This window comes from Marmota monax, unplaced genomic scaffold (assembly GCF_021218885.2).
Source record: "Marmota monax isolate L192 unplaced genomic scaffold, Marmota_monax_Labrador192_F-V1.1 WCK01_AAM20220418_F8-fsc00072, whole genome shotgun sequence".
NCBI classification, from domain to species: domain Eukaryota; kingdom Metazoa; phylum Chordata; class Mammalia; order Rodentia; family Sciuridae; genus Marmota; species Marmota monax.
The window spans coordinates 2,906,912-3,051,090 of NW_026692356.1; the positions used below are offsets into that span (position 1 = coordinate 2,906,912).

Below are 144,179 nucleotides of genomic sequence, written 5' to 3' on the forward strand. Positions count from 1 at the left end.
CATCCCTGCCACCATCCCACAGCTCCTGCAGTTACCTCTACATCATACTTGGGCTCTGACAGTCACTCTTCTGGTAGTTCCTGCCCTGACATTAACATTCTCCATACTCTGCTTGGCTGTCAGCTCCCTGGCCTGGGCTCCCTTTCTGTGTGGAAGCCATCTCACCCCAGCCATGCTCTGCCACCTGGACTGGAGTGTCCCTTCCACGTGGAAGCTCTTCCCACTTGTTCATGCACTGACATCCCATCTTCTTCACTGCGCTGCCTTCTGACACTCATGTTAGACTGTACCCTGTGAGGCTCCTCTTTACCCTGCTTAGACACTGGTGGAATCAGTGCAAAGCCTGCCGTCCCACTTGGTCATCCTTCTCGCCTTCTGGACTTGAAACCCTCATGACAAGCTACTCTTCTACAGCCATTCCTCCTAACCCTATTTGGGCTCTGACATCTTGCACCATCTCAGTCCTCTACACTGACACAACCCTCTTTACCCCTTTGTGGCTCATCCCTACAGTGGGAAATCCTGGGCAGAAGCCAGCTCCCCTTTTCTTGTTTAGACCCTCCATTCCTCTCCTGCCTCAACTTGGAGACCTCAATTGCCTGGCCCCAACTAAAGACTTTTAGGACTAAGTTTTTAAGGAAAGGAAATGAATAGAGAAGAAAAAGGAAGAAATGACTCGTTTATTTTCCACAACTAATTTAGGCTAATTTAAAAATCAAACTCAAGAAAATTTCATGGCATTTTGACATGGATTTTTAAAAATTACATCAGGAGGAAATGACAAATTGACAGTACCAGATATATCTTTTTTTTTTTTTTTTCCCCAAAACAGGGTCTCTATGTTTCCCAGCTTGGCCTTGAACTCATCTCTTCTAGTCTAAGCCTCCTGTGTAGCTGGGATTACAAGGCTGCACCACTTTATCCTGATCTTTAGGTCTATCTTATATGGTTCAGTTCCATCCTTGTAGAAATTTCTGTCATAAGTCCAGTGTGGCCATAATTAAGGTCAACGAGTATAATTATTAAGGTCAGAGCTCAGTCCAGAGTCTGGAGACCCAGATATTCCCTTTATGAAGGCAATGAAAAATATATCTGTGAGAGGGAGACTCTGTATTCTTGCAAATCTCTGTGATTAGTCCTCTTTCTAGGCCAGGTATGGCTGTAGAAGATGTCACCACTGAAGTAGGTTCCCTAATTCCAAAGGAAGCAGTGGAATTCTCAAGTACCAGGGGCCAAGTGGCAGTCCTTAAGTGCTGAGGGAGGGAAGTCTACCATAAAGAGTGGGAGAGTCATGCTGGTATTCAGAATGTTTTGACTGGCAGACAACTTTGCCTGTGGATAGTTGGGTCATGATGTCCTCTAAATTAAATGTATGGACATTCCTAGAGGAATGCCTGATCTGTGTATTATAGGAAAAACTAAGTCTGGTAGCTGAAAACCTGATCCAAGTTGCCACAGGGGAGAGTTTGAGCCTCTTATTGTGTTTCCAGACATAAGTAAATCACAGACACAGAGCCATTTAGATTAAAGGGTAGGTCAGGTGTCCTTGGGGAAGGACTTGCACCATCACCAAAGTACACATCATAAATCTTTCAAGACTTCTTCAGAGGGTCCTGGGTTGATTTACTAAAAGTCCTGTGTGTTGGAAAAAGGAAGTACCCAGGTCCTTTGAGGATTACTATCTACTGGCTGTGAATGGACACTAATCCCAGAAAGACCCAAGTACCACTGTGGCCCCAAAGTATAACTAAGATCTTAATCATATTCAGATAAAACATGTATTTTAGAACGAATCAGACCCATGTTGGACTAAATTGATCCAGAAATTCACCTAGTGGTTATTTCCCCAGCTTATGAAGAGGTAATTTGCAATAGACACAACTAACAACGAACAAATCCTGACATTTGCTCTCTGACCCATGAGTGGTGGCCATTATTGTAGAAAGGGCTAAGCGGAAGCCTCTACAGCTTTATTCCTACCAACAGAGTAAATCATAAGCAATTTTTATTTCTGGGGGGATGGCAAAAATTAATGCTGACATCAAAGATCTGAAAGAAATGCAGATGGTGATATCATGTGCCCTCATCGAGCTCCTTAGATTTCTGAGTTTGGCCCATGCAAAAGTCATATGTATCTTAAAAAATGTATGAGGTCTACTGTAACCTTGATGAGATGGTGACTAAAATTTCACATACTGTCCCAGATGAAGTGTCTTTCCTAGAGAAAGATCAGCATGTCCTTTTGCATGTGCTTTGCAGTTACCTACCTAACTTTCCCTCATACTGATGTATAAAGACTACCAGAAACAGTTTGCTCTTACTTGTCAGGGTTAACAATATACTTTCATATCCTTGCACCAGGCTCCTGCTCTCTGCCACCAGAGATCTTGATGACCTGGATATTTCACAAAACACACATGGGGCCCCACATTGATGACATTATGGTGAATTGTCACGAAGTTCATAAAGTATCAGGTTCTTTAGAGACCTAAAGATAGGAGGGAGATAAGCCCCATAAAAATTCAAGGCTCTGCGGCGTCAATGAAGCATCTCAGTGTTCAATTATCACTTATCCAAGGTGAAAGTAAAGTGCTTGCTCCTTGGACCACCTACAATGGAAAAATTCTTGGTTAGCCTTTGTCTTGTGGGGCAACATATATCACACTTGAATGTGCCACTTGGACCATCTGTAAAGTTTCCTGTAAAGCTGCTGATTTTAAGTAGAAATGAACAACAGAAGGATCTGCAGCAAAGTGTCTATGCACAGAGCGTCTATGTATGTGTCTATGTATGGAGTCTCTTGCAAGCAATGACCAGATAACTGCCAACCTCTAGGATTAAATCCAGGTCCTCAACATGCTAGCAAAGTGCTCTTCTACTGAGCCACACCCCAGCTCCCCACCTTTTCCCAAAGGCATAGACAGGTTAGTCCTTTTAAAATTTTATTTTGAGACAGAGTTCATTAAGTTGCCCAGACTGGTCTTAGCCTGCAATCCTGCCTCAGTCTAGCAAGTGGCTGAGATTACAAGCATATACCACCATGCCTGGCTGAACCAGGCAAATCTATGCCTTGGAGTCTATTTCCTTTGGAAAAATAGCTTCTCTCTTGACATCAGCCTTGGTAGAGATTGAATGCCTACCCATGGTAGGTAGGGGAACATGTGAACTGAACTTTTCATCATGAACTAGGTTTTACCTGACATACCCAGCCAGAAAGCTCTGTGAGTAATACAATGGTCCATAATTAAATGGAAATGGTATATTAGGGCCTGGGCTTGGGAAGGCGCAGAAGGTACAAGTTAGTTTCCTGTGATTCTGAAGGCACATTGCCCTTTCTCCCTCCTTTGGTCAATGGTCTTTTGGAGATATTCCTTATGACAATGGATCAAATCCTTTTCTGTTGATACAACAAAATACTAGAGGCTAAGAATTTTATAAAGAAAAGAGGAGGATGAATTAGTTTATAGTTTTGGAAACTAAAAGTTAGAGTGGGCAGCCCTATCCATTCAGCCTTTGGTGAGAGTCTAATAACAGGTGGCATCATGGAAAGAGCCTGGGCGAAAGGTGAAAAAATCACATGGTGAGATGAGGCCAGAGACCAAGGGTGGGGAACAGTCTGGCTCTTTTAGTACAACTCATTCTCACAAGAACTAACTCAGTCCACAAGACCAGCATACATTCCTTCCAACAGTGATGTCTTCAATGGCTTGGTTATTTCCCGTTAGGCCCCCACTCTTAAAGGTTCCACAACCTCTTAATACTAGGGGACCATTGGGGACCAGTACATGTATCCTTGGGGTACAAACTGAATCCAAATCATAGAAGACCTATTGGCTAAGAAATAAATAGCTCAAGGCTATTTTACTGCTCATTCTGTATTATATAGTCTTCTACTAGGTCCCACTCAGGGATGATCCTAAAGAATATTGGAGAAGGAAAATTCTTCCTGGGTAGAACTCCAAGGTATACATTTAGTTATCCATCTCACAGCCAGAATAAGAGTCTTGGAATCAAGGAGTGTATGGGCCAGGAGAAAATTGGTGACAAGGACATGTGGGCAAGAGAGATATCAATGGACCTCTCAGAATGGTCACAGATTGTGAAGACATTTGTATCTCATGTGAATGATGATCAAAGAGCATTCAGTGGAGAGGAGGTTCTTAGTAACTGGGTGGGAGAACCACACACTCTGGGGTGCCAGTCCCTAGTGTTTGTTCAGTGAACCCATGAGCACAATGGCCATGGTGGGAGGGAGGCAGGCTGTTCATTGGCAGCCACATGGGCTTCCCTTTACCTAGGTTGGCCTGGCTAACAGTACTGCTGAGGGCCTACCAAGTGTCAACAAGAAATCAGTATAGATATGGTCCCATTCACCTAGGAAAACTGCAAGCCACCTAGTGGCAGGTTGATTATATCAAACCACTATTATCTTGCTGACTGGAATAGACTGTTTTCTGCGTATGGGTTTGCTTCTCTGCCCATAATGCTTCCTGTAGTAGTGTCATCTGTGGATTCACCAACCACATTATCCACCATCATGGAATTCCCCATGGTATTACTTCTGATTAGTGATTCCCAAAGGATCTTCTTTCAAAGCCATGAAGTACAGAGGGCTCACGGCCAGAAGTGATTGGTCCTATACCACATGCTACATCACATGGAAGCAATTGATAAATTTTTAAAAGGTGTAAGTAAGGCTTAGGAAAGACTCTGTTATAGTGTCACTTGGCAGGCAACATCCTGAAATCATGAGGTGCTGTCTTAAAGGATACTGTCTATTCTTTGAAACAGAAAACAACATATGATATTATGCATCTCATAACCAGAATAGATGAGTCTTGGAATCAAGGGTCGCAAGTGGCTTGATTCATGATTAAATCCAATAATTCATTCATGGAATTTTCATTTTCCATTCTGGTGACCTTGAGCTCTGCTTATTGGAAGGTCTTAGTCTTGGAAGAGGAATTGCTCACTAGGGGACACACCAATGGCTCCCTTCCAGTCAGCGAGGTCTTCTGCTTGCTCTTACAGAGAAGGAAGACATGACTGTTGTCTCCTCAGAATCCACAAGAAGGACAATCTCTGGAAAGGGCTTCTGGAAAATACATTCTGGACAGTACTGGAAGAATTTTGGTTCTGTTAAGTTTATCCAAGAAGAGGGAACATGTATGATGATGTGAGGGAAAAAAAAAAAAAGAAGTGTGTCACATTAGATTGGGTGGAGGGAAGTGAGGGGAGGGGAGGGGAAGGGGGGATAGGAAGGGCAGCAGAATAAAATAGACACTACTTTTGCTGTATATATATATATACGTGACTATATGACCAATGTGATTCAGCAACCTGTACACTCAGAAAAAGGAGTAATTATACCCCATTTGATTCAAATGTATGATATGTCAAGATCATTGTATTGTCATGTGTAACTAATTAAAACCAAAAAAAAAAAGAAGCGAGAACACAGCACATGCACTGCTTTTTATTTATTTGCTTGACTAAATGGAAAGAGAAGTCAAGGTTTTAAGGTCTGTAGAAGTAGACAAATCTTTTCCAGACCTCTGAGGCACTTGAAGATGAAATTAAAAAGAGGTTTTTTTGTTTTGTTTTTTTCTTAAAAACTGTCCTGTCTCTCTCTATGATAATGTAGGGCTGAAATACAGCAGGGCTCCTGAATAGTATAACATTAATATTAGGTCAGTCACTCACTTTTACAGCTTCCACTAGGGAATATGCCAAGCTTCTTACTAATCATATATTCTATAAGCATCCTAAACAAAGGGCCAACTTGTTCCTCTAAGGCATTTCCTATCTTTGTCCCTATTCTCATGTTGGAGTTAAGTTCTTAGACTCCAGAGTCTGATGGCTGGGGTTTGAATCCTGGCTCACTTTCTAGCTTTGGGTAAGTCATTTAACCTCTCTGTGCCTAAGTTTCCTTATCTGCAAAATGAACATATAGTAGTATTTCCTTTGGAATTGTTTGGAGGGTTAATTAAGATAACATATGTAAAGTCCTTGCAACGGTACTTGGCCTAAAGCAAGCGATGAATAAACATAAGCAATTGGTAATATCAGGAGTTGGCAATGCTTACTAAGTCTGCTCTCCAGCAAAACAAATCATTTTACATCCCGTTTCTTTCTGTAGCAAACCTGCAGAACACCTGTTAGACAACTGTTATGGGCTGAATTGTGCCCTCCCCCCACTTCCTCATTCATATGTTAAAGTTCTAAACCTCACTCCAACTGAATATATTTGGAAATAAGACTTTATGGAGACAACTGAAGTTAAATGAATTCATAAAGGTGGGACCCTAATGCACTGGACTGGTGACCTTATCAGAAGAAGAAGAGGCACCAGAGATCTGTCTCTGCATAGTACACAGAAGAAAGGCTACTTCTTGCTGTGAGGATGGGCAAAAAGATGGCCATTTACACACCAGAAAGAGAGGCCTCATGGACACCTAGCTGGCTTCTTGATCTTGAACTTTATCCTCCAGAACAGGAAGAAATAAACATCTGTTGTTTTATCTACCAGTGTGCAGTATTTAGTTATGGTAGCCCTAGGTGACTGATATAATAACATTATGAAATTTTATAATTTAAATATTCAGTAAGAGACAGATTAGCACTCCAGAAAAACAGTCTCTGGTGTTTTAACCTTGAATACCATTTGCCTGCTGTGAAATTCTACCATGGAAGGTGACCGAAGGAGAGTCACACACCCTTGGTAATGCTGTCCCTTGGGTTCCCTTTGACTAAGTTTTTCCTACAAAACTTTCAGGGATTCCCTGTCTTTGAAGAGCTTACTCTTACTTCCTCCTGCTTTTGGGTCCATCACAGCATGGGTGAGACTAAAAATTTAGTTGATTGGTCACTGACCAGTGAGTAGTGTGCCCCTTGAGTCCCCGAAGAGCTTGATAGGAGTGCCTAGAGTCTTGATTCTTCATTGTCTGAGGGCACCCTAAGTTTTCCCTCTGGTTTCTTCTGTTCCCCTTTCTTCCTGAGACCCTCCAGCCCCTCCTACTCCAGAGCTTTTTTACCCCAAGACTTGCTTTTCAAAACCTGTGTCCACAGCAACCATTCACCATTCAACCATTCAATGGAATCATCCTGACTGCAGGTATAGGACTCCAGGGAAGAAGACTGGGGCCCTGGGGAGGTGAGGCCAGCCTTTGAATTTTCACTCCAATTTCTGAATATGCTCTCTCTTTCTTCCAGATTTTCCCAGGAACTCTCTTTCCTCCAAGTCACAGAAGAAATGGTACTGGGGTTTAAAGCTGAAATACTCAGCGATCCAAATTAATAAGTTGCTTGCAGAACAGAGTCCTCCACTTGAAAACAAATTTGCTTATGAAGCTCATGTAAAAATACAATAGGTATGATGGATGTATAATGTGTATGTGTGTGATATGCATGATACAGAATATAAAATATAATATTCATTTTTTATAAGTAAGAACTATTGTTTCTTCTTACTACATTAGGTATAACAAAGTCAGCTTAGGGAGTATATTGTTGAGTTTGGGTCTGCACCAAATCACCCATTGACTCACAATCAGCTGTTTCGAATTTACTCCAGAATTTATTTCTCAGGTGTAGGGTATTCAGAATCTCTTATCAGGACTTTCTGAAGATCACCGTTAAAAAATAACCAGATTCAAGCCAGGTGCGGTAGTAGTCCACACCTGTAATCCTAGCAACCATGAGGTTGAGGCAGGAGGATCAGGAGTTCAAAGCCAGCCTCAACCAAAGCAAGGCACTAAGCAACTCAGTGAGACCCTGTCTCTAAATAAAATACAAAATACGGTTGGGCATATGGCTCAGCCATTAAGTGCTCCTGAGTTCAATCCCCAGTAACTGCCCCCCGCTCCCCCAAAAAAGATTCAGAAGCAGAATGAAAATGAATCTTTTAAAAAGTTTGTTAGCTCACACTAAAAACTCTGGGATGATAAAATCAAATTCGATTTCTATGAATTTTGACTCTAAATGAACTCTATAACAAAGTTTTAATGCAGAGTAATCCTGCAAGTAAATAGCAATTGTTCTAAGGTGCGACGTTTGGAACTCGTTACACCTGGCAAGCCCTGACCCAGCCCAAGCGGGGCGCTAGGGAAGGGCTGCGGGGGTTCGGACTCCGTCCCAGGGTCACCGGAGTTCCCGGGTCTCGCCCGCCCCGCGCGCCCCTCCCGCGCGGCCGCCGCCCCCTCCCCCGCCTCCGCCGCAGGGGGCAGGGCAGGAGGCGGGCGCCCGTCCCGCCCGGCCCCGCGACCCTTTTAAAGCCTGGCGGGTGCTGGCGGGACACCGCGAGCCCGGCTGCAGGGAGAGCGGCGCCCGAGCTTCCCCCGAGCAGCCAAGAGCCAGGCCGCCCCGCTGCCCCCTGCGCCCGCCCGGAGGGTCGGGCCATGAGCCCCGGCTAGCGCGCCCTCCCGCCCGCCGGCATGCTGCGCCCGCTGCTGCTCGCCGCGCTCTGCCTGGCCGGCCGCCCCGCGCCCGCCCGCGCCTGCCAGCTGCCCTCCGACTGGAGGCCCCTGAGCGAGGGCTGCCGCGCGGAGCTGGCCGAGACCATCGTGTACGCCAAGGTGCTGGCGCTGCACCCCGAGGAGCCCGGCCTCTACAACTACCTGCCCTGGCAGTACCACGCCGGCCAGGGGGGGCTCTTCTACTCGGCCGAGGTCGAGATGCTGTGCGACCAGGCGTGGGGCAGCATGCTGGAGGTGCCCGCCGGCTCCAGGCTCAACCTCACCGGCCTGGGCTACTTCTCCTGCCACTCCCACACCGTGGTCCAGGACTACTCCTATTTCTTCTTCCTCAGGTGAGCCCGGCACCGCCGTCGCCACCGCCTCCTCTGCCTGTAGTTAGGGTTTCCTGCAGCCAGGTGGGGGAACCCCAGGGGTCCTGTCCGTGCCAAACTAGAATATGCCTTAGGGCCCTCGGCTTAGGCCTCTTTATTCTCTCCTGCTCCGTCAGACTTCTCTGCAAAGATCCTGGCATCCCCCTGCCGAAGGCCCTTTTAAAAACGCAGATGATTTCGGTGTTAAGGTACACAGAGCGGTGTTTCACGCACAGGGTCAAAAGTGCTCTCCAACAACCCATTTGACTCATCTTCTTTTAAACTGGCTTCAAGTAGAGTAGGAGTAGATTGGGATGGGCAGAAAAACAGTCTTTCCACTCCGTCATTGGGATCCGGACTCTGCCCTTCTGCCTGACTGATATTTGAGCCAGTTATTTCCCAAGAACTTCCACAACTTCACTTGCATAAAGTGAGAAGCAAGGCTGGTTGATACTAAAACACAGTAATGCCTGCAAAGCACCAGTGACAGATAAGTTGCTTAGCCAATATTCATTCTCTTTCCTCCAACCCCTTCCACGGACTTCAGTGCAGGAATGCAGCTCGGGGTCTTCATGTTCCACTGTTTCCCATCTCCACCTGGTTATCTAAAACAGCAAAGGTTTGATGGGAGGGCCTGCTGGGGTTCAGACCCTGGGTCACAGTGTTTTGAAAAGAGGCTGCAGATAGTTTCCAGTGATTCTCCATCCCCTGTGGTCTGTGACAGTCCATGAAATTGGCCTGTGGTCAGGATGGAATGCTCTACCCAAGAGTTCAGTCAAGTCTTATTGACTATAAATTCTACCGAGATTTGAAATGCAGAACAGCAGATGGAACCCTAAATCCATTGGTTAACTGCCTTTGAATTAAGAGTGATATAGAACATCTGAGGGAAACATCCAAATGAAATCTACCCTGTACTTCAAGATAGTGAAGTGAATTAAGGCAAAGTTGTCTCTGATCAATGACAGTTCCAGCCTCCCCGTCTAAGGTGGCATGACTCTGCCTGGGTTTGCAGATCCATTTTTTTTAGCTCGAATCCTTTCTCGGAAGGAAAACAGTTCCACAGAGGGATGTTCATAAGCTGATGGCAACACGTGTTTTCCATATTGAAGCCAGAATATCTAAGTTTAGAACACATGTCCTGCTTTGTAAAGTTGGCTTGAGTGGTTTAGCTAGATTAGTTTTTTTTTTTTTTAAATAATTGCCAGGAAAGTCTAGTTTCTAAATAAAGTCTGTCAGGGCTGAGAGAATGCCCTTTCTGATACAGATAAACTTAGGTTTTTCATGTTTTTATTTAGGAAAAATACTGAGAACCAGCTCTAAAAACTACTCAACTCTTTATTTTCCAAGAGTGGGGATGAGCCCAAGTACTTGAGCAGATCTTATTGTTTCCCGTTTTTTAAATCATGAAATGCAGTTTTGTCCACTGGCTCCGGTGGTCAGCCAACTCTTTCATCTTTTGCTCTTACATATTTACAAAAAGTTAGGGCAGACATACAAAACAGTAGTCTGACAGATTCTCATTTTACAGGGCTGTCTTGCCCTGAAGTGTGTCGACAACTGCATACAAATCTTTCCTCTTTTGTTATTCTAGGATCCACTAGATGGGAACAGACTCTAGTAGGGGGAGTGGCAGAGGAGACTCACTGGGGAGGCCATCCTGCCTGCTTTTGCTCAGACTGTAATTCATCTCCTTTTTCTTTTTCACGACTTAATCTTTCCAGCAAGTGCTTTCTACTAGGCTCTGTAAAATGACTCACTGATAAATATACTTACATGTATAATAAATATATTTATTTATATTACCTTCATTCTGCTCCAAGTGCTTTATTGTATTGTCTAATGCAATCCTTGCCACACCACCAGGAAAGTAGGCGCTATTATAATCCTCTTTGAACAGATGGGAATACTGAAGCTTAGAGAAATTGAAACGTGTCGGGTCTTGAGCCCATGTCATTATGACTGGCCTATCTCTCACCAGGAAAGGAGATCCAGGAGGAGGAAGGCCCCTGGCATACACAAAGAGACAGACAGACATATGCACACACTTTCCTGCTTCCTTTGGCCAAACTCATTCTTTTGAAAACCTTAAGAATAAACCCAAGTAGTGAGAGGCAGAGAAAACAATTAGAAGTTGTAACTGCTTCAGGAGAACCATGCCAGACATCACAATAAAATTGGCAAGACCCTTGTTTTGGTTAGCTATTTTGCTGCTGTGACTAAAAGATCTGACCAGAACAGTTGCAGAGGAGGAAAAGTTTGAGGGCTCATGGTTTCAGAGCTTTTAGTCTATAGAAGGCCAGCTTCATTCTTCAGGGCTTGAGGAGAGAACATCTGAGTTGTTGAATAGTTTTTAGAGCTTGGTTCTCAGTGGGAGAGAGTGGTGGAGGAAAGCATCTCACATCATGGTGATTAGAAAGCAGAGAGACTTCATTCTCTAGAAAAACAAAATATATTACCCCAAAGCTACGCCCCAATTCCCACCTCCCCCAGCCACACCCACCACTTCAGTTACCACTCAGTTAATCCCTGTAAGGGGATTAATTCATTGATTGGGTTAAGACTCTTACAACCCAATCATTTCTCCTCTGAACTTCTCACATTGTCTCACACATGAGCTTTTGGGGAACACCTCACATCCAAACCATAACAACCCTTACACTCTTGATGACTCTTGATTAAAGTTGATATGTCCCCAGTGGTCATGTGTATATCTCTGACCTTTTTCCTCTTCTCTATTAGGATGGATGAAAATTATAACCTCTTGCCTCATGGAGTCAATTTCCAAGATGCCATCTTTCCAGATACACAGGAAAACAGGAGGATGTTTTCCAGCCTTTTCCAGTTCTCTAACTGTTCCCAAGGGCAGCAGCTGGTGGCTTTCTCCAGTGACTGGGAGATCCAGGAAGACAACAGGGTAAGAATTGGCTGAATCCTGTGCCATGTAGTGAAATAGCAGGATAGCCCTATCTCGTATGAATTTTGTAATCAAAGAGTTAAGGGTCCTGTTCCAAAATCCGGACCAAAGCCCCCATCCTCTTCTGTTTCCTTCCCATGCCAGGAAACACAGCGTGTGAACTTTGGATTCCTAAGGCTTTGCTGTTTGATAAGGAGCTCTTCACAAAGTGTGGAAACGAGATGGGAGGAGGATTGGCACACTGTGCCTCAGTTTCCCCTTCTGCAAAAAGGAGAGAATGGCAGCATTTATATGATAGGACTGGCCCTGTATGATTTAAATATATAAAAATGTAAATGTGTAAATATCTTGATGTTGTGCTTAAAAGTGCTCAATACACATAAGTCATTATGACTGTTGTTATTGACAGTCTAGGGTTCTAAGGAGTTGTCTTTTTTTTTTTTTAATATTTTAGTAGTTGTTGATGGACCTTTATTTATTTATATGTGATGCTGAGAATCAAACCCAGTGCCTCATACATGCTAGTCGAGCGCTGTACCACTGAGCCACAACCCCAGCCCCAAGGAGTTGTCTTTGTGGGGAAGAAAAACTCCTTAAGAAAATGAAAACTAAACAACAATCACATCTAACACTTCTGTGATTTTTTTTTTATTTAAAAAATTTATTTATTCTAATTTTTTATACATGACAGCAGAATGCATTTTAATTCATAGCATACACATGGAGCACAATTTTTCATTTCTTTGGTTGTACACACAAAATAGAGTCATTCCATTCGTGTCTTCATACATGTACCTAGGGTAATGATGTCCATCTCATTCCACCATCTTTCCTACCCCCATTCCCCCTCCCTCCCGTTCCCTCTGCCCTTTCCAAAGTTCCCCATTCCTCTTATGTTACCCCCACCCCCAATTATGGATCAGCGTCCACTTATCAGAGAAAACATTTGACCTTTGGTTTTGGGGATTGGCTTACTTCACTTAGCAAGATATTCTCCAACTCCATCCATTTACTTGAAAATGCCATACTTTTATTCACTTTTAAGGCTGAGTAATATTCCATTGTGTATATATACCACATTTCTTTATCCATTCATCTATTGAAGGGCATCTAGGTTGGTTCCACAGTTTAGCTATTGTGGATTGAGATGCGATAAACATTGATGTAGCTGCATTTCTCTAGTATGCTGCTTTTAAGTTCTTTGGGTATAGACCAAGGATTGGGATAGCTGGGCCAAATGGTGATTCTATTCCACGTTTTCTAAGGAATCTCCATACTGCTTTCCAGATTGGCTGCATCAATTTGCAGTCCCACCAGTAATGTATGAGTGTACCTTTTCCGTCTACAACCTTGCCAACACTTATTGCTTATTATACAAGAATATTGCTTATATTCTTGATAACTGTCATTCTGACTAGAGTGAGATAAAATCTTAAGAATAGTTTTGATTTGCATTTCTCTAATTACTAGAGATGTTGAACATTTTTTCATATGTGTTGATCAACTGTTATCTCTTCTGAGAAGTGTCTGTTTAGCTCCTTAGCCCATTTATTGATTAGGTTGTTTGTTATTTTGGTGTTAAGTTTTTTTGAGTTCTTTATATATCCTGGAGATTAGTGCTCTGTCTGTGCGTGTGGCAAAAATTTTCTCCCAAAATGTAGGCTCTCTGTTCATCTCATTGATTGTTTGCTTTGCTGAGCAAGAAACTTTTTAGTTTGAATCCATCCCATTTATTGATTCGTGATTTTATTTCTTATGCTTTAGAAGTCTTGTTAAGGAAGTTGGGGCCTAATCTGACATGATGAAGATTTGGGCCTACTTTTTCTTCTGTTAGGCACAGAGTCTCTGGACTAATTCCTAGATCCTTGATCCACTTTGAGTTGAGTTTTGTGCATGGTGAGAGAGAGGGGTTTAGTTTCATTTTGCTGAATGTGGAATTTCAGTTCTCCCAGCACTATTTGTTGAAGAGGCTATCTTTTCTCCAATGTATGTTTTTGGTGCCTTTGTCTAGTATGAGATAATGCATTTATGTGGGTTTGTCTCTGTGTCCTCTTTTCTGTACCATTGGTCTACATATCTATTTTGATGCCAATACCATGCCGTCTTTGTTACTATTGTTCTGTAGCATAGTTTAAGGTCTGGTATTGTGATGCCACCTGCTTTACTCTTCTTGCTAAGGATTGTTTTGGCTATTCTGGGTCTCTTATTTTTCCAGATGTATTTCATGATTGCTTTTTCTGTTCCTATGAGGGATATCATTGGGGTTTTGATTGGAATTGTGTTAAATCTGTGTAGTGCTTTTGGTAGTATGGTCATTTTGACAATATTAATTCTGCCTATCCAAGAACAAGGGAGATCTTTCCATCTTCTAAGGTCTTCTTTAATTTCTTTCTTTAGTGTCTGTAGTTTTCATTGTAGAGGTATTTCACCTCTTTCATTAAGTTGATGCCCAAGTATTTTATTTTTTTGAGGCTATTGTAAATGGGATAGTTTTCCTAATTTGTCTTTCAGAGGATTTGTCACTGATGTACAGAAATGCATTTGATTTATGGGTGTTGATTTTATATCCTTCTACTTTGCTGAATTCATTTATTAGTTCTAGAAGTTTATTGGTGGAATTTTTTGGATCCTCTAAGTATAGAATTATGTCATTGGCAAATAGTGATAGTTTTTCTTTTTTTTTTTCCTATCCTTATCCCTTTTAATTACTTTCATCTGTCTAATTGCTCTGGCTAGAGTTTTAAGGACTATGTTAAATAAAAGTGGTGAAAGAGGGCATCCCTGTCTTGTTCCTGTTTTTAGAGGGAATGCTTTTAAAAATTTTCTCCATTCATAATGATGTTGGCTTTGGGCTTAGCATAGATAGCTTTCACAATGTTGAGAGAAGTTCCTATTATCCCTAGTTTTTTTAATGTTTTGAACATGAAGCGGTGCTGTATTTTGGCAAATGCTTTTTCTGCGTCTATTGAGATGGTCATATGATTCTTTAAGTCTATTGATGTGATAAATAACATTTATTGATTTTCACAAGTTGAACCAACTTTCATCCCTGGCATGAACCCCACATCTGTGATTTTTTTAAAATGATGCTTGCTAAGATTTAGAGGGTGACTATTGTGGTTATGTAAGGATCATGATTTTGGGGGTATAAAAATATAAAAGGATCTTCCAGTTTGGCCAAATACCAGTTTGGGGGACATTTGAGGATTCTTATTTTTCCAAAATAAGGCATTCCCACAGCAGAGTTGGGTGGAGAGTGGGCCAGGTCAGTTTAACTATGGAGTGGTGGCCCATCACTCCCAGTCCCTATCAAAGGTGATGTCGGGGCATTGTGTCAGACTGCTGGAGAAAGAACTGATGTGGGCCTCACATGGAATAAAGAACTTTTTTTCATAGGTTAGAAATCAACTTGCATCTATTAGGTGGCAACCTTCTTGGCACCCAAGTAGGAAGTGACTTCTCTTGTCTGATGGCCCAGCCTATGTAGCTGCCTGTTCTGCCAAACCTTCTTATCGCCTACCCAGGCACCCTGCCCCCAGAGATCCTCTTTATACTCTAGTACAGAAGCTGCTAGTGTGATGCGCAGTGAACATCCAGCCAACGGAAGATATTTATTCTTTCCCAGTATCAAGTGTTTCCTTCCTCAACTCCTCTATCATATTGACAGCAATCTAGATTCTTCTAACACCCCCTTCAGGCTTTGCCTGATTTTTCTGAAAGCTTGTCCTATATTTTGCCCCCACCATGGTTCCACCTGTTTTCTTTTTCCCTTCTTAAACTTGACTGTTGGTCACTCCATAGTGAATTGCATGCTCCAAGGCTAAGCTTGACTATCCCAAACCCTGAGTCACACCTAGTATGTTCCAAACACAATCTTTTCAGGCCTGGCCCTTTGGCTCTGCATTGCGTGAGAGCTTTGCTTATATAGCTAGACCCTTGATAACAATAGATTTGTCAAGAGATCAGATGTTATTCTGAAAATACTTGAAAGTGGTCACATAATGAAGCCATTAACATTTCTTTGGAATTAGATTTTTCCATCATTTGGGGAGGGGGGGAAGGACAATAGGACCATGGAGAATTGTGTTAAACCAGAGCTATTTCTGCTGATGGGATGTTGATGTTGGGGAGAATTCCTTTCCCTTTCCCATTAGTGGCCCTGGTCTCTTCGATAACAAAGTGTGGGAGAGCTACATACATGGAGGAAGAGTCAATATCTCATGGGAGGAATATAATTGTTCCAGAGTGCTGGGCTGCTGGGCAGTTAAATTGGAGGCACCCTGAACTTTCCAGACCTTTGGCTGCTTCCATTTTTATGTTTTGCCCATATCAAAAGGGATCACATAAGAGTTAATGTAATTAGCTCATTTTAAAATTTAACTGGAAGCTAAAATTAAACACTTTAAAGATTATTTTGTGATGTTCCTGGGGATATTTTTGCATAGTCTGGAGTGATTAACTGTTGATAATGGCTGCTTGAAGAGTTAGATGTAGAATTACTGATAATTACTTGCTCTCTTCTTTAAAAAAAAATGAAAAAAAGCTAAAATGTCTTCTTCCTTGGGAAGGTTAGCACCGCGTTATCTATCCTACCCAGGCTAAATGTATCATGTAATCTTAGAAACAATCTATATTTTTCCCTGAAGCTTAGGAGGGATCAAAACTGCTGTTCAGTTCCTTTTTATTCCAAGGGGAATAGGTGTTAGGAGACTTGTTCATCAGAGCACACTAAGCCTTCACATGTTCTGAGAGCAGTTGCAAATGGTCCTGAACTCTGCACCAATGCCTTTCTTGCAGCGTATCTGGGGCTGCAAACCCTGTAGGCATGTTAGCAAGCTTGAGCTTCCCACTGTCCATGCTGTTGTTGTCTAAACTTCTGTTCAGCCTCCATCTTTTTAGGCCTGGCCCTTTGGCTCTGCATTGCGTGAGAGCTTTGCTTATAAGCTAGACCCTTGATAACAATCCATTTGTCAAGAGATCAGATATCATTCTGAAAATACTTGATTAGCCCCCAAACTCTCGCATTATAACTTGTTATAATGCTCCAGACTCCAGTTGCAAAGGACACATTTCATTCTCTTTGCTGATAGTTCTCCCTGTCTTGATCTTGGGGGAGCATGGGAAGCTGGGACTGGAGAGTAGATCTGGAGGTGAAGTGATGGAACAGCAGGAAAATCTTACATAGGGAAAATTTTTGTGTTGCACACCCAGGGCGCCGTACAACTTGGTCCTCAGGAGCAGAACCCTCCCACACTCTGGTTCCTTTCCAGCGCCTCTCCATCTTCACATATCCCACCCACCCCTCAGTTAATAGAAACACAATCTTGCTTTCAAAAGTTGCCAAGAAGTCGGTAGTGTTACCAAATGCTCAGTGCCTCTCTGGTTCGGTGTCATGGTGTTAATGGGGTTTGGGGGATGTCCTTGGCACATGGGAGTGTTTCCTGGCAGGATTCTCTCCACACTAGCCAAGGACATTTTTCCTTCCTCTTTTCTCCTGCTGGTTGAGTCTAACAGTCAAAACAGAAGTTGGATATTTTTCTTTCTCTGCCAATACCGTCCCCTAGGACCAGGACCTAGCCTGACCCTTACTTACATAGTCTGTCATAAAATGCCATGAGATTGAAATAAAATCGGTGAAGGTCATGCTGCCATCGCGTTCTCTTTTCCTTTTTTGGAAGCACAATGGAGGAGCTTGCTTCTCTAAGCTGCCTTAGAAGGAATGTAAACTCTTAATCAGAAGATCTAGATTGACTTTGCTGTCTCCAGTGAAATGAACTTAGGCAGGTCCCCTAATTTCTCAACTTCAGTTTTCTTATCTATAAAATGGAAAAACTAGTTATATAAACTTTCTAAGGTTGTTGTGTCTAATTAGAATACACATTTGAAAGTACTTTTGTAAACTGTGAAGAGTGTCAGTTTATTACTGTAAACCGATCATCTTAAAGTGTTACTTTAAAAATGACATTTAAAAATTGTAAAAAGCTTTCTGCTTTTAGGGGTCCTAAAACTTGTGATTCGTTGCAGAACGGAGATGGGGATACGCATGGGAGATAGGCATGGATAAGGAGGGCTTTGTGCATAGTGTCTTTTATTCAACAGCATTTAATGGCTTCTGGAAAGGAGGTATTTTAAATTTTTTTTTAATTCTAATTTGAGACAGCAGAATGCATTAGAATTCATATTACAAATATAGAGCACAATTTTTTATATCTCTAGTTGTATACAAAGTATATTCATACCATTCGTGTCTTCATACATGTACTTGGGGTAATGATGTCCATCTAATTCCACCATCTTTTTTACCCCCTTGCCCCTTCCCTTCCCCATCCTCCCCTCTGCCCTATATAGAGTTCATCTAATCTTCCCATGCTCCCCGTCCCAACCCCACTATGCATCAGCCTCCTTATATCAGAGAAAACATTTGGCATTTGGTTTTTTTAGGATTGGCTAACTTCACTTAGCATTATCTTCTCCAACTGTATTCATTTACCTGCAAATTTCATGATTTTATTCTTTTATTGCTGAGTAATACTCCATCGTGTATACATAGCACATTTTCTTTATCCATTCATCTACTGAAAGGCATCTGGGTTGGTTCCACAGTTTAGTTATTGTGAATTGTGCTGCTATAAACATTGATATGGCTGTGTCCCTGTAGTATGCTGTTTTTAAGTCCTTTGGGTATAGACCAAGGAGAGGAATTGCTGGGTCAACCAAGGTGGTTGGTTCCATTGAAAGGAGCACTTTTTAAAGAAACATGTTAATTGAACAATAAACAGTCACAACGGTTCAAATTTGAAAGTATAGAATGGTGTCCAGTAGAGTTTCTCTGCCACCTTTCAGATGGGTAGCTACTATTATTAGTTTCCTGTGTAAACACTCAATGTTATTATCCAAGAAATAAGCCAAATACATTATTCTCTGTTGTCTTTGACACAAATGGCAGCATGCCATGCACATTTGCTTTACTTTACATGTACCTTGCTTTACTCAAATAGATTTTAGAGATCTTAGCATATTGATAGATATGAAGTTGCCTTAAATGACTGCATAGTATTCCATTATATGCATATGGAAATGTATATAATCAAGTCCCCTCCTGATGGGTTGTCAGATTGGTTCCAATACATCACTATTACAAATAGTGCTGATGTGTGGCATTATACCTGTTTGTAGAATTGCTGAGCCTCCTCACTAGCACACATTTGAGTACCTACTTTGAGGCAGCTACTGTGTTAGACACTAGAGTTTCAGTGTTTAGCAAAATTCAAAGGCCCTGGGGTCATAGAGCTTATAATCTAATGTTGGTGATTGATAATGACTGTATAATTTTAAGTGGAAATCAGTGCTCTGAGAAAAGAAAGAAAATAAGCAGGGAGTCTGGACTTGAAGGTGAAGAAATCCTTTTCTAATGAACTGATACTTAAGATCTGGTGGGTGAAGAGGAAGCCTAGTTAAAGTAAGTGTGTGTGTGTGTGTGTTGGGGGTAGCAATCCAGAGAAGGAGAGGAATCTGTGCAAAGGGCCTGGGTGGCAGGGTGCCTGGGACCGTGGAAGAGAGCATGTGCTTGGAGCAAAGGGAGGAAGTGAGTTAGTGGGAAGGATGGGCAAAAGTTCTGGCAGGAGCCTGGCCGTGCAGCGCTTGATAGACCCTGGTCCTAACAGCAGTAGGACATCAAGTTTGCATGTTGAAAAGATGAAACTGACAAGCAGGAAAACTGGGTTGCAGGAAATCCCTGCACTGCAATGAGAAGAGCTAATGGAGGTTACAGAGCACCTGGTAGATGTTGGACCAGGTTAGAAACGGGGGATGGAGAGAAGTGGGAAAATTTGAGCAATATTTAGGAATATTTTTTCTAATTTAATCTTTAAAAATTTTAAAATTCGTTCTTTTTAGTTATAATGACAAAGCACATTTTGATACAGATACATGGGGTATAACTTTTTGTCCTTTAGTTTTGAGAGCTCTCTCTGGACAGTGGCTGTTAACTCTGGCCCTGCCCCCATGGGGCCCCAGGGCTGTGATGGTGGATGTTCATAATGTGCTTTCATTGGATACTTCCTGTCTTGGGGGAGGGTCTACTGCCCAAGTGTCCACCCCGTGACTGGGTATTCCTTTCAGGGGAAACTTGTTTATCCTGGCAGATTTCCTTGTGCCTCTTGTCTGGTCAGTGTCCAGTTTATTCCTACCAAAGAGAGCTAGCCTCTGCCAAGAGCCTGGGCCAGGAAAGAAGTTAGATGCAGGTTTATCTGTCTAGGGAGATACAGAGGAAGCAACTCAACAGAGTTTATTGCCTAGGTAGATCCCCAGAGAAGAGGACAAATCACTCCAACAGGAAGGGGGAGTTGGCTGGGACATTTGTGCTCAACCAGCAGGTGGGGAGCCAGAGAGAAGACGGAGGAGCTGTGGACAGGACCTTCTCTGTGTCCAGGGCATTACCAAACAGGTTCCCCCTGGGAGCTTTAATTGGCAGGTTTAGAGCAAGCAGACACAAGTTCTAGGGAGGTACACTGTGACTGAGAGAGGAACATTCCTCACTGAAGTCCATGAGGACCGTGGGGGTCAGTGGAGGAGTCGAATAGGTAGTATCTGGCTGTCCCCTAGGGAAGTGGTCACCAGGAGGCAGTTGAATAAGGCAGGAATCTGGATTGGCTACATCAAGGAACTAGGAGGTGGCGGAGAACTGGAAACCATATCAAGGGTGACTAAGCCCTGCTTCTGGCATGAGAAAGTGCATCGTATATTGCTCAGCACCCATTTTGAATATAAAATTACAGGAAACAGTCAATGGGTGTTAATAGTGGTTTGGTCTTTGGTTATAAAGGAGAGTGGTCAGAGGTGATGCCTCTATTTCTGACAATGTAGACAACTTGTCAGCACCAACACTAAAAATTTGCATAGGACAGGTTTGATATGGGACTTTGAGTCTAGTTTTGGACATATTGAGTCAGGTTCTTTAAGCTATTCATCTGTGATCTTAAATCCATTGTTGGATTTTTAGGTCTGGAGACCTGAGCTGGTCTCCGAGTAGAAGATACACCTCGGGAGCTCACCATCCATGAGATGCCAATTAAAACCGGGTAGGACCAAGATTTCTAAGAGAAAGGGTTTAGAGAGAAAAGGAGAGCCTTGTGGGTGGGTAGTGTTGGTCAAGAAGGAGCAGTGAGATGGGTCAGGGTTGTGGCTCAGTTATAGAGTGCTTGTCTAGCATGCATGAAGCACTGTGTTCGATCCCTGGTACCACATTTAAAAAAATAAAAAATAAAGGCACTGTGTCCATCTACAACTAAAAAAATATTAAAGAAAAGGAGCCGTGAGAGAGATGGAAGGAAAACCCAGAGAGTCAGGGGTTTGTGTTTGAAGAAGGATGAGAATGAGAGATCCACGAACCCAAAGCTGTCGAGCAGTCTGTAAGAGGAGGGCTGAGAAGTAACTATTCAACTTTGGTGACCTAGAGGGAGGACAGTTTGTACAGAGGGAGAAGAATTGAGATTGTGTGGAGATTGAGTGGGTAGGTCGCGGAGACTTGCGAGTGGATGTCGTGGATGGTCGTCGAATAGAGATCAGGCTGTTGGGGAAGCGGGCAGAAAGGTTGTGGGAGGGAATTTGAACTCCTGAGACACTACCTACCCAAGCAGACAAAACTAACCAAGGGTAGGGATATCTGTTCATTTACTGTTGTACACTTGATGCGGTGGTGTCTTACACGAATGGTATGTATTATTGTTTGCATGTGAGGTGTCCTCTAAAGGCTCCTGTGTTAATGCAGGAATATTCAGAGGTGAAATGAGGGTTGTGACCTAATCAGGTCATCCTAGTTTGAATGGACTGACTGAGAGCAAAGTCTATTGACTAATGGTGTGGAGCATCTTTTTATTTTCCATCTTTGGTAGGTGGGGTGTGACTACAGGAGGTCAGTCAGATGCAACAAAGATACACAAAACTCCCATCACCTGAAGAAAGCTTGGTACTGCCTTTGTAAATCAACCCAACCAACCCTTCTTAGCCCAAGCTCCTGGTAACTGCTGGCCTCTTCTCCTCCATCACTACAGTTTTGTCCTTCCAGTGTGTGACATGAATGAAGTCCTACAGAAGGCTGCATTTATTAGTTGGGCTTCTCTACTGAGCATAATGCACTTGAGTTTCATCCATGTTGTATGTGTGGATAGTTCACTCCTTTTATTGCTGAGTAAGTATTTGTGTGCAGGTACCATGGTTTCATTTATCCATTCACCAGGTGGAAGACCTTTAGGTCGTTTCCAGTATCGGGTGACTGCGGCTACTATAAACATCCACATGCAGGCTTTTCTGTGAACATCTCTTGTTTCTCTTGGGTAAATGCCTAGGAGGGGATTGCTGGATGGTAAGTGTGTGGTTAACATTATAAGAAGCTGCCAACCTGGTTTCCAGAGTGACTGGCCTCTGGCATTTACATCAGCAGTGTGTGGGAGTTCCAGTGGCTCTGCATCCTCATCAGTAATTGGTATTGTCAGTTATTTAAAAAGTTCTAATAGGTGTATAGTGGTCTTTCATTGTAGTTTGAATATGCATTTCTCTATTGATTAGCATTTTTATTTTCCATCTTTGGTGAGGTGGCTACTCAAATCTTTTACCCATTGTTAAGTCGGGCTCTTGTTTTTTTTTTTTTTTGTTTTGTTTTTTTTTTAAATATTTTCTTAGTTGTAGGGGGACACAATACCTTTATTTATTTGTTTATTTTTGTGTGGAGCCGGGGATTGAACCTAGTGCCTCATGTGTGCTAGGCCAGTACTCTACCACTGAGCCACAACCCCAACCCAAGGATTTTTGTTTCTCTTTATCCTAAATGTAAGTCGTATGTCAGGCATGTGCTCTTCATATATCTTCTACCAGTCTGTGTGGCCTATCTTTTAATTCTCCTGTTCATGGTAAAAACTTTGGAATTTTTAAAAAGTCTAATGTATTCATTATTTTTCTTTTCTGGATAGACTCTTACTCAAACCCTACAAAGATTTTCTTATTTTTTTCTTAGAAACTTGTATTTTTATATTATGTATATGATAAAGTGAGTTAAATTTTGTACAAGTTGTGAGGTATACGTTGACTTTTTATGTCATTGCATATATCTATATATAATTTTTTGTGTGTCATGCTGGGTGTCTTAGCTTTTTTGCAACTGTGACTAAAAGACCTAAGAAGAACAATTTTAGGGAGGAAAAGTTTATTTAAGGGCTCATGGTTTCAGAGGTCTCAGTTCAAGGACAGCTGGCTCTATTTCTTGGGGCAGAACATCATGGAGGAGGAGGAGCTCACAAGATGATCAGGAAGCAGAGAGAGACTCTACTCACCAGATACAACATTTATACCCCAGGGACCCACCCCAACCACACCCTACCCACCTTCAGCTACCACTCAATTAATCCCCATCAAGGGATTAATTCACTGATTGGATTAAGGCTGTTATAATCCAATAATTTTTCCTGTAAACCTCTTGCATTGTTTCGCACATGAGCTTTTGAGGGACATCTCACACCCAAACCATAACTCTGGGGATCAAACCTATGGCCTCACACATGCTAGGTAAGTGTTCTATCACTGAGATACAGCTCATCTTTGTTAAAGATTCTCTTTTCCCTTTAGAACTGCCTTTGCATTTTTGTCAAAAACCAACCAACTATATTTGTGAGTTTTTTTTGAACCCTCTATTTTTCTCTGTATGTCTATCCTTTTATCAATTCCACAACTATCTTGATTGTTGGAGATTTATAGCAAATCTTAAATAGTGTACATCTTCCAACTTTGCCCTTCAAAACTGTTTAGTCTAATTTCTTTGCCTTTCCACAGAAATTTTAGAAATGGCTTGTTGATGACTGAAAAAAAAATCCTAGTATTTTGAATGTTACTACATTGAATCTATAGGTCAATGCTATACCATATACTTGCAGCATAAGCCCTAGTTTTTATTTGGGAGGAACTGACATATCAACAATATCACATTGTTCAATCCATAGAACTTCATATATTTTCATTTGTTTAGACCTCCTTTGATTTTTTTAAATCGATGTCTTATAATTTTTAGCATATATCTCCTATGCATAGTTTTAGATTTATATTTCTATATTCCAATTTTGCTGCTATTATCAATGGTACTGGTATATATTTTCATTTAAATTTTTATTGTTGGCCTCTAGAAATACAACTGATATTTGTATATTAATCCCAGAACCCATAACTTTCTAAACCCACTTATTCCAAAAGCTTTTGTATACTGAATGTATTTTCTTTTTAAAAAAACTGGTAATTGAACCCAGGTGTGCTTTACCACTGAGCCATCTCCCCAGTCCTTTTAAAAATCTTTTATTTTGAGAGAGGGTCTTATTAAATTGCTGAGACTGGCCCTGAACTTGCAATCTTTCTGCCTCAGCATCCCAAGTGGCTGGGATTACAGTTGTGTGCTACTGCACCAACCATGACATTTTCCATGTGAATGATTATGTCAATGGACATGGTTTTACTTTTACCTTTCCAGAGAATGTGCCTTCTATTTCTTTCTTGATGCTTGGGCCAGGATGCTCAGTATGATGTTGCATGGAGTGCTGAGAGTCCACAACCTATTCTAAACATGTTAACTGTCATTTTTTGTAGATACCTTTCTTGAGATTAAGGAAGTTGCCATCTGTGATATTATATTACTGCTGGATTCCATTTGCTAATATTTTGTTGAAGACTTTCTTAACCCCATGCTTATAAGGAATATGGGTCTATAGTTAATTTTCTTATAATTATAAGAAAAGCAAGATTGGCCTCACAAAATGAGTTGGGAGGTATTCCTTCTATTTTCTGGATGAGATTTTGCAGAATTTTCTTTTCACTGTTTATGTATTCATCTGGTAAGGCTGCCATAGCAAAGTGCCACAGACAGGGAGGTGAAGGGAAACTTATTTCCCATAGTTCTGAGACTACAAGTCCAAGATCAAGATGCCAGCAGGGTTGGGTTCCTTTAAGGACTCTCTCCTTGGCTTGCTAATGACTACTTTCCTTCGCAGGATCATCCCTTTGTACATGTGCCCCTGATGTGTCTTTGGATGTGCCCTCTAAGGGCACCAGTCAGGTTGGGTTAGGGACTTATAAGGATTGCATTAAGGCCACCCCAAAGGTCATTTTAAGATAAACATGTCTTCAAAGGACCTGTCTCCAAGAATAGTCACATTCTGAGGTATCAGGTGTTAGAGTGTCAAGATATGAATTTTTTAAAAAATATTTTTTAGTTGTCAATGGACCTTTATTTTATTTATTTATATGTGGTGCTGAGAATCAAACCCAGTGCCTCACACATACCAGGCAAGTGCTCTACCACTGAGCCACTACTCCAGCCCATAACATATGAATTTTATGGGACCAAATTCAATCCATAATAGTTTGGTAGAATTCACCAGTGAATAATATGGGCTTAAAGTTTTATTTTGTTGGAAGATTTTAAATTACTAGTTTATTTATTTTTCTTTATTTTTTTTCACACAATACCAGGAACCAAACCCAGGGTCTTACACCTGCTAGGCAGGTACTCTGTCATTGACTACATACCCAGCCCCTAATCCCATTTCTTTAATAGATTTAGGATGATTCAGGTTATCTGTTCTTGCCTGTGTTCTTGGCAGTTCAGATTGACACTGTGTTGGCCTTAGGGCTAGGCTGAGTGAGAAAAGAAATGAAATAGACAAAACCCAAGGACTTCCTCCATTCTCTCTGGTACACAGGGACCCTTTACTCTTGTCTCCTAAATAGAAATAAGAGTTTTCTCCTGAAGGTGTTATGAATAGTCCATGATTCACCCTCCTTTGGTCAGGTCCCATTGCCTCTAATTGATTTGTTCCCAGAGTTTAGTTCTTATATTAGTTTCATTCCTGGAGTTTGGCTTTTTGTTTTATATGCAGATTTTTTTTTTTTTTTATTTATAATTGGAGTCATGGGCTATAGTCAGCTTACTTCAACTTTGCTGGCACCAGAAGTACATGTTTCTCTCTGAGTGGGCCTATGAAGAACATCTGGTCAAACTTGGGTAGAATCTCACCAGGGCAGGAAGGAAGAGTATTTTCTTATAACATTCCTCGTGACTAAAACACTCAGGGTCACTCCAGGTGAACTGGGCTGCGGGAAATAACCACACAAGAGACAGAGATACCTTTTTCTTTGGGGGTCCTGTGACGGCTCCTCTGACCTTAAGGGTCCTCAGAAAGAGAGAGAGTGAGCACATGCTGAACCCTTTTATTGAGGAGAAGCCACTCAAATGAGGCAAGGGGTCAGGTTTCAGGGGGGTTGAATCTAGCTTTGTGATGTCTGCAGTCAGCAGGTTGACTGACATCTAGGAAGGCCACACTCAAAAAGGCAGAGCAAGAGAAGGGGACACACAAACGGTGTTTCCATGGAACATTCTATCCCAAACAGGGCAAAGGGAAATATCACAAAGGAACAGGTGAGTGTAGCTCCATCCATGGGCGACATGCCTACGTCTGAAGACACATTCTGCTACTTTGAGGATCGGAGCCATATCCAGGTCACTACGAGCTTCTCTTTCTCTCACAGGAAGGAGTATGTGAATTCATTCAGACTGGCTGCCCACATTTTCTGATGATTTAAAGTAAATAGGAATAGGAAAGAGGATCTGTAGCATCAAAAGTGAGGTTTGAAACTGGAGTAGACCAACAAAGTCAAAGCTCATTTCATGAAGATCTTCCCCAAAGAATCCTGGAGCAATTTGATTTAAAGGTATGCCTGCAAGTGTGCCCAGGTATCATTTGATCAGGAGCAAACATATTCATCCTTCGGGGAGTACTTGAGCACCTGTTAAGTGTCTCCTTTTCTGTATTTCTTCTCTGATACTGCCCTCCCCCAACTCAAAAGGGTAATTTCTTAAAAGTGAATTGCAATGTAGAATCTGAGACCTTTTCAGTGAAACTTTTAGTATTCCTATAAGAAAATCATCCATCTATCTTGTGCTTTTAGTGGATGTTTTTAACATATGATTTGATAACATGATGCATGGACCATTCAGAAAACATTAGTTTGAAGTATTCAGGTATTCAGACACCGAATTGTCTCATTTTTGCTTGACAGCTCAAATTTTATCATTGGGAGAAAATGATTGTTTTCTTTGAAGTGCCATGGTTACTGTATTTTATTTTTCAAGGAATTATCTATCAAATACTCAACCTTGAATAAATATAATTTGCTATTCATCCTTTCAAGTGAAAATAGTGTTGGCTGGCGCTTTAGTCAGCTTTTTCACTACTGTGACTGAAAGATCTGACCAGAACAATTTTAGGGGGAGGAAAGTTTATTTAGGGGCTCACAATTTCAGAGGTCTCAATCCAGAGACAGCAGGCTCCATTCCCTGGGGCTCAAGTTGAGGCAGAACTTCATAGTGGAGGAGTGTAGTGGAGGGAAACAGGTCACATGATGATCAGGAAGCAGAGAGAGATTCCACTTACCAGGTACAAGTATATACCCCAAAGCGATGCTCCCCTAGTGCCCCACCTCCCCCAGTTACCACTCAGTTAATCCCATTAGGGAATTAATCAGTGGATTGGGTTAAGGCTCTCACAACTCAATCATTTCTTTTCTGAACTTTCTTGCATTGTCTCACACGTGACCTTTTGGAGGACACCTCGCATCCAAACTGGAGAAAGCCTCTAGTTTGGCTGAGAACTCAACCATGGGTCCTGTCCTTGACACAACTGCTGCAATGGGAATGCACAGAAGGGCTTTATGTGCACATTTCACTTCTTCAGAGTATTAAAAATGTGTGTTCAAGAGTCAAGTCTTAGTAAAATTAAAATTTTTTGCTGCTTAAATTTTCTGCCAGCCCACAGTGCTAAAGAAGACCATGACCACGAGTATTCTTTGGTACCACTGCCTTGGCACCAAGAAGCCATCTGTTTAACACCTTTGCTTGTGCACCAGCAGTGTACATGTCAACATGGTGAAAGAGACATGTGGTACCTTGGTATTAGTCAGAAAATAGTTTTGGCCACCTGGAAGGATCACTGGTTCCCTGGAACTCTGTAGACCTTCAAGAACTGCTGCTCTGGAGTAACTTGGAATGGAGGATGGTAAGAGAGGGAGCATTGGCTTGAGCTGAGCATTTAAGATCAGAGGGTATGTATTGGAGTAAGCAATGGAGGTGTGTGACCTCTGCCTGAGGCCCAGAATTTCAGAAGATCTGTAATGAATCTTAAGCTTGGAATGCTTTCGGAAGCTGGGCCTGTAGCACTGAGAAAAGTGGGAAGTTGCATAGGCAGGGTTGGGTCCTGATGTGGAAGGCAGTGAATACCTTTGAGGAAGATTCAGGACTGACAATCGGAAGAACTAGATTTCAATCTAGACCATGCTCACTAAACCATGGTGATCTTGGGAAAAGTAGCTCACTGTTCTGGAACTTAGGACTCTTCATATAATTAGTATATGCTCAATACATAACTTATTCATTGAAATTAGATAGTTTTCACCTCTGGACGTCAAAGGGGTTATGCTTTATTTTCCTGAGGGTTCTGTACACATCAGATGTTGATTCTGTTCTTCACATTATGGTTGAGTTAACTGGGGTCTGGCCAGGTTAAGTGAAATGTGGGTCAGTGGTGACCAAGCAGGAAGTGAAATGGGCTCTCCCAACTTCAGGTCCATGGATCTGTACCTGGTCTCTTGCCTCCCAAACCGAGAGGCATTCATGGCACCACACAACTGTTCCTTCCCTGACCCTCTCCTACCTGCTTCCCTTTCTTTGCCTTTGCTGGCCTGATTTTGTTTTCCAGTGACCCACCAGGACACGTTCATTCATCTTTGTGGCTCTTATCCCAGCTGTAATTAAGCAATGGTTTGTGAACAGATTTGTTTAATGTCTTTGTCTCCCCATACTTTATAGGATATAAACTCCTTATTCACCATTGTGTTCCCAGCATCTTGCATGGTCCCACATGCTTAATAGGCATTCATGTCGTTGAGTGACAGTATTGATATGAAGAAAGGGACTCTCATGAATCGTGTAGACAAGAGAAGCTTGAGAAATTTGGAAAATCCATCAAGGGGATGATGTTTTAAGTATTCCAAGAAGCCCTCAGAAGGGCGAGCCTTGCTGCAGACCTTATAGGATGATTATAGTGTTTTCCAGTATAATCATGGATGAAGGCTGTTTGCATATTCCCAGATCATCATCATTCATTTGGCCAGATGTAGCCAAATCTGTGAGGCAAGTAGGTCAGTGGTCTTTCTCATCCATTCATGCTTTCATTCTACAAATATACAATAAGTACTTATCATGTGTCTGGCACTGAGGCTACAAAAGAAAAAAAAACCCACAAGAAAAAAGAGTTCCCTGTCTTCCTGGAGCATACAGTGGAGTGGGGTGGAGTGGGGGAGAGAGTAACTATGTCAGTCTCAGTCACTAGATTAGTCACTACCTCAGGCTACAAGAAGAACTATGAAAATTGCTACAGCAGTCACTACAGAAAACCTGCTATATCCGTTGCCACCAGTAATATCAGATACTGGTAGCTTTTTGGCTAAGAATTAAGAGGATAATATGGTAGAGAGGAACTGGCAGCTACCTTAGGCTGAGGAAATGCTTTTAACCTAAAATCTGATGACCCAGACCCAACTATGCAAAGATCAGGTAGGAAAGCGTTTTGGGTAGAAGAAAAAGCTGGAGCAGTTTCCCTGATGGAAGCAGCTCTAGGAGCTCTAGGAGCTTGAGGGCTGGAGGCTATGGATGGAGCAAAATTGGTCAAGGGAAGAAGGGGACAAGCTGAGTTTAGAGAAGTGAGCAAAGGCCAGACCGTTTGGAGGTTTCCACGCAAGGACAAGAAGTTTAGGTCTTAGTGCCTCAAGGAGCCATTGAATGGAGTGGTGTGATTGATGTTTCAGAAAACTGACACTATGGCTGCCAAGTGAGCCACCGGTTACCTGGGTCGGGGGATGGGCAGCAGGAAGACCAATTGGAAACTACTGGAATAATCCAGCTCAGAATGATGGAGGCTTAGACCAGCGTCTAGCAGTGGCACTGGAGAGAAAGGGAGGATTCAGGATGTGTTGTGAAAGTGGAGCTTCTCCTGTGTTTTCCTATTTTGACTTTCATCACAATCCACTCCTCTGTCTCCACTTTCTTAGAAAGTTTGTGTCCTCTTACAGGGCCTCAGCCACCTCTGGGCTGTTGGCCAGTGCCCTATTTTGTGCTGTAAGATGTTCCACTTCCTTCAGGAATATTTGTATCTTAATTGCCTGGTTGAAGGTAAAGTTTTAAGACAGCAATCTGTGTCTTGATAGAACCCAGAACTCTATTCTCTGGCCCTACCTCTCAGTCATCACTAACTTTGTGACTTTGGATATCATTTGACCACTTGGAGCTCATTTTTTTTTAACCTGTAAAATAGGTCTAATTGTATCTATCAAATAGAAAAAACAGGAAACATTTAAAAAGTATGAAGTATGGATGCCTCCAATTAATCCATCATAAGTTGAAAATATCCTAAGTCAAAAATGCATCTAACACACCCGATGTGTTGAACAACACACCTTAATCAAACAACATGGTATAGAGCATGGGATGTTCCCCTCGTGACCACATGGCTGACTGTGAACTGCAGCAACACAAGAGGCTCAGACTGCATGTCACTATCCTGGGGAGGATCAAAATTCCAGTATGTTTTTTTCTATTGAATCTGTGTCACATATGCACCGTTATAAAGCTAAAAAGTCATCAGTTGAACTGTCATAAGTTGAGGACTATGTGCATTGGTTACAGGTGAGATGATATGTTGTAGCTCATGTGACCCTGTCAATATTCATGAGAGCTCAAGGCAGACAGGCCTTCACCCATTAGGATTTTTGAGTACTTCCCTTCGTTCTTAGCACTGTGTAATGGACTGGGGAGAATATAGTGGAAGAATCCGACCTGGTCTCTGAACTCAAGTGACAGGGTACAATTAACCCATGTAGAAAGATGGACATTCCTGCTGGGCCTTGTGAGATGGGAAGGATTTGTTGGAGAGGAGATGAATTCAGACAGGAAGGTGCATGTGTGAAGGCTCAGAGATGGCGCAGAGGTGAGGTCAGGGAAGGTCCATGCTGGGTAAACCAGGTGCCTAGGAAAGCCAGTCTATACCAGAAGTGGTTGAGTTGTTTTTGAGGGTAGGCAGTTCACATGAAGAGTAGGGTGCTCTCCAACACCTGGAGGTGAGGATTGGTGACTTTAGGACTTGTGACTGTGCTGTGTAGGCTGTCTCCTGCCTCCATCAGAAAGAGTTCCATTGACATGCTGCTGTTGCTTCTGAACGCTGACAAATGCTCTCGCTATTGCTGAAAAGAATCGTTCTGGAATGCTGATGGATTCACAGGAAGTTCCAAAGTCAGGTCCCATGTACCCCTTAGTCATGCTACCTCACTGTTGATGAATGTCTTGTGCGACTGTCATATGTTATTAAAAACAGGTCGTATGTTGGTCCAATCCTGAGCTTTTTCAGATATGTGTGTGTGTAAGGCTATGCCATTTTGTCATCTTGACCACAGTCAAGATACAGAACTGTCCCTTTACCACACGGTTCCTACCCACCCCTTCCCCCTTGCCCATCACTCCACCCTGGTGACCCCTGACCTGCTCCCCACACCGGTGTCCTTATTGTATGGTCATGTACAGGTGAACACACAGCAGGGGCCTTTCGAGGTTGTTTTTTTCACTCAGTGCAGTGACCTTGAGGTTCTATTCACGCAGACAGTTGAATATGTCACGTTGTCCTTTCTCGTCACAGCAATGGCTGGAGACATTTCTCCTTATGGTAAGTTGAATTTTGATAGATCTTGATCCGTCCTAGGTCAACTCTTTTTTGACTCATTGGTAATCATGTGACCTCACCAGCACAGCAACTCCAAGAAACGTTAGAAGCCAATTTTTGGACTGGAAAAAAATAGTGCAGTGGTTATGTGGTGGTAACGATTATGGAGTGAAATATGGGATGTTGTGTAGCAGATTTCTAGAAGGTGTTTATTTGCTATTACAGACACTCTACGCCCATAAACAGCCACTTCCTTTTCCTTCTCCCTACTCCTTGGCACCAGCATTCTGCTTTAAGCTTCTGTGAGTTTAACTACTCTTGATGTTCTTATAAACAGAACCAGGCTATATGTGTCTTTCAGTGTAGCTGTCTTACTTAGCATAACGTCCTCCAGTTTCCTCCGTGTTGTGGCCTATGACCATGGCTATAGATTTTGATCCATGCTAGATCAGCTCTCGTTATTAAATGGTTGATAATCATGTGATCTCAGCATGACTCAGTTACTCCATCAACAAAATGGATAATAGTAAGCCATAAACTTGGGAGGAACTAGAATCAGAGCTTTTTAAATAGTTGGTACTCTAGTCCCGGACACTGCCTCCAAAATGTCCTCAGTTCTAGCACTTGTGCCAAAAAAAGTCTGAGGTCAGCAGGAAAAGCTCCCACCCTGGCTGCCTGAAGAGGCTTCTCTGGGTGGCCTTGCCTTTTCCTTAATTTGTGTTCTGTTCTTGTGTAATGAAATCCATTCTTCAATCCCTCAAGCCTTTCCAGAGAGCCTAAGGAGGAAGGAGAGTGGTCCTCCCCAGAGGGTCTTCCCTGCATCTAAAGAGGAGACTCCTCAAGCCAGTCTACACCTGGCCCCATGGGCGCCCTATTCTGGGTTTGTTACTAAGGAGATGTGATAAGGTGCTAGAAGCAAAACTTGAGAGACAGAAATAAGCATCCTGGGAGTCACATGGGTAGTAAATAGAAGTTCTGACTACTGCTCCCAAAGCCTCCTGCAGTTGCTGACTTCATTAAATTCTCTCTCAATGTCTCATCATCCCCACAGGGACACAGGTGCTGCATGTGTTCACGGTCTTCCCAGGGGCTGTGCAAGGAGGGATAGGAGCCTCCTGTGATCTCTTGCCATAAAGTTGTGGTTTTAAATCAGAAATGTTGTCTCAGATGCAGAGTTTGTCACCACTGAGCTCTCCCTGTGGACATCTTGGCTCATGCCATTCTCTCTGGGGAAGGGGACGAGTCTCTGCTTTGTCCTTGCCTCTTACCCATGCCCTCTTCTCCTGGAGGCCCTGTGCTTCCTCATCCTCTCGCCCAGGGCAGTGGCTTCATCTCTCCCATTTCTCAGCGTGCACTGGAGTTTTCTAGATCTATCGGGACATTCTGGGTTGACTGCACTGGCTAGAACAAATGCTGCCTGTGAGCATTGAGCCAGGGGAGATGGCCTCCTGTCTCCTCAAACTTCTTTTGTTCTTTCTGGAAGAACCTCTGGGATGCTGTTGGGCTCCATTCCCCCTGGTTGGTTCTCACCTTCCTTTGGTAAATGGGCTGTGACATTTGGAAGGTCCACGCATCCTCCAGGACTCTAAACAAATTCTAGATGCTTCCAGCATGTTCCAGGAGCTCAGGGCCCCAGACATTACCCAGTAATCTTGAGGCCAGTCTGTTAATTTTGCAAGGACACAGGATGAAGAATGTTTGGGCTAGAAGGGGCCTGAGAGGTTGTCTAATCCAAACCCTTCATGTCATATCATGAAAACAAAGGCCCGGCCATGGTGCTACACCTACTGTCAGGTTGCCTAGTGATGCTGATTTGATGTTAAATGCAATGATTACAATTTCAATGATAAAATCTAAGAATAATTGTAGACTCACAAAGGTTTCAAAAATGCACAGGCCTTTGTCACAGCTTTGCAATAAAGCAAAACAGTCATTGAAAGTCAAGCAAAGTTGCTCAGTGCAGTGGCACACACCTGTAATTCCAGTGACCTGGGAGGCTGAGGCAGGAGATCACAGCCTCAGGAATTTAGCAAAGCCCTAAGCAACATAGCAAGACCCTGTCTCAAAATAAAAAGGGTTGGGGATGTAGTTTAGTGGTTGAATGCCCCTGGATTTAATCCCTAGTATCAAAAAACAAACAAGAAAGAAAAAGTCAAGTAAAATGAACAAATTATATATAATATATATAAAATAAATAAAAATATACACATACACACACACACACACACAGGAAGAACAGTTTTGCAAAGTAAAATGATTTTGCACAGCTTCTACACTTTGTAGAGGCCTTCTGAGTTATTTCTGTTTATCTGCTCCAAGGGCCTTCTTTCCATTTCCTTATTGTGAGCTGGAGAGAAGGTGGATTTTCCAGTTTTCAGGAGTTGTAGCTGGGCCTGAACACCAGGCCCTCTGTGTGCTCTCTGACTTCCTTCCTCTTAGTCTCCTCTCCAGTTCTCCCTGCAGACCCCCAGATTGGCCACCTGCCTGCAGCTCAGGCTCCCTGCCTTTCTAGCCTCCTCTCTCTGTCTCCCAATCCCCAGTTTGTACAGTTTTCTTCTGCTCCTCCAAAACTTTCCTTACTGTGTCATGTAACCCCCCAGTCTCTGCTATACAGCTGGTTCCATAGAATATCTCAAAATGTTAAAGGGCAGTAGGAAAATTTATTAGTGCCCCACAAACATTTGCATTTGAAAACTTTGATCCTTTAACCATAAAATGTAAATGGAGCAAATATTTACAAAGCAAGAAAGCAAAACAATCATTCTTTCCTAGATGACATATTGTGACCCTTAAACTGCAGAGTTGACATCATCCATACTCCCTCTACACATGAATCCAGGCCTGGATTATTCCTCTGCCCTGTTATTCCAGAGGAAGATTAAGTCCATGATTATTCCCAGTGTGACTTCTATGAGTGTTTAGCTGAAACTATTAGCAGAAATCTTCTTTTAGCCCCAATTCTTTTTATGAACAGTAGGAACTCAATACGTGTCTATGTATGATGAGATATTATTGATGGAGTCAAAAATAAATCTTCCAGGGTTTGAACTTGTGAAGATTTAGGAAAGGCTCTGCGAGGGCTTGGATTTTATCTTCTATGAAACGCCAATTAATGGAAACCCTCTGTGAAGGTCATTTCTTTAGCCTGTGGCCAATCCATGCTGCAAGGATGTTTCTCTCATGCTGGGGATTTGTGCTTCCTGGAGAGACCTGAGAAAATTGGTTTTAGATGTTGTGGTTGTCAGCATTGCAGCCAGCAGCCATGGGGTGGGTTTTGCTCTCTCCCTTTTAGAAGCTGAAAGGACTCCGGGATGGACGCCGTTTAGGGACATCAAAGAAAAATGTAGAAGTCACAGCTTTTTCTCTTATGGATGCTTACAAGTGGTGGATTCATTCTTGAGTTTTGAACTGGGGCAGATCTGGGGTGGAATCCTAGCACTGCTCCTTTACTAACTGTGCAACGTGGCCATGCTATTAGGCAAGTCTGAGCCTCAGCTTTTTTAGCTGTTAAAAAAAAAAAAAGGATAATGAGCCCTTTTCCAGGGTTATTTTGAGATGTAAATGAGATTTTCACTCATTTCTTAGCACAGACAAGAGAAAGCCAGCAAGCGAATGAGAGCTCTCAGGTTTGGTAAATACCAATATGACTGACCTTTGGGCCCATTTAATTTCATCTCAGAAGGATGTTCAGGGTAGAGTTTGCAGATGGAGGGATTTGAGCTTCTAAGTGAATGTCTCTTTAAATCTTTGACCCCAGTAGGTAGGCACAGAGGCTCAAAAGCCTAGCATGTGCAGTGGCCCCCATTTTGGCATGTGGCATTCTCTGCCTAGGTCAGAGTGTGGGTTCCATAGGGACGGTGGAGAGGACTCAGTTTTGATAGAGCGTTCAGGGTGAGTGGGCTGGCTGGGAACCGCAAACTCTTGTCAATTCCTTGATTCAATGTTATTATTGGGTTTTTGAGAAATGATTGTATTTTTAAAATAGTTTTAAGTTCATAGAAAAATGGAGCGGAAGATAGAGTTCCCCTATACCTCCTGTCCCCTCACATCCCCAGCCTTCCTCACTATCCAAACCATCTGGAAACATCTCTGTTTCATCATTATGACTTGGAGTCCATAGTTTACATTCAGGTTCACTTTTGGTATTGTGTATTTTATGAATATGGGCAAATGTACAATGACGTGTATTCTTCCTGATGGGATCTTAGAGAATAGTCCCACTGTCTTTAAGAATCTCCTATGTTCCCCCTAATTCCTTCCTTTAACCCAGGCTTACTGGATTTTCAGCAAGAATTGAATTATTTTGCATGTTAGAAAGGGCATATTTAGAGGGCCACATATCTATTTTCATCTATTTTTTGTTGTCAAAAAGTAGGCCAGTAGGCTCATGGATCAGATATAGAAAAACAAGTCCCATAAGATCCCTTTCTTCATGGCTATGGATTCTTAGGAGTATGGACGTATGTATGTGACACGTATCCTTGACAGTTCAACCGTGTGTGGTAGAATTCTCCGTCTTAGAATTCTTGGCCACTGCTTTCCCTGTCCCTGTCACTTCTACCCCCAAGCCCCATACTCTTCTCTCTTATTCTGGGTATTCTTTGAAGGTGGGGGTGTTTCTTCTCCAGCTGTGTATCTGCACCCTAGTCCACAGCGAGTAGCAAGTGCCCCATGAATGAATGCTGGGTGAATGTTGAGTCACCAGCTCCTGAACCCCCACCTCTTTCTTTCCGTTCTAAGATCATCTCTTGACTGCAGGCCACTTCTCCCTCCTGCTGCTTCTCCCCCACCAGAGGGGAAAGAGTAGAGTCCGGGTCTCTAGAGATGTGCAGAGGTTTCTTTCTGGCCAAGAGAGCTAGGGCGTGAGCAGGTTGAGATGACGTTTCTCTAGTGTCTGGTTCCCACCTGGGGAGACACAGGGCTCAGAGGCATGCCCGCCCAGGGATTTCCACCTCCTGTATAATGTAGTGTAGAAGGGTGTATCATGGGGCCCAGGTTCATGATGGGCTGTGTCCCAATTTCTAGCCTGGCTCATTTCAACTCAAGGGAAACTAAATCTCCAACCTGCAAATTGGCCCATTGTCACCCTTGCTAACACGGCTAAAGAATAGTCAGAATAAAGTGCTTCGATGCCTTTCTATAAAAATTGCTGGGTTATTGTACAACACCTACGTTTTTTCTATCAACTGCCAGGGGTACCACTTTGTGTAGGAGAAGGTTCTGGCAACAATGACTGTTAGTAAGATTCACCCACCTGATTCCTGGCAGGTAGGCACCAGCTTGTTCAGAGCTACTGCTGCAGTCCTGGCCATCTGCAGAGGGAAGCTTGTGTATTCTGAGACCCCGGGAGGGGTGGTTCCAATTCATTTGCCCATCCTTCCTCTGGTTGAAAAACAGCCAGTGCTGAATTGAGCTGGTGGATTTGTTTTCTCTTTAAAGGGCTTTTCTTCTAACAGGCTGCTGAGACTTATGATCTTTTCCATTACAAGACTGAATAAATGCTCAGCAGGTAAAGGCTGAGCAGAACTCCAGAAAGCTCAATCCTACCCAGAGGTTGGTCTTGAGGCAAGGACCCCAGTGAACCTTGATTTGTTTCCATTAGAGGATGGTGAGGAGGCCTGGAATATGCATGTGACAGGTGTGGGGGGTTTAATGGGTGGGTGGGGTGGGAAGGGCAGTGATTCCTTCCTTACGAAGTCCTCTGAGATGGGCAGAGGCCAAAGACCCTGCATGGAGGACATTTATGAGAGAGATGGCCCCTGATATCAGCAGGATCAGGGTCTTGGGAAGAGGGTGTGAATGGTGGCATCCAAAAACCACAATATTCATTTAAACCTAGGAAAGGGGCTGATCAGAAAATCCCGCATAGTGACTAGAGCAGAGGAAGTTGGCTTCAACAGGTGTTTGACCTTTGGAAATTCCTCAGCTTCAGGAGCCTTGGAGCCTGTCATTATGTGACTGACAAGGTAGGCACATAATACTCACCTCTAAGGGGCTTCAATTTTATGAAACAATGTCTATAAAACACCCAAAACTACAAGTCTCTGATGTGTAGGGTGTTCCAAAAATATTGACTATCAGTTATAAAACTGAGGGAACATGTTATTAGGGAGACTGAGCTGTAGTGAAGTCCTAAGGAGATCCAAACCTGGTCATTAGATTTTCATCTATGAATGGGATTCAAGAATTTAGTTGTGTTTGTGCTAAAATAAGACCTATCAGGGGCTAGGGTTGTGGTTCAAGTGGTACAGTGCTCACCTAACACATATGAAGCACTGGGTTCGATCCTCAGAATCACATAAAAATAAAATGAAGATTTTTTTTTTAAAAAAGAAGACCTATCAAAGAATCCAGGAAGTTGAAACACCAAAGACTCCCAGAAAACCCTCTGGCTCAGGCAATGATCTGGTCTAAGGCACCTGCCACATAGCAGGCAGCAAGGACCCAGGTGGGTCACTGCTGAGGGTCAACACTGAGTGGTACTTCTTTTTCCTACACTTTCACAAAAGCTCCCATCAATAGGTTGTCAAACTCCTGTTTATTTTTACTTTTAATTATGGCAAAAACTCATACCATTAAATTTACCACCCGAGTGATTTTCAGGTATATGGTTTTGTAGTGTTAGTTATATTCACGTTTTTATGTATCATATCTCACCTTTGCATCTTGCAAGACTGAAATTGTCTACGCATTAAATAATACTCCTCATCTCTTCCCACAGCCACTATTAGTGTTTTCTGCTTCTATGAATTTAACTACTCTAGGTACAATATATAGTAGAATCAGACAGTATTTGTCTTTTGTGTTTGGCTTATTTCACTAAGCATAATATCCTCAAGGTCCATCTGTATTGTAGCATGTGACAGGATTTCCTTTTCCTTAAGTCTGAATAATATTCCGTTGTATGTATGGACCACATTTTTCTTTATTTATCTCTCAATGAACATTTGGGCCACTTCTACCTCCTGGCTATTGTGAATAATGCCGCTATGAAGATGCCGATATCAATGTATTTTTGAGACTCTGCTTTTAATCCTTTCGGGCATATTCCTAGAAATGGAATTGGTGGATCATCGGATAATTCCAGTTTTTATTTTTTTTTGAGGATCTACCATATTGTTTACCACAGCAGCTGCAACATTTTCTATTCCCTGCTCCAGTACATGAGGGCCTCGGTTTTTCCATATTCTTGCAACACTTTTTATTTTCTGCCTTTTTTTAAATAGTAGCTATCCTGGTGGAGAATGAAGTGGAATCTCATTGTGGTTTCAATTTGCATTTCTCTAATGATGAGTAACATTAAGCATAGTTTCATATACTTTTTTGTCATTTACTGGGCACTTGTTTTATAGCACAGAATAGCATTTCACAGAAACGCTGCATTTGTCAACCTCTGTCCTGCAGACTGACATTACCTCTCTGAGGCTTGGAGGCATTCCCCAAGTATGAGGCATGAATAGGAAGCATCGTGCCTTCCCTGGGTCAGTTTCTTCATCTAAAAATAGTAGAACCTACCTCATAGGGTTGTTGGGAGGGTTCAATTGCTGAACTAACGTTAATACACTTATAGTAAGGACTTAATACATGGTGGCTTTAATTACTATTAACATGATTATTCTGTCTTCTGTCTTCTTGTTGTCCTATTCCATCCTCTTCTTCCATCCCTTACCTTGGACTTGGGCTCCAGGAAGTTTCCTTAACACTGGGAAGAGGAGGGGGTTATCGGGCTCTAACTGTGTCTCTGGAGGCATTCAGCCTACCCTAGTCTTCTCCCACCCATCTCCATTCTAATGCATCAAACTAGTCCAGCTTTCTTCCTTTGTGCCTGGTAGAAATCGGGTCTTGCTGTCCACAGGGTGGTTATCATTTCAGGAGGTGGCCCAAGGTACCCTCAGTGGGCCTTGAGGGGATGGGCCTCTGGTACCAGGAGGAAGAGAGCCAAGCACTGACCCTGGGCATACAGGGGCCTCTCTGGTTTGCCAGGGAGAACTGTTACAAATCACTCTCCCCATTCCCTTTTTTTTTGGATTCAGAGGAGAGATCCTCTCACTAGGAAGAACCTGAGCCTGTTCTTGACCCTCTCATCCTTCCTCCTTTCTCTCTAGAAATATGGGGGTGTCATTTTGGCCTGGGAGATTTAGCCATGGGGGAAAGCCATGAGTTTTCCTAGATGTAAACTCAGCTCCTGGTTCCACTGTGACTCATAACTTGAACTCCGTCTTCTGTCCCACACCCTCTGCTTCTCAGCACGTCATGTTCCTGCCGAGCAATGATTCCATGGCACTCCACTCCACCCATCCCCTGCCTTCTGAAGGACACTATGAGGAAGGGTTTACGGGGATAAAATGGCCACATGCATGATTTCCAAATTCTGCATAATTGGTTTTTCTCTAATATATATCCATATACCCTCAGTCAGCTCCATCCCCTCTGCTCTTGGAGATAACAAGGGCTGTGAAAACACACTTTGATAGAAAAACCAGAGCAGAGGAATGTGGGCAGCCCTGCCAGCTGGACTGTGGAAACCTCTGGCCTGTGCCGAACTGCCCTGTGCTTGTGCTCTGTTGATGGCGCCTCGCATGGAACATGCTGACCAGCCTGGCCAGGTTCAGCAAGCAGCCCGTCACAAATGGAAACTCCAGACAGGAAGTTTGCAGCTTCGCTTCTGTTTTCTATATGAGATGAGTTTTTCCTAACTATGGCCAGCAAGACTTTCCTATCTAGCATATTTCATTATGGCGGCCTCCATTATTTCAGGTTTGAGGGTGCTATGTTCATCACCCCTTATCTTCCACCAATAAAGGGGCTACTAATCAGGTCCTTTGACTACCTTGGGCCTTTATAGAAGGCTTCCCAATTCTTGAGATTCTTTGCTTCTGTACTCATTGTATCTTGACAACCAGAGAAGGCATGATTCCTCTTTGATGGATGAATATGGAGGTCAGAGAGCCTCTCAGGACCATGGAGGTTATCAATGGTTATGAAAAAAAAAAATCCCAGGTTTCCTAATGCTTGCTCTGGAAACTTTTTATTTATGACATTATTGGGAGCAAAGGCTGGGGTCACATAAGAGTCCTTGGGCATATGAGACCTGGCTCAGACTTACCTGGAAGCCCAAATCAGTGGAAACTAAGTAACATGTACGGTGAATGAAAAGGTAACTCATACCTTATCATTGGCGTAAGAACAGAAACACCAAATAATCACTGCCTATGATATTTTAAAAGGAGACTGAGGTATTGGAAGAACTTAGTTGCCCCCATCCCCGCTACATTTACCTGAACACACAGGGCTCATCCAGATGGGCCAGAACCAGTGGCACCTCCCATGGGAGTCCCTTCAGGACTCAGGGATTAGGTCAGTAAATCTGTTGTTGCCTGATCCCTATCCATTTCCATTGCTCACACCTTTCCTTATTGGGGAGTCTCTGTTGAACTTTCTCCTCTTCTCAGGCTTATAACTTATTGTGTGGGTTGGGCTACTGTCCTTGGTAGAACTAGGACATGTGGCTGGGGGCCAGGCCTTGAACTATGTTATCATAAAATTTTGTCTTCCTGCTCTAAGAACAGGGCTTATCTGGTCTTTTCTTCACTGTGACCCATCAGATTATCTATTGGCAAGAGATCTCTTCCATCTTTAAGAAATGAAACAAGCCACAGGTTTTTGCTTCTTTAGACCCTAGCAGAGCACCTGGTACATAGGACTGAGTCAATGAAGTGGCTGTCATTGTTCTTATTGTCACTTTTATTACAATTCCAAAAGCATGGTGACAGTTGTTCCTGTTTTAGCAGGATCCAGGATCCAGGCTTAGAAGAGAAGCCCACCCCATCATGTGGTCAGTGAACTACAGCAATGGAATCCAAACCCAACTTGTCCAGGTTCAAAGTCAGGGTTATTCTATCACCTTATTTCCTCTTAATGAGAAACCAAACCAAGCTGGTTTCTGAGATTCTTCATTTTTAAAAGACATCTGGAATGTGATCCAGAGTCTCTAAGTGACTGTGGCATAGGTTTCTCACTCATCTGGGGTAAGGAAGGGGTCTTAGCAAGAACTAGGCCAGGGTCAGGGCTCCAGCTAAGAATGGGAGGTGGCTTGGGGTAGGGACCAAGACCCACCAGGAAACCCAGATATCAGGCTGGAAAACAAGATGGAAGCCCTACAGCATGGGCTGGGCCCATGGCAGAGATGATGTGGCTGTGGAAACTGGACATGAGGTGGAGAGGAATCCTGGCCTGCTTTGTTGTATTATGACAAACACAAATGCAAAACCCAGAAGAACAAAGGAAGCTGAGGAGTGGGTATGAGTTTGGGACCTTGGAGGAGGGATAACTAGCTGGTTGGACTGTGTGTGGCATGAGCTGGTTTCACTGTGAAGACTGGGTGTTTTCTGCCCTGATGGCAGTGAGGTGAGAGGTGGAGGGAAGTCCAGGATCCCAGCCTGGGAGGCGACTGTGAAGCAGTGAGGTGACATGGGTTCGCTGTGAGGGAGACAGCGGAGAACAAGGGAGGGGGGAGCACAAGCCTTAGGGGCTTGGCTGCAGTTGCCGGTAGGAGGAGGGTCAAGAATCATCCCAGGAGACATAGAAGAAGCTGTCACAAACATGGGTGGGAGATTGGGGGCATGTGATACAGTGGGACCCAGGCCTAGAGCTGCCATGGACAACAGGACAGCAGAGCCAGGAGGTGAGATTCAAGGCTCAGGAAGGACACTGGACCTGGCAACAAGGTCACATATATCCAGGTGCAGTTTCCTACTTTCCCATAAGAGAAGTCATGGTCTGAGTCACCTAAGGTCCTCGAAGACCAAGTTATGGTCACTGTGTAGGACCTGTTGAGGCAAGAAAACATCCTCATTCAGCTTCAAAAGGACAGAAGCCACGTTCATTTTGTGCCTGGGCTTGGTTCAGATGCTCAGAGTAGCCCTTTCCTGCTCACCCAAGCTGGAGTTTTACTCCCTGATATAAATATAGCATATGAGGTCCTGGGGACAGTGGGGACAGCGGGAATCTGTGCACAGTGGTGGGCGTGAGGTCTGACTAGTTAATAACAATACAGTGCTTTTCTTCCCCTCAAAGTACTATAACTCTGTAGATTTATATATTAATTAGCTTCGACATTACATATCTAACTAGATGACTTCCCAGTTTGAATGATGGACATTGAGAAGTAGAAGAATTTAATGATACTCTTAACTTTGCCAGGTGCTTTAGGAAAATGTAGATGGACTATTTTTTTTGACAAGTAAAAATTGAATATATTTATTATGCAAAATGTGTCTTAATATATACACATATGCAGAAGGGCTAAATTATGCTAATTAACATACACATTACCTCACATCTTGGTTTTGTGGGGAGAAAACTTAAAATCCACCCTTTTGGCAATTTTCAAATATATAACATATTAACTGTAGCCACCAAGATGTGTAAGAGATCACTTGAAATTATTCCTCCTATCTGAATATTTGTATCTACTGTCAAATATATTCTCAGTTTCTGAAACCCTCAGGTCCTAGTAACTACCGTTTTACTCTGTTTCTATGAGGGCAACTTTTTTGCACTCCACATATAAATAAGATCATGTAGCATTTGTCTTTTTGTGACTGACTTATTTCACTGAATGTCTTCCAGGTTCATCCATGTTGTCACAAGTGACAGGATTTACTTTTTAATGGTTAAATAGCCTTCTATTTGTGTGTGTGTGTGTGTGTGTGTGTGTGAGAGAGAGAGAGAGAGAGAGAGAGAGAGAGAGAGCTGTCTGTCCATTCATCCACTGATGGACAATTGAGTTGATTCTGTATCTTGGTTATTGTAAATAATACTGTAATGAACATGTGTGAAGATATATTTTCCAGATACTGATTTCATTTGGATATATACACAGTAATGGAATGGCTGGATCATACAGTGATTTGATTTATAATTTTTTAAGGAACCTCCTTACTGGTTTCCACAATGTCTATACCAGTTCACATTCCCACCAACCATGTATGGAGGCTTCCTTTCTCCACATCCTTACATTACTTACTCTTCTATATTTTATGATAGTCATTCTAACAGGTATGAGGAGCTAGTTCATTGTAGTTTTAGTTTGTATTTCCCTGATGATTAGTGATGTTGAACACTTTTTCTTAAACCTGTTGGCCATTTGTATGTCTTTTTTTGAGAAACGTGTATTCAGGTCCTTTGCTTCCCCCTCCCCCAATTGGGTTGTTTTCTTACTATTTAGATGTTTGAGAACCTTACATATTTTGAATATGAATCCCTTATCAGAATAATGGTTTGCAAATTTATCCTTCATTTTATAGGTTGTCTCTTAACTTTGCACTGTGGAAGGTTTGACTAGTCTCATTTGTCTATTTCCTCTTTTGTTGCCTAAGCTATTGGGTTCATATTAAAACAAAACAAAACAAAACACCTTTTTATCCAGGCCACTCCTGGAACTTTCCCCACTATATTTTCTAGGAATTTACAGTTTTAGGTCTTATGTCTTAAGTCTTTAATCTGTTTTGAGTTTTTTATTTTTAATGGTATAAGACTAGAGTTTAATTTAATTTTTCTGCATGTGCATGTCTAGTTTTCCCAGCACCATTTACTAAAGAGACTTCCCTTTCCCTATTGTATGTTCTTGGCATCTTTGTACAAAATCAGCTGACCCTAAATGTGTGGATTTATTTCCAGGCTCTTTGTTTTGTTCTGTTGGTCAAAACATCCATTTTTATGCCAGTACCATGATGTTTTGATCACTATGGCTTTGTAGTGGATTTTAAAATCAGGTTTACATGAATGGATGTTTCCAGATTTGTTATTTTGCTCAGGATTGCTTTGGGTATTCAGGGTCTTTTGTAGTTCCATATTTTCTATATCTGTTAAAATGTGTGTGTGTGTGTGTGTGTATAATCTAACTGGAATTTTGGTAGGGATTGTGTTTTGTCTGTGGCTTTGGTAATATGGACACAAGTTCATTTTGTACTACTATAACAGAATACCTGAGATTGGGTAATTCATAGACAGGAGAGATTTATTTCTTAGACTTTCCCACCTCCAGAACTCTAAGGTTAAGGGACCTATGTTTGGGGAGTGACTTCTTACTGTGTTAAGGCAGATAGGTTTGAGGGACAGAGCTCCAAACTCACTTTCATAGCAATCCACTTACAATCATCTATTTATGAAGGCTGAGCCTTCCTAAATGAGTGTGTGTGTGTGACTGAGGATTGAACCCAGGGGACTTTACCACTGAACTACATCACACCAGCCCTCTTTCAGCATTATTATTATTATTATTATTATTATTATTATTATTGGTTTTGAGACAGGGTCTTGCTCAATTGCCAAGTCTGGTCTCGAACTTGTGATCTTCCTGCCTCAGACTCCCAAGTTGCTGGGATTCAAGGCATATACCACTGCACCCTGCTTCATATAAGACTTTATAATTGATTCATTCTTATTCCTAATTATAATTCTGTTCAGATTTTGCTTCTTCATGATTTATCGCTGGTAGGTTGTATGAGTTTAGCAGTATATCAGTATCTCCTAGGTTATCCACTTTGTTGGCATGTACTTGTTCATGATTGTTATCTTTTGTATTTCTGTCACATCAGAAGTGACGTCTCCTTTTTATGTCTGGTTCTGATTGCATCTTCTCGTTATTTTTTATATTTTTTTAATCTGTCTAAAGGTTTATTGATCAAAAAACTTAGTTTTATTTCTTTTTAAACTTTTTAGTCTCCCTTTCATTAATTTCTGTTCTGATCTTTATTATTTCCTTTCTCCCACAAACTTTGGGATTAGATTGTTCTTTTTATAATTCCTTGAGGTAAATGGTAAGATTTATTTGGAATCTTCTTTTTGATGTAGGCATTTATTGCTATAAAATTCTGTGTTAGAACTGCTTTTGTTGTGTTTCCATATTTTTTTGTCTCAAGCTATCTTTTAATTTCCTTTTTCATCTTTTAGCCACTGATTATTTAGGAGCATGTTGTTTAAATTCCACATATTTGTGATTTTTTTAAGAGTCCTCTTATTGTGGACTTCTAGTTTCATACCAATGTGGTTAGAAAAATATACTCGATGTAATTTCAGTCTACTTAAATTTAAAACTTGTTTTGTGGATTCACATGTCATGTATCTTGAAATATATATCCTTTGGATATATATTTATTAGTGGGGTTGGTCAATCATGCAGTTGTGTGACTTTTCAAACAAGTTTTTAAGGAACCTCTATACTGTTTTCCCTGATAGCAATACTAATTTACATTTTCACGACAGTATACAGAGGTTTCTGTTCACATCCTCACCAACTTTTGTTATCTTTTGTCTTTTTTATGATAGTCAATTCTAGCAGAGTAGTGGTCCTCAGCATTTTTCCTATATATTGGACATTTGTATGGCTATATTTTTTGAGAAATGGCTACATATGTCTAATCCCAATTTTTAAATCGGGTTGTTTTCTTGTTTGAGTTCCTCATATATTTTGGTATTAACCCATAATTGGATATATAATTTGCTACTCTGGGTTTTTTTAATTGAAATTTAATCTGTTTATGTTCAAGGTATTGATAGGGAGGGATGTACTACTACCAACTTTAATTATTTTTTTTGTCACTTGTTTTTTTTTAGATCCTTTGTTCCTTCCTTCCATTCTTGTTCTCTTCATGATTATGTGATATTCTCCAGGGGTATGCTTTCTTCCCTTTTATATTTTATGTAACTACAAAAGATTTTTGTTTTATAATTACCATAAGTATTATATAATGTATCTTATAGCTCAAACAGAGTAAGATGCTAGCAAGTTAACTTCAATTGCAAAAAAGTCTACACTTTTATTCCACACTCAACATTTTAATTTTGATGTCATAATTTACATCCTTTTATCATATATCCTTTACCAGATTATTGTAGCTATTATTTTAATACTTTGATTTTTAACATTCATACTAAAGATATGCATGATCTACACAACATTTCCTAAAACTTACTTCTGCATGTAAGTGTGTACTTACTTTTACCAGTGAATTTTATAATTTTGTGGGGTTTTTTTGTTACTAATAATGGTACTTTCAGCTTAAATAAATCTTTTTTGCATTTCTTGATAGACAAGTCTGGTGGTGAACTCCTTCAGCTCTTCTCTGAGAATGTCTTTTTTTTATTTCTGATAGGCAACTTTGCCTGGTAAAGTAGCTAGGTTGGCAGTGTTTTCCTTCAGTACTTTGAATATATCATCTGGTCTGTAGGTGTTCTGAAAAATTTGCTGCTAACCTTATTGAAACTCCCTTATATGTGATATGACTCTTTAATCTTCTTTCAGGATCTTGTCTTTCATTTTTGACAGTTTGATTAGGATATATATATATTTTTTTTTTGGTATAGTCTTGCTTGTATTGAATCTGATTGGAAACTTTTCCCCAGATTGGAAAGTTTTCTGTTATTATTTCTTGAATAAACTTCCTCATCCTTTCGCTTTCCCTATTTAACTCTTAAAATTTGAACAGTTGCTTTTTTATGATTCCCATAAGATTTCTTCAGTTTTAAATCTTTTTTCTCCTGACTACATATTTTCTAGTAATCTGTCTTTGTATTCAGATTCTTTTGCTTTTTATAAACTGTGTTGTTGATAACTGTTTCATTTTTCATTTCATTCATTACATTTTTCAGCTCCAGAATATGTTACTGAAGTTATATAACTTTTCTGAATCTGTTAAACTTATCATTTTGCTCATTCATTGAATTATTTCTTTGTATTTTCTTAGGGTTCACTGAGCTTCTTTAAAACACATCTTTAGGGTCTGATGTTCTATAATTTTCTACTTTGAGAAGACTAGACTGGTTGCTTCCCATAGTCTGCTGTCTTCCAAGAAGAAAAGGGGAGAGGGTAGGACTAAAGTCAGCATGCTTAGTTCCTATTTCCAGATGCATCAATCACAATTCACTTCCATTCCTAAGGAACATGAATTCGAGATGTGGGAGGGGTCAGGGGTGTTTTTCTAATGGCAGACCTTTTACATGGAAACTCGAGGGCTAGGAAAGAGATCTCCCCAACAGGTATTGCTATTTAGAAATAACTCAATGCCCAAGGATGAGAAACTAGAGCAGAAACAGTTTACTCTGTTTCCATTACTCCCAGGTGTTTCTTGTTTAAGATGGTAGCAGATATAGCAAGGCCTGCCCTTGGGAGCATCCCAAGAATGGCCTGTAAAGGGGATCTAAGTAAGAAATTTGGGTTGGAGGATTTGCTGAGACACTTAATTATTTGTGATCATTAAAATGAGCTCTTTTCACTTTCCTAGAACTCTGAGTTATTGAATTATAAGTGAATTACATTCTGAATCCCTTGCTGCACACTTGGGTGCAACCTGTCTTTTCCATATGTCATTTCATAGTTTTTATGTGTAATGAAGCCTTCTCATTAGGGTGAATCATCAACAGAACAGGGTTCTGTTTTACATGATGTCTCTTTATAGCTAAAATCTCTAAACTGCTGGCATCTAAAGTTAATGACTCGTGATTACATGGGAAAAGAAGCATTAACATTTAGGAACAAATCACTGTATTGTTTATACTTTGAATGTCATGCCTAATCACTTAGTTTGCCTAAGATGTGCTATTACAGTCAAAACCATTGGTGCTTATAAAAATAATATATGTGCCTTGTGACAATGTCAGTGATTTGCACCTGTAATCACCAACACATGCATGCATGCACAAATACACTCAAAAATCTAACAATTTTGGTAGTAGAAATTAGCAATTTATTGCAAACTATTGATGAACATTGCTAGCCATAATTTCAAGATTAGTTGTATGCGTAGGTGTGATTATGGCAATATAGGTACATATGATGTATAGATTGGTGATTGGATGTCCTTAACTCTATTTTGTAGATGAAGAAAGAGACTAAGAGGGCAAGTGACTTACCTAAAGCCACACTGCTATGCTAGTAAATGTACTGAGAACATGCAGGCATTTGAGATTAAATTGTTGGTGGGGTGAGCAGGAGATTTTCCCTGTACCCTCTGAGGTTCAAAACCGGGCCTATGAAATAAACCAACAGAAGACTGGTTAATGGGGGAAAAGCCATACATTTTACATAGCTTTTATATAGCTTAACATAAAATATATTACCATTTTATATTACAAGCATTGGGGCATCACAGAAAGAAATGAATATCCTCAAAGCAGATTTAGGAACTTGCATGTCCCCTTTGCAGGGCAGAAGGGAAAAGAACTGTAGACAACTTAAAGTAAGAGGTTTGGGGGCAGTGAAGAAGTGCGCTGGTAGGAGAATAGATAGGAGATATGACAGAATTTCAGAGTGCATCAGTCAAGGCATAGCTAGGGATTTATTTAGGAAACCAGACACATTCAAGGAAGGATGTTGGCTATCTCAAGGAGAAAGGTGCTTTTTGGGTTCCAGGCTCTGCTCTTAAAGGAAACTTGGTGAGGGTGGGTGTGGAAGGGTATGTAGGGAGGAGATCAGTCTGGTGATCACAATATGGTTTATGGTGGTCTGATCAGTCTCAGGATCCTTGGGCTCACCCGGTCTTCATTATCTGACCAATAGATAATGCTGGAAAGTCCCCTAAATTATAGATTTCTTAAAATATTGCATTTCTCTTTGCTTCATGTATTTATTGTTGGACTAACAGTGCACAAGGTAATTAACATAAGTGAGTGAACTTATGGTTTTAAGATTTACAGATTTCCTAGAAACTAGGGAGTTACAGGCCTGAGACCAGCTTGTGAAATGACAGACCTGGAAAAGCATGTGGAACATCTAAATTCAAATTTTCTTTCATTTATGTCTCTTTTCTGTCGATTTCTTTTTATCTCTTCTATTTCAATGTAACCCATGATTTAATGACTTAATATGTAAAACTCTTCCAATAGTGCCCAAGACACAGAAAGTACTGTATATGCATACATGCTTGCTAAGATTTCTGTTATGATTAACATGTGGGCTGGATAAGTCTCAGTGAACCATCCCAGTGCAGTCTAATTATGAATGGTAGTGTTTGATTAGCGATAGAGCAATGGAGATGGATACCGCAGATAAACGAGGGAGGAGATCTAGTTAATACTCAGAGGCTAAGAGGAAGTGGATGAGCAACTGGCCTGTGCTTGGTCACAGTCTGTACATCAGGAGGAGATCGAGGGAGCCTTCTAAATAACCGGGAAATGCCAAGAATGAAATCCAGTCTCAGTAGCCTCCTCTTTCTCACAGCTATTTTCTTTCACTAGTTGAAAGCAGCGGTTAACTGCAGAAATATTTTTAAAGCAGCCAAGGCCTCTTAACCAAATAAAAAGTTTAGATTTCATTACTTTGGGTGAAGGAAGAATGGAGGTAGAAAACAGCATGTTGTATATATAGGTATGTAAATTTAAATGTCCCTTTATGAAAAGCACACACACAACACTTGCAAGAAACCATATAAAAGCACTAGCAATTCTAGCCAAAAAAGGAAAAGACAAAAACTGACTTCTTAAGCTTTTAGCTCTAACTAAAAATAATCATCTTAGTCTATGTGTGACACATTACTCAGGAAAAACTTTGTGTATCATGAATGATTTTTAAGTTTTTTTTTTTTTTTTTTTTTCCTCCTCACTGTCTGACTTAAAGTGGGTCCCTGTTATATCTTGATGGCATTTTATACCATTTGAGACTTAGTGTTCCGTTCTGGCCACTTGATGTGGTGTTTTAGATCTAACAGTGATGACTATAAAACTACTATTTGTGTCCTTAAAAGAAAGCAGTTCTAAATGTAAGAGCCCATTTCACATGACTGTAACAAGTTGTCGTCTTGCAGTCTGAAAGACATTTCAGGGATGGCTGCTTGTTATATATTTTTTCTAAGCAGATTACTTGAAAGGGAAGGTGCCTACCTGATGGTAGAATTTCTCGACTCCTTTCACTTCAGGGAAACCAAGGAAGGCAGGGAGATGTTTTGGAGCTCTGACTCTGGTATGGAAAATAGCACTTTCTGTTTTCATTCTTCTTGGCTTTTTTTTTTTTTTCCAAATTTTGCTTTCAATCTTCTCAGAGAGCGGCATTCCATTATTTATAATCAACTTTATAAAACTCCATGTTTGCCAATGTCTCTGACACTTAGCATATCCATGTACAAATAATCATTTCTTCTTCTATCCAAGGTTTACATTTCCTCCCATACCTACCCCCTGAAAATGATTCATCGGGACTTTCTCTACTTTTCCAGTGGATTTTCTTTGAAGTTCAGGCAGCAGGGAGCTCCTTGGAAGTTTCCTGAGGGGCTGATGGGCACACACCTGGATTCCAAGGAGAGGACTGCAGTGAAAATGGTGCTGATTTCATTTGATGACTTGAGGTGGGAAGGCCTTTCTGTTTCCACCTTGAGATGTCCTTGAACTCCATCAGCTTCTTCCTACTTGCAAAGGCTTCCTTTGGAAATCAGACTGATGTACCTCAAGTTCCCAGGTTGTTCAGGCTTAAGAGCACACAGGGACAGGGAGCTAGGATACTTTCATACAGTGGCCCCAGAGCCCCAGGGAAGAAGCCATAGAAAAAACACTGATTGTTTATGCAAAAATCCTTTCAAGGGCTCACAATGGCCATTTCTATAAATAGATTTGCTATATTAGTCTGTAGCTGGGATAATTTAAGACTCATGGAACCTTTTACTGTTTTCTTTTTTTTCCTCCACTCCTTGGGCTGTTTGGATCTCAGTATTTTATAGGCTTTTGGGAAATACTAGAATTGAGGGATGAGATGATCCACCTACCTTTTTCTTTCCTGAAACATTCTTGGGAAGAGTGCATTTTGTGGTAGGTAGCAGTCACTTGTGATGCTAGATTTTCACCATCACCTTGTGATCCATATCCCATTAGTACTTTACCTCTCAGATAAGGAAACTGAGACTTACCAAGTGGCTAAGCCACTGGGCTTGGGCCATTCAGATCTGTTTCTGGGTGGAGGTGCTCCCTGATAACACTAGGGAGAATGCCCACATTGCTAAAGGGAAGTTCTATTTCTAGGCATCTTACCTGTTGTTAGGCACATCTATTCTACCTCATGTCACCTGTATCTGCCACTGACATATTGTATTCTAAGAATACCAACCCAGACTATAAAGGGAGGCAGAATCTAAAGGTTACCTCAAAGTCCCTGTGTTAGTGCAGAGCCCTTATCATCTGCAAGATGCTCTTCCATTTATCTACCTGCTTGGTTTGGTCAGGATGGCTGGTTCTGGGTGTTAGGACAGACTCCTCAGCTAGTGATCTGATGGGTGAAGCTTGGGCAGTAGAATTATTCCGAATCCGTGTTGACTTGTCTAAATCTTTGGCCCTAGGGGAGGCGTCCTGGCCAGTTTCCACACTTCTCTCCTCAACCCACCTTAGACTGCACCCTGCTCCACCCCGTGTTTTGTTTCCGCCTAATCTGTCATTGTGGCAGGAAAGCTCCTTGAGCCTAGTACAAAACCCCTGGAGGCACTTCAAGGGTTGGGTCTGTGTATTCAACATAGAGAGGACTGGAATGTCACATAAATCTCCCTGCCTGGCAGCTGCCTTCTGTGGCCCTACAAGCAGATAAGCCTTGAACTCGGGGATGGGGGATTTCCATCCTCTGAGGCACTAGGATCTTGCCTATCTTAGAATCCCAGCCCCCTCTCTCCCACCTCCATCTTTATTCTCAATCTTCCTCCCACCCCCCTCCCAAACACACACAAAGGAAAACCTAAAATACAATCAAATAATTCCAAAGGTCTTTAGAACCAAAGGGTAAAAACATAAAAGGTGTTCAAAGGTCCTGTGTCTCCACTTTTCATTACTTTGCCATTAAAGACAATAGTACACTTAACGCTGAGGAAACCATTCAGAAAGGAGAGGAAGTGCTGATTTCCTTGGGTCACACATGTGTTTTGGATGCCATTATGACAGGAGGTGTCTCTCCAAAAGCTCGTGTTAAACAATGCAGGAGTGTTCAGAGTGAAATGATAAGGTTATGGGAGCTGTAACCAAATCAGTTGATTAATTCATTTGATGAATTAATAATTTGATTGGATTATTGGGTGGCATGACTAGAGGAAGTAGGTCACTGGAGGTGTGCCCTCGGGGATTATACTTTTACTCTGGCTCCTCTCAATCTGCTTCCTGGCCGCCAAGCACTAAACAGCTCACCTCTCTCATCTCTATCTGCCATGATTGACATTCTGCCTCACTTTACACCTAGAGTAATAGAGCTGGCCAACCATGGTCTAAACCTCTGAAACCATAATAAACTTTTCCTGTCCCATGTTCTTGTCAGGTACTTTGTCCATAACAATTAAATCTACTAACAGACATTATAACCACTGGGCTGGGAAGAGGTCCTGGCACTGGCCCAAATAGCTGTGATGATCTAGACTATGCCACTTACCCTCTTTGGACTTCCCATTGTTTGACTCTAAACCACGGAGGAGTTTAGATTGGATGATTCGTAAGGTTCCTTTCAGTCCTGTTATGGTATTGTTTGGGCAGAAGAGGTACTGTGTCCAAAATGATGCTTTCCCACAATTGATTTTGATTCCTGTAGAGGTAACTGCGTATTTTAACGGAAACATGAGAGAGACATGTGGGAGGTTGGTCCACATGATTAATCCTTCTGGGTTTGCTAACTGGGGGTTATGGAAGTTCTTTCCCTCTTAGAGATGCGAGTCAGAGCACATCCTTCCTGATGATTATTTTAAAAGGATGGCTTTCAGGTCCTTGAGAATGAAAGTTTTGAGTTGCAGGATACATATACATATCAAAGGAACAGAGAAAGGATTTGTAATTTTGTTTTTTAAAAAAATGCTGTAATAAAAGTGACATCAGTTGTTGGCTGGACTAAATTCTGGCTGCCATGAGTTTTCTCAGATGGGAGCTCAAGGGTAGCTGGGTCATCTGAGGGATATAACCTCAGGCTGCCAGAAGCCATGTTAGAGTTGGTTCAAGTCTTTGGATTGGAGGTAGGAGGTGGTAGATGAAATTTTTGTGTTAAATTTGCAGTTCTCACCCGCCAAGGTTGAGACCTAGTTGGGGAGGGCTTATAAGAGCTTGACTAAAGTTGGTCAAAGAGAGAGTCTTTGTCATTTCTTTGACCAGAATTATATTACCTGTCCATGAGAATCCAAACCACTAGAAGCTCCAGGTGGAAGAAATGTCCTTTCTATTATTAGTGAACAGTAACGTTAGACTGAGCAAGATTCATCTCTTGGAGTGGAGAAGGGCCTCTGAGCACAAGACCAGGAAGAAGGTAAGCAAAGTCAAGGTTCCAAGGCAGGAAGAAAGGCAGGGAGTGGCCACTGGGGCCCGGTCTCCCCCTCCCCAACTGGGATGGGAAGAAGACCCTGAACTTCTATCTCAACCATGTTCCTACTCCATAGATACCCTAGGTAGAGTGTAATTGCCTTAATTGTCTCAGGGATGGTACACCATACTTTGAAAGGTATAGCATGATGGGATGAGAAAGTTTTCCTTTTTGTTTTGTTCAGTTTTTTTGACTAGGGGGATGGTGGCTTGGCAGAAGAGCAATGCAGTGGTCACAAGTCACTGAAACAAGGATAAAGTGAATCTGGGTTTTGGTTATAAACCTGATGATCCACGGGGCTCACTTTGAACTCAACTTCCTTTCCTCACTTCCAACACCCTGCCCTGTAATAATGGTGGGAAGATCTGGAAATTTGGCTTCGCTTCTGAAAGGTTGTACTTTTCAGACATGAATCCAAATTGAAAGCCTTAGAGTAGAATGAGGAGTAAAATCATAATTGGGGAACGAGGAGTACGATTTTCTAAAGGGAAATACTGCAGGTTGCCTAGCTTAGCTATGTCCTTGAAAAGTTCAGTTATTTCATCTGCATTAGGAGAGCCTGGTACTCAAAGGAATCTTAGAGTGAGTCTTTATAAAAATGGAAGTAAACAATTTTGTGACTCAGAACTCCATTTGGTATCCCAATGTGTCTAAGTACTAGACACATCTGAACGCTGGAATTGCTCTGAGCACTTCAAAAATAAACAACTACTTGTATTCTAAAAAATAAAATAAAAAACCATCCTGAAGGACACTTGGATCTTGTGGGTAGTTTGTGGAGACTAAGTACAGTACAGGGCTGTGAATGACAACTGGTGATGTCTCGGTGGGCCAGTCCATAGGCTATAAACAAGAGGCAGTTGGTAGTGGGTGTTTGCTATCACGTCTGTCTTATGGGTGACCCATGCATCATGATTGTCTGAGTTTCCATGTTTTCATTGATAAGTCATTTTGAATCACTGGATTATAATTGGGCAAATATGTTTATATTCCATTCAGTAATTTCCCTGCCATGGAAAGGAAATCCAGGGTAATAATCTCAAAATCGAAACTGTTTGAGTTGAAGAAAATCTTTATGCGTGTCATGTTTGTTTGGATTTAAAATTCCAGAAATGTCAATAATTTGGAATGGTTCAGATAATGGGCATTCTGGGTAAACTACTTGAGTATTTATTTTTAGAGTGAAGATTTTCAGACAGTACACAGCATGATTTCCCCACATCAGATCAGAGGCCAGCACACAACACCCCAGGAGCCAAATTTGGTTCAGTGGTCAAATCCAGCCGTTTGACTGTTTTTTTTTTTTTTTTTTTTTTTTTTTTTTGGGTGGCCCTGGGTTAAATGTGGTTTTTAAATTTTTTAAATGGTTAAAAAGTTGTGTGAGATGAGAAAAATTCAGATTTCACTGTTCACAAATTGTTTCTTGGATTTTAGCCACATACTGTCATTGGCTAATTGTGACTACTTTTGTGCTACCATGCCATTGTACCACGATACTGAAATAGTCTCTGGCTCTTTCCTGAAAAAACTGCTGACCAGTGTACTAACCCCTTCCAAAGATTTCTGGTATTGTGTTCTCTCTACCTGTCATCCCCCACCAAAAAAATTCCCCTCTCTTGGGATTAAAGTTTCTGAGTATTGGGAGGGTTACTCTCATGGAACTTGCTGTGACTCTTCATATGTCACAGTTCCATGTCAGTAAAGCTGAGTGGGCTGTCCTTTCAGCCTGTTGCCCCTCAGCAGTGAGATTCTGGGTAGAGTTTTCTCTGCCCACATTTCTACAGTTTGTATTTGAGAAGTTATTGATGTTAGTAACTTCTGCATGGATTACCTGCTAAAACATAGTTAGCCGCTTACCTCCAGTTTCCTTTTTGCTTCAAACATATTTGAATTTTATAGTGTGTATATTTTAATATTAATTTCCTCAACACTGCCTAAAGATAGGTTATGGGGATATAAGATGTGTTAAAAGCAGAGAAGGTCCACTTCCTGGATTATTCATTCATTTATACCACCAACAAAGATTTTTTTCTTTTGGGTACCAGCAATTGAACTCAGGGATACTCAACCACTGAACCACATCCTCAGTCCCATTTTGTATTTTATTTAGAGACAGGGTCTCACTGGTTGCTTAGTGACCCACTGAGGCTGGCTTTGAACTTGTGATCCTCCTTCGTCAGCCTCCCGAGCCACTGGGATTACAACCAGTAAAGATTTATTAAGATTAACCATATCCTTCAAGGAGATTAAAATTCATTGGGTGAGTAAAACATCTAACAAATAAATTACAGCAGGATGTTAAAGTACAACCATGGGTGTGCACACCTCACATGAACAGGAACATGATTTACTCTGAGAGGCTGAAGTTAGGGGTATGTGGTCAGGGAAGGCTTTGAGGTGGTCACGTCTGACCTGGGGCTTTAAAGGCAGATGGTAATAAATCACTGTGCTCCTAAAGATGGAAGGAAGTCCAGGCAGAGAACATCAAACTGCACAGTCAGCAAGTCTTGAAACGGCCACCTGCAATTGGAGAATCTGAATTAGTTCATAATTGCTAATGATAAGGTTTAAAATGGGATAAGAAAGAAGATGCCATTAGGAAGGAAGGAGGGAACTCTGATAGGAAGAAGTGTCATGGCCAGGTCTAGTGTTTGTTTTAGATAAGATGCATCAAGAACATTTTAAGCTAGAGGTAAATATATTCCTGGTTATGTTTGTAACTAGTCCTGTAAATGAAGGTGACTATATTTATTGTACCTCACTGAAGCATTTATTTGTTGGGTTAAACACATTGTTCATGTCTGTAAATATGGTCATGTACTATACGGTGATATTTAGGTCAACAACAGACACATGTGTGATGATATATATCAACTGTCCTGGGTGCATAGAAAGTTTGTGCAAGTCCATTTCATTGGCCCAACAATGAAATTACCTAATAGCACATTTTTCAGCACTAATTTTTTTTTAAGTTTGGGGCTAGTCTTAATTCATTCCTTCACAAAATTATTCATTCATTTAGTATGTATTGAGGGCTGAGTTTGTGCCAGGGATACCTAGGACCTAAAGACGGAACAGTTGAACAAAACCCAGCCTCCTCCCTTGTGAGCTCACATTTGGGGTGATGACCCCTATATATCTGTGGCTGTTCATTGTTTGGCAAGGCAGAAGTTTTGAGGAGAGCTGTGCCAGCCTGTCTTATGGCCTTATCTGATTTTGGCTTGATCATTTCGGCTCTGGTTTCTGTGTGGCAGCAATAAGTCACTTCTGCTCCACACCTTTATTTCCTTACCTATCAAAAGGATATAGTCATGGCCATCATTGGTATAAACACCAGAAGAATAAATCAGACATTGTGCAGAGGTGGGCTGAGTTTTATGGAATATGAATGCATGTGAGACATAAAAGGATGGGTTCACTCGAGAATACCATCTAGCCATTGTCAGTGACTTCCAGACATTTTTGATTGTGGCCCACATGAAGAACATTTCATAACAAGTGTCGCAGAATTATGAAAGTTGATACCTGACCCTTTGTTCAGCCCTGCTTTTGTGGGAGAGACACACTAAATAAATCCACATCCTACTGCTACTGGATTAGGGCTTCAGATTAAAACACTATTTAAATTGCACGTACTTTGTTGGATGGGACAGGGTTTTAAACTTCCTTTTATTTTTCAGTGCTCACTAAATTCTTGTCCATGGATGGTTTCCACCCAGTTGGCCTTTTATAACCCAAGCAACTGTGCACAAGCTGAGCCACAGAGAGCTCGAGGAAACCCAGTTCCACATGCCCCACTGTGTAATCCCCCACCCTTGAGTGGTCCAGGATGATCTGTTGTCATCACTCTGGTTGGGCATTGTCCCCTCCCCATCACTGGTTGGGTACTACATGAATCCAGGTGTGCTGGGCAGAAGCCACTTCCTCCACCTTCCTTACAGAGAGCTCTGCTGTCAGGGCTGAATCGTCAATCAGCACACACCTTTCTCTGGAGAGGACCACAGGTCTGAGCTTGTGAAGTGCTCGGGCTCTTCTAAGGGCAACGAGGTGGGGCATTGAGAAATGCTTGTTTTCTCTCTTCTTTTGTGTACGGGAGATTTAGTCAGAAAATCCAAGATGGAGAAAAAAAATGACAAGTACAAGTTTTTCTGTACAAGTTTTGCCCCATCCTATGAAAGCATGTTACACTGTTTGAATAGAGAATATCTTGCCTCATCCTGCTTTTTGCACCTCTACTGATATCAGCCAGGATGGCTAGAAGCAGACCATCTAGGGTGAAGGATGATTTCCTGTCTTTAGATTCTAGATTACCATTCCAGCAGGGATGTGCCCCATTCATTTTTTAATTGAAACAATCCCTTGGGCAGAGCACCCTGGTGATCCCTCAGGTTGACTCTCCTTCTCTGAAATATCCATTGCTTTCTGGCTTCTGAGGGTGATTTGGAGAAAGTGTTCTGTTATCTTTAATGCTCAGACCCATGGCCCTATTGATCATTTTTAGTTTATTCATTAGGTACTTACTAAGCTTCATTCACATTAGATGGTGCATCAGTGAGAGCTTCTGCACCCAACCAGATGAGAAAAGGACCAGTGTGGTCTGGACTGAGAGAGAAAGGCTTCCAGGAGGAGCTGAGGCTGGCCCTGTGTTTTCAAGAGAATAGCAGATGTGAGGAAGAAAGGGAGCCAGGCAAAGGCACAGAAGTGAGCAAAGGAGGTTATGACGTGCTTGGATGTGACAAGTGGTGTCAGCTAGGAGAGAACACAGGTGTGTGAACAGTAGAGTAATAACTTCTTATGTTCAGGTGTGCACCCAAAGAGAGCTCTCAGAGCTGGGTATAAAAATGGCTCCTGGTCAACATGGTCTCTGAACATACATGATCTCAGCCTAATTTCACCACCTAATTTCTTGATGTTCTCTGCACCTGTAGTGATCTGCCTACATAGAGTTCATTATAATACTTTCTTTTGGCCAGAAAACCCAGATATGGTTTTTTCAGGGGTAGTCTTTTGTCCCAGGATCCAAGGTGACCTCCTCAATCATCAGGCCAGGTGGTTACTCTATTGATTCAGAACAGTGAGCCTGTGATTGTCAGTGTTCTCTCAGTAAGCAAGTACACCATTTGTGTCCTGTTGGGGAAATTGGTATGTATTCTTTAGAATTAGATTTAGCTTCAGGATCACAAATCCCAAGTACAGTGTTTTAGGTGGAAATTTATTTTTCATCCAATGTGAAAATAAGGGGGGTATTCCAGGCTAGACTGGAACTCCATGTTATTAGCACCGATCATCTGGTTTGTCTATCATCCATGGACTCCATGGTCCAGTTCACCACATGGTCCAAGATGTCTATTCCAGCTCCAGCCATCATGTCCATATTCCAGCGAGAAAAAAAGGGTAAGAGATAGACACACTTTTCTCTTTATGAAACTATTCCTACAAGTTTTTCACATTCCATCTGCTTATATCCCATGGCCATAAAGTGGCTCCAGGCAAGCTGGAATAGCTGCTCTTTATTCTTGGCAGCCATGTACCTACCCTGTTATGCCATCCTCTGAGGAGCTCTGTTACCAAGAAAAAGGGAGAACTCGTATTCTGAATCACCAGCAGTGCTGTTTGGCTCCTTTGCTACTTAGCTAATCAGTAGTACTTCCTACTTAGGAGTGTAACCTTTGCTGTGATTTGCCATCCAGTCACCATTCAGCTGTTCCCCAGATATCCCCATAATGTCACAAGATAGACAAGAATCAGCTCAAGAGCAAGTACTTGAGTTTTGACTTCTTTTGGTCTTCAATTGGTGGACAGATGTTTAGTTAGTGCTCCTAGTAACTTGGGACATTGGAGCCAGGATCAAAGAAGGACAAATCCCTTCAGATAGTGAGTCTCACTTTGTGGGTAAAAAGGGAGATCACCTACTCTAGGGAAAAAAAAGTCCTGAAAGTAGAAGAGAAATAAGAGTTTCAGAGGAGAAGGGAGCCCTTCCCCCTGAGGCATATCCAGTGCCATCCTTCCTTCAGCCACATCACATTCTTACCCATGGAATCCAGCATGCCTGGAGGCCCTGGTTTCCCCCAGATCCTGAGAGCCAGGACAGCACAGTGGCCAAGAGCTGGGCTTTAAAGTCAGGCCACATGTATTGAAAACCTGGATCTGCCACTTAGTGCCTTGGACAGCTTGGTTCTGTCTTCCGAGACTCAGCTTTCTTATTTATAAACCAGGGAATGATGCTATCCATCACATATTTTTTTGTGTGTGTAGATATGCCATATTTTCTTTATCCATTCATTCACTGATGTGCACCTAGGCTAGTTCCATAATTTGGTTATTGGGCTGCTCTAAACATGGGTATGTGTGTATTGCTATAGTATAATGATTTTGATTCTTTAGGATAAATAGCAAGGAATAATATAGTTGGGTCATAGGGTGGTTCCATTCTGGGTCTTTTGAGGAACCTCCATACTGATTTCCACAGTGTTGCACTAATTTACAATCCCATGAACAGTGTATAAATGTTCTTTTCCCTGTATCCTCACCAGCATTTATTATTTGTAGTTTTGATGACTACCATTCTGTCATGAGATAAAATCAGTGTAGTATTGCAGTTCCCTGATTGCTGAAAATGTTGAATATTTTTATAAATATGGGTTGGCCATTTGTATTTCTTCTTTTAAGAAGCATCTGTTTCACTCATTTGCCCATTTATTGATTAGGTAATTTGGGTATTAGTGTTTTTTATTAAGCTCTTTATACATTTTTCATATTAATACTGTCAGAAGAGTAGCAGGCAATGATTTTCTCCCATTCCATATGCTCTTGTTTCCTTTGCTGTGTAGAAGCTTTTCAATTTGATGCCATCCCATTTACTAATTCTTGATATTATTTCTTAAGTGTTAAGAGGCCTATTGAGGTCATTTTCTATTCCTGTATATTAGAGTGTTGACCCTAAATTTTCTTAAGCAGTTGCAAGGTTTCTGTTCTAATTCCTAGGTCTTTGGTCCATTTTTAGTTGCCTCATTGTGTCAAATGAGAGACGGGGATCTTATTCTTCTACATATATCTTATTCTTCCACATATGTCTATCCAGTACTCCCAGCACCCTTTGTTAAAAAGGTTGTCTTTTCTCCAACCAGTTTTTGGTGCCTTTTTCAAGAACCAGATCACTATAGCTGTGTGGGTTTGTCTGTGTCCTTTGTTCTGTAACATTGGTCTGCTTTTATGCCAGTACCACACTGTGTTTGTTACTATAGCTCTGTAGTGTGGTTTGAAGTTGGGTATTGTGATGCCTCTGGAATTGCTTTCTTTGCTAAGAAATGCTTTGTCTTCTACATGAATTTTAAGACTTGTTTCTTCTAGTTCTGTGAAGAACGTTGCTGGTACTTTGAATATTACATTGAATCTGTAGATCACTTTTGTTAATATGGCTATTTTAATATTAATTCTGAGGCATCTATTTATTGTATTGATAAACCAACTCTTAGTAGTCTATGCAGTTGTGTCCCAAGTACCTCCTATTTGCTAAACTCCTGTTGTATAGCAAAAGCAGACTGAGGGTTTGGGTTGTCTATAAGGAGCTAAGTCTATTTGAGAATATAAAATACCATAGGTGATAAAGTGGCTTGTAACTCAGGTGATGGTGCTATAGTGTGTAGTAGGAGAGTGAGGCATGATTCCATCAGCACTTTATGTATTTCTAGCACCAACACTCAGGCACATGGTAGATGCTCATGAAATGTTTGTTGTAGAAGGTAAACAAGTGATGGTGGGATCTTTGCCCACCTGGGAATAAATTTAAGAGCATCATATCCTCTGGTTTTTGGAGTCTTGATTGAAATTATTTACCAAGCACTTGATAGATAACACCTTTCACAAACTACGCACCTCTCACCCCCGCCCCCCCATCTAAATCACCTTCTTTCCTGAGGTGGTCTTGGAATGGGAATGTGGCATTTATTTAATGCTATATCAGGGACATCAGAAACTGGACATGAGGCAGAGCTGTTCTTTTGGAAACTCATGGGCCAGAATTTGATTGACAGAATAGAAAGAGGAGCAAAAAGCACCAGGAAGAGAGCCCACCTCTGTCTTTTTTTAAATTTGGTTTCTGCCCTCCCTTACCTTGCTGGACAAAGAGGCAGAACATAGTGGTGGTGGGTTCAACATGGGGACTGTAGGAAAGGGTGGAGATTTGTGGTAGCCCAGGATGAGATGAAACAAATTGTGAATATGCTGAGGGAAAAACCTGCATGTTGATGAGAGGAGAGGAAAGACTGAAGGCAGAATGGGAAAGGAAGGTCTCATCCTGCCAATTAGCAAATGGAGTGTGGGTCTTGGGGCCCTAGTGAAAAGTCAAAACCTTCAGACAAATTAAATCTGACGATTTATTTGAGCAAAGAACAATGCATGGATCCGTCAGGATTCAACGAGAAGTGGTTCAGAGAGCCCCACTCAGAAGTGTGAGCAGCAAGCTTTTACAGCTGGCACAGGGAACAAGGTAGGAAAGTCACCTGACCATAGTTGGGCACGGTGTGATCTGATCAGATGGCTACTTGTGATCAGCTGAAACTATTTTTTATAAAAATACACTTCAAAGTTAGGTTTTGGTTTGCTTACTACTAAGGAGCTAAAGTGCAGTCTTGGGCTAATGGGCTCTGGCTTATTTAACAGTTCCCGATTTGGGGTCAGACTCTCAACCTTGAGAGATTAACTGAAACTTTGGACATGGACACCCCTCCGTGACACCATTACAATGGACTTGTTTGAACCTGGTATGGAATTTATAAGTCGTGAATCAGTGAGACTGGTTGGTGGGTTTGTTCTTTTCATGTTTTTGTTGCTCTAACTGGAATGAGACCACTTGGCTGCATAAGGTACTTGAGGGAAGACAGTGTTCTGGGGAGATTACTGTGATATCAGGAGGGTAATACCAAAAGGCTAAAATGTGCCCTACAACAAGGTCTCCACAAACCAGGCCAATTAAAATCAAATAAAGAGTGATTCAGAAGAAGACTCTATTTGTTTAAGTAGCCTGTTTGTTGATTTCTTGTGCCAGAATTTCTACAATACCAGACATGTTTTCCCAAGTGTAACAGGAGGTATTAGCTGGTGGGCATACTACCCCCTGGTCAGCCAAGAGTCCAAGGCAATCCTGTTATCTAAAACAACTTGAACCAAGAGTTCAGAGAAGTTTCTTAGGCAACAACGGCCTCTTCAGTAGAGTCAGCTCCAATAATTCATGTTTGAGAGATTTTCAATCATAACCTCATATAAAAGAACCAGTTATATAAATGGGCACATACTGAAAAAATATTTGATGGTGCAAGTTAAAAGGTGCACAACAATGTTCAGTTATGGAGGACATGGAGTTGCCAGCACATATGGGGTTGATGGTTAAAATATCCTGGAGGAGCACAACAGATAAATCCTGATAGGTCTTACCTACTGCAACAAGGAATTATCCAAAGCTCCACTATTAAATTATTGAATGGCTGAAGGCTACTGAGAACTGGAGAATTAGGGTTATGAATTTGTCTACAAGTGGTTGGATTATCTTTTTGTAGGTTTCATTCTTTGGTTTATGGCATAATGTAATTATAAGACCTTCAAGGAATCTGAGTATGTGAATCTGAAAGCCTAACCCTATCATAGAGAGGGCTAGATGAACAATTTGAATAGGCAGTCACCCTTGGAATCTCAGGGAAATTTGTCACAGGGTGACACTAGAGGATCTTAGATCATGTATGGATTTAGGTTTAACGCAGTATATCCAATATTCGGCTAAGTTTCTTGCAGAAGCTGCTAATTTTGAAATCTTAACCATAGCATTATCTTGCCATGCATAAATAAATATAGCACAGGGAAAAGAACCAAGCTTTCATGTCAGGATTCTTTTTATATATTTTTTTTTTAGTTGTAGATGAACACAATACCTTTATTTCATTTAAAAAATTTTTTTTATATGGTATTGAGGATCAAACCCAGAGCCTCACACATGCTAGACAAGTGCTCTACCACTGAGTCACAACCCTAGCCTGTCATGTCAGAGAATTTTTGATCTTTCATCTTGGGAATCTTGGATGTTGTCCGTCTGTCTCCTACTGGGTTTTATCTTGCAGTTTCCCATGGGTATTTAGTCCCACAGTCTGGAGGCTCCTTGTTTAGAGATGTGACCCAAGACTTGAAGCCTTGAAGTTTTTACACAGTGTATTGGTGAGAAGAACTCAGTATGGTTCTTTCCAACAGGGTTTCCAAGGGTAGTCCTTCTCTGATTTCCTAGAGATCATTTCCCAGGTTCTACTTTACAAAAAGTCTGGCTATCATCAGTTGGTAGATGATGTTGGGCTTCTCTTACCAGGAAAAAAATACTTTGAAATAATTCATTAACACTTTCAAATATCCATATTATAGTTTTCATAAGAGTACAAGATACACGATACAGGGGTGTTCTAATAATTCTTCTCATGAAGAGTCAACCTATGTTTCCCAGTGGGATCTGATTGGCATCAACCAACGGACTAGGCAGTCCAGGTGATTCTTTTAGCTCTGCTGAATTCCACTGTATTGCTAACACCTTATTTAACTCTCTTATAATTTGTTCAGTGAAATTAGTTGCTCTGTTGCTGGAGATTTCCCCAGTAATGTCTAATAAGAGAAACACATTTTCTAATAACCTTTTAGTTCCTATTACAGCATTGGTATTCCATGTGGGAAAGCTTCTGTATAACCAGAGAATGTAAAGAATATTACAAGAACATTTTTTTTATCTCATTGAGGGTGGCAACTGAAAGCCATCTAAAAGTATTCAAATATTCTAGCAGGTGGTAGAAATGTGTCACTTGATGGTGCAAGTTAAAAGGTGCTTGCCATGTTTGTCTTATCATTTTAGAGATTTTTAGAACAGTCATCATACCAATACTTTTTTATAATTTATATCATTTTACCTACTCATCTATTTTTAAGCCGTGGTAGCCAAAAAGGCAGGGAGGGGCACTGGGGATTGAATCCAGGGATGCTCTACCACTGAACTACATCTCCCACCTCTTTTGAGACAGAGTCTTGCTAAGTTGTCTGGGCTTGTCTTGAACTTGCAATCTTCTTGCTCAGCCTTCAAGTTGCTGGGATTACAGTCAGACACCTGGCTGAAGGCATTTTAGTAATGGAAGCTTTAAGGACTAGCTGGTCATCCAGGCCCCCCGTGAACCCATGCTTAACATTGAACTTGCATCCTTTCTAAGTACCAGTCTTGCTTCTCTAATTCAGGTGCATAGCATTGTTTGTCATAGGTAACATGACTTGATCAGTCTTTGAGTTCATTTAGATTGCATGTCTTGACAGTTTTAGTACTGACTTAGGATGAAAATGTGCCAGGGCAGTTCCTTGGTATTCAAGTCATCTTCTGCTTGATTACTACTGGGGTTAGCAGCTTTATGAACCAATTAGTTTCATGAAAGTTCTGGCAATTCTTACCCAGACCAATGGTCTGAGCTTAAAGTTTTCTAAAACTTTTTCTTGTCTGAATTCTTTCCACAAATTTCCTCAAAGATGAAATGCTTTAGGTTTATAGTTGCTTGTGATATCTGTCAAGAAAGTGCCAGAGTAAAACTGTAGATGCTAAGACTTAAAGTGGTCATGGTTTAAGATCAGATGAGAATGTATTATAATGTATTATAATGCAATTGACAGTAAAATTTCATTTCTATAATATAATAGTTAATACCTTGAACTATGTTAGCATTATACCAGGACTATCAGATTTCTAGGAATCCCATGCAATTTCAGAAAGACAATAACATACACAATGATTCAAGGTCAGCATCACATATGATTTGATAATGTTTCTTATGAATTCTAACATATCAAATAAGTAATTCAACACCCCTGTTCTTATAAGAAAGAAAGAACAGTCTTTTGAGAGATTCCAGTGATCTATCCAGAAACTCCCCAAATTAGTTTGAGGTTAAAAAGTCTTAATTTAAAATTTGATTTTGGAAGTTGTCAAAATGCCAAAAGGTTTAAAAACATTTGATTAAAATATCATAGGCTACTGTGGAAAAAATACTTATTCATTTAACCCGAGTAATAATTAAATGTCTTCCAAGGTAAATACGGCTAGCCATGCAGTTGAAGAAAAGCCATAGACCTTTTAATGGAGCCCAGTATCCTTAACTAATCAAAGACTTAATAAATTTCCTAGGCCAATTATTTAAAAGATAAAGAACCTTCTATAATTTATTAAGAGCAGATGGATGCTCTAAGAAAACCTTGTTTTACCAGAGGACCAAAGTCTAGTTTCATATCAGAGTGCTTTTGATATTAAGGTTCAACTTTTAAAAACTTATAAATCCCTTCATACCTTAGCTAGCTTGATCACATATAAAGTTTCTTCCCCAAAAGTCCTCTTCCACAATCCTTCTACAGCCTTCTTATATTTATTCAGTTTTTGTCATGTATTTTTCATATTTCTCATGGTGGAACAATACTTATTCTCTCTTGTAACAGGTGTTACTCTTTTTCTCTTAACAGAACATATGTTCATACCTTACAGCTTTCCTTACCAAAAATACATTTTACCTCCTTTGTATACTTGCATATGGAACTGCTGCCCTTATTATTCCTGGCAATTTTTAGTTACATATATTAATAAGGATTCTAACCATTGGTAACCCTAATTTCTTTGATTTTGTAGTGCTGGGGATCAAAAGTAACCTTAATTTCTAGTGAAAACTAGGAAGCAAGCAATTGTGAACTGTCTGGCAAATCTATGAATGAATTTCTAGATGCATGTGTTTTTCTGAAATTTTCAGTGTTATCCAGAACAGGTTTACTATGAGAGCCAACTATCTTTAGTCTCTGTAATAATAAATTTTCTTCCCCTATAGCTTTTTATCTATATCCTGTGGCTTTTTTTTTTTTTTTTGGTAGGCCTGAAAGTTAAATTGTAGATGTCCCTTGGCCGTAACTTTTTCTCCTTCATGATAAGAATGTTAAAAACATTCTGGTATATGGAGGACATTTCTCACAAGGGAATTTTGTCTCACATCTATTTAAAAGTTATGCTTGGATTACTCATGAAAATGAGACATTGAATAACACCAAAAATCTTTTCTTGCTGGCATTTTGTAATAGTTAACATGACAACTTGAAGACACCTGTCTTAATCAAACTGACAGATTTTGACCAGCTTTTATTTACCAAAGGTTAGCCGAGATACCATTAGCTTGAAAACATTTTGGGTCAGTTTCTATTGCTCTAAGAGCTTATAGAATAGGTGCCTTTTTTTTTTTATTCCTACTATGGTGATGAATCACTGAACTACATCTCCAGACCTTTTTATTTTGAGACAAGTTCTTACCAAGTTGCTCAGCCTGGACTGGAACTTGAGATTGTCCTGCATCAGCCTCTTGAATAGCTAGGATTTTAGGCATGTGCCACCATGCCTGGTTCGGTGCTTCATTTTTAAAGCCCATTAAACAGAGTTCTTTTCACCATATTTTTTATTGGTGAATTATAATTATACATAATGATGGAATTAGTTGTAATTTATATTGTATACATGTATTAATATATCTTTAACACTCAAGTCACACTTCACACAACTATATGTGTGTGTGTATATATAGGTTTTAGAAAGGGTTAAGGCTGCCACAGGGGTTCAGGATTCTGAACTGAGAGCAAAGGCTGAGGGTAGGTGGTCAGATAAGATTACATACCAGTCAAAGAACTTTCAGGGCACAGAGCTATCAAAGTACAGGAACTTATTCTAGGCCAAGGTACAGATGGATGGAAATTTCACAGTGTCAGTTTGAAGGGGGACTTACCGGGTCATCTTGGGCAGGAAGAACTGCACTCCGCTAAAGATGGAAGACAGATTCAGAGGTTGATCTCTCATGATTTTCTTGGGTAAGGCTGGTGACAGGGTCAGAGTTCTCCCCCTCAAGTGGGGATGTTGTATCCTCCAGTGGTCTGGTGTGTTAACCTTGTGGGCCTGTTTTTTCCAATATGGATTTGATACACCCATACCATCATTCTGATTAAGTTGATATTCACAGGTGGTCTTTTGTGTGTGGTACTGGGGATTGAACCTAGGAACTTGTGCATGGGAGACAAGCACTCTACCAATTGAGCTATATCCCTAGCCCCTGGTCATTCTTATTAGTATGATTAATTCATCAGCTTGCCTTGTGGTTGTGCCAGGCAGATGGGGTTGTTTACTTGTACAAACAAGGTATAGAGTCATTCCACTTCAGCACTTACATAAACTTACAGAAAACTACTGCTTTACAAAATGGAATGACCCAGGTTTAGACACAACCTGAAAAACTGCAGTTCTATACAACAAAGAGTAACACTCCATACCAACATTATGATGATACTATCTAGAGACAGAAAAATATCACACATATGCACACTGAAAGAAAGGTATACCTTACAGTTTTCATTCTGAAATTTTGAACATGAGCCAGATAATTCATTCATGTCTATGAATCTTATTTTTTGTCTTAAGACATTTCTGGCAGAACAAGTTAAGATTCCTTGGCTCAGGGTACTAAAGCTTTTTACTAATATTTGTGGAAACTAGTTTCCAAATCTTTTTCTTCTTATAGCGATGAACGATGAATTGTCTACCCTAAATTTACACTTTGAGAGATAGCTGTCAAGTCCTCAAGAAGACTAGGTAGAAAATTGACATCTCAAATGACAGAGCTTAGACTTAGGGTTAAATACCACCATTTGTCTTGGCAAAGAAATAAGGATGTAGATAAAGTCTCAGTTAAAACAGGATGGCCAGGGAGAGCATCTGAAAGGAGGCAAGGGCTGTGTTGTGGGTTTCATTAAGCCAACTCCATTCTTCTCTACCAATAGATACCCTTAACAACAGAGGTTTCCTTTTGATGTATATTTCTCTTGCAAAAGGGTCTAAAGACAAGCAGCTAAAAGGAAATATGACTATCAGGGGTTGCCTAGCTTCTGTTTTTAAGGTCAATTACCGAGTTCATGGTGGAGCTCACTGAGAAGTAACCATGAGAAGTACCCTCAACATGGGTACTTCTACTCCTGCCTGCTGATACCGGTCTTAGAAAATCAGGATCGGGTTCTTGTTCCCCTGGGGTTGAAGATTAAACAGAGAAATGCTGAAGCAAGTGTAGAAAGCAAATTTTATTTAAGAGACAGAACAAGAGAAAAAAAGAGAGACAGTAGACTCCTCTGGAGAGGAGCCTGGGACCCAGAGCCAATGCCTGTGGGAGGGGGAGTATCTTGTCCTTTTACAGGTTTCCTTTCTTCTCATGCCCCCTCCTCTTCCTATCTTTTCTAAGAGACCAAAAGGGCAGGAAAAGAGCGGCCCAGGGGGTACCTCTCCCAATCCTTCACACCTGACCAAAAAGGCAGGAAAGGAGCCGTTCCCTGGAGATGGAGGTAACCTTGGTAACCAGCTGAGAGGAGGGGGATGTGCTCTGAGGTGTTAGCATTTTATATCCTTTTCTTTGAATTGGCCCCCATCTTCACCACCTGATCATCTAACTGACTACCTACCCTTTTTGACTGTCTCATTATGAACAAAGACTGGGTCCTCCTCCTCCAGTCTCCAAAATCAGCAGATTGGTCTTATTTCTCCCCAAGGAGGGTGTGGGGCAATGACAACAAGAAAGGGGTGGACACAGTCAGCTGTGTTTTGGGAAGAATGGCTCCCACGGGACAAGCAGGACTGAATAGAGAGAGACCAATTCTTGAAAAATACTTTTTTGAAAGTAGTCCAAGTTGATAAGTTCAAAGGTCCCTGTATCTGAACCTTTTTTTTTTTCCCCCTCTAAGGGATTGGCTGACTATACCCGGAATCAAGCCCTTGGAGGAAACAGTCTGGCCAACACAGCAGGTCCTTCAGATGGCTGGTGGAGGAGATAATTTATTTTCTGGTAGCCTGGCTGTTTGCAATAAAAGCAGACCTCTCAAGGCAGAGGAATGTAGCACATCCTTGGCCATTTTAAAATTTGAACTTGTGGTGAGAATTGTCATGGTGATGTCCTCAATGGCTGGCGGGAGTTGTTAGGGTAATGGGATTTATTCTAAACAGGGACAGGACAACTTGCCTTGTCATCTTCCAGCAGCTTTTTTTTTTCCCTTTGGGGAGGGTACCAGGGATTGAACTCAGGGGCACTCAACCACTGAGCCACATCCCCAGCCCTATTTGTATTTTATTTAGAGACAGGGTCTCCCTGAGTTGCTTAGCATCTCGCTTTTGCTGAGGCTGGCTTTGAACTCATGATCCTCCTGCCTCAGCCTCCTGAGCTGCTGGGATTACAGGCACGCGACACCACACTTGGCTCAGCAGCTTCTTTTTAAATCCCTGTGTCTACCATCTTGGTGTCCCTGAACTTCTACCTACAAACCTCGCAATAATTCTAAGTTATCTTTAGTAAGATCATCCATTTCTCTAGAAAAGCACAGGTTCTGGGTCCATGTATGAAATTGGCAGAGTTCCTGATAGAGAAGTTCTAGACTCCTGGGATCCAGATGAACTCATGATTCTCCATTTTCTAGTAAAGTGGAAAAGAAAATGACCACTTTTACACCAACCATCTGATGGACCCACTCCATTTGGACCCCTACCGGGATCAGTACAAAGAACTGCTCAAATGAAGTCAGCTCAAAATGCACACTTGCAGAACTCATAGCTAAGAAGAAACTCATTCATAACCTCCAGTTGTGACAAGAGTGTAGTGGCCCCGCGGGTGCCTTGGGTGTCACTGTCAATATCCTTCATATCCCACTTCTGATGCCAAGAGTTGTTTAAAACAAATTGACAGTTTATCTGAGCAAAGAATGATCCATGAACTAGACAACTCCGACTTGGAGGAGACTCAGAGAATTCCATCAAGCTATAAGTTTGTATAGGCTGAACACAAACGTCACCTTGTTAAAGAGTAAGGGCCTACAGCAGAGTTAAGGCTGCCATGGCAGTCCTCAGTTACTAGTTCTTGTGATCACACCAGAAATATTTCAGACATGTTGCCCTGGGTTTATTAGAGGGTTAGAAAAAGGGAATCCTCTCAAGGGAAGAAGAAGAGAGGGAGAGTGTATCACTCTCTCTAGTTTTATTGAGGGGCGGGGGTCCCAGGGAACTTTGCAGAGTGTATCAGACTTTCAAGTTGCCACTGTGCATCGTCCTACCCCATGAAGGGCAGATTTTACTAGAACATGCTAAAGATCCAAGGTCACCCTGACTGGTTCTAATTAGAATTTCTTACAGATTTTATGGTTGGGGGAATTATCCTACCTCTCTTGAGTTCTAGAACCTGGTTTGTCTAAGGGTCACAAGTACCCTCTCCCTAGGTGAACTTGTGTTCTTCCTATCGGCAAGAAGTAGACTTTTGAGCCTGCATCTCTTCTGCAGATAATAGGATATACTACATTCCTCAATAAACAACATCTTAAGTCAGGCAGGGCTGCAGGTAGATTTAAAAGGAAGCATGTGGGGGTCAGCACAGTAGGCCCAGTTTACAGAATTATCCCCATGTTACCCATCAACCTGACTGGCTACAGTTAAGCTTCTTCCTTATTTGGAAATAATTTCAGCAGTTGACTGCCTGCAATTGACTGAAACTTGGCTGTTTGTTAAAAGCAAAAACTCCTTGGTTAGGTTTTAGTTTGTTTACGTGCAAAATCATTTTTTTTTTTAACATAGGAATTCAAATTGTAGAGACAATCTCAGGTAAATGGGGTTCTGCTTATTTAACCTAACTTAGCTGCCTTTCGGTGTCTGATGAAGTGGTCTTAACACTTTCTAGGTCACGGTTTCTTTTTAATGAACCCTTTTCCAGAAAAATGTACTGATAGACATGCTGTACTTTAATTCACTGGCAGGGTGCTCATATGGCCCTTTGAAGCCCACAGAACTTGGTTAGGGGAAAAATATTTTAATTGTTCTTTTTCCAGATGTCTTCTTTTTCTTTTGGGGTTGCTTCTGTAACTAAAATAGCTCAAAATATATCAGACTATTTTCTATATAAAACATCCATCATCAGGTTTCATGCTTTGTCAGAAAAATCAGCATGTTTCAGACATTTAGGTTAATTTTACCTCTTTGTTAACAATTATGAGATGGTGAAGGCTGTGGAATGGGCGTTTAATCCGTCTTGCTCAGCTCTATCCTATTTTAAAATGCCCCCAACCCCTTTGATAAATAATTCCAGTAACAATCATTATGTCCAAGAAATTCTTGGAATTAGCCAAGTAGTTAATGCTATTATTAAATAATTGGCTGTCAAGGGTTTAAATTTGTTTTTTGCTTGGTTACTTAATGGAATAGACTAGGTTTTGCTTTCTTCACCCTTCTATATAATTATTGCATGAGAGATTCTGATCAAATCATAATAAGTTTTTGGTATGATCCCCATGTGAGGGAGGCTGACCTTCCCAGAGTATCTAATTTATTCTTAGATGTCAGCTAATATCTGGACAGAATTGATCTACCATCAATTTGTAATCACATCTGCTATAAACTGTAAGTGTTCTTTCTCATGTAACTTCATGTCAGACTGTAAGAAGTTAGGGAAGCAATTTACGTAACTCAAACGTGGGACTCTTCCCTTGAAATAGAAAGATAAGAGGATGCAGAAATGTTTAAGGAATAGGAACTTCCACTTTCTTTCCTATCTAGGAGCCCCTTTTCTCTCCTAAAGAGTAGGAAGCAAGGCCATTGGGGAAAGGTGATAGGAGGAGAAGGGATTTGTGGAGAGTGTTAAAGGACAGTCACAAGGAATGGCTAAGTAGAGTTGATGTCAGAAATGCTGAATTTATAATGGAAGCAGTTAACAACTCCAGAGAAAAGACAGATCTTTGGTTCTATCTGGGTTGGTATATTATCAGTTATGTTTATTAAAGTTTTGCATCGATTCTTTTGTTAAATGTTCAGCAGGTACTGTGAGTGACAGTGTGGCTAGACAGGGACTGAGTGAAGACACAGACCCTGGTGGGGATGAAGAGTTCCAGAGACTACAAGCCTCAGGATGTCGAGGAACAAAGAAAGTAAGAGGATAAGGGATCTGGAAGGATGGTGATAGACGTCAACCCTTCTATAACTGACTGTATACAGAGTACTGTGCTGGATTTTTGGCACATTTTAAGACATTTAACTCATACTAACCCTATAAAATGTGATGATTATGATTTCCAAGTTACAAGCATGGGAAGATTAATTGGTCCAAGTTTCCCAAATAGTCCATGGCAAATGTACACAGTCTGGCCCCAAAGCTCAAGCTTCTCATGCTGTACTACATTCACTGCCTCTAAAAGGGTGTGGTCAGATTGGGATGCAGAGTTTTGAAGGTGGACTAGTTCCAAGTGATTGCATGGATTAAATATTGGAGCTATCCCCAGGAGAAAGGGGCTCAAGCTAGGAATGGATGAAGGCCACTATAGGTAGCATTGCTGGATGCACTGTCCACATGATTACTGATGGGACAATGACAGGACTTGGGGAGAGAAAGCTGGGGACCAGGTAACAAAAATACTCAAGTGTGGGCTGGTAATCCAACAGCCAGTAAGTGACAACATGAAGGGGGCAGATAGCAGTATAGTCAGGTGGTCTGGGTCCCAAAGCTCAACAGTTCCTTTATGTGGTTGGAGGAGGAATAATTTGGAAGTGCCATTGTTGGGGAAGAAAAATGGGAACCTTTTCTCCCAGCCTGAGGGAATGAGAAGCTGTGTTTTGGGGAAAGAGCCAGACTTCACCAAAGCAGGCAGAAGCAAGGAGAATACTCCTTGGGGACTTCCTCTCCCTACTACAGAGTTTCAGGACTTTGGGAAGGAGAGGATCCAGCATTGTGCTGGGTCAAAGGCATAACAGATAAAATTGGAGTAAGAGTAGGGCAAAGGGTAGAAGACTGAAGGAGTGAACATCTTGGTCTCCCTAAATTCCTCTCCTTCTACAATCATGAGGATAAACAATGGATACTCTACTGTCTATTGCATTGCCAACATTTTTGGAAATTGTTATGGGATTTGAACTTACAAAGCACATTAAATACTGTGGGTTATCCCAATAAACCATCAAGGCATGCATACAGATGCCTGGTTTCTGATCTAATGTGTTAGGAGAGCTTCGAAGTCACAACTCCATCCTGACAAATGGAAAAGCTAAAAACAACAACTCTTCTATCTTTTAAGATTTGACAGAGAAATGAGGTCACAGGACAAATTGTTGCCTCCAAAACTGGAGAGATAAGTTGGATACAGGGGATTACAACACACTGAAGCAGAAACTCCCAAGGGAGCCAGGACCAGAGAAGACAAGCCTGAACTGTAAAATTGACGAATTGCTGGAGGCTCAGAGTAGACAGATCTGAGAGTTCAAAACTCCAGGTGGCCCAGTCACAAGAGCCCCGTGCTTTTGCGAGTTTTACCTTTAGCTCTACCAGGTCCTCATAGTAAACACTGAAGGAAAATCCCCTGTGCTTCTGGCAGGAGGGGAGAAAGAGGAGCCCTTGTGAAAGATGCCAGAGCGGTGTTTTTAACAAGTCTGCCCTCAGGAGAAGGTGTTTAACTAGAGCCTCACCTGCTGGGGAAGGGAAATACTCAGTTCTATCTGCTTCCAGTCTTCCCTGTCAGTTCCAGCCATCCTGTCCCAAGAGGAGAAGACCTATGAAGTTTGTGTGAAGGTCACAGGTTCACTTAATCCTAAGACTAAACGATGCTCTCCTTCACACAAACCTGACCACTACACTCCTAAGGTCCAACTACTGGGGCTGGGTTTTATGTTTCTTTCAATAATGGGGATTGAACCCAGGGTGCTCCTCCACTGAGTTACACCCAGCCTATTTTTTATTTTGTGACGGGGTCTCACTAAGTTGCCCACACTGGCCTTGAACTTGGGATTACTGGTGTGGAGCACCACACCTGATACTATCACAGCTTCTTTTTACACAGCATATCATGCCCACCCTTCACCGGAAATGCATACAGCATATTGGAAGGCAAAAAACAGTTTAAAGATGGGGAGCAGGCATGTTGGATTTAGAAGACTAGGAAATTTTTTAAATAAACATAATATGCTTTAATGGAATATTGGATGATATACAAGAGCAGATGAATAATGTAGACAGAGACATTATCTTAAAGACTCAAAAAGAAATGGTAGAAATCAAAATCACTAATGGAAATGAAGAAGGCTTTTAGTGGGATCATTGGTGGCATAGTCATGGCTGAGGAAAGAATGACAATAGAAGTTTCCAAAACTGAAAAGCAAAGGAAAAAAAAAAGAAAGATGGGGAGGAAAGGAATAATATCCAAGAATTATGCAACTACAAAGATGTAACATATATGTAATAGGAATACCAGAAGAAGAAACAGAGAAAGGAGTACAAGCAATATTTTAAGCAATAATGACTAAGAACTTCCCCAAGTTAATGTCAGATGCCAAATCACAGACACACGGAAGTTTGGAGAAACATCAGGCAGGATAAATGTCAAACTATTCCTGGGCATATCATATTTGAACTTCAGATAATCAAAGAAAATCTCTTGAAGTCGGAACAAAACAACACCTTACCTATAGAACAGCAAAGATAATAAAGCAAACTTCTCATAAACCATGGCAACCAAGAGGATGGAGTGAAATAAAGTGATGAAAGAAAAAAGCCATGAACCTGGAATTCTGTGTCCTGTGGGATTATCCAGCCAAAAGTGGAGTAGAAATAGGCTTTCACAAATGAACCAAAATTTTTTTTGTATCTTGTAAGAAATGTCAAAAGAATTTTGGAGGGATGGAAAACTATAGCTCAGAAACTTGGATCAAAATGAAGGATGCACATCAGAGAATAAGTGAAGGTCCAATAAAAATGGTCTTATTCTTAATTAATCTGACAGATAAGTTTGTTCAAAGTCATAGCAACAACATATTGAATTACACATGCCTTAAGCTTATAAGTGAAATGAACAACAGCAGTGATACAAGATATGGGATTAGGAATCTTTTGTTGTAAGGTACTCATACTTGCCAGTCGGTATAATGAACTTGGATTGCTTGACAATGCATGTTAACAACTCTAGGGCAACCAATAAGTTTAAAAAGTATAATTGGTATGCTAAGGAAGAAAGCAAAATCATAAATCACTCAATGACACAAAAGGTAGAAAATGCATGGAAGACAAAAATAGGAAGAACTATACGTCACAGAAAACATTAGTAAATTATTATAACTAAAAGACAGATTGTTAAAGTGGATCAAAACAGCAGATTATGCGTTCTTCTCAAGCCCATGTGTAACATTTATCAAGATTGGTCTAGAATGTGCTCTGAAACACACATTAACAAGTGTTAAAGGTGTGTGTTCTCATACCAAAATGGAATTAAACTAGCAATAACAAATAATAGGTGAAAATTTCTCAAATACCTGGAGATTAAGCAACATTGTCTTGTGTGTTATTCTGAACTAAGAAATTTAATACTTTGTTATATTGTATTTTAATTTGTTGGATGCAGGGAAAATAATACTTAGGGGGAAATGAATAGCTTTAATGCATATATTAGAAAATAAATGCCTACAATAATAACCTAAATTCCATCTTTAGAAACTAGGAAAACAAAGGGCATATTCAATCCGAATCAGCAGAAGAAAAGAAATAATGAAAACTGAAGTAGAAATCAGTGAAATTGGAAACAAAACCTGGTTCTTTCAAAAACAAAATAAAACAAAAGAACAACCACAAAAAACTAGCAAGCCCCTAGCCTGGTAAGTAAGGAAAGAGTGAGGACATAAATCAATATCAGGAGTGAAAGAGGAGACATCACCAATTCTCTTTTTTTTTAATATATATTTTTTAGTTGTTGATAGACCTTTATTTTATGTATTTATATGTGGTGCTGATAATGGAACCCAGTGTCTCACACATGCCAGGCAAGTGTGCTACCTCAGAGCCCTAGACCAATTCTTGAAAGATAAAATCTGCCAAAACTCAGAGGAAGAGATACTCTGAATTGTCATATATATTAAGGAAATTGAATAAATTAAAAACCTCCCAAAATACAAAGCACCAGGTCCAGATGTGTTCACTGGTATATTCTAAGTATTTAAGGACAAAATCATACCAGTTCTATAAACCTCTTCTAGAAGACAGAAGCTGAGAAAACACTTCCTAAGTCGTTCTACAACACCAAGATTACATCAATACTAAAATCAGACAGGGACATACCAAGAAAACTACAGACTGTTATTGCTCATGATCATAGATGCAAAAATCAACATAATTCTCTTACAACTCAAATCTGACAATTTAGAAAAAGTTATACACCACAACCAAGTGAGATTTATACCAGGCATGCAGAGCTGGTTTAATATTTTTTTTAAAAAGTAATCTGTCATATCAACAGACTGAAGAAAAAAAAAGTCATATGAATGTAGCAATAGATGCAGAAAAAGCATTTGAAAAAAATTCACACCCATTAATGATAAAAATTCATAGTAAGCTTGGAACAGAGGGAAAAGTCTATTTCAATGAAGAACATCAACAGAAAATATTTAGCTGATATCAAACTTAATGGTGACAAACTCAAAGCTTTTCTTCTACAAATGGGAACAAGAGGAGGATGTCTCCTGTTATTGCTACTTTTCAATATCATGTTGGAAGTCCCAGCTAATCAATAAGACATGCAAAGGAAACCAAAGGCAAACAGATTGGGAAGGAAAATGGAACTTTGCAGATGATAGGACTTATGTAGAAAATCTGAAGGAATAGACAAAAAAAAAAAAAAAAAAAAACCTCCTAAAATTAGTGATTATAGCAAAACTGCCTAATATATTTAATATATAAAAAATCAACCACTTTTCTATATACTAGCAGGGAACAAGTAGGATATGAAATTAAAACATTCTCATTTAAATTAACATTCACCCAAAATACAATATTCAGACCTTGTATATATTTTGTTAGATTATACCTGAGGAATACTACAAAAGTCTGACATCAAGAAATAAATGGAGAAATATTCCATGTTCATAGATAGACTCAGTATTGCTAGGATGCTGTGTTTTTTTTTCTAATTTGATATATAGGTTCAACGGAATTGCAATAAGGCAAGTTATTTTGTGGGTATTGACCAACTGATTCTACAGGTTATATAAACAGGCAAAAGACCCAGAATAGCCCATACAATATTGAATAAGAACAAAGGTAGAAGGCTGACACTACCTGAACTTCAAGTCTTTTTAAAAAATATTTATTTCACTTATTTATTTTTATGTGGTGTTGAGGATCGAACCCAAGCTCTCGCATGTGCGAGGCAAGTGCTCCACCGCTGAGCCCTGAACTTCAAGTCTTAATGTAAGACAACAGTAATCAAGAGCATGTGGTATTGGCCAAAAAACAAACAAACAAAAAAAATCAATAAAATAAAGAGCCTAGAATTTGGATTCCAAAGAATCCAAAGGTCAAATTTGTTTTTTGACAAAGGAACAAAAGCACTTCACTGGAGCAAAAATAATCATTAACAAATGGCATTGCAACAACTGGATATCTACATGCAAAAAAAAAAAAAAAAATTCTAGACAAACCTTCCACCCTTTACAAAAATTCACTCAATAGACCCAAATGTAACACACAGAACTCTGAAAATTCTAGAAGATGACAAAATAGGAGAAAATCTATGACTTTGGAGATAGCAATGATTTTTGAGATGCTAAACAAAAGGCATCCATGAAATAAATAAGCTGGAATTCATTAAAATTAAAAACTCCACTCTGCAAAAGATAATGTCGAGAGAATGAGAATGCAAGTCACATTGCAAAAGACATCTGAAAAAGAATTGCTTTCCTTAAAGTTCTACAATAGGAAAATGAACAACCTGCTTTTAAAATGGGCAAATGACCTGAATAGAAAACTCAAGAAGATATATTATTGGTAAATTACCTTATGAAAAAGATGTTCAACCTCACATGCCATCAGGGAAGCCAAGTGTAGCAATGAGATGCTACCACAACACCAATTAGGATGGCCAAAATTCAGAACACTGACAACACCAAGTGCAGATGAGGTTCTACAACAGCAGGAACTCCAGTTCATTGCTGGTGGGAATGCAAAATGGTATAGCCACTTTGGAGACCCTCTGGCAGTTTTTAACATACTCTTACCATATAATCCAGCAATCAGGCTCTTTGGTATTTGCCTAAATTGAAAATTTTCATGTTCATATAAAAATGTGCACACTGATATTTATAGCAGTTTTTTTTCATAACTGATAAAAGCTGGAAACAACTGAGATACCCTTCAATGGATGAATGGCATCTCTGTGACATTCTAGAAAAAGCAAAGCTGTAGGTACAATAAAAAGATTAGTAGTTTCCAGGGGTAGTGGGAAGGGAGGAATGAATGGGCAGAGTAGAAAATTTTTAGGTCAGTGAAAATATGGATACTAAGGTTTTTGACTATACATTTGTCAAAACCCACAGAAGATACAGCACCATGAGTGAGCTCTAGTAGAACTATGGGCTCTAGGTGATAATGATGAGGAGTCAATGTCAATTCATCAACCATAACTAATGGGCTAGCCATAGTGGGTAAGTTTGTGCACACACAGGGTATATGGGAGTTCTCTATACTTTCTGTTCACTTTTACTGTGAACCTAAAACTGCTCTTGAATTTAGGATATACTCTTTTTTGATGTAATGTTTTCCTACCCAATGACGCAGATCCTCTGGATGGGGAGGATCCCAATTAAGAACTCCTGCAGACGAACACATAGGCCACCATTCCTAACGGTTTGTGACTGCCCCTCACTTGTCAGAGTTTTACATCCATTTGTGCTCATCCCCATGAAGAGTAATACTTGGCCCAGAGCCTGGAATGAGCACATTGCGCAGAATCCCTGTTCTTACAAGTCCTTCTTGCTTCAAATACCCTCAACAGCATAGATTTCTCAACCTCAGCATTATTGACATCTGGGGATGGGCGATTCTTTGTTATGGAGGCTGTCTGGGGCATTGAAATGTTTAGTAGCAACCCTGGTCTTTACTCTCTGATACTAAGAGCATAATCCCCTAAGTCATGACAACTAAAAAGATCTCTGAACACTGTCAGATGTCCCCAGGGGTTGAGAACCATCACTCTAGAACATGGTGTTGGCTGTTAACCCAGAGATAGCAACCACAGTCTACTGAGGCAGTTGTTCATTGCACAAGGAAGACTATAAATAATATCCCCTCCATGTCTTTACCATCTGGCTAAACCACAGAAATGTTAACGAATCAAGGGCAATTTTCATTCCAATCATGGAAAGAGAACGTTTTCCATAGTCCACATTAGTTAACAGAAATTAGTTAATAATTCCTTGAAAATGTTATTTATTGCCCTATTTAACATCTGCAAATTACTTTTGTGACAGATACATCAGATTTGAGGGCTGCCCATGGCGAGTCAGTGACTTATTATCACCAAATAGAAAAGAACTGAAAAATGTTACTCAATTTCCTGCAGAAACTATTTTATAATCTCTTGTCCTGGACAGCTTTTAAAAAAGATTAGAGACCTATTTGATGAAAATGGATTGGCGGAAATTGAGTGTAGAGCGTGGGCTAGCTGACACCGGGACTTCTAGTCTGACTCTGCAATGATGGAAAACCAAGGAACTCCCAACTCATCATCTCCCATTATCAGATATAAGTTCTTGTACTATTATTTTTTCTCTGCAGACCTCCCTCTAATGTCTTTTACCTTCATGTAATTACAAAAGAACATTTTTAGTGGCCAGATATGAAACAGAAAATTCTTTGTCATTCTGGCTTTTCTCTTCTTGTGCGCTCCAAATGTTACCTTGCCCCACGGCCACCTCATTCTTAACTTGTGATTCTTACATTTTCATGTAATGCTTTACATTTTTACATTTGACATCACCCTGCCCCACCGAGTTCCATCACACTAGCACCATTACTCCCATCTTAAAAAGAATCATCTCAAGAAGTAAAGTTCACCAGCTCGGAATCTTAGATGAACTTGACCTTGAGGCATGATGGACCCTGATGGAGCTTGGAGCAGGGATGGAATCTGGTCCTGGGGAGTCGCTGAAGGTGAGGGGATAATGCAGTCAGCAACAGTGTAGCCCACCAGGCTCCTCTGCAAAATCCCTTCCTGCAGTGTGGCTGAGAGTGAGCATATGGCCGAGACAGGCAGAGTGGACTCTGTTCCCCAGGGTCTGTATCTAGTGTCTGAGTAGGAAGGTGCCATCCCTCAACCCAAGCACTTGGGCTTCACAAGCACTGTGACAGCCTCTCGAGCAGAGGTAGCCATCTCATGAAGTTCTTCATCCAGACCTCACAGCCCCTGAGAGAAGGCAGTCCTGCTCCTTTTTGGTAACCTTAAAGGACAGATGATATAACATGACAGGCACAAAAAGTAAAATGGACAGGGAAGCAGTGATTTATTTTCATGTTGAACTTCAGCTTCGTCTAGTGAATCGGATAGTCCCAGTTGGCCTGGTCCCTCACCTGCAATTAAGGTGATCTGGATGCCCCCAAATTTGCTCCTTCCTCTCCCACGGGGTCAGGGGTAAGTAACTTTCATAATAATGATCCTGTGATAGAGACCTGTCTGTCCCCTCACTTTGGATGTTGGTGTGTAAACCCCTTCAATGGAACACGAGCCCCTTGTGACCTCAGCTGGCTCTGCAGGAGGACCGACAGTCCACAATTGCTGCTCCAGGGATGGAATGATGAGAACCGAGGACACACGGGCTTCACACTGTACCCCACCAGGCTCCTCTGCAAAATCCCTTCCTGTAGGGAGGCTGCACTGGCCAGGCTGGTAGATGAGTCAACTTGGATGAAATTATATCTCAGCAGTCAGTGTTAAATAGTCACCTCTTAGAGGGATTCTAGAAGGAAGATCACTGAGAGTATTGAACCTCTTATTTAAGAGACAAATTTGGTGGCTAAATGCAGTCCCGCGAGAGGCAAGAAGATGGTTCACTTCATCTCACTGATCTCCCTACCAAGGATGCTAAGGATCATAATTCTGAAGAGGGCTGGAGGGAAATTTAACAGAAAACTGAGGAAAAAAAACATCATTTCAAACTTTCTTTTCCTTTTGCTGTTTTCTTTATGCTGTTCTTTTCTCCCATGCCTGTGATTTTTTTTTTTTTTTTTTTTTTAAATAGATTTTGGCTTCCTGGGCTCTCAGAGAGCAAGGACTGGATTTGGTATAGACAAATGTTGGAATGTCTCGCTGTGGCACTGGCTGTCTTTCCTCACATGCCATGGGCCACGGTTGTCACAGCACCTCCTCTAAGCCCGGAGTATGTCTATATTAAGTTTTATTTGGACAGCGTTGCTTTGCCATTTCCTTGGCTGTGTCTTAACATGCTGCAGCCCTGGGTGTGCACACCTGCATTCCTTGACATCTCCCATATGCCCCAGCATCGCCTTGAGGTTGGAAGAAAATTAGACAGTTACTTAAGACTTGGCAACCTTCATTTCTTACAGACCTTTCTCCACTGCGGTTCCTGTTCTGAATATTGTGTGTGTTTGAGATTGATAGGACCTGAACATCTTGTATGGGCTTTTGAAATGCAGATTGAATTTCACTTGAATTGGAAAAAATTTCTGTTCCAGATGATTCTAATGGGGTCCATGGGATTCTAATATGGTTTGAATTGGCTTAAATAGAATCAGTGTATTCATTAGGAAATGAGCCACAATCCCTCTGGAGTGTTTTAAAACAGTATATATTAGAGAATTCCTTCCTAAGCTTCGATATTATTGTTCTTTATTTATGTGGTGGTTATGATCATTTGTAGAGATCTCTGTTAAGTCAAAAGGAGACCTTTTCTTTTTTGCCATTTTGTACCATAAATAACCTAGTTTCTATTAAGAAATCAACTTTTTTTTTAAAGAAAAAAGGAAAGAGGGCTGTTATAAGAGACTTAGGAGCTGAAACAATCATTCAATTACGTAGGCTTTATCTGAATCTCGATTTTAGCAAACCAAATACAGTCAGACTTCTGTGTCCTCAAGTTCCATACATTTGCAAATTCAACAAATCACAGATTACACTCAGAAAAAAAATTGTATCTGAACTGAACATATGCAGATTTTAAAGAATCATTATTCCCTAGACAATAGGACAACTATCTACATAACATTTGTTTTAGGTAGTATAAGTCATCTAGAGATGATTTAAAATATAAAGGAGAATGTGCATTGGTTATATACAAGTCCTCTGTCAGGCTTGAGCATTTGCAGATATTGGTATCTGCAGGGGATTGGCTCCCAAACCCCTCTCCCCCATTAAATCCCAACAGATCCATGGTATACTTGCATAGGTATTAGCTATATGGACCAGTTATTTAAACTGTGAAATTAGTTGTTTGCTTTTTAAAATATCTTTATCAGCTACAGGTGCGATCTGGGATTTCCTTAAAAATACTCAGCAAAAAATAGTTAAGGGCAAATGGAGAGATGAAACAAGGCAAAAATGTTAGGAATTATTGAAAGCAGACGATAATGGAAGTTCACTGTACTAATCGTTTTATGTTTGGAAATTTCCATAAAAATATTTTTTAAGAGACCTTTGGTGGAAATGAAAAACAGGAGTGAACACATTTCACACTGACTGATGTGAAGAGGAATAGAAACTTGGGAGCCCTTTCTTTGCTGCTAAAAATCTTAAAATACATTAAGTTGTTTTGGGGGGTACTGTTTTACTCATCATGCTAGTGCCCACAGTTTTCCCTAAGTTTTCTTCATGTATTTTTATCTTTAGAAGTATAATAAGTACACTTATTAATGTCCTCATAAAATGTCCTGTGATCCCTAGTAATACTCCATGTCCCAAAGTCTGTGCCGCCTGTTCTGAGCTTTCTTCTGCTCAGTGTTTACATGATCTTTTTTTTCCATTCCTTTGCTTTCAAACTGTTCATGTCTATGAAAATAAACAGCCTTTGTGTCTAGTTTGATAAGCTGTTTATTAGTGTTTAGCCCACTCATATGTAATGAGTGGGTTTAGTCTACCATTTTGCTCTTTGCCGTTTTCCATTTGTCTCAACTGTTATTTGACCTTTATTCTTGACTTGTTGGAAAAACAGGATACACAACAAGGAGAGGAAGCCCTCTCAGTATGGATAGATGTAGAATTCTGGGAAGCATAATTACACCACATTCTTTGAATATAGTGCTTTCCCCAGGACACAAATCCAATACATCCTGAATAAGGCTCCCAAGAGCAGCTATCAATGTCACTTCCCACCCCATACATGGAGCAGAGACCAACGCTAAATCACAGCTGCCTTTAAACTCTGCCTATATGTCAGACTATACCATGGACAAGTGCTATTTTTCCTTTGGAGTCTCCTAAAGGTGTAGCTGTTTCACCTTGCCCAGTACCCTACCCCTCATCCAGTATTGGAGCCCTGTCCTGCACTCCAGCTGAGTCATCAGGTGGCCACCTGAACTCTGCTGTGGCCCAGCCTCTCCTCTTAGGAATGGCACCTCAAATACCCCACTGTGCCTACAGATTCTGGAGCCTCGTAAGGCCTGTCCCACTTAGCAAGCTGGCCATGTGGGAGTTTACAGTTTTTTTCCTGCCTGGTTTTTTTTTTTTGACCTCATATTTAATGTTTGAGCTATAGCAGCCTAGTCCACCTATCCCTTGAGCATAGTACTTGACTCTGGGCACAATAGTATGGACTGGAGAATTTGAGATGTGGATTCAGACCATAAAGTTTCTGGGAAAATGTGAGAAATTGTCCAGGAGCATTTACCCTGTTGACAGAGATGACTTAGAGAAGATGGGTTGGCTGTGTACTCTTACCTTGGAAAAGAAGTGGATTTATTCTGTGTGACTCCAGAGGCAAAAGTCAAAACCACACTTGTTACATCTCCTTATACATATGTGGGTTTACCTTTGGGACAGGAAAACCCACCTATTGCAAAGTACAGTGTGCTTGCATTTGCAGGCCAATGGATGGAGTTAGAGAAGATAATGCTAAGTGAAGTTAGCCAATCCCAAAAAACCAAATGCCGAATGTTTTCTCTTATATAAGGAGGTTGATACATAGTGGGACAGGGAGGGGGAGCATGGGAGGAATAGATGTGCTCTAGATAGGGTGGAGGGGAAGGGAGGGGGCATAGGGTTAGAAATGATTATCCAAAGTACATGTATGAAGACACGAATTGGTGTGAATATACTTTGTATCCAACCAGAGATATGAAAAATTGTTCTCTATGTGTAATAAGAATTGTAATGCACTCCTCTGTCATATATAAATAAAAATAAATAAACAAAAAAAATATAAATAACAATAGCTTACCAAAAAAAAACCAAAGGAAATAAAATAGAGTGTATGTCAGGCATGGTCAGAGTAACTTGCCATGGGGGTGTTCTTGGGAAAGCAGACATGAACTTGCTGGAGAATTTGCTCAGGCTCTGCTTTCACAGGTGAAAGGTGTCTTACAGGACCTCAGAAAAGTTAACTTGACAGGTCTAGATTTTTCTTTTCCTTTGTGGTGCTGAGTTTGAACCCAGGGCCTTGTGCATGCTAGGAAAACACTCTACCAACTAAGCTATATCCCTAGTTGAAGCTATTCTTGATGAGTGGGATACAAAGGATTTTAAAGATGGAAAAGGACAATTTTTTTTAAAACTAAGATTGGCAGCCTATTGAACAGAAGCCAAAGAGGCACAAGTACAAGCCAGTGGGGGCGCTCTGACAGCTCTCCCAGTGCCTGGATTCTCAGCCCCTTCGTTCCGTGTCCCTCTGAAATCCCCAGGTCTTTTGCTCCTTGATTGGATTCTGCTGGTACCATGTGCTTCGCTGAGAATACCCCTGTCTCCCAAACCTGCCTTCACCCTTGAATAGTACTGGTGGCCACCTCCTGTTCAACACACAGAAGTTTCTGGAACTTCAGGATGTACCTGTGCTCAGTATTATCTGAGTGCTGCTCACGCCTGCCATGTCTACCTCCCATCTTACAAAACTGCCAAGTCTTCACTGAAAATCTCTAGCTACTCAACTTTATCCTCTTAGATTCTTCACCACGTCCCCCCTAGCTCATGAGACCTCAAAGTGACCACATATTTTAGACAGTCTCATACATATTCATGCACAGGACAGAAAAGTTGCAGTGTGGATACTCCAGTTTCAAAGCCCACGGCTCCCTTATGACATTCAGAATGAGAAGTCGGGGATTTGCAGAGATCTGTGGAAAGGCAATGGATTAAGAACAGGAAAATGGATTTCAACCCCAGGCCCCTTGTGGAGTTTGCACCTGGCTGTTCCACTTAGGCTATTCTCAGAATCATCAGGGTTTGGATATTCTTAGGCTAAGTGAAACGTGACAGATTGGCTGCCATGGCAACACTGTTATAAATTCTGTTTTGGCAATGAGTTTTCACTTCGAAAGGCATTCTAGGATTTCTCCTTCAACCCACAGGCCTAGGGTTTCCTAAAGCATAACAAAGCTCATTTCTGCTCACAAGTGGTTGCAGCCCACAGCTAGGCTCTGTGCCTTCACCAACACACCCTGGCAAGGTGGTGGAAAGGCAGATTGGAAATATGAAATATCCTACTTTTTGTCTCCTCCACTACTTTCTGGGAAATTCAGATGGGTCCTCAGAACAGAGAGCTTCATTTAGAAGGCTGCATAGCCTATGCTAAGGAGACCAGGTGCTAAAAGCAGCAATTGAGGCCAGCACAATTCTATAGCACCTGAAACCAGCCTCCTTCAAGGCACAAAACTGAGCTCACAAATGAATCTCACACTGCTCCATTAATCCGCTGTCTCCCACTTTCCCTACAAAGTGTACCCATTCCATGCAAGTTGGGAGTGTGAGTTGCTGAGTTCAAGGATCCTTATCAACATTTGCAAAGACACACATGGCAGAGGCAGTTGCGTCCAAAGCCTGTGAGCTTGGAGTAGTAGTATTGACTTGTAAAACAGACTGAGGTTCACTGAGAGAACCCAGCAAGTTCCAGACAGGGGGCCAGTGTGACTTCAAGTGCAGACCTTATCATGGTACATAGTATACAAATGACTGATATATATATATATATATATATATTCCAGAAGTAAACCCATCCATTTACTTTATGAAAAACATAATTGGCTTTCATTCTTGCCTCTACAGGATAAATGCAAAAAGAGAGATTTCCAGAGACATGAGAGGCAAGAGGGGATGCATTACCTGGCAGAGGGATTCAGGAATGGCTTGGTGAAAGTGGCATCAGAGATTGGCCCTGGAGAGGAGAGCATTTCAGTTGGTGGGAATGAGGTTATGCCAGGGGGAAGCATCAGAATAAAGACTCAGGAGTGATGTTTTGAGTGTGCTCAGGGAACAGTGAGACAAGTTCAAGGTGCCTGTAATTTAGGTGCTTGCCAAACAGCAGCAATACCAAGACTCTCTCAGGGCGGCTTCCAGTTGCCTTTGGAAGTTTTGAGCAGACATGCAACATGATGCAAGTGTACCAGCATGTGCTCCCCAAGCAGGGGACATCACCCAGAGATTACTTTCCCTTCCAGAAGAATAGACGTACAGATGGTGGGCCGGTGGGGAGTCTGTGGGACTTTCTTCCAATCTGGTTTTGTCTAACCAGTTTCTTTCCTGTGTTCTGAGGCTTTCAAAGCATCCAGATGGTGTGCTTCCCCCAGCTGACTTTTAAAATAAGTGATTTATTCTTCAAATCCAGCAAGGGATTGTCTTTCTTATCTCACTAGGGCAAGGGGGCAGGAAAGGAAAGATGTTGTAAGTTTGTATACTGAACATTTGGCAGGAGGATGTTTTCCCAAGACCAGAAGGCCCCCGGCTCCCTCTCTAGGCTGTCAATTGGCACTTGAGCAAGTGTCTCTTTCTTCACATTCCAAACTATGAGACATGACATCTCAGTCGGCATTTTCTGCCAGATCCAGCCAAAGGGAAGAGGTTTGATAGAAACCGAAGCTCGTTAGGAGTTCTGCAAGCCTGACTCCTCCTCTGTACCACATCCTGGGACAACTTGAGCTCCCTGGGTTCCCGCCTGAAGGCAGCGCAGGGTAGAGGATTGAGGGTGGAAGAGGACGTTGTGGAGAGAAGGAAGCAGGGAGGGCTGCCGGTCAGGACGGCTTCTGGAACAGAGTGCTGTAGCATGCAACATGGGCTTCGGGGGGGCCCAGCCCTTGTGCACCTCCTAGTTCTCACAGCGGCTCTGACATCAGTTACCCACTTTTGTGGAAGAGAAAAATAGGCTCTGTGAGGTTTGGTCAAGGACATATATCTGCTAAGAAAGGCAGCGGGCAAGTTCTTGGCCAGCACACCTGAGAAACATCTCCAGACACAGAGAAGCTGGGACCAGAACTGGAAGGAGGCCCAGGAAGCCAGGGGTGATGCTGGAGCCTGTGCTGAGTGGGTAGGCCAGGCGGCAGGCTGTATTCACAAGCCCAGCACTTTCACAAGAAGGTAAAGAACAATCTGGAAGAAAAAGCTGATCTGTAAGGAAGCAGAAGCTGAGCAGATGCTAGGAGGAATCAGCAGGGGTGGAAAAGCTTAGGGAGTCAAGGAAAAGGGCCTGGGAGGTGGATGGTGGTGGCAATTGCGTGACAGCTGAATGCACTTCATGTCAGTCAACTGTCCTCCTACCCAAGCCATTAAGACAGTTCATTTTATGGTCTATATATAATTGTTACATTTTTGCATGATGAAAAAGTTTTGGAGGTTGGTCATATCATAGTGTGAATGTATTTAACACTGCTGAACTGCACAGAGAATGGATAAGATGGTCAATACAATGTGGATTTTATCACAGTAAAAAAATATTTTTTAAAAAAAGATAAGGCCAAGCTTTTTCACTGGTCAGTGAAGGCTGGCAGTGGGCAGGGCTACCTGGTTCAAGTTCAGTCAGAGGGCCCTGGGCCTTGGCTGACCCTCACGGCAGACATATGCAGGCAGCCTTGGGGACAGGCAAACAGCACAGAAGGGCTGCAGCTTCAGAGGATGTATGAAGTTTACAAGTCCAAAGGTCACCTCTTCTCAGACTCCAGTGGAATTTGACAGTCATTAAGTTTTTAAAAGCTCAGCAGACTGACTGTCCTTCCTCACTCAAGTTGTGTCCTTAATTTGTTTTAAATTGAATACCCGGACTGCTCTCAAGTGGGATTATGGCTGAAGATGAGAAGACGGTCACCTGCAGTGGTGGTTTTAAGTTTTATTGTTTGGTGATTAAAGCCACTATGTCCCAGGCAAATATCTTAACATGTAGTTTGCCCATGTTTTTCTTGAGAGTCATAAGGAGGTGGTTGGTAACTGAGAAGAATGATCTTAGATGGGCTGCAAGTCAATTATTCTCCTTTTAAGACCTCAAATGTTCCCACCAGCATTTGGCCTGTTGCGGAGATATGAGCATAGGGACACAGCCTTTTAGGACAGATGGTCTGATTTCAAGTTCAAGTGGTCTGAGGCAAGTGACTCTCAGAGCTTCAGTTTTATAATCTATAAATAGTGATAAAAGCAAAAACTTCCATCTGGGTTAAGCATCAGAATTTAAAAGGGAATATGTCCAAAACTACTAGCCTAGTATATAGTAAATGCTCAATAAATGATACCTAACACCAGGCTGTCATGAAGCACAAAGGTCCCTAGTCTAGTGAGCTTTCTGCCTAGGTAGATAACCACCCTTCTCCCAGCTGGAGACAGCTCTGAACTGTCTACAAATGATGTCCCAATGCCTCAGCATGCTTAGCAGATGTTCCTTTTTCACTTGACAGGACATACTGATGGGAATCCTTCCTGACCAGCTGCATGGAATTTGTGACTTGTGGTTGGGAAGCCTCAGTTCCACTCATGACCAGGCTCCTGGATGCTGCCTGTCCCTTGTCTAGACTTTCCCTTTTCTGAGTATAGCTTTTCTTACCTAAAATTGGAACTGCAAAGTCTTTGTGATTCATGCAGGATGAGGACTTAGCCACAGCACATGTCCCTGGAAGCTAATGCCATGGCACTGTGTGGGGCACCAAGTGTGTGCTGAGTGTATACAGACAGAACTGCAAGGCACCCAGGCGAATGCAAGAGAAATGCAACCCAAGAGCTGACAATCTCTCCAAAGACGACGACACTTAAATTTGTGTTCTTAGGAATGAGTAATATCTTAAGCATGTGTGAATACACTGTGTAAGTGTTACAAGTAAAACCACAGCTTCCTTTACTCTCTCTGAGTCCTGGGTCCTCCCCAGAGACAACCATTGTTATTATGGCTTGGATCTGCAATGTACCCCAAAGGCCATATGCTGAAGGCTCAGACACCAGCCCATACTGCTATTGGGAAATGGTGCAACCCTTAGAAAGTGGGACCTAGGGGCTGGGGATGTGGCTCAAGTGGTAACGTGCTCGCCTGGCATGCATGGGGCTCTGGATTTGATCCTCAGCACCACATAAAAATAAAGATGTTGTGTCCACTGAGAACTAAAAAATAAATATTAAAAAATTCTCTCTCTCTCTTAAAAAAAAATAGTGGGACCTATTAGGAGGGATGTAGACATGCCCTTGAGGAGTATCATGGGACCCTTGTGACCTCCTACTGTGCTTCTCAGCCACCATATGTGACCAGCTCTGCTATGTGCTCTCCATCATGATGCTCTGCCTCACCATAAGCCCACAGCCATGGGACAAAGCACCCATGGACTGAAACCCCCCAAACTGTGAGCCAAAATCTTTCCTCCTTTATTTTCTCAAGTATTTTGTCCCAGTGACATAAAACTGACAAACTCATACATTAACAGTAAAAACCTTTCCAGACCTCTGACTAGGACTTCACACACGTATACAGGCACCTTTAAAACTTAGTTATGTTTTTTTTTTCCATGAATGGTATTATTTATATGACTAGTTCAAAAACTTGATGGGTTTCTTCTTCCCACTTGGAGATCTTTCCCTTTTCATCTTTTTAATTGCAGATAGCATCCAATAGGTTTGATAGACATTAAAGTTGTTCCTTTTTTTTCAATCTGCAGTGATCATCCTTGTTTATCCCCCTAGAGAACATCTGTGCATATTTTTCTACATAGATAATGAGAGGAGAGGAAAATGCAACTTTTATAGGTTAAAGCCATAATGAAACATAAAATTTCATGGCTTTATTCCCTGACTAGGAATAAAAGAAAGAACCAAGAGTGTATTTAAGAAAAAATAATGGGCAGGGAAACTGATCACAGAAGCACATACTTTTGAATTAATTTTTAAAGTTTAACTTTGTAATAATCAAATACTATGTGGTTTTTAATCCATTCAAAATATGTATGGAACGATACAGGTTTCTTAGTATATTTTAAGATCTTTATGGAATCCTTCTGTACTTTAAGAATTTTAGCCAAGATATTTTTGGGAAAAAAATCCTATCATGTTATATAACTAATAAAAGCCATATGGTGTTGGTAATATTAACCCATAGCTGACTAGGACAAAGTTGGCCATATTAGACCTTGGTCTGATATATCAGACCTTAGTCTAACTCCTAAAGACAGAGGCAATACCAGTGCATGGGAAGTGCAGGAGTATTTACTACAATATGGGTGAACAATTGATTTTCTGTTCGGAAGAGTTTGACTTATATGCTTGCTTCATGCCTTATACCCAATTAGAGGCAATTCAAAGATATAAATATGAAAAATAAAACCTTAAGTCAGCGTGAAATTTTTAGAAAAATAATTGGTGACAAACCAAAATACTAAGACATTTTCTTCTAGTAATTTTGTTTTCCAGTATCAGTCCTAAAGAAATAATTTTGATACAGAAAAATGTGGTGTTTTGAAATATTTAACATTACTTAAAATAGTATAAAATTTAAGAACAGCTTGAGAGTCCTGTAGAAAGTGTATGGTTAAGTAAATTAAGAAATAATCTTAGATGAAATTGTTGTAGCCATTAAACTAATGCAACACCTCGGCTATTTTATGCAATGGAAGTTTTTTTTTAAAACATTTTACCTTTTCTATTGAAATTTTAATAAAGGAGGTAGTGGGGGGAGTATTTAGAGTCAGAACTCATATTAGGCACTGGGGAGAGAAAAATTCAATCAACAAGAGGAGGAATGGAGAAAAGTCAGAGGGAACCTTCTCCACCTTTCAACCTCAAATCAAAAAATCAGGGGAAGCAAAAGATTAGGGGAGAGAAGAAATGGGCCCTCTTTTCAATCTGGCCTCCTGCCCCAGGGCTGGGAGCTAGTTACTTCCCAGCAAGGTAGTGAGAGTTCAGAGGCAGGTCTCTCATCCTATGCACAGATGTCCCTGCTCCTTCCCATTCCCTCCTGGAAAGTGGCCAGGGTTGGCCTCAGCCAATGGAAATGGAGGGGTCAGGGAATGGTGTTCCAGAAATAAGGAAGGGACCCCCCAGTACTGAGCCTCCTCTGGCTGGAGGTGGGCAGGAAGGAGACAGCTCAAATACAGAGCAGCCAGAAAAAGGAGAAGATGGCGAGAAACAGGAAGAGGGAATTCTGCCAGCTGGAGGCCGGGTGACCCTGTCCCAGATCCACTCCTGCGTCCCTGCAGAAAGGCTCACGAGCATTGAAGACAGTTGGTGCCATAGGGAAAAGCACCAACACCCAATGAGAAGTGAAAACCCCTGTTCTCTGGAGCAGGTTGCTGGCCCTGGGGGTGAGGTGGAGTTTCCAATCTGGGATCCTGGGGCTTCTGGCTCCCTCGTCCATAAAGCAGGACAACCTTCTCTCTGCTGATGCTAGCTTTGCACATTGGGCACTCTTGCTGCTCTGGCTATGTTTTCAGCCCCTAAGGAAGATAGGGCCAATAGTACAGGTGGCCACACACTGACCACAGCTTCCTGAGCAGTCTCTGAATGTATGTTGCGTTCAAAGGTTGCAACTGCCCCGACCTACGGGAAGTCTGGACCTTGAGGGGCTCCAATCCTCCACCTCTACTGATGCCATGGCCAGTTCTGTCCCCTGCATCCCCGGGCCCCCACATACCCTGGCAATGGAAGTTTTAAAACCAAAATTCACAAAAAGAAAAAAAAAACACACACACACCCTAAAATCACTGTGTTTTAAGAGACAAACATCAGCAAATTACAGAACAGGACTCTCCAGTACTTGTCTCACTCACAGAAACATCAATTTGAACTACTCTCCATGAACAGAAACAACTTCATAAGTGTATCAGAGAAATAAGATAGTTTTATATTACAAACATTACACTGTGCTGCTAGAGCTTGGTGAAAGGGTAGAGATTCACCTTTCCACTTCAGGTTGTATAAGACAACCTAAAAATTCCCCCTTTTCTCGTCATACTTCCTGTTTATTTGATTCCTCTAGAGAACTCTGACTAACACAGCCCTCCATGGACCCAGTTAACATCCAGTCTAGTAGAGCCAAGTGAAGGACTTCCCCAGACAAAAACCAGTCTTCAAAGACTGTACTAAGTCCCCACTTCCTCAGCTGTTCAGAACACATACCCTATAAGGATCTAGAACAATTGGGAAAGCATATAAACACCAAAAAAAAAAAAAAAACCCAAACAAACAAACAAACAAACCAAATGAAGCACTGGTAACTGATCCCAAAGAGATGGTATGAACTACCTGACAAAGAATTTGAAATAATTGCTTTAAGGAAGCTGATCAAACTTCAAGAAAGTATATGAAAACAAGTCAGTGAATCAGGAAAACAATAAAGGACCAAAACAAATGAACTGAGAGATTAAAATGACTAAAAATTTCTGGAGCTGAAAAATACAGTGAATGGAATGAAAAATGCAAGAGAAAATCAAAAGCAAAATTGATCAAGCAGAAGAAAGAATCTGAGCTCAAAGATGTTATTACAAAGATGTAATAAATATTGGATGTTATTTCAATCTCCAATGTTATGTGGAGATTGAAAAGGAATGAAAAAAGCTTTCTGAATGTATGGGCTCACATGAAGAAAGCAAAATTTTAGTTATAGGAGCTCAAGAAGGAAAAGAGAAAAGAATATGAAGGTTATTTAAAGAAATAATAAGAAAGCGATTTGGATAAAGATACAAATATTCAGGTAAAGGAAAGTCAAAAGTCTCCAATCAGATTCAATCCAAATCAAAGACAAACAGGATCCTGAGAGCAGCAAGAGAAAAACAAATCACAAATTAGGGACTTCCAATAATAGAGCAGATTTCTCAACAGAAACTTCATAAGCCAGGAGAAAGTGGAATGATACATTCCAACTGCTAAAGCAAAAGACAAAACAAACAAAAAAACAAACAAACAAACACCTGCTAACCAGAAATACTATATCCGGCAAAGCTATCTGCAGATATGAAGAAGAAATAAAGACTTTCCCAGGGAAATAAATTCTGAGGGGTTCATCAGCAAATCTGTCTTGCAAAAATGCTAATGGAGTTTCTCCATGCGGAAAGAATAGGACATTAATTAGTAACATGAAAACATAAAGGTATAAAACTCACTAGTAAAAATAAGTACACAAATTCAGAATACTCTGATATGTAATGTGGTACTTATCTTTAGTATGAAGGTTAAAAAAGATAAAACTATTAAAAAACAATAGCTGCCATAATCTCTTAAGAGAGTCACTGCATAAAAAGATAAAAACAAAATGTGGGGTGGGGTGGACTAAACTATAGATTTTTTTTAAATGGGATCAGTTATTAGTGTAAAATAACCTATTGTAACTATAGGATATTTGATGTAAGCCTAATGGTAACCACAAAGCAGAAAGCTATCATAGATACCCAAAGGAATAAAAAAATACCCTTGAGAAAAATCATCTAACTACAAAGGAAATTATCAAGAAAGGAGGAAACAATACCAGAAAACAATGAAGAAACAATGGAAGTGATAAGATGCCTTACCTATCAATAATTACCTCAAATATAAAGGCATCAAATTCTCTTATTAAAAGACACAATCCAGGGCTGGAGTTGTAGCTCAGTGGTAGAGCATGTGCCTAGCATATGTGAAGCACTGGGTTCCATCCTCAGCACCACATATAAATAAACAAATAAAACAAAGGTATTGTGTCCTACAACAACTAAGGAAAAAAAAAACTTAAAAAAAAAAAGACATAATCCATTCCAGTGGTTGAATGGATCTTAAACAAGAAAAGACCCAATTATAAGTTGCCTACATAACTTTACCTGTGAGAACATTTCACTTTTAAAGTTAAAAGTGAAGGAATGGATAAAGATATTTTATACAAATAGAAACCAAAACAGAGCAGAGATAGCTATACTGAAATAAAATAGATTTTAAGTTAAAAACTGTTATTATATAGTAACAAAGGGATCAATCCACCAAGATATACTATTGTAACTATATAGGTGCCCAACAGAGCACTTAATATAAAGCAAATATTAATAAATTTGATTTGTATGCAACACAATGAGATGCAATATCCTACTTTGAGCAATGGACGTACTATCCAAATAGAAAAATCAGTAAGATAACATTAGGCTTAACCCATTTTATGCCATTGTTCTAAATGTGGAACACCTATGAAAACTTAAATATAGTACATATCATAATTATATATCAGAATTTATTAATATAAAAGTTATAGGTTATGATTTCTAACCTGTTTTAATGCACATGTATTAATTTCATTGAAATAATCAGAATTGAAAACTTGGAACTTAATGACCAAATGGAAATATATTGAACTATTCAAGAGCAGCAGAATACACATTCTTCTCAAGTTCACATGGCATATTCTACAGGATGGATGTGTTAGGCCACAAGTCTTCACAAATTTAGAAGACTGAAATCATATCAAGTATCTTTTCCAGCCACAAATGGTATGAAACTAGAAATAAGTAATGGGAGTAATTTCAGAAAAATCACATGCTCCTGAGTATACAGAAGTTTAAAGAAGAACTTTTAAAGGAAATGAAAAAATATCTTGAGATAAAACAAATATGGAAACAATATATCAAAACTTATGGGATATAACAAAATCAGTTCCAAGAAGGACATTTATAGCAGTGAATTCCCACATCAAAAAAAAAAAAAAATCCCACTCAGCTAGTAGAGTGTTGCCTCATATACACAATGCCCTAGGTTCAATCCCCAGCAACACACACACACACACAAATCCCAAATAAGCAATCTAACTTTACCCTAACAGCAAGAAAAATGATGGAAATAAAGATCAGAGAAGAAATACATGAAAGAGAGACTAGAAAAATATAAAATATCAATGAAACTAAGATTTGGGGTATTTTTTTTAAAGATAAAGAAGATTGATAAAACTTTTGCTAGACTAAGAAAAAAATACTCAATTAAAACCATAAATAAAGGAGGAGAAGAAATCAGAAGAGACACTACAGAAATACAAAGGAATCACAAAAGACTCATACAAACAATTATATGCCAACAAATTGGACATCTAGAAGAAAGGGACAAATTCCTAAACACATATCACCTACCAAGACTAAATCATGAAGACATAGAAAATCTAGGGCACAGGGTTGGGGTGGGCACAGCAGGAGAAAGAAAGAGAGAGAAAAGAAGTGAAGGAAGGAACTCTGAAGAGATGAGTCATAAGGTAGGAGACTGAATCAGTGGTAAAAAGTCTCCCATCAGAGAAATGCCTAGGACCAAATGGCTTCACTGCTGAATTCTACCAAACATTTAAAAAACAAACCTCAGTCCTTCTTAAAACACTTCCAAAAATTGAATAAGAGGGAATCCTTCCAAACTCATTTTACAGTATTCCCCTGATACAAAAGCTAGACGAGGACACTACAGAAAAAGAAAAGTACATGCCAAAATTTCTGATGAAAATAGATACAAAAATTCTTAGCAGAAATACTAGCAAACCCATTTCAACACCATGATCAAGTGGGATTTATCCCTGGATGTGAGCATGGTTTAACTTAGACAAATCCATAAATGAAGTATAGCACATGAATGGAATGGAGGACAGAAACCTATGATGGTCTCAACCCACAAAGAAAAAGCATTGATAATTTCAACATCCTTTCATGATAAAAAAAAAAAACACTCAATAAATTAGGTATAGGAAGAATGGTGCCAATACAATAAAAACTACGTGACAAACCACAGGTAATATCATGCTCAATGGTGAAGAGGTGTTTTTCCTCTAAGGTAAAAAATCAAGACAAGACCCTCAAGTCTCCCAATTCAACAGTGTGCTGGAAGTCCTGGCTAGAGCAGTTAGGCAGTTAGGCAAGAGAAAGAAAAGTCCTATGAATTGGAAAAGAAAAAGTTAAATGGTTCTTGTTTGCAACAACATGATCTTATTATAGATAGAAAACCCTCAAACACACACAAAAAATAAATGAATTCAGTGAAGTTTCAGGATATAACATCAATAGATAAACTCAGGAGTGTTTCTACACACTAACAAATTTTCTGAAAAAGAAATCAAGAACGCAGTCCCATTTATAATGGCTATAAGAATAAAAATTCTTAGGAACAGATTTAACAGAAGAGGTGAAACATCTCTACAGTGAAAACTATTGAAAATATTGATGAAAGAAACTGCAGATGACACAAATGCATATGGTCATGAACTAGAAGAATGCAATATTGTTATAATGTTCATACTAGCTAAAACGACCCACAGATTTAATGCAATCCCTATCAAAATTCCAGTGAAATTTTTCACCAAGATAGAAAAAAATCCTAAAATGTGTATAAAATTACAAAAGATCCCAAATAGCCAAGGCTATTTTGTGAGCACATAGCTCAAGGCATCACATTATCTGACTTCAAAATATACAACAAAGATGTAGTAATCAAAATAGCATGGAATAGGGCTGGGGTTGTAGCTCAGTGGCAGAGTGCTTGCATAGTACATGTGAGGCCCTGGGTTCAAACCCAGCACCCCATAAAAATAAGTAAATAAAATAAAGACATGCTGTCCATCTACAGCTACCAAAATAAATAAATAAAACCCAGCGTGGAATAAGAATAGACACATTGAACCAGGCTAACCAAAGACAGTCCAGAAGTAAATCCACACCAACATTCAATTTATTTATTACATTAATGCCAAGAACACAGTCCAGGGAAAGGATAGTCTCTTCAATAAATGGTGCTGGGAAATGAATATCCACAAAGAATGAAATTAGACCCTCATCTTACACTATTTTTTTAAATCAATTCAGAATGGATTAGAATCTTAACTATAACACTTGAAACTGTTAAAAAAAAAATAAACCACTGGAAAAATTCACAGAAGGAAAGCTCTAGAACATTGGTCTGGGCAAGGAATTTTTTAATTTGAAGCACAGGCAACAAAGCAAAAATAGGCAAAATCGGATTACATCAAACTAAAAACCTTCTGCAAGACCAACAAAATCAGTAGGCTAAAGAGGAAAGCTATGGGATGCAAGAAAATATTCACAAACCCTGTGTCATGTCCCATAATGGGTTAACATAAAAAAATATATAAAGAACTTAAACTCAGCAGCAAAACAGCTTGATGGAAATATGACAAAGGACCTGAATTAACATTTCTCCAAAATGACATAAGTGTCCGATAGGTGTATTAGCAAAGTCCTCAAGGAGGAAATCATGACTCATCACCTACACCTGTCAGAATGGCTAACACCAGGGGGTAGGGGAGGGAGGGTGGGATGTGGGGGCATGTTGGTCAAAGGATATAAAGTTTCAGGTAGGAATACTAAGCTCAAGAGATCTGTTGTACGTTATGGTGAATACACGCAATCACAATATACATCTGAAATTGCTAGAAGAATAGAGTTTTTTTTTAATATTTATTTTTTAGGTGTAGATGGACACAACACAATGCCTTTATTTTTATGTGGTGCTGAGGATCAAACCGGGGTCCCGCCCAGGCTAGGCGAGCACTCTACCACTGAGCCACCATCCCAGCCCCAAGAATAGAGTTTTTGAAGAGTAGATTTTGTGTTCTCACTACAGAAAATAGGTAATGCAGGTTAACTTCATTTAGCCCTACCACAATATATACGTAATTTCAAAACAAGATGTTGCATGTGATGTATGCAATTTTACTTATCAATTTAAATATAAGTTTGAAATTTTAAAAATTTAAAAAGTAGCATGTTATTAACAGGCTAAAAATCTTGCCAGTAAAAAGGAATAAAAGTCATGTTTGGTGAGATTTAGGTGACTATCTTTTCTTAGTAGCTTCCAATTTTTAAAAGATTAGCAAATGATAGTTTTAAAATTTATTATCTCATTCAATGATTCTGCTCTTGAGGACTAACTATGTGTCAAAGAGTAGTACTGAGCTGGGTGCAGTGGTGCACGCCTATAATCCCAGTGGCTCAGGAGGCGGAAGCAGGAGGATCGACAGTTCAAAGCCAGCCTCAGCAAAAGTGAGGTGCTAAGCAACTCAGGGAGACCCTGTCTCTAAATAAAATACAAAATAGGGCTGGGGATGTGGCTCAGTGGTTGAGTGCCCCAGAGTTCAATTCCTGGTTCAACCCCCCCACCCCCACCAAAAAAAAAGCAGTACTAAGAACTAGAGCCAGAACAATAAAAATAAGACAAAAGGCCCTGTTTTGCAGTGGAAGAAATAGACAATTAACCATTAATAAGTAAACCCAATAATGCTACTGAGCACAGAAGCAAGGTGATGACAAGACTCATCAAGGGAAGCCACTTGCAGGATGATGAGAGAAACTATCTAAGAAGTTATACAGGAATCAGGATGAGAATAAGCCTGCCATGCAGAGTGTGGAAGAGCATTCTAGGAAGATGGAATAGCAAACTGTTGAAGCAGTAGTGAGGAATAACTTAGGATTTTTGCATAACAGAACAATAATTAAGGCATATTTAACTTTTTATCTCACAAATAGTATCCATTTTTCATTTGTTACAGGGTTTGGCCAAAACTACATACTTGTTAGGGTTCTGTAATCTAATATTTTCCACATAGAAATGTTGTCCGTGTTAAAATTTTCAAGTTTGCAGGGAGTTGTGCCAGATACTAAGCCAGGAAAGACAACCCTTGAATTGGCAGAAACTCATGTCACTGTGCTTCAGTATCTGTTTGTCAGCTGTTGTTTACAGATTTTCCAATAATATTTTTACTGAATAAAGTATTAACTGAAAATGGATTCTGGGACCTAAATTATTGACTGAGCTTGGCAGTATGTAATAACCACAGTCAGTGCTTGGGACTTTAAAGCTAACCAAATGCATTTAAGTCTTCCTCAGCCATATTAGCAGTACCTTTACTTTAAGAAAGAAGGAAAACATGGCCAGCAACCCAGAGAGCCACGTGTAAAGCAAGGTCTTGCTGAATCACACCCCAGCTCTTGGCAAACTAAGGAGCACAAGTCTAAGGTGCCCAGGCTCCAGGGCCAGTCAGTAGCAGAAAAACCATGTCCAAGTTTGATAAACTCCCAAATAAACAGTCTGTCAGCTGAGTCAGGCCCTGGATCTGTGTGGACAAGTCATCAGTCTCTAAGAAGTAAACATGAGTGGCTCACAGCTCAGTCAATTTCCATCCCATTCCCCAGCAGGTGGCGGGAGCCCTTGGAGTTTGCAGCCAGTAGTGACAAAAATGCCCAGCAAACAGCAGCCATGGCCAAGGGACACCGTGGACCTGGCTCTGGGCTGCCTTTTTCACCAAAAGAACTGGTGCTGAACCCTAATCACCCAGTATCCAAGTCAGCAAAAAGTCTCTGTTCAAAGGTGGGTCAGGCTGACCACACCAGTGGGATGGGAGCAGGGGTGGAGCTGATCCCCTTTCCTTGCACAGGGTACCCTGGATGCTTGGTCCATGGTCCAGCCTGGCACTCTCAGTAGCCTTGTTGCTATGCCATGCCTTCAGAAGGGGCTGCCTTGGGCTCTTCCTGGACTGAGTTCAGGGACCCAGGGACAAAGGTCAGGCACTGATTTGGCTGATGACCCTCCCTGTGGGCAACAGCAATAACCCAACATGTGGAGTGAAAGAGCTGGCTGGTGGCTTGGCGCACTTCACTCAGCCAGGGTCTGCACACCAAGGGCCTGAGCAGAAACAATTGTGACCCCCCTGATCCAACAGAAGCAGGATCAACTGCTGGGTGTAGGGAAGAGGCTCTACCATCAATCCCTTTGCCCTTTCCCCCTGCAGCCCGAGATGCCATGGAAGAGCTGGCTAGCTTCATATCCGAGAAGCTGTGGTTTCAGCATTCTTCCCCTTTGTAGGTCTAGAGAAGCACTGGGGGTCGGAATCTATACCCGCCATAACCTAGCGTTTCCCAATCTTCTTTACATCATAGAAGACATTTGCACAACTCCCTGGGAAAAGGCAGAAGGCTGTGCAGAGCTGAGAGGGCTGGCTGCTCACTCTTGCAGTCCATTCTTGCTGTGTGTTGGGGAGCTTTCCCATGGTCTGATGAGATTCGTGGTAAAACAGAGAAGTCTGCTTAACCAGTACCCAAAACTGTCAGTGCATATGATAGCCAAGGGAGGGACATAGCCCGCAGTATTCCTTCAACTCTAGCTGACAAAAAACAAAAACAACTTTGGTCCCCAGGAAAGTACCCCATGAGTGTTCTATAGACCTCATTGTAGTGGATTTGTCTGAAGACATAGCTTTGTTCTGTCCCTGAGCTTAAGGGGCTCAAGGTCTGGGAGACAGGCTAATCAGAAAATGACAATGAAGTTTATGCACTTGACAATGGAATCAAGGCAAGATTACAGAGCTCTGCTTATAGGAATCAGGAAGGCCACCCAAAGAAGAGGACTCCCTGAGACCAGACTTGGAGAACACACAGAATGTCATGCATTGTATAATGAGGTGAGGGGTGTGTCAGCAGAGATTTTCTAAGTACAAGGAACCAGACATGCAAAGGTCTAGAGACTTGAGAGAACCCAGTGTGGTCAGGGAAGAGAAATTCAGTAAGTAACGTCAGGCTTGGGATGCATGGCAAAAAATAATAATAAAAATTTTAAAAATCCATGCATTCTTATACTGGGTGCTATGTGAAATGATTTATGTATATGACATGATTTAATCTTTAAAGATTTTCTAGAAAGAGGCATTATTATGCCCATTTTATATGAGGACAGCAAGCTAAGGTAGGTTCATAGACTCAAGCAAGACCCCCTATCAGGGGATGGGGAACAGTGGGCTCCATTCTCCACGGAACAGGCATTTAGTATGTGCTAGGATTCAGGACCAGTTTTGCCCAACTCAAACCCATTCCTACTGGTGAGGCTCAGCTGTTTCTTCCCTGGGTAGCAGGGTGGGAGACATGGGAGAGACAGCTGCGGCCAGCCTCGTCCAAGTGGAAAAACCTCTTGCTCCAGCTCTGGCCCCAGACCTCCTGTTCGACCCTCGCTGCACTTGCCTCACCTCTGGCTGACGAGCCTGTCTGGGGCACATGCTTTCTCTTCTGTTGGGCTCCTGGCACACGGGAGATTGCTCTTTTGACTTTGGGTGGAGCAAAGAACCGCTGCCAAGTCAAATAGTCATTGGAATCCCAGGTTGTTCCTCCAGACAGTCCTCAGAAGAACTGCCCTGCTGTCACTTCCGAGATTGGGTGTGTCAGCAGCTCTGGGTGTCATCCAGCCTGGTCCTGTTGAATCCCTTAGGAAACCACTCTGTGTGGGTGTGACTCCCCCAGCCACCTCCTCACACTGCTCTGATGCTCAAGGGTTTTTTTAAAGGATGCTGAAGCAAGTTGCATTCCCAGCCTGTTTACCAAAGGGCCAAAGAAGGCAGTGGAGGACCTGGGTTGAGGCCCCGCAAAGCCCCTGAATCACAGTGAAGGAATCTTGGCCTCTGCTATCTACAGCCTCTAGACGTTCTACCACTGTAAGTTCTAGAAAGCTTACCTTTCCATTGTTGTTGGGGGAAGCATTTTAGAAACAGTTGACTAGTCACGTGGGAAAGAGCTGTTTCATTAATTTCCATTTGGATGTTTGAAATAGAAGAGGCTATTGAGATGGAGTCCAAAGGATCCTTGACAAGGATTGGCAAAACCCTGAGCTCTAGCCTGGCCTCCCAGGGAGCTAATATCACATCAGTGGGTCAACACAATGTAGAAAGATGGAGGTGTGGATGGAGGATTCTTGGGAGGCTCTGGTACCAGGAGTTTTTCTGTCCCTTTGCTTTCCCTTCATTCTTTGGCTGTAGACCATCTTCCCTCCAAACCCATCCAGCTGTCAGCTGCTGCATTACCTCCCCCTGAGTCAGGGTTCAGCTATTTTCTCCCTCCCTACAAAGGGCCAAATGGTAAGTGTCTTAGGCTATGAACCAACAGTTTCTATCCCATGTACCCACCCTTGTGCACTAAAATTGCTACTGATGATATGGAAACATCCAAGTGTTGTTGTGTTCTAATAAAACTTTATTCATAAAAAGAGGTGATGGGCCAGATTTGGCCACAGGCTATAGTTTGCTGATCACCACTCTAGAATTTCTTTTTTTCCTTTTTGAATCCCAAGAGCAGGAATGAAGTGTTAAAAAGGCAAGCTATCTGTCTTTGTTGTTGCTTTTGGACTGCCCTTCCCTTATTTTTTACATTTCAGAAAGCACACTTTGTCTTGTCTTTGTAGGTGGTTATTTAAATTAAAAGCAGCTGTGAAGACAAGAACCTTCTCCGAATTTTCCTGCTGCCATGAAGCAATTTCTAAATATACTTTTTGTAAACCTAGATGCAAAGTTTACAGGTATATTGCAGAATAATTCAGGAAAACCTTCTGCACCATATAGTTCCCAGGAACAGAAAAATGCTTCTTGCTGTAATGAATATATAGGAGTCATAATAGTTTAGAAATGACTGGGGTGATTGTAGATAATGTGAAGACATATCCTTAACCTTTCAAGATCTTGATTGTGAGGCTTTCTTACAGCATCTGAACTTCCTGGGGAAACCACAAATCAAATAGAAAACTTTCAGGAGAAGCGCCAAGTGAGGAAGTCATGATAATCTGTCCTGTCTTTGAAGACAGGTGACCAAAAAGCCACATTAAGATTACTCAGCCCCAAGGATGCTTCCCATAGCCTGTCCCTCAGCCTGTGGGCATGAGGATAGAGGAGAAATGACAACTAATGATTCATGAACCTGCAGGTCATAGTGGTAAAGAGGAACTACTGTATGCTCCCTCCTTTGAGTGCTTCAGTGTAAGAAGTGTGCAAATCAGTGTTTGGAAAATAGTCATGACAAAGCATCAAGGGGAAAAAACTTGGAACATTTAGTAGTGGCATCATTCCAATTTTGTTTAAAATCCTTAGCTATGCCCATAGAAGCAAACTAGGAAACATTCAAATGTCAACAGAGGCTATCTTTCTGCAATAGAACTACAGATGGTTTTAATTTTTCTTTTTTTTATCTTTAAAAAAGTTTTTCTATTTATCAGCATGTTGCTTTTATAGCTTTAAAATGTGTTATTTTTAAAAGATGAGGAATAGATATTCCAGCCTAACTTTTGTCTTGTTGAAAGTAAAAGAGGCGGCTCCCTTGTGGCAGTCTTTCCATCTGCCCCGCAGCAGGTGTCCTGTCACCACGTGGAAACTTCCAGAGACACACTGTGCCTGAGGAGAACCAGGAGAACGTTGGAGGTGCTTCAGCATCTGGCATCTGGCAGCCAAATGATTTCTCCACTTCAGCCATTGGAAGTGGTGGGATGGGGTGGAGGAAGGGCCTGTGTGGCAGGAATCTGTGGCTTGGGGGCTGCCCTATAGGACTGTTTTCCTTCGGCCTTCTTCAAAGAAAGTGCAGTAGAACCTGTCTCAGCCTAGTCTGGCCTTTCCTCTCCTCATTTTAATTTACCAAAAAAATACCACAAAGATAAATGAGCATATAGCATTTTTTTTAAACACAGCAGTTTTTAAGAGATTGATTTCATTTGGAAAGCATTCCAGAGAAAGGGAAGTTTCTTAAAGAAACACACATATTTGAAAGCATAGCTTTCCTCTAGAAGTTCTTGCATTTTTAATCAGAAAGATGGAATTCTTTTTTGGGGTGATGGCCAGGATTCAGGAGGCCTCCTTTACATACCTTTGGCTGTGGCTCCATTATTTTAGGCATTGCCTAAATTCCTATTGGCCTACTTCCTGGAGACAGAGTCCTCTTTGCTACTGAGATAGAGACCTTCAGCTTCATAAGGAAGCCTGGGTCATGGTTGGCACCATTGGTAATATTGGACAATTATGAGTTATTCTGATGGCTTTTTGCTCCTACTCATGCTAAAGAGAGGTTGCACGGATCACAGGATGACATTCACTAAGGAACTCAGTCATCCCATCCATTCTTCCCACACTTAGCTCACAATTACTGATTTCCATTCTCAATGATACCCCCCACCTGTGTGCACACATCCACACATGTCAAGGCATTCCTCTCTTCTCTCTTGAGTTGTTCAGGTGATCATAGTGATCATCAGGTTGCTCTTGGCTGGTTAGTGCTGCTGGAGGCGAGGTTTCTCCTGCTGTACTACTTTCTCTAGAGTAGGGAATGGCTGGCCCTGGGGCCCAGGGGATGCCTACAAAGAGTATCAGTATCTTAGCAAGAGCTCTGTTCACAAGTACTCTCTCCAGCCTCACCATTCCACTGTTTGTGTTTAAGATGTAGCTTTTAAAGAATGTCATAAAACATGCCTTCAATTTCTCTTGGATGTTATATTCCAGAAACACTATTGGATTCTATCCAAGGAGTCAAGTAAAAACCTCTTGTTTTAGTAGATTTTGCTTATCCTCCTTTACCCTGTTCTTGATTTAAGAATCTGCCATGGGGCTGGGGCTATCGCTCAGCAGTAGAGCACTTGCCCAGCACAGCGAGGCCCTGGGTTCGATCCTCAGCACCACATAAAAATAAATAAGTAAAATAAAGGTATTGTGTCCAACTACAGATAAAAAAAAATTTAAAAAGAATCTGCCATAACTTATAGAAAGACCAATACAATGAGAGTGGATACAAAGTGCTTATCCTAGTCACTTGGGGATATTGAATCCTAAGGTATAGAGATACCTCTGCATACACAATAGAAATAATGATTTGTCCCAAGAGTTTCCTGTACCCTGCTTCTCTTTTAAAGGGGTCTCATTTTGGCCAGAGGAGGGCAGTGTTGCACATGTGGTCTCCCCTATAATGGTAACAGGAGCCCAAAGCTCTTGATTAAATGGCAGGTATTTTAAGAAAATGTCACTTGGCTCAGATTTTTATCATACACCTCTAACAGCCAGGGAAACAAAACTACAAAGACCAACATGAACTGGGTTGTAAGGGGTTTGTGATCCATCAAGGGTGTGGAGACCTCTGCCCCCAGCATAAATAAATGTAGGGTGCTACATAGACCCCACAGGGGGATGCGCTACATACAGTGGGGGACACCGTAGGAGGCATGGCAAAGTGGGCCTACAGACTGCTTCTAAGATTGCCAGACAGGACTGGGGTGGGGGAACTAGCACGCCAGGCAAAAGAAAGACTGTGGCAGAGGCCCCCAAAATATGCAGAAGGGAACAACCAGGAGCCTTTTTGCTTTTGTGAATACAGTGTGTGAAACAGAAAGAGGAACAATAAGACTAGAGCTGTAGGCCACGTGCAATCACAAAAATTAGGACTTTTAAGAGACTTTATTCTGTAATAGTGACCGACAGAGGATGGTTTGGAATACTTTTCAGATCAAACTCATTCAGTCCTCCAAAACCATGATTATCCCATGGTACACACAAGGACACAAGGGTTGCCAGTGAAGTTCCCTGAGGAGACTGAGGGTGCAGGAGGAGATTGAGTGTGCAGGAAGCTTTCAGAGAATGTCCCCGGGATTAAAGGACACACCTGGGGAGGGATGGCAGGAGAGGAAGCAGGACTGGGCAGAAGGAGAGGCCATCCTGCAATGTCAACTTCAGTAAGGGCCAGCTTACCCCATGGGACGCTCTGAGGCTGAGATAGCCCTTCAGATGTTCCAAGTTTGAATGAGCAGCTCTGGTTTTCCTGCCTTGGGTTAGCTGGTCATTGGATACAGGAAGCGGGTGTGATCTTGGGCGAATCTCTTGAGTCAGGGGCAGGTTCTGGAAAGAGACTCAGCTGAGGGATGAGTATAAGAAACTGGGGGAACAAATCTTTCTGTCCCAAAGGCCATGTGGCTGATGCAGCACAGAGTGTACTACCCTGGGCTTAAGAAGTTTGTCCTGTTCTTTGCAGCGACACATGCCTATAATCCCAGTGACTCTGCAGGCTGGGACAGGAGGATCACAAGTTTGAGGCCAGCCTTAGCACTTAGGGAGCTGTTTCAAAATTTTTAAAAAGGGGGTGGGAATGTAGCTGATTCAATTCGCAGCCCCCTGGCCCCCTCCCAAAAAGCTGTCTGCCCGAGGCCACACCACTCAGAAGCAGTAGAGGCAGGCCTGAAACCACAGCAGCCTGACCCAGTCCACACTTTTCGGGGGGCGGGGGTAACCGGGGACTGAACTCAGGGGGACTTGCCCACTGAGCCACATCCCCAGCCCTATTTTGTATTTTATTTAGAGACAGGGTCTTACTGAGTTGCTTAGTGCTTTGCTTTTGCTGAAGCTGGCTTTGAACTCACAAACCTTTGGTCTCAGCCTACCGAGCTGCTAGGATTACAGGTGTGCACCACCGTGCCCAGCCCAGTTTACACTTTTAACCTCATACCATATTGCAAGGTAGGTGGTGGGGCCTGAAGAATACAGTGCTCCCTCAATATCCACAGAGGATCCATTCCAGGACCCTCCACCTTGGATACCCAAATCTGCAAATGTGCAAGTCCCTTGCATAAAAAGGCAGTCTCCTGCATACTTTCACCATCTCTAGGTTACTCATAATACCTAATACAATGTGAATGCCATTTAAATAGTTGTTCTACTATATTGCTCTGGGAATAATGATAAAAGTCAACACATGTGCGGCACAGGTGCAAACCATCATAGGCCCAACTCCATGGTACACAAACAAGACACAAGGCAAACACTCAGAGTGTTGGAGAGAGAGGTACAGCTGGGTGTGCCTACACATCACCTGTGTGTGTTTAAGGTAGCACTCAGCATGCAGCAAATTCAAGTTTTGCTTTTCGAAACTTTCTGAATTTTTTTCCTGCAGCATGTTCTTGAACTGTGGTTGATTGCAGCAGAGATGAGGAACCCACAGATACAGAACCTGCAGATAAGAAGGACTCCCTAATTCTGATCAAAGTCAAGGCTTAAGGCTTTGAGATTATAGCTCTTGATGATGTAGAACAGGTGGAGAAGAAGCTAGAGGTGAGAAAACCTGTGTGTGTGTAACATTAGTATATAGCATAAAATTCAAAAAGTACAAGAGTACACAGTGAAAATAAATCTCCTTCCTGTCCCTACTCCTCCCTGGATACAGTTTCTTATATATTCTCTCAAGGACAGTGCATATTTAAGCATAGATACATATGGATATCAGACTTATACTCTTGGTATCACATCATCTACACTGTTCTGCACCAGGCTTTTTATATAAACACCAAAACTTAACACACTGCCACCAAGCATGCAGAAGGAGCTGCCTTATTCTTTGAAAGAGTCAAACTTTTCCATTACATAAAGGTTTACTATAATTTGAGCTAGACCTCTCTGAGTGGGCATGTTAGATTACTTTTAAATAACACTGTAATGTTTGTACATGTGACAGTTTGCAAATGTGTCTTTTTCAGCTGCTTAAATGACAGTTATATTTTCTTTCCTGTGAACTATCCAAATTCTTTCTGAGCTTTCCTGTTTAGGGCTTTGGTCTTTTGAGTCCCAGGAGAACTTTCCTTTTTGCTCTGATACTATTTAGAATCTCTCTTTAAACCCAAATTCTTCAAGGAAGCCAAATACAGAAAGCAAAGGCAAGATTTTGTATTTTAGGTCAGGACAGGACTCACCCCGTGGAGGGCAAGATCACCGTCAAAGCCATCACCCAGTTTGTTCTCATGATAGGGTGGGGTGATCGGGGCTGTGCTGTTTGCTAGGCTCTTAGCAGCACCCGGGAAAACTCGAGACTCACCTGCCTCTCCCTCCACGGTCTTTTTGTCCCCAGCTCATGTGCTCCTCGGTGCAGAAGGCGCTGTTTGAGGAGGAAGACCATGTCAAGAAGCTGCAGCAGAAGGTGGCCACGCTGGAGAAGCGGAACAGGCAGCTCCGCGAGCGGGTGAAGAAGGTCAAGAGGTCTTTGCGGCAGGCGAGGAAGAACGGCCGCCACCTGGAGCTGGTGAACCAGAAACTCAGCGAGAAGCTGGCGGCAGTGGCGGGCACGCTGCCGCACATCAACGCCCTGGGGCGGGAGCCCGCGAGCGCCCCCTACCTGCGGGGATAGCGGGGCGCAGAGCGCTGTGGGGGCCCTGCCTTTCTCGGTGGGAATTAGGGATGACGCGGCTTTTCTACGTGCACCTATTTCAAACCTTGTAGGAGATGTTCTGTTATGCATTCGGTAGAGTCTAACTGTATAAAGCGTCCATTCTTGCTTTCCCCTGGGGTGCTGGCCCTAACATGAGATCCCATGTGCTGGCGTGACCCCAAATACGGTGTCTGAAGTCCAGAGGCAGCAGGATCCCCGGGGGCTGTGTGCTTCCCCAGAATATGACCTCAGCTTCTTGGGTGGGGGCAGTCTGGAAAGTGCCCGGTGTGGGGAGAAAACATTTTAAAATCTCAGTGTAGAAAGCATCAAGTGGGTTCAGTCTTTATTTCAGAAGAGAGTCAGCTTCTAGGTCCAGGACAAGCATGAGTCCCAAGGAGGGATCTAAAGCAAGTCCTGGAAGCTTCTGGTGCCCCCTTGTCCCGATCTATGGAAGTAGGATGCCTAATTGCAAATGTGCAGGGCATCCCTGCTCCGGGCAGCATTCTACTGGCAGCTGAGGCAGCTTATTAGTTAATGAGCTCATCACAGGTCAGGGAATTGAGTCCAGAGTGGGGTAGCAGGCTATTAAACAAGATGAACTATACCTGATACCCAACACCAAGCTCCGCGGGATTGACGATAATACCAACAGATTACTTGACTCCAGAGGGCAATTGCCTTTATGGGCCCACCATGTTCCATCAGCCTGCACTCCCAAATTGGAATTTGGCTTGGCCACTGAATTTCCAACCTCTTGTTTGCTCAGTAATTGCTTCTAATGTCTCTGAGTTTCAAGTGAGCTGCCCCAATACACTGTGAACTGTTCTGCAAAGACACCCCTTCACCTATTGAGATCGGGCAACCTTACCTCATTCCCAAACAGGCTCTCAAAGGGCTTTCTGCAGGCATTCCAACTTCTGCTTCTTTCTGAAAATTTACCCCCCCCCCCAACAACAACAACAACAAGGGAGAGGCATGTCTATGCCCTGGTAAAAATAGTTGCACATTAGTGCACTTATTTTTATACTAGTTCCTTAAACAATCAAAGCACTTCTTTGGAAAGAAAACTTTTAAAGCAATACAAGAAGAAAAAAAGAGCATTCACTAATCACTTAAGCACATTTGATCAAACCCCAGCTGTGTTATTAAGTCAGCTGAATGATCAGCTCTTGTTTATCTTCCAGTTGTGGCCTTGCAAACCAAGTGCCCTTCCCTGCTGTTTTACCAAAAGAAGCTGTGGGCCAATATCAGGGTCTGCCATCCAGAGACCACCCTGGGCACTCTGGGGCTCCTGATGCCACCCTCTCCATTAGAAATGGCAATCACTCTTAGAGTTCCGCTTTTCTACTGTTAGGAAAAAGTCAAGTGCTTCTTGCTATAGCAGCTAGTCTAGGAATGTGTACCTTGTGTCACTTAAGTCTTGGTGTCAGGATGCTGCCCCAGGGGGAGATAGGATGGGTGCTTTTGCCCAGGGGCACTCAACTGCCAAGCTTCTGCCACCAATTTGTTGTTGTATTCTTCTTATTATGCTACAACACAGGATGCATTTTCTAGTTTATTCAACCTGGGGATATTTCATTAAAGCAGTTTTGCTCCTACTCAAGGGAATGGTAAGCCTAGAGGTGACTTACAGCCAGGGCTTAGAGAACTGTGGAGCTGGATCCCTACAGATGCCTTATGTTCTGCTTTTCCAATAAATAATGAGCAGTGATTTAAACCACAATAATGAGGCAATGAGTGTTTCTTTGGGGCCAGGGAAATTTCAGGATTTCCAGCTTTGGCCTGGAAAAGTGATTTCTGTCCTCTGGGGCAAGTGCCTGCGAATAACACCTGGGGCACTCTGGAGACTGAGTTCAAGCCTGCTGTACTGTCTCCATCTGGACACAGCCTAACCCTGTCTCTCCCTGGGTTCCCATCTCTCAATCCACCTGCAGAAAAGCAGTGTATCATGCTTGCTCCTCACGGGGACAAACAGTGTCATTAATCAGTGTCTTCAGAAACATACTGCAGTCCCTTGCCAAAGGAGACTCCCCAGGTCCCTGATACCTTCTCCCCGGTCATCTCACCAGTTCTTGCCACCTGTGAATTATACTAGTAGGAATTCTTTTATGCTTTATGAAATGCCAACTGCAAGAATACTCAGAACTTGACACACTTTAGCTAGCCTGTCTTAGCACCTTCTCTGAGATGCAGGCCATGTTTAGTTTCCTTTTTTAGGCACCTGGAGGCCAAGTGACTTCTCCAAGATCACACTGTAAGAAAGAGGCAGGTAAAATCTCAAATCTTTCAACCCAGGAGTCACATGCTGACCGTCTGTGGACCACAGCTAGCATGAGATGAGCTTTCTTGGGCCTCTACTGTGTGTGGGAACATGAGTGTCTTTGGAGGGATGAGTGTGCAGCTGCTAATAATGAGGCCTACATTTAAAAAAAGGATTTTTTTTAAACAAAAACATTGCCCATTTCTGATACCTGCCTGGTAGCAGAAATTACAAGGAGCCTCACTTTTGTGGTGGCAGGCACGTCTGTCTTGCATTGGGAAGAGAGAACATGTGCGTGGTGACACAAGCATATAATCCCAGGTACTCAGGAGGCTGAGGCAGGAGAATTGCAAGTTCAAGGACAGCCTAGGCAACTTATCAAGACCCTGTCTCAAAAACTAGAAATTAAAAATAAAGGTCTGGGTGTATAACTCAGTGATAGACCACTTGCCTAGTATGTGTGAGGCCGCAAATTCAATCCCCAGTACCAAAAAATAAAAAGAAAGAAAGAAAAAGAGAAAATCACAAGGACTTTGCATCAAAGTCAACTCAATAGCAATTCATATTCTATTAAGTTTTTAAAAAATCAAGTACCCACCATGCATTGGGTTCTTTCATACCAATTATCTTAATAAAATAGAGATCCCACACTGGGAAATGAAATTGACCAAATTATGTTATATATATATATATATATATATATATATATATATATATATATATATATATATGCATGAATATGTAACAACAAATCTCACTACTAAGGATAATTATAATCAATTTAAAAAACAAGGATTCCAACCCTGTTCACCAAGAGAAATCTGAGGCTTGGAGAAATTAAGAAAACTGCCCAAGGTTCACAGGTATACAGGTGGCTAGGCTAGGACTCCGTTCCACCTTCATTTCTCTCTGTACCTGCTCATCTATAAAGTGGGGTAATCATCACTCCTAGCCCAAAGGCTGAGAGGAGGATTGAGAGAGATGATGATGTGAAACCTGTAGCACAGTGCCTGACACTCTGAAGCCTTCAACAGATGTTATTTAGATAATTGTTATTATTAACATATACCAGAAAGACACAATGTGTGTCAGAATAAGAGTATCTGGTAGGATTCCATATAATTTTCTTGTCAATCTTTACCTGAGTCTTGGTTTCTTTTGTATTCATCAGAGTTTTTTCTTTTTTTCATTTTCTTTATGCCTGAGCCACCTCTTTTTCTTTCACACACAGTAGTGAGTTGCCCTTCCAAATCTTCCAAGACAATAGAGCCCATTAGAAATATGTTCCCTTGACTCCCTGTCCTGATCACACTTGTCTGTTTTGATTTCTTCTCCTCTCCTCCCCACCATGTCAAAGAAAGCACGTCCCACTGACCACATACATCCAGGTCAAAAGAAGGACCTGTATGGGCTGGGGATGTGGCTCAAGCGGTAGCGCGCTTGCCTGGCATGCATGCGGCCCGGGTTCGATCCTCAGCACCACATACAAACAAAGATGTCGTGTCTGCCGATAACTAAAAAATAAATATTAAAAAATTCTCTCTCTCTCCCTCCCCCCAACCTCCCTCTCTCTTAAAAAAAAAAAGAAATTAAAAAAAAAAAGAAATGCAGCCTATTAAAAAAAAAAAAAAGAAGGACCTGTATTTGTCATGAGTTTGTATTGTTCTCCTCAAAACTTGGGGCTTTGGTTTGAATGTGTCCCGTAAAATTTAATGGGTTGGAAATATTTCTCAAATTCCAATGTTGATGGTATTTGGAGTTGGAGCCTTTGGGAGGTAATAAGGGTTTGGACGGTCATGATAGTGGGGACCCTGTGATGGCATTAGTGGCTTTATGAGAAGCAGAAGATGTAGGCTAGAAGCCTTACCTCCTGCCCTGTTGTGATGACCACGAGGCCTTAGCCAGATGCTGAGCAGATGCACCATGCTCTGGGGCTTCCTAGCATCTGGAACTGTGAGCCACAAAAACTTCTATTCTTTATAAATTACTTAATCTTGGGTATGTTGTCATACCCAAGAAACAGAAAATGAATGAAGAACACCTGGCTCCAGTATTCCCTTATTTTTATTATAATATTTTTTCTTTTTAGGGACTCCTTTTCTTATCCTCCGGCCATTTTTAGAGATACTTATCCCAAGAGAAAGTCCAGAAACACACGGGCCACAAGAGCAGTCACCCATGCCCTGACTCCCTGGGACATCATCTTGGCTCTGACCTTTAATCTATGAAGGACATTTAAAGGCGTCACCTACAATTACTGAAGTCCATCTTCTCACTTCCCAGTGTGCTCCTGAGCCTGGTGGAACCCACTGTTAGTTCTGCTGCTGCTCTCAAGGGCTCAGATTGCCAAAGCCATTTTCTCCCTGATCTTATCAAACTAAATGAATCGAAGCATTTGACCTGATTCACCACTTGTTACTGAAGCCCTCTTATTTCCTCTTTTACATTTCTACTCACCTCTCCCATCCAATTCTTAAATTTTCCAATTATAATAACAACAAAAACACCAATAATAAAATGTTTATGTGATAATATTAGAAGTTGAGACCAGTGGTCCCCAATAAACTTTGAATTTTTACTTAGTTTAATTTTCAGCAGCTTAAATTTATGCAATCACATAAGGCTAATGGCAATCATATTTGATATAATCTATCAAAGCAGATCTAGAAAATGCCTTAGTATTTTGGAAAAAAGTTGCTTCCTAGTATCTACTCTCTGTTCGTTTTTACTAACAAAACCCCTATGGGGCTGGGGTTGTGGCACAGTGGCAGAGTGCTTGCCTAGCATGTGTGAGGCACTGGGTTTGGTCCTCTGCACCATATATAAATAAATAAACAAACAAACAAACAATAAATTAATTAATTAAATAAGGGCATTGTTTCTATCTACAACTAAAAAAAATTAAAAAAAAAAAAAACCTACAGTGTCATGGGTGACAATGTGCCCTATTATAGAGCAAGTTTCCCAGCCTACATTTTTGGGCCTTTCACTGGTTGATCAATAGATGTAAGGAGACTCACTGGGTAGACAGAGCTTCCAGGCAAACCCTCTAAAATGTGCTTATGTAGCTGTCCTTCCCTTCTTTCCTGGAATTTGTATGTGATGGCTAGAGCACTAACAGGCACATTGTGACATGAAGCAACTTGTGAGCAGGAACCATATACTACATATGATAAAGAAGAAAGATAAAGGAGCTAGGTCCTCGATAACAATGTGGAGCTACCTGACCATCCTTGAAATGCTTACCTCCAGGCTGTAGGATCTATGAGCCAAAAATCTCTGTCCTAAAATCATTGTTATTTCAGGTGGTGTCATTAGTGATTCATTAATTAGTATCAGAAATGGTTGCAAATAACAATTAGTATCTATAATGGGTTCTGTAACTTGATAGGCTTAGAAACATGGAACGCTAAAAGTTCATGGCACACAAGGGCGAAACATTTATATAAATTGCCCCCTGGGTTTCCTGAGATGAAACATCTGTTAAAGGCAGGGCTTTGGTCGATTGTACTGCTGCTCTGATAAACCATTATTAGGATGAGAAAATACAAGGATCATGAGGTTTGAATGATTTCTTCTAAGTGTACCACAGAATTAAACAGAACAAATAGGCTTGTATTTTTACGTTCTTGATCTAAGCCATTACAAAATCCCCAGAAAGTTCCAAGTAATTAATCAAAATGTCAACATAGCCAAAAATCAGATGTGGAGTAATTGAGATTGAAGTCATAGCTTTACCAGAACTCATACAAAATCTCTGAACTAATTAGGAATAAGGAGGATTCCAAAAATCTTAATGAAGTCTGATGACTATGAACTCCTAAACCCTACTGGGCTTCCCCTGCTAGCAGAAGTCGCGATTCCTCCCCTCTCTGATCAAGTTGAACCAACCTTGCTTAAAGACCATGTAATTAACTTTCCTGAGATAGTATGTGCATAAAGAGCCCAGTTCTTTTGGTGGCCCACCCTCAGAACTAACTGCAAAATATGTAGAACCCCAGTGCAAAATGACAACTCAGGGCCTATTGTTAAAAAGAACTTTGAGGTGGTGACAATGGAGCATGGAAACAATTGTGAGACCCTTCTGAACAGGAGGCTCGGTGTGGCTGCGCTAGTTATAAGCCCAAGAAACTGACCCTGCCCATCATACCAATCCCTTTAATCTCCAAACCTGTAATTAGAGTAACTGTACATGCATGAGGCATATGAGCATATCACATTTGGAAGAAAGTTCTTACACCAAAACAATTTCAATATTTTGATAATTTGTATTGTTTAAAGCCTAGGGATTATATGGCAGGAATGGATATTTAGTGTGTCTCCTAAATTCAAGAGGAGGAAACCTAATTTAAGATTGCACAGAATTTATTGTACATTTGACAGAGCTTTTGGATTCAATGTGCCAGCTAACTCAAGCAGCTGGCAGCACCTCTAAATGTTTAATCAGTTACTTAAAATATGGACTCCATAGTGTCATGCTGCTTTAAATTGAGATGCCAAAAATTCCTAGGTATAATTTAGACAAAATATTTCAAAACATTAGGAAGATAAGTTTCACATTGTAACCTAGTCCCTAATTTGGCACCTGAGAAGACCTGGAATACATTTCCTTTTGAAAGTGTTGAGAGTCAACATCCTTGAAAAGCCCAGAGATGGGCATGCTCTGAAGGTCAAAAATGAATGTGGGAGAGGTTCCATCAACATGATCTCGGTGTGGACAGTGGGGTACTACAATACAAAAAGCATGTAGCAGCACTCAATTTTCAAAGACAAAGTGGATATGTTAGCTCTTATAGAAAGCATAGCCAAAGAGATCATCCAATGACTGGTCATGATTTGCTCAGGACTGAAGAATAGATGAACTTCCTTCTGAAAACCAGACTGATTTGTATAATTGAAATCAATCAATCAATCTAGATTTAATAAACACAAGTCTGATTTGAATCTCCACTTATGGAAGAGTCATAATCTTTCAATTGATCCGAAGACTTAAAACAGTTTGAAGAGCCCTTTGATTAAAAAGAGGTGAGGAGCCCTTAAAGAAAGAACCTGTGATAACATTACAAGATATACTAAATCTTCCCAGAAACTGTAAAAAGGGAGCTACATGTGCTCACCAGTGTAAATGTGCACCAGAGCAAGAGAAATCCTAAAACTTTTGTGATATTATTGTACAGTTGCTGAACTACCACTAAGACAAGAGTCAGAGGGAATGGTCACATAGTTAAATAGTTCTGTGCCACAAATCCATCTCATAGTAAGTCTCACAAGTCTGGGAACCCAACTGTAGTTGCTTCTCCCAGCTTCAGAGTAGGTAATTGGAATAGATATTCTTGGAATTTGGTGGATGTCCACATTGACTTTCTAAATCATGGAGTTTAAGGCCATTATGTAAGGGAAGGTCAAGAGGAAAACTTGGAATTTCTACTCCTATGCCGAATTATATACAAAGTAGTATACAAACAACAGAAATACAAACAGTGGCTAGGGCATAGCTCAGTGATAGAGTCAGTGCTTAGCATGTGCAAGGCCCTGGTTTCGATCCCCAACACCAAGAAAGAAAGAAAAGAAGGAAGGAAGAAATTAGGAAAAGATCTCACCAGAGGATAGCAACAAAGAAATTACTTAAAAGAATAAAATAGATATTTTAGAGTTGAAAAGTACAATAACTGAAATGAAAAATTTACTAGAGATGTTCAGTAGCAAATTTGAAGGGGCATAATAAAGATAAGTGAACTTGAAGATTATCCACACTGAGAAAGAAAGATTTTTTTAAATGAAGAAAAATGAACAGGGTCTAGGAGACTTTTAGGACACCGTAAAGCAGAGCCACTTATTCATAAGGGGAGTTCCAGAAGGGAAAAGAAAGGGCCAGGACATAGATTAGTGTTTGCCAAGTATTGAGGGTGTATGGCGAGTGGGTACAGGGTTTCTTCTGAAATGATAAACGTGTTCTGGAATTAGATGGTAGTGATGTTTGTACAACATTGTAAATATGAACTAAAACCACTTAATTGTATCTGTTGAGATGGTTAATATGGTGATATTTTGTTCTGTAAACTTCATCTCAATAAAAAATAATCATCTCAGGTCCTTTTTTCTCTCTCATTATACCTCCTCATCCTGAGTCATGCTGGATGCAATTCACCTGTCACCCAATGTCTTTGCTTATACTATTCCTTCTGCCCTTTGCCTTGACGTTTCTTAGTTTACCTCTGAGAAAAATCCAATTTCTATTTCAAAATTTTACTCAAAGGCTATCATGAGTCTTGTTGCCCATAGCAACTGTTGGAAGTCTTTAAGATTTTATAGTTTAGTGAAGAAGTAACTGTTGAGAAACCCTGGGCAATCCAGTCTAAGTCAACTGGAAAGTTTTACTAAATACCATTTTTTAAAATTGTGGCAAAAGAGTGGCTGGGGTTGTGGCTCAGTGGTACAGCACTTGCCTAACATGTGTGAGGCACTGGGTTGTATCTCCGGTGGAAGGAAAATGAGAAAGCAAGAGATGGGCGAGTGAGAAATGAAGGACAGAGACAAGGCAGAGATCCACACAAAGGTTTATTTGTCAAAGCTGACAAATAAAGGCCATCCCTCTATAGAGTGGAGAGAGGCACCCAAGATATTTGGGTATTCAGCTTTTGTGGGGTAATGGTTTAGAGTTGTAGTTGTGGCGCTATGGGATAGGCTCGGGTTGCTTGCATCAGAGCTAGGCAGGTGGGGAATAGCATGGGATTGGCTTAGGTCAATGGCACCATGGGGCTTTCCAGAGTCAAGGGGTCATGTCCTTCTGGGATTGGCTTAGAGTTATGGTACCATGGGGTAGGTCACTAATCAGGGTGAGGGGAGTTCGGGTAGGAGGAAGTACAGAAAAGCGAAACTTATAAGATGGTGGTTAACATTTAAGATGGCTGCTCAGATGTTAAGTCAAGATCCTATACCCAGCACCACATAAAAAAAATAAACAAATAAAATGAAGGTATTGTGTCCATCTATAACTAAAAAAGTATTTAAAACAAAAAAAAACTGTAGTAAAGACACATAATAAAAAAGATGGTAAGTTTTATAAGCATACAGTTCTGCGGTGTTAATTATATTCACTGTGTTGTATGACAACTAAATATTACTGAAATCTAGATTAGTGAAGACTGACATAACCTCCTTATTGAAATCAAGTACTCCTTCCTCTGAGATCCTATGGCATTCAGGGGACATTCTCATTCTCGCATTGACCACATTTCTTTCTGGTTGGCTCGTTCGTCTGTCCCTTCACTAAGTTGTGAGTTTCCTAAGGATAGGGTTTGTGGCTAATTCATCTGAGTCCTCAGTGACCTACCCAACAAGATACTAATTAAATGTTTGAGGAGGAAAGAATGGAGGGGTGAAGTTGGCAGTGTCAGCACCCTAAGAACTGGAGAGCTAAAGGGAAGGAGGCAAAGAATGACTCTTCACTACCCAGGTGTCCCTCTCTTCCTTGCATCCCAACTAGCATCTTGCCTCAGTCCTGGCCAAGAAGCCATCAGGGTTTTTCCATTAGTTTCAGGACCCTCTTAGCTGCTGGCCTCAATGAAAATCCCACCCCCAGAACAGCGTCTTCCATCACTTAAGTCCTACAGCAGCTGGACTGCCATTATCAAAAGCTGTATATTCTGTGTGTAAAGATTCAGTCTCTTTCCAGCTGTCAAATTTCTTGGAATAGAGGATCATCTAAGACATCCTTGAATAGCACAATCCGCCCCCCACCTTTATAGCACACAAGAGGAGGCAATGTGGCAAGGTCATTTCTTGGTTGTCCAGACAGCATTTTTCTTGGGAGGGAATTAAGAAGCTCCTTCATTTTCTTCCCCACCCCACCCTTCTGCTGCCACCCGTCCTGGGTGTCTTCAGAGCTGGTTGACTTTGGCACCAGTGTCTATACATAACAAAGAGTTAAAACTCTAGTGAGTTTGTCTGGGGGGTGGGGTTCTTCGATTTTTCTAAAGGCTCAGAGAAGAAGTCAAAAGAAAGGTGTGTGTGTGTGTGGGGGGGGGTAAATAGAATGAAACGTGTAGATTATCTGGATGTTTTAATTAATCCTGCTTCCCATAAAAGGGTCATGGGTTGGCGGCATCACTCTCCCTGTGGGATGAGTCTCCGGTTGCCAGATGGCTGGGCATGAGCCCCATGGTCTGGCATTTCATTCCTTCCTGTTCAATAAAATGGGAAAATTTAAACCAGACACAGAAATGTCCTTTTCTTTTATTAAAAACATTTCTTAATTGTGTATCTGGATACCCTGGGAGTGGACTTCAATATTTCTGAACTTTTGAATGCTGAAATAAGAACAAAACTGCCAGTATAAAAATGCCAGACAATTACATAATGTGACTCTACACTAGTGGTTCTCCACCCTGGCTGCCCATTAGGAAGAACTGGGAGCTATAAACAAAAAGGTGCCTGCCAAAGGACCCGCTCCTACCTGGATGGGGTTCTACTGGTGCCAGCATTTAAGGCAAAGCAAAGGCCAGGTGCAGAGTGGCATGCCTATAATCCCAGCTACTTGGAGGCTGAGGCAGGAGGGTCAAGGTTCAAAGTCAGCCTGTGCAATATAGTGAGACTCTGTCTCAAAATAAAAAATAAAAGGGCTTGGGATATAGTACAGTGGTACAGTGCTCACCAAGCTTGTGCAAGGACCTGGGTTTTCCCCAGCACCACAGGAAGAACATAAAAAGCAAAACAAAACAAAACAAAATCTGCATGATTGTAACATGCAGCCAGAGGTGAGAAGTAGAGGTTACTTATCTTTGCAATAAACACTTTACTCTGGGAGATATTATTTTGGGGGGTCTCCTTGGTAAAAAGGTAGAAGTTCAATATCTAGAGTAGCTCTGAATTGTTTCTAAACTGATCCAAATGCAAACACTTGAGGTAGATAGTTTACCTATCACTGTGTAAAGAACTACCATAAAGTAGGTGGCTTAAAACAATGCACACTTATTGTCTCACATTTGCTATGGGCCAACATCCAGGTATGGCTTCGTGGGATTCTCTGCCTCAGGCTCTGTCACTAGCTGCAATCCAATCACTGGCGAGTGCTGGGACTCATCTAAAGGCAGGATCAGGCAGGTCCCATTTGGAAGCCCGTGTGATTGCTGGTAGTATGTGTTTCTTGCAGGCTGTGGGCTTGAAGCCCTCACTTCCTTGCTGGCCATTTTTTGGAGGCTCTCAGTCTCCCCTGCCAAGTGGGCCTCTCCAACATAACTGCTTGTTTCACCAAACATGCAAGCCAAGAGGGCAGTAGAGAAAGTCTACAAACAAGATGTCAGTTATTACCTAATGTAACCTAATAAAGGAAGTGGCCCTTACAATAGGCTGTTGGTTAGAAGCAAGTCACAGGTCCCCCACATCTCCAAAGGACATGAATACCAGGAGCTGGGAATATATAAAGCCTTAGAGTCAGCCTGACACTACTGGGCTGTCGTAACTCAATTTCATAGTATAAAGCATGTCCTGTGGGAAGGATGGTACATACTCAGGCACATGTTGGTCACACCTCCACCACTCCACAATGTCACCACTACTGGCTTAGTATTTGGAGGAAGGACCCTGAGGGAACTGAAAAATCCCAGGAGGTTAGTCACCTGATGTAGTTCAATATACAATCAAGGGTCCATAAGATTCAACGAAAAACACACAGAAATCCAGGATAGAAAGGAACTCTAATGATTCTATAGGTCAACACCAGTCCATACTTAAATCCCTTCCCTAAACAGACCTCTGTTTTAGTCAGTTCAGACTGCAGTAACAGGATACCATAGACTGGGTGGCACAAACAGCAAACATTTATTTTTCAAAGTTCTGGAGAAATAGATCAAGGCATTAGCAGCAGATTTGAGGGCTGGTGAGGATCCACTTCCTGGTTTTTAGACAGTCATCTTCTCATTGTATCCTCACTTTAAAGAGGGGGAGAGAGAGGGGTGGAGAGGGGGAGAGAGAAAGAAAGAAAGAGAGAGAGAGAGAGAGAGAGAGAGAGAGAGAGAGAGAGAGAGAGAGAGAGAGAATAGTCTCTCCTATGTGTGTCTTTTAAGGGCACAAATCCCAACATAAGGGCCCCATCCTCATGAGCAGGATACCATACATCCAAATTCCATCACATTGAGGATGAGAGTATATATGAATTAGGGGGAAATGCAAACATGTGGTCCCTAGGACCTTCTCTCTACTGGCTGTCCAAGGTTCTAGGAAGAAATTTCCAGTAATGGAAAGGAATTTCATAAGGAGAAGGCCATCCTGAGAGGATATAACACAGTGCTGAGTTTTATTCTTGTTCGCTGGAAATTTTTTTTTCTTTATGATACCATGGAGATGATTTAGGATGATTTAGCTTTTCTGTACTGATTTCTCCATCAGTAAATTTAAAATCAATCGATTGATCATTTTTAACTCTTAAAAAAATCATTTTATTGATCCTTTACCAGACAAAATTTATTCAAATTACATCCATTTGAAGTGGTAGAGAACAGGTTGCCCTGTAACAAATCTATTTTCAAAATCCATCATAAAAGCTTTTTTTTTGTTGTTGTTGTTTGGGTTTTGTTTTTTTTTTTACATTATATTACATATCTTCTTTTTTAAACTAGGGTACAACACAAAGCTAAACTGATTAGTAGGTTGCCTACTCCCAATCTTGGGAGAAATACTTCCTTTTATACAAAATCATGTACCCCATAGGAAGAACCCCCCTCACCCTGACACATGGGGTTGGTACTACAGTATTTATGTTCCTTTTAAGTACTGAGTATGGAGGTTTCCTGGTACCATTGAGTCGCTGCTACTAAAGTTCACACACGAAATGGCTAAGAGTTACGAGTGCGGATTATGACTGCGTGAGCCTTAGAAACTAGAGTGTATAGTGGGCGACACACGAGTTGTCAAACATTGTTAGTCGTGTGTTCATATGTACAGACTTGTGCATAGCAATCGCTTTATTTAAGTGGACAAGTAGTCGACTCACCTTTTCATTAGTTAGCAATTTTGTACAAAAAAAAATTAGCAATTAATTTGTAAACACTGCCAGAATATTTTCTAGCTGGTTTGTAATTTTTTAAGAGTGTGACCTTGTTTTTGTTTTTCGTTGTGGTTCTTATTTTCGTTTTTTGTCGTCCGTGTAGATCTGTAAATAGAACTGCAGTATGATCATTTTTTTAATCATATTACTTTCAACCCGGCCCCTGAAAATAGATCAAGAGGATTGATTCTTTACACTTGCATGGATGTTTTCTAAAGAAATTCTCTTCTTAATTCCCATACTGTCATTTTCAGGCTGAGTTTAAAACTGCTTTTCTTTGTAAGTTTGGTTTTGCCTTGGATTTCCCCAGGCAATTACTTTAGTTGGAGTCCACAACTCAGACCCACGTTTAGTTTTGAAGAGGAGGACTGTTGCAAACCTCTGGGCTACCCAGCCCAAGGCCAATCCAGTGAAAAGTTCTAAGCATCAGCTGTAGAGAGGGGCCAGCCTGGTCCTACCTCAGCTTTCCAGATAACCCCATCAATGTCCCAGAGGCATAAACTTCTAAGGTCCACCCAATCTACCTGCTTGCCAAGAACCACTGGAGGACTTCCAAGAGGAAAGCGACACATTGGTTTTTTTTTTGGGGGGGTGGGCGGGTTGGTTTTTCGTTTTTAATTTGCATCATTTTTCTTGCATCAGTGACAATGCATAAGGACATTTGTCCTGCCATCCCTACAGCAGGATCTTCTTCCCAACTGTCCTTCCTCCCAACCAGCAGTGTAAGGGTGGAGGCCAACATCCCTCCCTCATCTCCACACCATTACTGGTGGCCCTCTTGTGGCAAGCTGCAGGGTCACCAATGGTGGCTGGAAAAGCAACACTTTCAGTTCAGGAAGTGTATAAAAGAAGGGAGGATTTCCTTCTTTCAGGAACTCCTATTGCATAGACCTTATTTCTACTTTTAAAAATCCTATGATGAGCATTACATGCCTGTAATCCCAGTGGCTTAGGAGGCCAAGGCAGGAGGATTGTAAGTTCAAGAGCCAGCCTTAGCAATTTAGCTAGGCTCTAAGCACCTTAGTGAGGCCTCATCTCAAAATAAAATAAATAAAATAAAAAGGGTTGGGGATATGGCTTGGTGGTAAGGCACCCCTAGGTACAATCTCTGGTACCAAAAAAAATAAAATGATCCTGTGTGGGTCAACTTGTGCACATTGTTGGTCACTTTTCCATGTTATTTTTGAAGTGGGGCTTTCAAGGATTGGATTACTATCCTTTATTTTGGGTGGCAATGGTGGTAAAAAGAAACACTATAACCCCCAAATCAGAACTCACACAAAATAACTGCATAGCATTTCAACAAAAAGCATTCCCTCCATCTCTGAGGTGAAAGCTGCATTCTCAGCTCATCTTGATCCTTTTGGTGCAGGTACCAAGCACCGGCAGCTTGTACACAGCATTTTCTGGTTCTCAAATAATCAAATATTGATAAGATTTTGGATTATGGACACCACCAACTCCTTTTCCTGGAAATTAGGGCTGGAAACATTTAACCTTCCCCTTTTCTGTTTTTCCTTCCAAAAAATCTGTGATTGTTACATACAGATGTTTCTAGCACTTTATCACACTCACTGTTCGGTGAGGGAGAGACAAGATTTCCATCTCACTGAGAAGAGGCACGAACAGTATTTCAAATGAGAAAAAAACTCTAGCACCTCCTTGCTCACGTGTCCTTCAACCCAGGGACCTTGACCTTTCCTGGGGCGATGGAAACATGGCGAGGTTTTCCCTTCACCTGCTGCCTCCCACTGGCTCATGCACATCTTCTCCTCAGAAGAGAAGGAGGCTCTTACTTCCAGTTAGTCCTTCACATTTCAACTTCCCTTTGGAATTTTTCCATGATTTCACTGCCCAGACCCATGCATCCCTTCTACTTTTGATAGGCTTGGACAAATCTTGCTGAGAGAGCCCCGTGTGATATTTTGGCTTTCTCCTTAGGGGGGCTCGTGGCTCGTGCCTCATGTTGGCCTCTCTGATGGAAGCTGCCCATTCCCAGAAGTCTCCAGTGTGTTAGATTGGAACATAAAAATAGTCTTCTCCCCTGCAGGGACAGATTCTGATTAGAATTTTTAAACTCTTTCTCAATTTCATTTTCCATGGAAGGGACTAGATTTAAAAAAACAGGCAGTTGGCAAATAGCCACACAGTTTTTCAGCTTGCTGGCCAGGACATCTCATGAGAACAACTCAAAATGCTTACAAAATTCTTCCGTTTCAGGAGCTTAGCAGGAGGTTGGAGGGGATCCATCCGTCCCTGGCCCATGATCTTGCTAACAAGGCTGCATATGCTGTGTACTCAGTGATTAATGCGAGTGGCACCCAGTGTACAGTGGGGCTTGGAAGTTTTTGCCATGTTGTTTGCCTCCACTTTTCCTGACTATTGCTCCCCATGTAGTCTTTATCTTTCATTAATTGACTTATTATTATTATTTTTTTTGGAAGTGCTGGGGATTAAACCCAGGGCCTTGTGCAAACTAAGCAAGCATTCTATCACTGAGCCATATACACAGGCCCCTGTCTTAAAAAATCTGATCCTTATCTCGGGGTGAAGTCTTGACAGATTTGAAATAAGGCTGCCCTGCTCCTGCTTGGAGTTTCACTTAATCCACTCTGAAGCATGATATCTCAGAGACCACTCACTAAATGCTTCAACACGTATTCATTGAGTATCTACTATGTACCGGGACGGTGCTAGTTTTGGCTGAGAGTGACAACCAAGACTTCCAGCATGGAGTCACATTCTTTCTCCAATGAGGGAGAGAAATAGCACACATAAACTGATCCTTGTGAATGAGTGCTCTGGATGAAACCAAACCAGTGTGCCATCAAGGAAATACAGTGGGGGTAGAAACAAGGGAGGAGACCCATTTGAGATGGGATGTCAGAGAGGTCTTTCTGAGAAGGAGTCCTTTAAAATGAGACCTAAAAAATGAGGAGTTAGAGGGATACTGAAAATACCTATGATCTCTTAGGATGGTCAGTCACTGGAGTGCAGGGAGGACCACATCTGTGGCTGCCTCCCGTTCCTGCTCCCACATACCTGTCCATACCCCACACTTCAACCTACATCCAGGGAGGGTACAACATATCTTAGAGGGAGACAGAGTGGTGGCCTCTGCAAAGCAAGGACAGGTAACAACAGTGCACTCTTCATTGTGGACAATCCCTTGTCGCTTTAGTTTTTGACCTTGGCCTTGAACTCCAGACTTTCACATCCAGCAGCACACGTGACATCCCCATGTGATTGTCTACCAGGCATCTTAAATTTAGCAAGTTGCAAACAGAACTCTGGACTTCCTGCTTAAGACACCCTTCCCTCAGCAAATGCCACCACCATCTTACACGATGGCACTTCCCAAAACATTCAGTCGTTCTTGATTCTCTTCAATATTCATCCCCTTCACATCATCTATCACCAAGCCCTGCTGACTTCATCACCAAAATGTATCCAAAATACACACATTTTGTTCCTTCTCCCAGGTTATCATTCGAGTCTAAGCCCCCAGAATGACTCCCACAGCCTCCTATGTGTTACTGTCCATCTCTTATGACTCATTTTCCACCACAACATCACCATGGATCCACGTCCTTCTCAGACCCATCTCGAACCATTCTCCTTGTTCCTGACCTTCATCCGTGCTCACTACGCTCCAGTTATACTGTGCTTTCTGTTCCTTGACTATCCAAGCTCTTTACAGCCTCGGGGCCTTTGCACACAATATTCCTTCTGCCCAGCTCCCTTTTCCTTGAGATCTTTGCATACTCTCCTCCTCCTCCTTTGAACTTGGAAGTCCTTCCTTGAGCACTCTAATTTATTACCCACTTAATTGCATTACTTTAATTTCGCTCATTGCCTCTTTCTTCTTCCTCATTAGGAAACCAGCTCCATGGGCACAGGGCACTGCCTGTTTTATTTCCTGTTATACTGCCCAGATGGTGGGTCTGTCCTGCCTGCCTAAAGCATTGCCCAACATATGGTAGATGTTCTGTACATATTTGTTGGATGAATGCATAAATGAATAAAATATAATATGAGATGCACTTATAATAGTCTTAAATACATATGAGGAAAACATTATTATCCCCATTTTACAGATGAGAAACTGAAGTCCAAGAGACCCAGAGAGATGATATAACTTGATCAAAATCACACAGTAAATATGCAGTAAAGGTGGGATTCAGACCCAAATGTTCTGACTATAGTTCATGTCTTTTCTTTTCAACAGCAACAATGGGGTGGGGAGTAACTGGGATTAAACTCAGGGGCACTTGACCACTAAGCCATGTCCCCAGCCCTATTTCATATTTTATTAGACACAGGGTCTCACTGAGTTGCTTAGCACCTCACCTAAATTGCTGAGGCTGGCTTTGAACTCATGATCCTCCTGTCTCAGATTTCCAAGCCACTGAGATTACAGGCGTGCACCACCGCGCCTGGCTGAAAGTATTTTTTTTTTTAATTTTCAAACATTTTTGGATTACAAATTACATGTCACAAAACATAGCCATTAAAATTCACAGTCCAATGAATTTTGACAAATATGAACACGTATGTAACCACCACCAAGTTATAAAACAAGACACGCAATATTTCTAGACCCAAATGTGGCATCCTGCCCCTTTACATCCTTTCCCATCATCCCGGCACCAGGCAACCTCTGATTGTCTTTCCATTGGTGCTCTTTCTTGCCTTCTTTCTTTCTTTCGTGTGTGTGTGTGTGTGTGTGTGTGTGTGTTTTGCTGGTCATCAAACCCAGGGCCTTATATATGCTAGACAGGTGCTGTTCCTCTGAGTCACATCCCCAGCCCTGACTGCATGGCTCAAACAACAGAAATTCATTTTCTCACACTTCAGGAGGCTGGGAGTTCCAGATCAGGATTTCAGCAGATTGGTTTTCTGGTGAGGGTGCTCTTTCTGGCTCACAGATGGCCACATTCTCACCATGTACTCCTATGGCTTTTTCTTGGTACATGTATAGAGTGAGAGAGCACTCTGCTGTCCCCACTTCCTTTTATAAAGATACTCCTCTTTCATCCTCATTTAATCCCAATTACCTGCCAAAGTCCCCAGCTCATAATGCCATCTCCTTGGCAGAGAGTGTAGGGCTGCAATGTATGAATTTTAGGGGAGGAGTACAATTCTGTCCCCATAACTATTATCACAGGGTCATACACTAATGAACTTCAAAGCTGAGATTTGCCCCCAGGACCTCTGAGGGCTGCTCATTATGACCCTAGTCTTTCTCTGTGTTTACCAAAGTCATCAATGATATGAATAGTGATAACAGGAAGACTTTGCAGAAGTGGCAACTTTTCTAGTAGTCCTGCCTTGGGGTTGTCTCATCTCAGTTCTAGGAAGAAGACAACTAGAGCAATAGAAAGGGCAAGGCTTTGGAATCAGAGAGCCCTTGCATTAGGCAGTTTTCCATCAGTATAACAAAATATTTGAGACACTTCTCTTATAAAGAGAAAAGGTTGGGCTGGGGATGTGGCTCAAGCGGTAGCACGCTCGCCTGGCATGCGTGCAGCCTGGGTTCGATCCTCAGCACCACATACAAACAAAGATGTCGTGTCCGCCGAAAACTAAAAAATAAATATTAAAATTCTCTCTCTCTCTCTCTCTCTCTCTTTGTCCCCTTTAAAAAAAAAGAGAAAAGGTTTATTTTGCTCATTTGGGAAGTTCTAGTTCAAGATCAAGTGGCCCCAATGGCTTTGAGCCTCTAACAAGGCATCACATCATGGTAGGAGTATTCAACAGAGCAAAACTACTTATTATGAGCCAAGAAGCAAAGAATGGAAGAGGAAGAGGCTGGGGCCTCACAATCCCTTTTAGGGGCCTGCTACCAAGGACCTCCAACTAGATCCTCCTCCCAATAGCACCACACCAAGGGCAAAGTCTTGAACACAAGCACCTACAGGGACCCTATCCAAACCACAGCATCCTTGAATGATGATAGTTGCCTGTAGCATCACATGAGGGCCTGTGAGGTCATAAGGAAAGAGTGTCCCAAATGCCTGCCCTTTAGTAGGTGCTTCATCCATGATGCCTGGGATTGTGTTTGAATGGGCATCCTCCCAGTGAGGGTCAGCAGAGCACTCACGTTCCATCTGCTGCCTCCAAGTCCGTCTGGGACTGTCCTTAATCTTCTCTGAACCTCTTCAATGGACTCCACATACTATTTCTACAAGACCATTCCAATGGCCCTGGATGAACAAAAGTTCCTAAATTGCAGCACTTTCCCAGGAACCATAATGCAATGTCTTTTAATAGTTTAATTAACCTTAAAAGGAAAGATAACGCAGCAGAAGTGGAAAGAGTACACCTCTAAAATCCCATTTCCTCTCTCAGGAGATGCAGTTCCCACAGTAGAACTGTGCTTTACATCCCAGGGTGAAACCTCATCTTGAAGAGAAGGTATAGCCTTTGAACCATTAGAATAAAGTCTGGATTTCAATTATTTAATTAAAAAAATGCTACATAAGTGGGCTTGTGGGAGACATTTGGTCCTTCTCAAAGTAGAACTAAATTAAAAGTTGAGAATCTTAATTTAGGGCAGCTGGCCTTGTTTGATACTGCCAAGCAGATTTTTCCTTAAAAGGGTACTGTGAGTGGAGAAAGTGAAAGCCAGAGGAAGGACAGTATGGTTATAATCCCCATGTTATTAAAAAGATGTTCAGACCTGGTGCAGTGGCCCATAACTGTAATCCCTGCTTCTTGGAAGGCTGAGGCAGGAGGATGACAAGTTCAAGCCCAGTCTGGGTAATTCAGTGAGATCCTATGTTGTGCTTCAAATCTAGAAAGTCCCCTCAAAAACTTGTTTTGCAAAGATGATCTCCAATGCAGCAAGATTCAGAGGTAGAGGTTTTAGGCAATGATTAGGGCTCTGACCTCATTAGTGGATTAATCCATTTGCTGGATTGATCTATTGATGGCAGAATGGACAACTGGGTGGTAACTTTTTTAGGTATGTGGGGTGAGACTGGAGGAGGTGTATCACTGGAGGCATGTCCTTAGGAATGGTATCTGTTCCTTGGCTCCTATTTATCTGCTTCCTGGCTCCCATGAACTGAGCAACTTTTCTCCATCATGCCCTTCTGTCATGTTTTGCCTCACCTTAGGCCCAAAGCAATGGGGTCAGCCAACCATTGATTGAACCTCTAAAAATGTGAGCCAAAATAAACTTTTTCTATCCCTAAATTGTTTTTATCAGGTCTTTTGATCATGGCAATGCAAAGTCATTAACACACCTTGTCTCAAAATAAAATTTAAAAAGGGGGCTAGGGACGTGGCTCAGTAGTAGAGTGCTTACCTAGTATATGCAAGGCCCTTGGTTCAATACCCAGTACTAAGGGGAATAAAGATGTTCATCAGCCCTGATGTGTGGCACTCTGATTGACAGACACCTTTTATATGAATATTTATCTATGCCTAATGGCTTTGACCCATTAGGACCATTTGAATGGGGCCTCACCAATATGAGGTCTGGGGCTATTATTTACTCTGCAATAGATTCTGGTTTAAGTGTTTTTCCTATTTGTTGTGTTGAAGTTGTCTTATCAACAGGCCAAGAGGCAGGAGTTTGCAAATATAGAATGGAGTCCCATTTTATAGAAGAGGAAAATAAAGGTCAGAAAAATTAACTTCCCCCCATTCACATAGCTAGTTTGTGAACCTAGAGCTAACTGATTACAAAGTATTCTCTCGGTTATCAAACTAATGGGAATACTAATGTGAGTGGCTATCTGGGGAGCCTTCACTAAGTTCTAGGGCACTGTACTGAACACCCTAAGTGAGTAGAAACTCCCATCCATGTGTTGGAAGAAGATAAAGGCAAGAACTTCAAAAAATGGGTAGGGACTGAGGCATGCCATTGAGAAGATCTACTAGGAGACTTTTAATTTTTATAATTTCCCCATAGGCTCCATAGAAAGTTTATATAGCACATATAAGGCCCCACCCACCTTCACAATAGAATTTCATTTAATTACCCAAATCAGTAAAGAGCACCAGAGAGCTGATGGAGGAAACATGGAGATATCTATCAAGAGCTCACTAAGGGGATGAACAGAAACAAATGACATTGAATATTTCAAATGTAAAAAAACAGGTATCTGCCAGGTTGATAGAAACAAACTAAATATACATAAGATTCTTTGGTTGCAAATGATAGAAAAAACCAATCAAACCGTGTTAAACAACAACAACAAAATGAGACTTTAGTTTTGTCCTAAACATATAATTACAACTTAGTTTTACTAAAGTTCCATTCTCCACTTGAAAATAAAAAATAATAAAAGCCATTTCTGTACGAGAAAACCAGTGTCACTCCATTATAGTCAACTATAGAAGTTAACTTAGCAGTTCTGCATGGCCCATAGGGCTTCCAAACTCCTCAGCAATTGGTACCACAAATATCTACTGCACCCCTGAGAGCTGATAGCAGCTGCACTGAGCTGAGTGTTGGGGATGGGAAACAGTTACTTGGGGTGGGTTTGGGGAAGACCTTTACTGAAGAGCCAGGATGCTATTGGTGCTTTAAAAACAAAAGAGAAATGTGGATTGGAAGACAGTGAAGAAATTATCTTTGATTATCTGAGCCATTCAAAATCCACTGTCACCTTCCTTAGCATTATATGAAAATGCTGAGGAGGACAATCTTTTTCTTTTTCAGGGCTGAGGATAGAAGCCAGGGTCTCATGTATGCCTGGAAAGCACTCTATTCCACTGAGCTTCACTCCCAGGGTGAAGGAGGAAAATCTTCATTTCAATGTCTGCAGATTTAAGCAATAGTTACTTGTCACCTCTTACCTGCAGTTCTTCATACTTTGGCTCAGAATCACTGACAGGTCTTGTCTTTCTGGGCTCTATCCCTCTTCCTGGTGATAAGAGGGCATCCTATCCATTTCAGGGGGAAATGTGCAGTCTCCTCTTCTTTCCATTTACTTGCTTTATTTTTTCCACCACTACTGTTGCAGGTGATTCTGCCACCACCTCTGCTCTATCCCCAACCAACCAACCAACCAACCAACCAACAAAAACCCTACAGTTTTACAAAGTGACATGCAATGCTGCCTCTTACTGAGCTTGGTGTTAGTCATGGTTTTCTTTTGATCCACAGAACTCACACTCAGCTCCAAATCACCAGAGTGTGTTCAATCAGATTTTAAGGCAAAGGCTACAGTTTTATTGTCAGAACCTTATTTGTCTTTCTCCCAGGCTTCTGCTTCTTACCCTCCACCACAGCGAAAATGCAAAGGAATAATAATGTACTTTACATCAGGGGGCCCGTGTACAGCGTATATTCCTAACCTATCCTGAACAATCCATTCTGAGCTCTGATATTCCATATTGCCCAGGCTCAGCAAGGATCTATTTCCATTTTTGAAGAGCAGCAAACTGTAACACACACACACACACACACACACACACACACACACAACCTGAGAGTCAGAAGAACTAGACTCTAGATTTAATTTCCTTGAAAATTTTCCCTGGGATCTTGGACAAATCACTTCACCTCTTTGAGCCTTAGTTTCTTTTTCTTGAAACAAATTAAAACGGATAACCCAGTAGATCTTTTCCAGCTTGAGCAGAGTTTGATTAATATAAGTTATTACATCAGAAATGGGACTGAATTCTCCAACTCCTATAGACTAAAAGGAAAGAAACTCAGTAGTGGACCTAAGAAAGGTGGCTTAGTTGTTACCCCAAAATTTCAAAATACCTCCGATGATATTACAAGACCCCAAATCAGTCATTCTACCCTAGTATAAGAGAATCAGTGAAGATTTCTAGACTAGAGCTTTTCTGTCTCAGATGTTTGCTCCCACCCCATGGTATGTTGGAACAGATCACACTGGCTGGTGAGAGCTGACTGCACATCTCCCAAATCCATGCTCAATAGCTTCATATTGGCAGCTTGAAATTAGTCATAGTGGGAATATTATACCACAGAAGTCAGCAAATGCTACAAATTATGACTTACAATTCCCCTGTGGAGAGCTGGCTTACCAGGGCACCATAGCCCCCCATACTATTCGTGGTGATAAATTCTACATCTCAACTGGACTGGGCCATGGGGCGCCCAGATGGTTGGTTAAGCATTATTTCTAGGTGTGTCTGTCAAGGCATTTCTGGAAGAGACTAGAATTTGAATTGGTAATCTGAGTAGAGCAGATGGCCCTCCCAATGTGGGTAGGAATCCATAGAAGGCCGAATAGAATAAAAGGAAGAATTTGCTCTCTTCCTAATTGCTTAAGCTCAGACATTGATTTTCTTTTCTTCCCTTGGTGGTCCTGGTTCTCAGATCTTTAGACTTCATCTAAAATGTACATTATCAGCTCTCATGACTTTAATCCACTGACTTTCTTGGGCCTCTAGTTTACAACGGCAGATCAGGGGACTTCTCAGCCTCCATAATTGCTTGAGTCAATACTTAATAATAAATCTCTATATAGGAGAACATACGTGTGTGTGTGTGGGGGGGGAGAAAAAACAATTCCTATGGGTTCTGTTTCTCTAGAGAACCTGATCATACATTAATAAAAACCCACAATACTTACTAGTTCCTCATCTCCTACTGGAACCCACAATGCTAAGTAAAGATAAATAAGAATTTGTCCATTTGTAAGTCTCCTTCTATCAAATGTAGTTTATTTAAATAAAATCCCAAAGGAAAAAAAAAACCTGGGGCAGGGGGAAGCAAAGAAAAACCAAATTCCTAGGTTCATGGCTTAATTCTGAGTCAATCCTCAACTCTGCAAAAATTCTGGCCACAAGTGGTTTTCCCTGAGATCACTTCTCTATAAACTAAACAAGTTTTCACCCCAGACCCAAATTTCTAACTCATATTCAGAAGTGCTTCACTGGCCTCAAATTCCACTAGATCAGCTTTGTGTCTCTCTCTGATTGCAACATTTAGACTAGGAATCATGGCCATGTTCCACGGCAAAGCTTATCTGATGCTTCATTCCTTTGGGTAAACAGATTACCAGCTGGGGCTGCCAGCAGCTCTAGGCACTAGCCAAGTTTGGCAGACATTAAAAGTTTAGGGTTCTTCTTCATGTTCTCAGCTCCAAGCTGGCTGTGAACTATCTGTACTCCCCATGGCCCACCAGGCTCTCAGCCATTCCTGCTGTGCGCCATCTTCCCTGCTCAGCCCTATGCCCACCTTACACCTGGACGCCCTGACTGGAGACAGGGCATCATTTGTTCCAGACTTCTGCATAGCCTCACAGTTCATCTCAAGATCTGTTTCCATCTGATTGCTCTAAAAGAAAGGATTTAAATCCTCAGTTGAGCTGATGGACCCAGTGGCAGGTTTTGTGGGAAAGGATCAGTGTCAAGAAATTAGTGTCGCTTTTCCTGACCCATAATTTTCCAGTAAAAAGTAAAATCTGAAAAAAAAAGAAAACACTGTGCTAAGTATTCCTCATATTAAAAACAGAAGTCCGTGGTTAGGCACCATGAATCGGGACCAGACACTCTTTTGTGTGGTCTACAAGGAAGAGCACCTATTAACTGGGAATTATTATGTAAAATTTAAAATCATCATTCAGATATTGCAGCAATGGCAAAACCAAGAGAGATTTGACACACCCAGTTTCTGTACTTATCCTTGACTACACTTTGAGTACCACTGAAGGCTATCAGTGGTGCAGATTTGAGGGTCCTTATTATGCTGAAATCTCTTCTGAGCAGAGATTATAAAGGGGAGAAGAGCTCCTAGGAGTGAAGTGACTACAAGGAGGCAAAGGGGCTGTTTCAGAATGGTAGAAAGAGAAGTCAGAATGAAGTCACAGAGGCCAAAAACCAAGACAAATTTTTAGTGGCTGCACCAGTAAAATGAGATAGGCAGATGGCATGGAAGTAACCAATGGAAAATCCACAATGTCAAGGAGAGAAAAGTTCTGTGCCAGGATCCCAGGTGTTCAGTGGGCACAGAATCTGCAGAGGTTTCTTCTTCTCAACTTGCATGTTGCTACTCAAAAGATGGCTGCCCTCAAGTATGACATCTCATTTTATAAAATTATCCCCTTAAAGGTCTGTGCTTACTGCTGTAACATTTTTTTTTTAAATGTGGCGTTATTCTGTTGAGGAACAGATCTATAATTTGAATACCTCTACGTCCTCTGGAGATATTCTTTCATGAAATAAAATTGCATATGCCCCTTTTTCAGAAACCTCCAGAATGGAAGATTCATGTAAAATACATGAATTGGCACCATTTTCCCTATTGTTTTCTTGGTGGTCTTTACCTTCTGCGTTACTTTGAGTCTGCCAGGGAGACTCAGTCATATCCTCACAGATGGCTTCAGCCCTTACTTTCATATCACTCCACACTGTGGACCCAGGGCCTTCTCCTTTGTCATACCAGGTCAAATGTGAGACAGGAAGTGTTCTACACCTTCCTTCTTTACTCTCTCCTCCATGTCCTCCCAGACCCCGCTGTTTTCCATTGTGGGGGGATACCTTTCAGCACAATAAAGTCTGATGTTATACACGAAGGAATCCACCTTGTAAGTGAGAAACCTGGGTCTTGAGGATGATTCCAACTGAGTACCAGGTGCAGTTCTTCTAAGATGGAGTCCAGGGATGGGTGGGTCCAGACTTGGACACAAGAACAAAGGAGACTAGGTCCTGGATATTAAGGAAGAAGAGAGAGAAAACAAGGAAGAAACTGCTTCCTGGAGAGCAGCCAAGAAGACCCTAGGTATCTTGGTAAGTCTCCTAGGGTGATAAAGTGTGCAGGGTTATCTTCTGAACTCCTTGAGAGCCCATGACTACCTCTTCCTCTTGACAGGAATTCAGCTCCTCAGGCTCAGAAATCAGCTCAAACTGTAGAGAACTTCAGAGCTGTAACATTCTGCTCTTCTGCCCACTTGTTTTGTAAGATGAGGGACATCTGACACAAGACAGGCACAGGAGAGTGATGATTTAGAAATGGGCACCACTCCGCTCCAGAATAGTGCCAGATCCCTCAGTAAGCCATTCCCCACATTCTCCATATGTCCTCTCTTCCCTTCCTGTTGGCAATAACACAGGTTATGAGATATGGACCTGAGGACATGGGAGCTGCTCAAAAAAGAGAACAGAGAGGAAGCAGGTATAGATGCAACTGAAATAGGAAACACACTTACTGATGTTCTTTTTATTCCCAGGTGGCTGAATGATCTCATAGGAGTTTGGTTTCTGTCTCATATCCTAGATGGTCTTGGGTGTATATAAACTTTTGTATAAGGCTCCTAGGGCTAGTTGATACTGGTCAGCTGCTAGAGTGGAGACATGGTCACTGGTGGTTTACAGTGGCTCTCTTTGTCCCTATCTGATGACACCTGCAGCTAGATTTGCAAAGTGTGTGGGATGTGCTTCCTCTACAAGTTTCACCCGTGGTTTTTAGCCTGGGCAGTAACTAGAAGCTTCCTGGATGACCCTAATGTTAAACACTAGTGTCTACACATTTTCTGGTGGGTGGCTAGCCCCATTTTCTAGTCTTTCTTCCTTTTACCTGTTCATTTCCCTAGTCTAAAACTCAAATGTCAAGAAAATGAAAACAATAGTCCTCATTGCTCACCATGCAACTAAAGATTAAGATCACAAAGCATGATGGATTAGAATTCTCCTCCAGTGGATCTTTGTGTTCTCTATGATTCCTACTTTATAAGGCAAATGCTAGACCTGGGAGCTTGGAAAGAATTTACTTGAACTGTCTTCTTTCTTCCTCCCTCCCTCCATTCTTCCCTCGTTTTCCATATTTTTTAAAATTAATATAGAATAGACAAATAAAAAGTATATGTATTTTCCATAACCTTTCTATTTCTGAAGATCTGCTATCCCAAAAGGGTAGCAGAACCTAAGAAGGGGATAAGATTCAAGTAGAGAAAAAAACAAAACACCTTATGGGAAAACATTAGACCAGAGAGAGGGCCAGGATGAGGTCACAGCCAACTTCCCTGGTAATCTCTGAATGCTGTCACCAGACAGCTTGGCTGATGACCTATAGAACACTATTAGTTGACACTCAATAGACCTTCTCCCCTTCTTCCTTTTATGTAAAGACTACAATTCCCAGCCTTCCTTGTAACTGGGTGTGACCATATGACTGACTTCTGTCCAGTGGGATGAGTGCATGTGTTTCCTTCTTGCAGTTCTGGTTGGACATTTAAATGGGAACTTCTTGCTCAGCTTTTCTTTTCCCTTCTCACTGACTGAAGGTGATGGCAAAGGCATTGAACTCTTCCTGACCAAGCAAGTAGAGAGAGCATTAAGGAGATAGTGAGCCAACATAATGCAAAGAACCCAGGTCCTAGGAGGACTTCATGGAATGGAGCTGCCCTGTCCTCCTGAACTCCTCAGCAGCTCAGCTTTTCACATGAGAGAGGAATTAACACCTGTCTTGTTTGAGCCACTCTTATTTTCATTTCCATGGAGGAAAAAAGCAGCCAAATCAAAGCCTCAACAAATATGGGATCCAAAAGGAGAAAAACAAAACTCACCCTAAAGATAAGACATTAGGAAATATCCAGAATTCTCACAGCAGGAATAGTATCTTGTCCTTGTTTTTACAGGAATTTGCTATCCCTAGGGTTTGACTAAGAGAAATCTGGAGCCAGCAACCTGAGTAAGTAGTTATCAGATCTAGCTGGAGTACCAAAAACATCCTAGTAGGTAGGACTCTACTCTTTTGGTTTGGATATGTGGTATTCCCCAAAAGCACCCATGTGAGACCATGCAAGAACGTTTAGAGGTAAAATGATTAGATGATGAGAGTTGTAATCTATTATTGGTTTAATCCAGTGATATAGATTAACTGGGCTGTAACTATAGGCAGGTAGGATGTGACTAGAGGAGGTAGATCATTGGGGTTTATTTTGTCTCTGTTATAGGGGCAAACAAGGCAAGGCATCAAAAGACAGCAGAAAACAGTTTTATTTGGCTGCAGTTCAGAGGGCACAGATTTTGATGTAATCAATTAATCCCCTGAACCCCAAGGTCAGGGAGTTTCAGAATTTTATACCTAGCATGTAAGGGGAGGGTCTCAGAAGTTCACAGTCTGCAGAACTTCACATAAAAGCAGCTTTTTCTTTCATGTTTTGGGGAATACCACATACCCTTCAAGGACAACACCTGAGAAGGGGACAGCTTCTTCTCCCCTTTCTTTCCTCCCCCTGCCAGCTGTTACCATGGAGCTCACTTGGTAACTTATCTTAAAAATGTAGACATGTCTGTGAAGCCCAGCTCAAGGCCAGAAGCCTTGTTTGCACATTTCTACAAAGTACTATACTGGATACGTTTGTGAAAAACTAGTAAGGGGGTGTCCAGCACCTGGAGTGCTGGTATCTTCTCGGCCAGTGGCCAAGTAAAACAGGGCGACACAAAATAGGAAGTTTATCTACATTGAACTCTTTTGCAGAGACTCTTTTGGGGACAGTCCTAAAATCAGCCATGATGAAGATTTCTGGAGAAGCCCAGTTAAGACTTTTCTGTGGAGAAAGGGGGTGCCACTTTAGTCCCTAGCTGCTTTCCTTTGCCATGCCCCTCTGCCATGATGTTCTGCCTCACCTTAGACCCAGAGCTATGGAGTTGGCCAACCATAGATTGAATCTCTGAAACTGTGAGACAAAATAAACCTTTCTTCCTCAAAATTGTTCTGTCAGGTCTTTGGCCACAGCGACCCAAAAGCTGACTAAATCACCTTTGCTGAGAGTTCTGCATGGAGGAGAGACTGGCAAGAAGAGGTTCCTATGCCTGTTCCTAAGTGTTTCCTTTCCCCTCTTTTCCTTTCCCTTAGAAAGATTAGACAGGCTCCTGCTCCTTTCCGGACTCATTCATTGGAAGATATTAAAATTTAGCAGGGTCCTCTGTACTCTTTATTTCATATAAATTAGTACTTGGAGATAAAGTACTGGGAAGTAATGTCTTAAAAACATGAGTCTGATCTTATTTGTGCTTCCATCCAGAGGAGTGGAGTATCTGGTTATCTCCTTTCTGTGATGTTAGCACATTGATAATTATGACATAGGATTTAAAATATTGATATGCTAATTTCGGAATACTTCTAGGAAGAACTGCCCTCTTGTTCATCAATGATTTAGTTACCCTGAGGTAATTTGCCTCTGTGTCCTTTGACACAACCCAAGCACTCCTTGATGACCTCGGTGCTTTCCAGCGTGAGATGTTGCAGGCTCCTTTTCTAAAATCCCTGATACATACCCAGAATCAGCATTTTGTCTAAGATGCTCTGGGTTATTATACTCAGAAATGGCATGTAGATTCCATAGTCTGATTCTGGAGGTATTCAATGCTACCGACAAGGTCATTGTTCATATACTATTCCAGGGGAAATAGTGGAAAGCACAAATTTAAAAAAAAATCATTGTAAATTCCTAGTGATACTTACAGTTCAATTTTAAACTGTTTTACTTAACCTCTTTGATTCTTTCTCTACTACTGAAAACCCTAGTTCCCCAGGACACCAACCTAAGTGTTTATTTGCCTTTTCTTACAATATACCTGCAACAGCCTATCAATTTTGTAACACCATTATCAGCAATATCATTGAAAATGTTTAAGATTGATTTTGCAGTATTTTGGATCTCTCTACCCTGCAGCGACACCACAATTTATTCACCCAGTCTTCTGTAGATGGGCATTTGGGTTGTTTCTAGTCTTTTGCTTTAACAAGCAGTGCTGCTGGGTCAAGGGTAAATGTATATAATTTTGCTAGAGATTGGCAAGTTCCCCTCCATAGCAGCTGTTCCATTTTACATTCCTGATGGCCAAAAGAAAAAAAGAAAAAAGAAAAAAATTTTTCCAGTCTGGTAAATGAGAAATGGTATCTCAGTATGCTTTCCCCCACCACCCGTACCCCCTGATTATATGATTATATAATCATTATATGATCATCTTTTTGTACATCCTTGCAGGATGTACTCTCAGGGCAATGCAGGAAGTGGATGAAATAACTCCTATTTGATCTCCCTGGCTCCAAAAAATTCATTTAACACATTGTCCTTAAATAGAGCATGTATCCAATATCAAATTAATAAGAACAGATACTACACTTAATCTTAGCCAAAAGGCTGATTCAGTGTACTTCTAATTTGCATTTCTATTATAAAGAGTGAAGTTAATCAGTTCTTTAAATACATTTAATAGATTCTGGTATGCACTATTTTCATTAACAATACTTTTGGAAATTCTTCAGTATTGTTCTATGTTTTCTTTGATCTAAGAGTTACTTAATAAAGTATTTGAAATTTCCACATGAAAAGGGATTTTGAACAGAGAATATTATTTGGAATATCTCTCCTGCTTAATGGTTGTTTATCTTAGAAGCAGAATCTTTTGCTAAAAAGTTGTTTTTGGGGGTGGCACTGGGGATTGAACTCAGGGGCACTTAACTACTGAGCTACATCCCCAGCCCTATTTTGTATTTTATTTAGAAATGGGGTCTGAGTTGCTTAGCACCTCGCTTTTGCTGATGCTGACTTTGAATTTTCGATCCTCCTGCCTCAGCCTCCCAAGCCACTGGGATTACAGGCGTGTGCCACAGTGCCCAGCTTGTTAAAAAGTTTTTATGTTTTTATTTCTGTTTTCTTTTTAAAGGTTAGATACTGTTAAGCTCTTTTGTTCATTTTACAAAGGAGGGCAAATTTTTCAAGTATCATAGATAAAACTCAACCAGTATAGGAACAACAAAGTTCAGTTTGATTAATAAACAGTAGCTTTAGGGGAGAGGTGGATTCTGAATTATATGATCATCTTTTTGTTTCCTTTTTCTCCTTTACCATGAACCTTCAATAGTGGCTCAAAAGGTATAGAAAGTTATTGGGAATTATATCTGCCAGGGCATTGTGTTGGGTTGCAGGAAGCTTCTGGAATCTTTGAAAATGAACCACTGCCTAGATAAAGTGGACCTAGGACATTTAAAAGTATCTGAGCTGACATAGATAGTAGAACACAAGATCTTAGGCATAACTCAAGAGAATTTTTCTCTCTTCTCCATGGCTCTTTTAATCTCACAGAAATGAAAAGAATCTCTACATTTCATCTTTAAATTTTAGCTGACAATAAGAGAAATGAAGTGATTCCAGAGAGGTTTGAAGGGGGTCAAACAAAATTCATGCACACAGATCATAATAAATCTAGAGTTTGTACCAATGTACTCATATTACTGTGAATAAGATTTTTGTTAATGGAATAACAAATATGTCACCATACTTTAGGGAAAAGGAAAAAAAGAATTAGAAATATACAGCATGAGATGCTTGTATTACAAAACCCAGAATATATAAAGGACCTTGAAAAATCAATAAGAAATAGACAGAAAAAAACCCAGCAAAATATTTGAACAAGTACTTTACATGAGAAAAAAATCAAACAGACCAAACAACATAAAGAAAAGTGCTCAAAACTCTTTAGGAATTAGGAAAATGTAACTTTGAGCCATAATGACATATAAGTATACAACCGCTACTCTGGCAAAAGTTTACAAGTCTGGCAATACCAAGGGGTGTAATAGGAATAACAGGAGTTATAGGAATTCTCAAACAGACATGCGAGGGCTTGATGTGGATTGGGAACTTTATTTGACATTATTAACTAAAACTGAACACATGCATATCATATCATATATAAATACATTTAATAAATTCTGGTATGCACTATTTTCATTATTAATTTTTATCATATCACCTAGCATTTCACTCCTAGGCTATATACACTGTCCCTTAGAAATGTGAGTGCATTCTACCATAGAAAAGAATGTTCTACACATAGAAGAGAATGTTCATAGGCAAAAACTGGAAACACCCATTTACTGTGGTAATATCCATTCACTGTAGAATAAATGAATCTACTTATTGTACATCCATCCACTGGCATGCTGGCAGATGCTTAACAATAGAGAGGAAAAGCTCTGATTTGAAGCATTTGCCAAATTCCACAGTGTAAATACTTCCATAGTGGCCAATTTCAAGCTCCCAATATGATACCAACTAGCTTACAAAACCCATGAACATTTAACAATCAGCTCCCATGGGTCTTCACAGGCTGGCTCCAGAGGATCACTGAGTATATTCCCATGTTGTAACACAATACAGCAATAAAAATGAATGAACTCTATCTACATGCAACAGCTTGGCTAAATCTCACAAACATGATGTTGAGCAAAATAAGCGAATAGGAAAAGAATGTACCGTGCATGATTCCATCTATGTATAAATTCCATCTATGTATAGATGGAATAGGCTGAATTAAATCAGAATGCTTAGGGATGGATACTTACGTGATAAAAGTACATGGCAAGGGAGAGTTGATTCTACAAGTGAAGACAGTGGTTAACTAATGAGGAAGAGGAGGTATATCGTAGACTTTTGGGGATTAGGTCAAATATTCCATTTCTTGATTTTGGTGGAGTTATACAGGTGTTCCCTTTATACATATTTGTTAAATTATACCTATAGTTGTATGCACCTGTTTGCATATAGGTTTAAATCAGTGGCATGTTGGAACTTGTTCATACCTACTCATGAGGATAATCTCTTCTCAACTCTGCATTCAGTGATGCCATATTGGTAGCCTGGAATCAGCCACAGTGGGAACATTTACACCACAGAAATTGGCAAACACAACAAATCAGGACTTTTTTTCTTTTTCTCTTGGAGAAAGGGTTTAGCAAACCACCACTGACAATACATTTAAAACATACATATGATTCAAAGAATCTGCTTTTTAAAGTACATATTTTTCAAGGTTGAATGCCCTTCAACAGTTTCAAGGCAAATTGAATTTTTGAAAAACTAAACATGACAAGATCCTTGGAATGAAAAGCACTGACATTGTGAAAGAGAATTGGTTGTGAGAAATGTGAAGGGTTTGACATTCTCCATTATTTGATGTGTAATGAAAATCATTACACTGATGGTAAAATTAAGACCACATGTAGTCTTCTGCCCTTACAGAAAATGTTCTTGATGAGTCCTTTGCAAGATGGTAAAATATAGAGTGGATCAGAAGCTTGTGACTTCCATTCCACTTGACTTTCTTAATTTCCACCAAAGAGTGGCCCCAAACATCGTACTTTGCCAACTTGTTGGCAGCACTGAGCAGCTCTCCTTCATGATTACCTGTCATAACTTGTATAGCAGTGGAAAAACACGGTTATTTTTATCTACATATTTTTGTGAGTCCATGTGCTTAAAATTCAGGGATCCTAAGATAGAGTTATATGATGTTACCTTTATTCATTTCTGCTTTCCTGATGGTAAGTTATTTACTAATATTTTTATATTAAAATTACCCTAGATATATTATAATATAGAATTTTAAGAATTTAATTCATTTTCAAGGGAAGCCACAAGTTCATAGGGAAATTTGGGCTTGTGAACGGCTTCCTCAGATAATGCCTTCAGACCCCTAAGAGGGTGGGCTATGCACCACTTCCTTATGTCTTCAGAGCAGCTTCTGTAGAAAGGTTTCCACTGCTGGGAAAGGAATCTGATGCTAAAAGTTTTCAAAAAGTATAAACTACTATCATTTCCGTTACGATGTGAATCTGAAAACAACAGATTTGGCAAGATATTGATAAACTCATATATCATCCTGACTTGTGGAAACTTGACTAGAAAACATTGCTTTCATTTGGGTGGGGGACAAGGAATGGAGATGGGACAGGTTCCTCGAATGACTTTGACTCATTTGTTTTAAAAGAATGGAGACATCAAAGGGTCCAAACAAGAGAAGCCTAGGGCTTTGTTATTTTTTCCACTGGCTTGGGAGGAATAGTTTGATAGCCGGATGGGAAGAATGTTGCTTATAATCAGGCACCAAAGTAAGCTCAGATTTGACAGGTGTGAGTCTACATTACAGGGAGTGGGAGCCCCAGGCTGTGGACACCTGTCTTCTCCATGTTCTCACCTTCACTTGCCTATTCTGCCAATCTGGCAACCCTGTAAGAGTTGACCTTACTGGTTTTTTTTGTTTGTTTTTGGTCTTATGTTTCCCAGATCCCAATTTATTCTTTTTGACATGGTTGGGCAGGATTTGATTCATGTTAGTTGTAACAAAATGTAAAGCAAACAGAGCATTCACCTATCACCATATTTAAAAGTCATGTCTCCAGGGGCAGTTTCACCCTAAAATACTCTGGGGAAGACTGTCACAACATGTTTCCAGGAGTTAGAGGAGAAAGAACTGTGAGTTTCTCTTGCATTCTCTCCCCAAGCTGTCCGAAGCAAACCTAAGCCATCTTAACGGGGGGAATCGCCTCCATTAATTAAGGAATCTCCTTTTTGTGCTTGCCCCAAAGCACTCGTAAATATAAGACTACAATTGGTTAGTGGCATGCAACATTTGGTTGGCTGATATTTTCATTCAATTATTTTCAATACAATTGTGGTATATCATCGTGTGAGGATATATTAAAAGAAAACCCTAGGTATTGATGCTGCACCCTTAGATTTGATATTCCAAGAATTTGGAGAGGATTATTTTAGAACAATTTTCAAGAGAGATTTGTGGGAAGTAGAGAGTAGAATATCAGAATTATTTGTGGAGCTCTTCAAAAAGCAAAAAAAAAAAAAAATATATCCTAATCCAGCCCTTTGTCTGAACTAGTCCAATCAGAATTTCTTGAATTATGAGATAGGCAATCTTGTTAGGAAAAAGTTGAGTCTCATAAATACCCCTGACTGAGGATAGATAAGACATCATTAGCCAGAGATGAGAGGATAATGGAGAATTCCTCCTTCTCTTTCTGGTAACTTAAAACATTCAACAAAGCCTAATGGTAGACCTTGCAGAGCAGAAAACAGAATCCCTGCCTCACGACACATATG

General features: G+C 41.2%; 1 protein-coding gene and 2 pseudogenes across 2 annotated transcripts; 1 reads left to right on the forward strand and 2 right to left on the reverse strand.

Annotated features, from left to right (window-relative positions):
• Nucleotides 1-8,272: 8,272 nt before the first annotated feature.
• Ccdc3 (coiled-coil domain containing 3) lies at nucleotides 8,273-110,759 on the forward strand. 2 transcript variants are annotated; one of them, XM_046442311.2, is made up of 3 exons: nucleotides 8,273-8,806; nucleotides 11,567-11,741; nucleotides 89,549-90,239. In XM_046442311.2, exons 1-3 carry the CDS (start codon nucleotides 8,433-8,435, stop codon nucleotides 89,660-89,662), a joined length of 663 nt encoding a protein of 220 aa, XP_046298267.1. In that variant the 5' UTR covers nucleotides 8,273-8,432; the 3' UTR covers nucleotides 89,663-90,239. The 2 variants fall into 2 exon arrangements, with proteins under 2 accessions (XP_046298267.1, XP_046298266.1); XM_046442310.2 differs by lacking the exon at nucleotides 89,549-90,239 and adding an exon at nucleotides 108,737-110,759 and having other exon boundaries at nucleotides 8,280-8,806.
• On the reverse strand, nucleotides 92,196-92,718 carry LOC124091306 (E3 ubiquitin-protein ligase RNF5-like; annotated as a pseudogene).
• Nucleotides 110,760-139,263: 28,504 nt separating the features above from the next.
• On the reverse strand, nucleotides 139,264-139,431 carry LOC124091387 (U2 spliceosomal RNA; annotated as a pseudogene).
• Between the last annotated feature and the right edge of the window lie 4,748 nt (nucleotides 139,432-144,179).

What these genes read in the sequence shown, in the direction of transcription:
- Ccdc3 (XM_046442310.2), top strand. Translation starts at nt 8,433, where the DNA reads ATGCTGCGCCCGCTGCTGCTCGCCGCGCTCTGCCTGGCCGGCCGCCCC. An exon ending in TCCTATTTCTTCTTCCTCAG is followed by an intron (nt 8,807 to 11,566) that starts GTGAGCCCGGCA and finishes CTTCTCTATTAG; the next exon opens with GATGGATGAAAATTATAACC. An exon ending in AGATCCAGGAAGACAACAGG is followed by an intron (nt 11,742 to 108,736) that starts GTAAGAATTGGC and finishes TTTTGTCCCCAG; the next exon opens with CTCATGTGCTCCTCGGTGCA.